The following is a 144,179-nucleotide window of genomic DNA, read 5'->3' on the forward strand; positions in this document are numbered from 1 at the left end:
CTTTTCTATTAAAACAAAAAGGGATCATTCTTCACACATGGTTTTATAGTCTGATTTTTTTCATTAAACATTATAAAGTAACTTTCTTTATGTGTTAGGCTCCTACATAGTTATTTTCAGCTTTTTTCCTGACCTAACATTCTTGAGGGAACTAACACCATCTCATGAGTATCATGGGTAGCAGGGGTTGAATGAATGGTTTTTTTAATACATTTATTTATTTATTTTTATTTTTGGCTGCGTTGGGTCTTTGTTGCTGCGCGCAGGCTTTCTTTAGTTGCGGTGAGCGGGGGCTACTCTTGGTTGGGGTGTGTGGGCTTCTCATTGCGGTGGCTTCTCTTGTTGCGGAGCACGGGCTCTAGGCGCGCAGGCTTCAGTAGTTCTGGCACGCAGGCTTCAGTAGTTATGGCTCGCGGGCTCTAGAGCGCAGGCTCAGTAGTTGTGGCGCACGGGCTTAGTTGCTCCGCAACATGTGGGATCTTCCCGGACCAGGGCTCGAACCCGTGTCCCCTGCATTAGCAGGTGGATTCCTAACCACTGCGCAACCAGGGAAGCCCTGAATGAGTGGTTTTTAAGGAGGGGGCACTCCTCTTTAGAATCACTGGTCTAGGGACTTCCCTGGTGGTGCAGTGGTTAAAAATCCGCCTGCCAATGCAGGGGACATGGGTTTGATCTGATCCCTGGTCTGGGAAGATCCCACGTGCCGCAGAGCAACTGAACCCGTGCGCCACAACTACTGAAGCCCGTGCACTTAGAGCCCGTGCTCCGCAGCGAGAGAGGCCACTGCAGTGAGAGGCCCGTGCACCGCAGCAAAGAGGAGCCCCCGCTCGACGCAACTGGAGAAAGCCCGCGCACAGCAACGAAGACCCAACGCAGCCAAAAATAAATAAATAATTAAATAAAAAAAAAAAGAATCACTGGTCTATAACATCACTTAGGTGACTGAGCTGTATTTCATTAAAATACTTACTGGACATTTTGTTTCTAATCTTACCCACTTGCCAATAATGCTTCTGTAAATATATTTGAATTTATAGTTTTCTATACTTATCTGGTTAGGTTTAATTCTTTTTTTTCATGAAAGAAGTGGAAAATTCTGTTCGAGCCAAATTTGAGGATTATAAACCACGAACAGCATCTCAGAAAACTCCGAGAACTGTTCCCTAGATTTAATACTTTAAGATAACTTCTTTGAAGTTCAGTTGCTGGGTCAAAATCTCTCTCTGTATATTTGCATTTAAAAAAAAGATAATTCAGATGTTGACTGAGCTGGTGCCCTTGCCTTTGCCTCTGAGATCTTGGTATTACTTGATATTTTCAATCTTTATAATCTTTGTCAATCTGGTTGACAAAAGCTTATTACTTTTTAAAAATTTGTATTTATTTGATTACTAGTAAGGTTGAAATTTTGTTTTCATATGGCTATTGGCTATTTATATTTCTTTTGAGAATATATATTTCTTAAGAATTGTCCAGCCATGTACATTGCTCACTTACCCTTTTAAAGAAAGAAGATTATATCTTATAATTTATTGCCAAGGTATTCCATATTCATTGTCAAATCATCTGAGTCAGTGGAAAAAGTTACTCAATAGCTCATAATCCAGAGATAACCAATGTTAATAGTTTAAAAAATTTTTTTATTTTATATTGGAGAATAGCAGATTTACAATATTGTATTAGTTTCAGGTGTACAGCCAAGTGATTCAGTTATACATATACCCAATGTAATAGTTTTGAGTTAGGACTTTGTGCGTGTGTGTGTGTGTGTGTGTGTGTGTGTGTCTGCATATGTGGATGCATGTATCATAAATGTGGACTTTAAAAAAAAAATCTATTTATTTATTTTTTTTTAGCTACGTTGTGTCTTCCTTGCTGGGCGCAGGCTTTCTCTAGTTGTGGCGAGCAGGGGCTACTCTTTGTTGCGGTGCACGGGCTTCTCATTGCAGTGGCTTCTCTTGTTGCAGAGCATGGTCTCTAGGTGTGCAGGCTTCAGTAGTTGTGGCTCGTGGGCTCTAGAGCGCAGGCTCAGTAGTTGTGGCGCATGGGCTTAGCTGCTCCGTGACATGTGGGGTCTTCCTGGACCAGGGCTCGAAAACGTGTCCTGGGCATTGGCAGGCGGATTCTTAATCACTGCGCCACCAGGGAAGCCCACAGATGTGGACTTTTATACAGATATTGGTTTTACATATATGATTTATGAAAATCTCAGTATGTCAATAAACACATAGCTACATCATTATTTGTAATGATCCACTACACAGATGTCCCATTTTTCTAATCCTTGACAATTCAGGTAGTAAATCTTTATGCCTGTGTCCAATTCTTTTCTTAGTGGAATCAGATTCAGATGATTTGAACAGGGACTTCCCTGGTGGCACAGTGGTTGGGAATCCACCTGCCAATGCAGGGGACACAGGTTCGATCCCTGGTCCGGGAAGATCCCACATGCCAGCGGGGCAACTGGGCCCGTGTGCCACAACTACTGAGCCCATGTGCTGCAACTACTGAAGCCCACGTGCCTAGAGCCCGTGCTCCGCAGCAGGAGAGGCCACTGCAATATCAGAAGCACGTGCACCGCAACGAAGAGTAGCCCCGCTCACTGCAACTAGAGAAAGCCTGCATGCAGCAACAAAGACCCAATGCAGCCAAAAATAAAAATATAAATTTATTTAAAAAATGATTTGAACATATTTATTAATATCAACTCTGATATATTATAATGGTTTCCCCAGTTATTTGTCTTTAAATTTTATAGTTTTATATTTTTAGTACTAAAATTCACATATTTGATTTTCATATTGAACCAGCCTTGCATTCCCAAGGTAGACTCCACTTGGTTGTGGTTATTCTTTATATATATTGCTAGATTTGATTTGATAAATCTTCTGTTAAGGATTCTTCAGTCTAATTTCATCAGGTATATTGGCCTGAGTTTCTTTGAACTGTTTCTACCTAGTTTTGGTATCAGGGTAATGTTGGCCTCATAAAGTAAGTCGGGGTTGAGCTCCAGAAAAAAAAAATTACTGTAATTATTATAGTATTATTCATAAATAACTTTATGGGGTCACTTGCCCTAGCTCCTTCCTCTCCCCAATCTGCCCAGTGTGTTCAGTTCCCTAGGACTCCCTTTTTCAATCCTCTGGCCAGAAATCTGCAGCTTTAGTTATTGAATTCTACCAGACACTTCTATGGCTGTATTCATGTCCAAGGCTAAGCAGTGAGTTTACTGCTGGAGGGGGAAACATGGCAAAATTGTCAGTTTGATATACTTCAGTTCTGGTCTTCTCCAATCTGCCTGCTACTAACTATGGTTCAGGGTCCTCAAATTGCTGTTCCATGCATTTTATCCAGATTTTATAGTTGAATTCCGAGGAAGAGACGGGGAGGATGGTGTTTACTTCATCTTATCAGGACCTGGAACTCATAAATTTGGTTTCAATTAATAATTTAGTTGTAGCTCCCCTTCCACTTCACCATATACTAAGCCCTCTCCTTTTTTTATCTCTTTTCATGTGCACTATTTCATAAAAAGGAAAAAATTAAGAACCCATATAATTAGAACTTTGCCATCTAGAATCTTCTCCCTCCTTCTCTTAATCCAACCAAAGAGCAAACAGGAAGACAGGCAGGCTGCTCCAATGTTACTGTGAGATTTTTAGGAGATAGGTTTTGATCTCTGCTCTGACATAAAGGATTCCTTTGAGGCTGTAGCTTGCTTCAGTTTCAGGCCTCCTTCCTGACCTTTCTCTTGAAACAGTCAATGAAGGAAGTGCATCAAGTGTTTATGACTGTCCTTTACATTAGGTGTGGGAGACATCACGTATCCTAGTATATAGGAAAGAAACACATGATTACAGAATCGAAGAATTTTGGAACTGACAGTAATTGTAGAGATGGTCTGCCCCTCAGTTTAACGTATGTGGTTGCACATGCAGATTGGAAGAGTCCATAGGTAAAATGTCCACTATCTGAAATATAATAAAACCAAATGCCCACAGGGCCAGCCTGGTAGACAAAATAGGGAACAGTAGAGGTTTTGGTAAACTGTCCAGAACAGGCTTTGTCTTAAATTTATCCTCTAGGGGGACTAGCCATTACTATCATAGGAACACATGCTCTATGTCATCAGATCTTCCAGTTTTTCAAGAGAAGTCAAATTGGGATTTTCATGTGAAATCTTTAATATTGGCTCAGGGCTTCCCTGGTGGCGCAGTGGTTGAGAGTCTGCCCGCTAATGCAGGGGACACGGGTTCGAGCCCTGGTCTGGGAAGATCCCACATGCCGCAGAGCGACTAGGCCCGTGAGCCACAACTACTGAGCCTGCGCGTCTGGAGCCTGTGCTCCGCAACAAGAGAGGCCGCGATAGTGAGAGGCCCGCGCACCGCGATGAAGAGTGGCCCCCGCTTGCCACAACTAGAGAAAGCCCTCGCACAGAAACGAAGACCCAACACAGCCAAAAATAAAATAAATAAATTAAAAAAAAAAAAAAAACTGTCATTAAAAAAAAAAAAAAAAAATATTGGCTCAAAATTTCTAACAGTCTTAGGGCCAAATGAGACACAGCTACATCCTGGGTATAGTATATTAGATATCATTTTTGACTCCTGGCTCAGGTAAAAGTTTTCGTCCTTTTTTCCTATCCTTACTTAAGCATTGACCTTTGAAAGAGCTACAGCTTTGTAGGTTCTTTAGAATTACGAGAAAAAAAGGCTAATGGGCAGGTCTTTGGAGTGGACCAAAATTGGGATACTTAAGATCTATTTGTACATTACATCTTAAGCATTAAAATTCTGCAGAGAGGTTTGACTAAAGCAAAAATTAACACTTCGTAAATCAACTGTACTTCAATTAAAAATATTTTTTTTAAAAAAGGGACAAATCTATAGGAGGTACATAGCATAAAGGTTAAAAGTTCAGGATTTGAAGTCAACAGGACTCTCCAAGTATGCAGCTTTCTGATGATCTGACACATTCAAGAAGAGATATTCAAATGATCTTTATTATAGCAACAGCAAAGTACTTAATCTCAAAACCCTGGTTTGCTCATGTGTAATGAATACCTATCACCTAGTGATATCCCAAGGATGAAACCACATGTACCATTTTAGCACAGTGATGTGGAGTTGCTTGAAGGTCTTTTTTTTTTTTTTTTTTTTTTGAAGGTCTTTTGAGGAGCAACGACATGATCAAATTGGTGCTTTAGGAAAAATATTCTGGGGGCTGTAGGTTGAATAGTGTAGAGATTGGAGGCAGAAAGAAAAAAGGCAAGACTGGAGTTTGGACTGAGAGAAAGGATTTGGAAATAAACATAACAAAAGGAGTACCTGATGAGACTTGGAAGGTGGATGAGATCATCAATAGCATGTACATATAAGAAGATGCCAACGATAGAACCATGGAAATTGCTACAGCTGACCCCTGAACAACGTAAGGGGTCGGCAACAACTTCTCTGTAAGTAACCCCATTCATTTTACTGTTGCAGTTAATATTTTTAAAAAGCCATTTCTTCAATTGTTCTTTTTTTTTCCTATAGCTATTCATATTAGAAGGTACTTATAATCCTTTCTCTCTCCCATATCATCTTTTGTCCCTCCTGCTCTGCGGTTCCAACTACATGCCATAATTTTGAACAAATTCACTATCTTGGTCATTCTTTTTTGAATATCACATTAAAATTAATGCCCAGAACTGAACACCAGATTCCAGATATGGTGTGACTAATGCCTAGTGTAGGAGGACTGTATATCTCTCAATTTTGGATATCACTAAGAAAGAAGGATACAAGGATGCGCCTTCGCTGTTAAAAGGCTTGCAGTGCTCACTAAAATTAGTTGTGATTGGTAATGCAGGTTTTAACTTCCTTCCAGCCCTCCACATTATGCATTAGCAAAAGGCAGGCCTTCTGTTTTTGTCTGCATTATAATGCACACTATATCACACTGAAGTACAATTTGCTCTTTTTAAACAGCTTATGGCAAAGGTCAAGGTAAATTACAACACTCTGGACTTTTTCCCATCAGGAACCTGTCATACTGCATTATCCTGTATTTATTTAATATAGGGCCTATATTGATCCAAGACCTAGTTATGTTCTCTGCCATTTTCCCTTTCTACTTGTGAACTCTCTAACATTAACGTATTTTATGAGTGATTAATTAGCTGGGATCAACTTAACTGCCTTTTCGTACTTTCATGCAACAGATTACTTTTTAAAAAAATATTTCACATTAGGTTACTGATTAAACAGTCCTTTCCAAACTGAAGACCCTTTGTCTCTAGTACCAGTATCTTACTATATTAAAGTGAATAGAGTAGCTTTGTACTTAACATGGAACCAGTTTAAGCATTGTTCAAAAATATTACTCAAAGTTTTAAGTTATAGAATTGTTTCCTCTTTGCAGATTTTATTTTACATCTACTATTATTACACTAAGCAAGATAAAGGAGGACTAACGGAACTTAGCGCCTGTGACTGCTGGGACGTGGGTGGTGTGGGGAGAGTAGTGTGAGTACACACGTTACGGAGCTGTGCGCTGCTCATGTGCTTTTTGGCCATTTGACTCTGCACTTGGGGTTGGTCTGTACTTACGTCATTGTAATGATTTCACTCCTGCCTGTGACATTTTTATCAAATGTGTGAATAAATAAAGATTAGTATGAAAAAAAAAAGACAAAGAAGGACTAAAATTAACTAGACTATAGCTTACTAAAATTACCTAGACAACTAATCAATAAAATTGCTTAGGGAATAGGGATATTATGATTTGCTAAATACTGCAATAAACTTATTGCCATATTGTATAGCTGATCATAAAATACCTTTAATACTAAACTTAAAATATAATTTAATTCTGAACTGTAAAGCATGTTTATTAAAGCATGATCCATGTACAACTTGCATCAGAACCACCTATAATTAAAGAAAAAAATTGATCTGGGATGATCCTACAGTGCTTGTTAAAAATGCAGTTTCCCTATGTGTACTGATACAGAAAAACCTCCAAGACTCCAAGATACATTAAATGAGAAAAGGCAAGGTTCAGAACAATGTACGCAGTATCCAGCCATTTGTACAAAGACAAAGGGGAGCACAGGTTTATGTTGACATGTGCACAGACCATGTGTGGAAGGATATACAAATGGATAACACTACCTCTGGAAAGGGGAACCATGTAATGGGAAAACAAGGGGAGGCAGAAGGTATGTTATGCCATAAACCCCTTTACAATTTTTGACTTTTGTAACATGTTATGAACAATCCGTTCAAACAAACAACTAAGAGGAAGTCATCTTAGAATGCACATTCTCAGGCTTATTCTGGCCCTCCTTAGTCAGAATTTCTGGAATTAGGGCTTAGGAATCTTAATTTTTAGAATGTTCCCCACATGACTCTCATGAACAAATTTGAGATCACTGCTATGAATATTATCTATGACACTATAAAATTTGCCCTTTATTGGGAAAAAATTTTTAAGTTAGCTCTGCCAAATTCAGTACAAAAGCCCTACAGGGCCTCACTCAGTTTCACTCCACCCTTTTCATTGATACTCCTCAATCTTGAGGACAGATATTGGACAAGAAAGGGAACAATCATTTTGGATAGACATGAAATTTTCATTTTTAATACTAGCTTATTTAAAGAAATAGAAGAAACAATAGTGGTGAAGACAAAAATCTAATTTGTAATGCATCATGTAATTGGGGGATGGTTGAGAGGAATCAATTTGTTTTATCTGGGTTATCATTACTGAAACATAAGCATGCACTATAATAACAAGAAGAGCTAGTTTGAGGTGCAGAGAAAACTGATAAGTAAATTAGTTGCCGAAACAACTGGTTCAAGAATGCGTTAGCATGATAACCAATGCTTCTTTTGACTAGAAAGTTTATAATTTTCTTTAAAAACTGTCAAAGCAGAAGAAGAGATACTAACAAATACTCAAGTCAACTTTATTTCATATAAGATGGTTAATGTGGATCTAGCTACAACTGTGAAAACCATTAAGCCGTGCCAAAAATAAATAATACTGAAATAATTATCTTTGTAAAAAAATTTAAGTGGCACCACTTGTATATCTGGATGAAGACACCTGAAACTAAATGCAAAAATTTGGAACTTAGGCTGAGAACATTTTTAGAACATAATTAATTGCAAGATGAAGGGAGCAGGCTGGGAAAGTGCTGAGCATAAACTTTGATACCTGACTTTCAATTTCAACTCTGTCACTAAATTGATGTATTAACTTTAATTAGCCACTCTGGGCTTTAGTTTTCTCACCTAAAAAATAAGAAATACAGCACCTTCACTTATTCTTAGTTTGTTATGATAGTTTTAAACAGGAAAACGTGTGTAAGACCTAGCTAGCATGGTGTCTGTCATTAGTGAGTGATAAATGTCAGTTCTTAAGTAAGAGAACTGTGAGAAACAAAATTCCAAATTTTTTACTGGGTGACTAAAATGAGACCCGGAAAGATTAAAAAAAAAAAAAGAAAAGATGCTTGCTCGAGTTACAAAGATAGTATGTGACACATCTGGGAGAAGAACCAGAGTCTCCTGTTCTGTTTCCCCAGCGGCTGTCTCCTACAGTCTCCTGGTCCTCTAAGAGCTTGGGGGAAGATTCTGACCCAAGAAAGAAACTGAACCAATATGGTATTGAATTACCATTGAACTTTCTGGAAATTATGTGCCCAGGAAGCATCATTTGTCAGAAATAACAAGATGTAAGTAGCCAATAAATTTGAATATGGTTTTACTGAAGCATACGTCATTTCAAAGCAGAAGTATTTATGTCAATTCTAACATATAATACATTTAAGTCATTATATGAATTTAAGTTTTTATTTGTGTATTTCACTGTAGTGCTGTGACAACAAAATGACATTTGTGTACCAGAGCATACATATATCAACAGTAAGATGTAACTTTTCATTACACCACTGCTAGAATATTTAGCTTTTTGTAGGACACATAAGCAGGTAAGATGGCCACACCAAATAATTTTCTGTTTTTTTTCCCTTAGATAACCTTAATTTTTTTTAATCAGCAATACTCTATCAACCTCACTGTTAATAGAACTGTAAATTATCTGGGTGATGGGGTGTGGGGACAGGGGGGAGGGATCATTCAACTATTATTATACTGTAATAGTCGTTAGAGTAATCTCACACACACCAATAAGGAACTGTCTTCATAATTAAGGGCTAGTTACTGTTGTTAGTTGCACAATGATACAGTTCCTTTTGAAAATATTGGTTAGCCCACTTATATATGAAAAATGCCCTTTCCACTTATGCAGAAGAAAAAAATATTCAGAAAGTTATTTTTGGCCTTGCTATGTCAAAAAGTCAACTGTACAAAGATCTACGTGTCAAACCTAAAATTATAATTTTAAAAGTATTAAAAACAAAAATGTCATGCATTTTTATTATCAGTTATGCAGAGGCTTTAAAACTGTCGCAAGACCATATAGTATATATTAGCTTTTATACTGCTAATGCACAACTAACAGCAAACTTGATTAGATTAACAGAAATCTGTCTTAATTATACCTTTATATATCACACTAGAGAGACAAATGCCACAAGATCTGCAGAAACATTCAGTTCTGAGCACTTAAATGGCAGGATAACTTTTTTGTGTTGTAATCCATCACATAAAGAATAGCAAAAGGAAGAAATTCTGCAGTCTCACGTTACAAAAAAACGTACTGCTGTAAAATATTAAGAGGGGGTAAAGGATATCTGTAACACAAAGTAACAACTAGTATCAAACAGCAAACAAAACCTCTAAATAAAAATATCAAAATACACATAGCAACTGAGCACAAATACTGCATTAAATATAGTAAAGATTTAATAGGACTAGTTAATAAAAGACACAAATATAGGGGGAGCTAGGGCAACCAGTAAATAAAACCAAAAATAATGGGAAAAAAAATCAGAACAATTGTTTTTCCCCTAGTTGGAGCACAATTTTTGGGGGGTGTCTTTCCATTCATATAATACCTAACACTGTACATTAAAAGATTTTAATATCAGAAAAACTTGGTTCTTCCATGAAATTCTTTAAATTCTTGATAATTTTTTCAAAGTAGACATCATTATGAATGAAAAACAGCCAACAAATGGGCACCTGTTGTCTTTTAACACTGCAGATTTTACAGAAACTTTTTAAAAGTTATCATAATCCTTTTTGTCTTTTTTCCCCTCAGCTTCAAATCCATCAACTCCATCACTATCCCTTCTTCGTTTCCTGTTGTTGTGGATGTTAAAACGTTGGCTCATTTGGGGTAGTGGATCCATGCCCAGAACTTTGTGTATCTGGCGGAATGCAAGGAGTCTCAATGCAAACTACAACAAAAGAAAGAGTCAGAATTTAGTTAATTTAAAAAAGCAGTATTAATTCTTATTAGGTTTATAGCCCCAAATGACAATATAAAAAAGCATGTTTAATGAAAGACACATCTTGAACGGTATTAAGTTTCACAAATGAAATACTCCGTATGTTCTGATGTTTTTATTTTCAGGCTTTAATGTGTGCATGCTGTTTTGTTTTTTAAAGCATAAGTTAAAAAAATAATTCTTAAAAAAAATTAGTATAATGTTCATTAAAAAAATCCTAAAACAATATACAGCAAAAGAAAAAGTGTCTCACTTATTGAATGAACATCTCTTTGGTTCATATTCACTCATCTTCCCACTTTTCCTGTGGATGCCCATGTACACAGGCTCAGGCATGGGGTACACGTGTGCGCGCGCACACACACCTCTCCCCAGGTTTACAAAATGAGGATTATACTTCTACAACTTGTTACTTCATGAACTAAAAAAAAGATTTTTCACTATGTGCCTATGTATACATAGGAGTATGTTAGGCATCAATGTCACAAGACCTTATATGTCACAAGCTATTTGAGACATAATTCCCCAGTTTTCTGGGGGATATATACCCTTTAAACTAATATAAGGAAATTTTACAGTCATTTGATTAAATGGCAATTTTCACTATGTAGTTAAACCTTCAATATAACTGTTTAGACTATTTCTTGAGATATAATTCACATATAAAATTTGCCCTCTTAAAGTGTACAATTCAGTGGGTTTTTTTTAGTATACTTACAAAGTTTTTCAACCATAACCACTCTCTAATTCCAGAACATTTTCATCACCACCTCTCACCCGTAAAAAAACCCCATGGCCCAATAGCAGTCATTCCTCAATTCCTCTACCCTGAGGCCCTCACAACCACTAATCTACTTTTCTATCTTGATAGATTTGTCTACTATGGACATTTCATATAAATGAAATCATACAACATGACTTTTTGTGTCTGGCTTCTTTTACTTACATTAAGGTTTTCAGATTCATCTACATTGTATTATGTGTCAGCACTTCATTCCTTTTAATAGCTGAGTAATTTTCCACTGTATGAATATACTATATTTGTTTATCCACCTATCTATCAGTTGATATACACTTGGGATGTTTCCACTTTTTGGCAATTATGCACAATGCTTCTATGAATATTTGTGCATAAATTTCTTTTTTTTAGACTTTTTTATTTTTTATTATTTTTTGTGTATAACTTTTTAATGAACATACATTTGCAGTTCTTTGAATATACTTAGGAGTCAAACTGCTGGGTCATATGGTAACTCTATGTTTAACTTATTGAGGAAGTGCCAAACTGTTTTCCACGGTGGCTGCTATTTAGACTATTTTTAATCCCTGTTTATTTTCTTCAGCTGAGATACAGTTATTGTCTACAATCATCCAAGTGAGAATTTACAGTTCTAAAACTTTTTTCCAGATTAGATGATTCTAGTTCCTTAGAACTCTCCTCATACATTGATTGGCTTTTCAAACCTTGAAAAGTCCCCAAATCATCTTGGTCGGAACTTGATACAGCATTCTGTGTAAGCCTGCAGTTCTGGATCTTTGGCAGTACTGGGTACTTCTCTATCTCATCGAAGTTATAAGGCTGTTAATTTTCTGAAGTGAAACTAGAAATATTTATCATAACAGAATACTAATTCTTTATTTAGAGATACTTATAAAAGGTCCTTCCCAAAGATAAACAGAATAATGTTTTCTTCTGTATTAAAAGAAAATATCCAAAGATATCTGGTGTATAATAATGAATAGTAGTAATACACTTCTACCACAGACATATTGCTACTGATCATCAGCTTTTTCTAATACTAGGAGTTTCTAAATAGAAGAGTACTCCAGTAAGGAAAACTAAAATAGCATCTGAGGATGGAGTGCACACTCTGTAAGCTCTTGTTCTGCATGTGATTGATATACATTCCTAAATTCTAACAAGGAGAGATTTCTACTGTGTCATTGTAAATTATTTAGCAGCAAACGAAATTTGAGGATACTGAAATTATTCCCATAAAAAGTCATCTTGGAATTTTTAAACAATATCAAGGAAGACAAGATTTACTTAATTCCTTTTTTGAGGGGGCTGATTAACCTTATTCTCCTCTTAGTACACTTCCGGACTCAAAAAAAGAAAGCTATAGCAGTTTTAGACTGATTGAAATATTAACTTGTTTAATCTTCCCAACAATCCTATTTGAGATAGATACTGCTCTTAGGCCTTACAGATGAGCTGGCAGAGCTGGTATTCAAACTCAGGGAGTCTTGACTTCAGGGCCCACACTTTTAATTACTACATTAGCTGACTTTTTCAGTGGCAGGAAAGGCTAAAACGTAACAAAAATTTCCATAAACCATACAACATATCACTTCTGTACATCCAGAGGACATAAATAGCTTCTCTACTGATCTTGATATACAACGTAATACCCAGATTTAGTGACACTGAAAATACTGCTGTATTTTTATATTTATATAATACACTTAATGAGACACGCACATAGTTAAAATAATAAAATTGAAGAGTATATTAATGAAATCTAGTTTAAATTATATCCTCTCTAAGGGTCTACTTACAGTGATTTTTTCTAAAGGACAATTATAAAAACCCAAAACTTTAAGGGCAGTGATAGAACAAAGCTTTGGGATTAGGAAGACACTGGTACCTGTGCACTGGATGTGATGTCTTCACGCTGCTGGTCAGTCATTGTTGCCAAGGTATCAAAGGGATCCTTCTCACAAGGATCCAGAAGTCCAGGACTACCTACAGCAATCACCGTAGGGAGAAAAAAGCATTACCATCATCCATTTGTAAAATAAAGAAGAGTTCTCATTCAACCATCAAACACAAAAACAAACATTAAAAATGAAGTAAAACTTACCTTTAAGAATAATCCCAGAAGAAATGCACTCAAAAACTCTTCTCAGCGCATCTCCAGGACTCTGAGGACTAGAAGCACTACTGATTGCTTTCTCTACCAGTAACTCCATAGCCTAAAAACAGAAACGTAACAATGTGCTTAACAGCTTACAGCCCAAAGGAATTATTCATTTTCAAACACCAGAATGACAAACTACCTGCAAAACTGTCATTAAAAATTTTGAAGACTGAAAAAGTTACATAGACCAAGTCACAAAATTAGAAAAAAATTACATATAACATAAAAATAATCAAAATTAAAGAATAAGTAATGAAAACAAAATTAATAAGACTAACTGACATCTTAAAAATATTTTATAATTTATGCTTAATGAAAAATAGATTAATATGGTTTTTTGTTATTTTTAGTTATTGTTATCCTTTCCTATTAAAACATGACAGTCCTTAAAATTCTTTAGATATTTAGGACTCACATACATATGTTCTTTAATACCTACATACTGATGATACTAAGTAGTTAGAGCACGACAGTATTCTACTAAGTAAAGGAGACTTGTTTTCTTTATGAACAATTATCTAATTTTCATTTAACATACAACCGTACTTCTATTATCCTTAAGGAAAACACAACTTATGCTTTCACTGTAAATTACACTTGAGAGACTCAAAATATAAACCAATGAATAAAAGAAAAAGTACAGATTTAGATCCAGAAAGTGTTTTGAAGGGTCTCTTATTAGAAAAATTTGTTTCCATTTAGAGTTTAAAAATTGAGATATAACGTACAACTCGGTGGTTTTTAGTACATTTACAAAGTTGTTCAATCATAACCACTCTCTAATTCCAGAACATTTTCATCACCCCCCAAAAAAACTCCATATCTACTAGCAGTCATTCTCCATCCTCCCTTTCTTCCATCCCCTGGCAACAACTAAACCACTTTCTATTTCTATAGATTTGCCTCTTCTAGATACTTCATACAAATGGAACCATATAGTATGTGACTTTTTGTATCTGGTTTCTTTCACTTAGCATAATGTTTAAGGTTTGTCCAAATTGTAGCTTTTACTTAAATTATAAATAAAACCACCAATAACACTTCAAAGAAACTAAATAGATTGCAACTAGAATGAAATCCTTAAAATGATACTGAAACTGAAAATACCTTAGGGAGAATCCATTTTTAGCTGTATACTTAAAAAACTCATAAATTTAATCAGAGGTAAAAACTACATCCACCTATTCACCCCAAGGCCATTACTCAGATCTTTTAAGTAAGAATAATTCTTAAAAGGCTGGACATTTGGAGGCTTCAGTCCCAAACAAATTAGGAATAAATTGTATGAGAGATGTGAATTTAAAGAGATAGTGCACATTAAGAGCTATAAAAAATGATAGCTGGAAGCATGAAGTTAAAAACATCTGAGAATAATGAATGTTAATAGTGATAAATGTAAATTACAACAAAAAAATTAAGATGGTTCAGTTTATTCAACTGAAGAATGCAGTAAGATGTTCAAGACAATTTTTAAGGATTTTCATTTTAAAATTTTACTATTTTAAGAAATCAGCTTCACTTATCTAGACGACTCTATGAATGTAGAATAAACACCTTTCCTTTCCAGACAAGTCAAGTATTATTTCAAGATGTCCAAAAGACTGAAATCTTTGAAGATTAAAGGATTGTCAAGTGTCATTTATTTTGGATTTTAAAAAATTTTATTTATTTTTTTGGCTTCGTCAGGTCTTAGTTGCGGCATGCGGGGTCTTCGTTGAGGCATATGGGATCTTTCATCTGGGTGCGGGCTCTTCGTTGTGGCGTGCGGGTTTTCCTCTAGTTGTGGAGCACAGGCTCCAGGGCAGGCGGCTCCAGAGTGCGTGGGCTCTGTAGTTTGCAGCACACGGGCTCCCTCGTTGAGGTGCACGAGCTCAGTAGTTGTGGTGCTGGGCTTAGGTGCCCCGTGACATGTGGGATCTTACTTGCCCAACCAGGGGTCAAACCTGCGTCCCCTGCATTGGAAGGTGGATTATTTACCACTGGACCACCAGGGAAGTCCCCCAGATGTCATTTATTTTGAACCCCTCTGCCTAGTCTAAGTGGCCAGTATGTAGAAAATACTCAATAGGACTTTCCTGGTGGCGCAGTGGTTAAGAATCCGCCTGCCAATGCAGCAGACATGGGTTCGAGCCCTGGTCTGGGAAGATCCCACATGCCACAGAGCAACTAAGCCCGTGCGCCACAACTACTGAGTCTGTGCTCTAGAGCCCGCAAGCCACAACTACTGAGCCCACGTGCCACAGCTACCAAAGCCTGCATGCCTAGAGTCTGTGCTCCGCAACAAGTGAAGCCACCACAATGAGAAGCCTGCGCACCACAACGAAGAGTAGCCCCCACTAGCTGCAACTAGAGAGAGCCCGCACACGGCAATGAAGTAAGTAAGTAAATAAATAAATGAAAACACTCAATAAATGTTTATGAAACACAATACTTTTGGAAAGAAATATGAAAATAATCCTGCTAATAAAAGAAATCAAGGTTTATAATTAACAAGTTAATAAAATACAAAATTGATGTCCTAAAATATGCAACTTTCCCAAAATACCTCAAATTTATAATACTTCTAGAGAATGTAAAGAGAAAAATAAGTATTAAATAATCAGCTATAATATAGCTATGTCAAGATATAAAATGTTACAAGTAATTCAAAGCTTTTTCAAAATCTGCTTACTGACTGACCTTAGAAGTGGGAATTTGTAATTTATACTTATATATTAAGGTAGAAACTAACTAAAAACCAAGAAAGAAATGAATTATTTATGGAATACAGAAAGTCCATATATCTAATCACACAATAAAACTAAGTCAACTATCTGCCTTCTGAGATCATTTGCTCTGAAGGAAGCAATTAAAAAATGTTAATTTTCTATGGAACATGGTTGTTCTCCAAGCAGAGGTCTGCAGTTAAGAAAGCAACAAAAGTAGAACACAAGAGGTTTATATACTCTGAAATGTACGCATTCAAAAGTAAAAGGACAGAAAACTAGGGCACCTAACAGGTACCGGTGAGGGACCACAGACACCTAAGGGGACGGGAGGAACCCCCAGTGACTGGTTGTTTCAATTATATTTCTATTTTTCCTAATATGTTTTTTTATCTTTCTGATTTTATTTTTTTATTCTTTGTTATTGTCTTGCTCCTTTTTTTTTTTTTTTTGGCATGCTACATGGCTTGTGGGATCTTGGTTCCCAGGCCGGAGGTCAGGCCCGGGCTCCTGCGGTGGGACCTCTGAGTCCAAACCGCTGGACTAACAGAGAACCTCAGACCCCAGGGAATATTAATCCGAGTGAGGCCTCCCGGAGGTCCTCTTCTCAGCAGGAAGATCCCGCTCTATCCAACGGCCTGCAAACTCCAATGCTGGATGCCTCACGCCAAACTACCAGTAAGACAGGAATACAGCCCAACCCATCAAAAACAAAAACAAAAAATGAAATGACAAAAAGATATGTTACAGACGAAGGACCAAGGTAAGAACCTACAAGACCAAATAAATAAAGACGAAATAGGCAACCTATCTGAAAAAGAATTCAGAGTAATGATAGTAAAGATGATCCAAAATCTCAGAAACAGAATGGAGAAAATACAAGAAACATTTAACAAGGATCTAGAAGAGCTAAAGAGCAAACAAACAGTGATGAAAAACACAATAAATGAAATTAAAAATACTCTAAAAGGAATTAATAGCAGAATAACTGAGGCAGAAGAACGGATAAGTGAGCTGGAAGATAAAATGGTGGAAATAACTGTGAGGGAGCAGAGAAAGAGAAAAGAATGAAAGGAATTGAGGACAGTCTCAGAGACCTCTGGGACAACATTAAACACACCAACATTTGAATTATAGGGGTCCCAAAGAAGAAGAGAAAAAGAAAAGGTCTGAGAAAATATTTGAAGAGATTATAGTCGAAAACTTCCCTAACATGGGAAAGGAAATAGTCACAAGTCCAGGAAGCACAGAGAGTCCCATACAGGATAAGCCCAAAGAGAAACATGACTAGACACATTAATCAAACTATCAAAAATTAAATACAAAGAAAAAATATTAAAAGCAGCAAGGGAAAAGCAACAAATAACATACTAGGGAATCTCTATAAGGTCAACAGCTGATCTTTTAGCAGAAACTCTGCAAGCCAGAAGGGAGTGGCAGGACATATTTAAAGGATGAAAGGGAAGAACCTACAACCAAGATTACTCTACCCAGCAAGGATCTCATTCAGATTTGATGGAGAAATCAAATGCTTTACACACAAACAAAAGCTACAAGAATTCAGCACCACCAAACCAGCTTCACAACAAATGCTAAAGGAACTTCTCTAAGCAGGGAACACAAGAGAAGAAAAAGACCCACAAAAACAAACCCAAATCAATTAAGAAAATGGTAATAGGAACATACATATTGATAGTCACCTTGAATGTAAATGGATTAAATGCTCCAACCAAAAGACACAGAGTGGCTGAATGGATACAAAAACAAGACCCATACATATGCTGTCTACAAAAGACCCATGTCAGACCTGGGGACACATACAGACTGAAAGTGAGAGGATGGAAAAAGATATTCCATGCAAGTGGAAATCACAAGAAAGCTGGAGTAGCAATACTCATATCAGATAAAATAGACTTTAAAATAAAGACTGTTACAAGAGATAAGGAAGGACACTACATAACGATCAAGGGATCAAACCAAGAAGAAAACGTAGCAATATAAGTATTTATGCACCCAACATAGGAGCACCTCAATACGTAAGGCAAATGTTAACAGCCATAAAAGGAGAAATCGACAGTTAACACAGTAATAGTGGGGGACTTTAACACCCCACTTATACCAATAGACAGATCATCCAGACAAAAAATAAATAAGGAAACAGAAGCTTTAAATGACACAATAGACCAGATAGACTTAGTTGATATTTTTAGGACATTCCACCTGAAAGTGGAAGAATACACTTTCTTCTCAAGTGCACATGGAACATTCTCCAGAATAGATCACATTTTGGGTCAAAAATCAAACCTTGGAAAATTTAAGAAAACTGAAATAGTATCAAGCATCTTTTCCAACTACAGCGCTACGAGAGTAGAAATCAATTACAAGAAAAAAACAGTAAAAAACACAAATACATGGAGGCTAAACAGTGCGCTGCTAAATGACAAAGAGATCATTGAAGAAATCAAAGAGGAAATCAAAAAATACCTAGAGACAAATGACAATGAAAACACGATGATCCAAAACCTATGGGATGCAGCAAAAGCAGTTCTGAGAGGGAAGTATACAGCAATTCAAGCTCACCTCAAGAAACAAGAAAAATCTCAAACAATCTAACCTTAAACCTAAAGCAAGTAGAAAAAGAAGAACAAAGAAAACCCAGAATTAGTAGAAGGAAAGAAATCAAAAAGATCAGAGCTGAACTAAATGAAACAAAAACAAAGAAAACAATATCAAAGATCAATAAAACTAAAAGCTGGTTCTTTGAGAAGATAAACAAAATTGATAAACTTTTAGCCAGACTCATCAAGAAAAAAAGGGAAAGGACTCAAATCAATAAAATTAGAAATGAAAAAGGAGAGATCACAACTGACATCTACCACAGAAATACAAAAGATTGTTAAGACACTACTACAAGCAATTATATGCCAATAAAATGGACAACCTGAAAGAAATGGACAAAGCCTTGGAAAAGTACAACCTTCCAAGACTGAACCAGGAAGAATTAGAAAACATAAACAGGCCAATCACAGGTAATGAAATTGAAACTGTAATTAAAAATCTTCCAACAAACAAAAGTCCAGGACCAGATGGCTTCACAGGTGAATTCTATCAAACATTTAGAGAAGAGTTAACACCTATCCTTCTCAAGCTCTTCCAAAAAATTAGAGGGAGGAACACTCCCCAAACTCATTCTAGGAGGCCACCACCACCCTGATATCAAAAGAAGACAAAGAGATCACAAAAAAAGAAAATTATAGACCAAAATCACTGATGAACATAAACGTGAAAATCCTCAACAAAATACTAGCAAACAGAATCCAGCAACACATTAAAAGGATCATACACCATGATCAAGTGGGATTTATCCCAGGGATGCAAGGAATCTTCAATATAGGCAAAACAATCAATGTGATACACCATATTAACAAATTAAGGAATAAAAACCATATGATCATCTCAACAGATGCAGAAAAAGCTTTTGACAAAATTCAACACCCATTTATGATAAAAACCCTCCAGAAAGTGGGCAAAGAGGGAACCTACCTCAACATAATAAAGGCCATATACTACAAACCCACAGCAAACATCGTTCTCAAGGGTGAAAAGCTTAAAGCATTTCCTCTAAGATCAGGAACAAGACAAGGATGTCCACTCTCGCCACTCTTATTCAATGTAGTATTGGAAGTCCTAGCCACAGCAATCAGAGAAGAAAAGAAATAAAAGGAATACAAACTGGAAAAGAAGAAGTAAAACTGTCACAGTTTGCCGATGACAATGATACTATACATAGAAAATCCTAAAGATGCCACTAGAAAACTACTAGAACTAATCAATGAATTTGGTAAGGTTGCAGGATACAAAAGTAATGCACAGAAATCTCTTGCTTTCTTATACACTAACAATGAAAGATCAGAAAGAGAAATTAAGGAAACAATCCCATTTACCATCGCAACAAAAAGAATAAAATACCTAGGAATAAACCTACCTAAGGAGGCAAAAGACCTGTACTCAGAAAACTATAAAACACTGATGAAACAAATCAAAGATAACATAAACTGATGGAGAGATATTCCATGCTCCTGGACAGGAAGAACCAATACTGTGGAAATGATTATACTACCCAAAACAACCTACAAGTTCAATGCAATCCCTATCAAACTACCAATGGTATTTTTCACAGAACTAGAATAAGAAATTTTACAATTTGCATGGGAACACAAGAGACCCCGAATAGCCAAAGCAATCTTGAGAAAGAAAAATGGAGCTGGAGGAATCAGGCTCCCCAACTTCAGACTATACTACAAAGCTACAGTAATCAAGACAGTATGGTACTGGCACAAAAACAGAAATCTGAATCAATGGAACAAGATAGAAAGCCCAGAGATAAACCCACACACATATGGTCACCTTATCTTTGACAAAGAAGACAAGAATATACAATGGAGAAAAGACAGCCTCTTCAATAAGCGGTGCTAGGAATAGACAGCTACATATAAAAGAATGAAATTAGAACACACCCTAACACCATACACAAAAATAAACTCAATAGACCTAAATGTAAGGCCAGACACTATAAAACTCTTAGAGGAAAACATAGGCAGAACACTCTATGACATAAATCACAGCAAGATCCTTTCTGACCCACCTCCTAGAGTAAGGGAAATAAAAACAAAAATAAACAAATGGGACCTAATGAAACTTAAAAGCTTTTGCACAGCAAAGGAAACCATAAACAAGACCAAAAGACAAGCCTCAGAATGGGAGAAAATATTTGCAAACGAAGCAACTGACAAAGGCTTAATCTCCAAAATATACAAGCAGCTCATGTAGCTCAATATCACAAAAACAAACAACCCAATCTAAAAATGGGCAGAAGACCTAAACAGACATTTCTACAAAGAAGACATACAGATGGTCAACAAATGCATGAAAAGATGCTCAACATCACTAATCATTAGAGAAATGCAAATCAAAAGTACAATGAGGTATCACCTCACACCAGTCAGAATGGCCATCATCAAAAAATCTAGAAACAATAAATGCTGGAGAGGGTGTGGAGAAAAGGGAACTAACTCTCTTACACTGCTGGTGGGAATGTAAATTGATACAGCCACTATGGAGAACAGTATGGAGGTTCCTTAAAAAACTAAAAATAGAACTACCATACGACCCAGCAATCCCACTACTGGGCATATACCCTGAGACAACCATAATTCAAAAAGAGTCGTGTAGGGCTTCCCTGGTGGTGCAGTGGTTGAGAATCTGCCTGCCAATGCAGGGGACACGGGTTTGAGCCCTGGTCTGGGAAGATCCCACATGCCACGGAGCAACTAGGCCCGTGAGCCACAACCACTGAGCCTGCGCGTCTGGAGCCTGTGCTCCGCAACGGGAGAGGCCGCGATAGTGAGAGGCCCGCGCACCGCGATGAAGAGTGGCCCCCGCTCGTCGCAACTAGAGAAAGCCCTCGCACAGAAACGAAGACCTAACACAGCCAAAAAAAAAAAAAAAAAGAGTCATGTAGCACAATGTTCAGTGCAGCTCTATTTACAATAGCCAGGACATGGAACCAACCTAAATGTCCATCAACAGATGACTGGATAAAGAATGTGGCACATATATACAGTGGAATATTACTCAGCCATAAAAAGAAATGAAACTGAGTTATTTGTAGTGAGGTGGATGGACCTAGAGTCTGTCATACAGAGTGAAGTAAGTCAGAAAGAGAAAAACAAATACCGTATGCTAACACATATATATGGAATCTAAAAAAAAATGGTTATGAAGAACCTAGGGGCAGGACAGGAATAAAGACGCAGATGTAGAGAACGGACTTGAGGACACGGGGAGGGGGAAGGGTAAGATGGGACGAACCGAGAGAGTGGGATGGACTTATATATACTACCAAATGTAAAATAGCTAGCTAGTGGGAAGCAGCCGCATAGCATAGGGAGATCAGCTCGGTACTTTGTGACCACCTAGAGGGGTGGGATAGGGAGGGTGGGAGGGAGACGCAAGAGGGAGGAGATATGGGGATATACATAGACGTATAACTGATTCACTTTGTTATAAAGCAGAAACTAACACACCATTGTAAAGCAATTATACTCCAATAAAGATGTCAAAAAAAACAACAACCTACGTGCACCACAATGTTCATTGCAGCTCTATTTACAATAGCCAGGACATGGAAACAACCTAAATGTCCATCAACAGATGACTGGATAAAGAATGTAGCACATATATACAATGGAATATTTCTCATCCATAAAAAGAAAAGAAATTGAGTTACTTGTAGTGAGGTGGATGGACCTAGAATCTGTCATAGAGTGAAGTAAGCCAGAAAGAGAAAAACAAACACTGCATGCTAATGCATATATATGGAATTTAAAAAAGCAGTACTGATGAACCTAGCGGCAGGGCAGGAATAAAGACGCAGACGTAGAGAACAGACTTGAGGGCACAGGGTGGGAAAGGGGAAGCTGGGATGAAGTGGGAGAGTAGCCCTGACGTATATACACTACCAAATGTAAAATGGATGACTAGTGGGAAGCTGCTGCATAGAATAGGGAGATCAGCTTGGTGCTTTGTGATGACCTAGAGGGATGGGATAGGGAGGGTGGGAGGGAGGCTGAAGAGGGAGGGGATATGGGGATATATTTATACATATAGCTGATTCACATTATTGTACAGCAGAAACTAACACAACATTGTAAAGCATTTATACTCCAAAAAAGATGGGGGAAAAAAAGAAACAAGTAAAAAGACAACATCAAAGACGAACAGAATCAAATTAGGAAAATGATTATTTAGGTTGCAATGTGAAACGTCTTGGTGGCTGAAGTTATTTAAAGAAAAAAGCTCTCTTAAATATTACCTATTAGATGATGTGAAACCTAGGATTGTAATATTTGCTTTAAAAAACATTCATGTGGTATATATTTTTCTTTCCCATCTTTAATAGTAGTAAGAAGAACAATGCTTAGTAAGGGGCAGGCACCATGCTAAGCACTTTTAAATAAATCATTTAATTTCTCATAACTAGATGCCACTATACCACAATTTTAAAGATTAAAAAACAGAAAACCTTAAAGAGGTTAAAAGGTCATACAACTAGAAGCTTAAGGGGCTAGGATTTAAACCCAGGTCTGACCGACTCAAACCTGTTTTGTTTTGTTTTTTAAAGACAACTATATTTCAATAAATATCCTTTACAACTGATCCAGACAGATAACATTAACTAGTTTCCTTGGATAGTAGTTTCTAGTTCTGATAGAGGTAAAGGGCTATGAAAAAAAAATACTTTGGGAGATTATGGTAACACAGGTACTTTCATTTGGTGGTAGTGTATACCTGTAAAACCTTCTTTAAAAAAAAAAATCACACAGTTGGCAAATTCAAAGGCACATACTAATGAACCCAGTAATGTCAGTACTAAAGATTTACAATAGGGCTCTTACACTTAATGAAAACACAAAAAATATTCAGTGAAGCTGCTTATCTGCAATACACTGGAAACAATCTAAATATCAAACCCTAGGAAGTTTGGTCAAGTAATTGTAATAGTAGTAAAGTTAGCCTCTTTATCATTATATAACTAACACTTACTGACTGAGTGCTTATTATATGCTAAGCACTGTTCTAAGCCTTTACATGCATTAACCAATTTTAATCATCATAATCACCTCTTGGTGGTAGATACAACTATTATTCCAATTTTACAGATAAAAATGTTTATGCTATTAAAATAGGATTTTATGAATACCATTACAAGCACTTGTCTGTATAAAAGCCATTTCTGTATTCCAGTAAACACAGGTGAAGATTGATACATGCATGACAAACTTCCCACTCCTAAGTCCACGTGTAGGATGTTATATTTTTGCACATGCACAGCACTTTATTTCATACTCATACACATGTTGTATGGACAGCACTTTATTTCATACTCAACAATTCTTAATAAAAACTGTCAAGCCTTTTTTTAAAAAATGTATTTATTTTTGGCCACATTGGGTGTTTGTTGCTGCACGTGGCCTTTCTCTAGTTGCGGCAAGCGGGGGCTACTCTTCATTGCGGTGCGTGGGCTTCTCACTGAGGTGGCTCCTCTTGTTGCTGAGCACAGGCTCTAGGCACACGGGCTTCAGCAGTTGTGGCACAAGGGTTTAGTTGCTCTGCGGCATGTGGGATCTTCCCGGACCAGGGATCGAACCCATGTACCCTGCAATGGCAGGCGGATTCTTAACCAGTGAGCCACCAGGGAAGTCCTTTTTTTTAAAAAAAAATTTATTTATTTGGCTATGCTGGGTCTTAGTTGAGGCATGCAGGATCTTTTAAGTTGCAGCATGTGGGCTCCTAGTTGCAGCATGCGGGATCTAGTTTCCTGAGCAGGGATCAAACCTGGGCCCCCTGCATTGGGAGCACAGAGTCTTAGCCACTGGACCACCAGGGAAGTCCCAGAACTGTCAAGTCTTCTTAAAAAAGGTTTTCTAACAGCTTTTGGTGATTTGGGGATGTGTATGTACTCAAGTAGATGGTTTCTGTTATGGGGTAGCTAAGTGCTGAGTTATTATTTTTAAGCTAAAGTGAGTGAGATGATACAGTCCAAGTACAACTTGCTGATTCTCCTGCAAGCTAAAAGAATGTTAGTTATTTGCCCTGTGATGTCAGTGTTCTATCACTTAAAACATCTTTTATACAGACAAGTGTTTGTAATGGTATTTACCAAGTTGAAGACTCTTTGTGGAAGACAGGGTCGGAAGAGTAGAAAAATTCCAATTATCCACATCTAATTATATCTAATAATAAATAGACATTTGACTAACATGTAGATAAAAGAAAAAAGAAATAATGTAAGATCTTCCAAAGGAGTAAGATGCAGGGGAAAATTAATATCAAAGTTGGCTGTGAATTCTCAACACAAGTGTCCCAAAGCGGCTTCACATACCCAAAACCCTCTGTTGGTTCAGGGAAATAGAAATTGTTCTTGAAAGGAGATGGTGAATAGGTTTCGGAAACAAACAGAGCAGATTCTGCATAGGCAAAGCCTCTAGGAGGCCATCCTGGGTTTGAAATCTGAAGTGTAAAGGTGTGCCAATGGAATCCACCTCACAGACTATCACAGCACATTCAATCAGGACACAGGAGAGACAAAGCCCATGTCTGGGAATTCCCTGGTGGTCTAGTGGTTAGGACTCAGTGCGTTCACTGCTGGGGCCTGGGTTCAATCCCTGGTCGGGGAACTAAGATCTTGCAAGCCACGTAGCACAGCCAAAAAAAAAGCCCAAGGTTTACATGCAGCCAAACCCTACTCCTTTCCATAAGCAATCCTCAAAGCAGAGCTCATGGGGGAAGAAAAAGGACAAGTATTTTAAAAGGTGTGGATACATTCAAATACAGTTCTTGTTTGGTTGTCTCAGCATAAAAGGATGATTTTGTAATGGAACTGACAATGCTAAGCACTAACGAGATGAAAAAACTGAAACAAATCAGACACAACATCCGTGCATCTGGGAGGAACATAGCATGAAAAATAGAGATGAAAAATCTATTCTTGGGACTTCCCTGGTGGTGCGGTGGTTAAGAATCCGCCTGCCAATGCAGGGGACACGGGTGCAAGTCCTGGTCCAGAAAGATCCCACGTGCCGAGGAGCAACTAAGCCCGTGCGCCACAACTACTGAGCCTGCGCTCTAGAGCCCGTAAGCCACAACTACTGAAGCCCTCATGCCTAGAGCCCATGCTCCACAAGAGAAGCCCGTGCACTGTAACTAGAGAAAGAATATCCCCTGCTTGCCGCAACTAGAGAAAGCCTGCATGCAGCAACAAAGACCTAACCCAGCCAATAAAAAAAAAAAAAAAAAAAAAAAAATCTACTCTCTACGGACTTTGAGCAATAATAGTATATCACTGCTTGTAACAAGTAGTATCACTTGTTACAACAAATGTATCACTCTGGTGCAAATATTGAGGGGGAGGCTATGTATGTGTAGTGGAGGAGGGTATGTGAGAACTCCGTACTTTCTGCTCAGTTTTGCTGTGAACCAAAAAGTGCTTTAAAAAATATCTATTAAAAAATAATCTATTCTGGAAGAATCTTAATTTAAGGAAATGAAGATATAACCTGCTCACATTCTGAGTAATAGAGAACTTGATAAATACAAAAAGCCAATAAAATTAAGAGCTCAAAGTTGAGATGAAAAGGAAAACTGCAGAGCTAATTAAGCAAACTGAAATGCAAAATAACATTATTATAGAACTAATAATGAATTATAAACAGCAAAGAAGATTAGGACATAGTTGGAAACTAAATTACTACCAAAGAGACAATAATAGGGGACAAAAGAGGAAAGAGAACAAAGATTAAAACAATCACAAAGATAATAGATATGTAGGACAAAGGCAATGCAATATAAGGATAATTGGTATCCCTGAAAATAGAGAATCATATTAATAATTTGTCAAATCTGCAGGGCAAAAAGGACAAAGTTTTCAATGAAATGCTGATACTGAACAACAGATTCCAAGACATAATTTGGTTAAGTTACTAAAATTGAAGGATAAAGAATTCTTTCAGCAGCCTGTAGAAAAAGTAAAGGCAAAAAAATTAGGCTGGACTTAGATGTAGTAATACTCAGTGCTGGAAGACAATGGAGCAACACCAATAAATGGAGGAGGAAAAATTGTGACCTAACAATATATTTCTCAATAAAGTAGTGGTAACTGGCAAAGATTCTCAAACATGAAAGAAATTTTAAAAACTTAAAACAGTTTTTGATAAGAACTATATGATGATAAAATGCAGTCAATCAAGAAATGAAAAGAGGAAGTCCCAGTAAAAGATCTAATGGTTGGCATCAAACCATTCAGATACAGAACATTAAACAAAGGGAATATGACTACAGAAGGTAAATGTAGTTATTTTTAAACCTTCGAGGTTTAAAAAAGTATTAAGTGTAAACTTTCCTTGGTCTAAGTGGAATCAGCATATATTAAGACATAAATCAAGAAACAGGTTTTAATACGTTACTTAAAGGAATGAATGAAACAAATGAAAAAAAGAAAATATAACAAAAAACCCAAGAGGATGTGAGGAGTACAAAGAAGTGATACTATTCTCAGCTTTTACAGATGAGAGGTTAACAAACATTGCTTAAAATTGTTAAACAAACAGATTAAAATACCACAAAAAACTATAAATAGGGCAACAACTAATTGTATAAATAGAGGGAAACCCATTCACACATAAAAAAGACCAAGAAAAGGATAAGAATTATGGGAAAGGGCAGAAGAAAACAAAGGAAACAAACAGAATTATACCAGACAAATGCTAATATAAAAAGCTAGAGTTTAGGAGGCTGGGGGTACAGACAAAATAAGTGAAGGGGATTTAGAGGTACAAACTTCCAGCTTTAAGATAAGTAAGTCAGAGGGATGTAAGTGCATATAGGGAATATGGTCAATAATATTGTAATAACTTTGGTAACAAATCATAACTGGTCATTATTTCAGTAATCATTTCATAATGTATAAAAATATCAAATCACTATGTTGTATATTTGAAACTAATATAATATTGTAAGTTAGTTATAATTCTTTTTTTTAAAGCTAGAGTTTTGATATTAATAAATGGACAAGGCTTATTAACTAATAGCAGAAAGTGTTAATTAAATGCCCTTTATAATGGCAAAAGGTTCAAACTCACAATTACGACATAGTTGTATTAAGTGTCTATGTCCAAAATATTACTGCAACGAAACAATAAAGAACAAACTGTAGAAAACACAACAAAATAGCAGATTTTAATTTATCTTTGTCAGTCCATGGACAGATAAAGTAGACAAAAAATATGAAGGAAAGGAGATAGAAGATATGAACAGAATTGATGAAGTTGAACTAAGGGGTATATATTAAATGCTATAACTTGCTGAGAGCACATTTTTTAAGTGCCCACACTTAACAAAAACTGTACATATGAGACCACAAAGAAAACTTGAAATTCCCAAAATTGCAAATAGTAGAATATATTTATTGCATTATTTTTATATGCTATAAAAACTAGAAGTTATTTACAAAACAAAAGCAACTCTTCTTCAGTCATGTAGAATTTAAAAATTCCCTCAAAACTACTCTTGGCTTAAAGACAATATTAAAATGAATTTCGGATTGCATAGAAAAAAAAAGAAAAAATATTATATACACACACACACACACACACACACACACACACACACACACACGTGTATATATATATGTATATATGGCCAAAACCTATGTCCAGCCTTAAATTACAGCTTTAAAACCTCTATAATTAAAGAGTGAGTGAATGAAACAAGTATCCAACTCATGAAGTTTGTAAAAGAACAAAAATAAACCCAAGGAAAATAGAAAATTAGAGATGAAATAAGAAATTAATGAATTACTAAGAAGGAAAATGGCAGATCTGGCAGCTAAATCCAAGGAGCTGGCTCTCTGAGGGGAGGAAAAAAATACTAAATTGGATAAACTACTGCCTAAAGGATATAATACTAGGAGAGATTTTTAAATGTCAAAATACTGACATTTTGGTGTGCTTTAACCTACCAAAATACTTTGCGTATTTTATGGTATATGTACATGATTTCAAAGATCGGCCAGCGGCTTTGTTTGCCCTCCCATCATTACCCTGCCATGGCCTATCTTCCCCCAGTTCCTTTCACCTGTGCATCCTCTCTTCTACTCAGTTCTTAGATCTCTGCATCCTCAAAGGAGAGAGGGTCCCTTGAAGTTTATGGCTCTCTCTGATAAAGAGGAAAAGTAAGGTGTAGGCAAAGGGCCATCTGTAGTGTTGGACCTCCAAACTCCAACAGTAGCCCAGGAGTGGCCTGAGAGTTCAGTCTCAAAAGTACTGAAGCTTAGACTTACTACAACAGAAATAGCCTCAAGGGCACCTGGGTTGAAGGGACTGAAGTTGAAGGAATCAGGAAGTAAAATGATAATGCATAATGCTTATATCTTTAAACATTAAAAAAATTTAAAGTTATATAATGCTCATAAATTTTTATATTTAAAATCAATTAAGAATTCAGTGAATTCTCATCACAAATAAATACTGAACACCCATTTGTTATTTTGCTCCTATACAGCAACTGCTATTACTGGCTAGTCCAATCAATCAAAGAATTAAAAGTAATAAAAAAGATGCTACAGGTATTTTTAAAACTCTAAGAGAGCAAAACTCTAAAAATCTGAGTATCTGGCTGAATTGGTCAATTTTTCTAGGAAAAGATAAGTTGCCAAAAATAACCCCAAGAGAAAGAAAAACTAAACAAACCAATTAATCACAATAAAACAAGAAAGCACCACCCCTTTTATAAGTGACTGATGGTGTCACATGAATTTTATAAATTATCAAAAAACATAGTTTTTTTTAATAGTTTATATATATTTATTTATTTATTTATTTATTTATTGGCTGTGTTGGGTCTTAGTTGAGGCACGTGGGCTTTCTAGTTGAGGCGTGCAAGCTCAGTAGTTGTGGCTCATGGGCTTAGTTGTCCTGCGGCATGTGGGATCTTAGTTCCCTGACCAGGGATTGAACCGGCATCCCCTGCATTGTAAGGCGGATTCTTTACCACTGGATCACCAGGGAAGTCCCAAAAAACATATAGTTTTGATGCTACTAAAAACTGTTTCAGAGTTTAGAGGAAGAACGAAAGCTTCTAAATTATTCTTATAGAGTTAGTGTATTATTGATCCTAAATCTATCAAAGAAGACAAAAATAAAACCACAAAAATTTCCTTTATGTCACTGCAAAATTCCTAAATAGACTATCAGCAAACAGAACTTAACAGTTCATTAAGATTATTCTCAAATATAAGAGAATCATCTCTGGAATGCAAAGGTAGCTCAATATCAGGACATATATTTCTAAATATACAATATTAACAGGATGAAGGAGAAAAACTATACATTCATGTCAAGAAACCTTGAAAAATTGTCTGATAAAGTTCAATTTACATTCCTCATTCAAAATTACTTAGTAAACTAAGAGAGGGTTGACATTTCTAACATTACAAAGAAATATCTCAAATAAAAGGCTATACCACCATGCTTAACAGACTTTACATACTAGAAACATTTTCAAAGCAATAAGAACATAACATGCATGTAAAGTATTATTTCTTTTATTCCATAATTATTCTAGGCGTATCAACCAACTAAATTAGAAAAGAGGTTGGTGGATATGATTCTAAGCCAAGAGAATCACATGAAAAAAATTACTACAAATAAAGGAATGCAGTCAGGTGGTGGGTTACAAAATTAATATATTTAACATATATAAACAATAACCAGAAAATGGTATTTTTAAAGACTCTAAAACATAAATACCTAGGTACAAACAACTATGCTCAGAACCCATTCAAATCTAAGTGTGTAACATTCATTCCAATAAGTAGGATATCCCATAAAGAAGAGTCAGTATTATAAAAGTGATGACATTCCACCAATTATCTACAGTGCTACTTAAAAATCATCAAGAGAACTTCTGAGAAACTGAACAAAATGGTAGTCAAGTTCTTTCAGAAAAAGAAGCATAGAAAAGCACCTCCCCCCAAAAAAATCTTCTGTGTAAGATGGTGTTTATAATGAATAGCAGAGAATGAAGAGGGAAGACTTCTGATGAAGAGGAAGAGGACAATCAGAATTTTAAAACACACTATGAAGCTTTAAAAATTAAAAGAGTTTGGTACTAGAAAAGACTGAGCAATGAAAGAGGGCTGCAGAAGTAGGCCTGCAAAAAAGGAACTTTGGTTTGTGACAGGGTTTCTCTTCCTCAGCGCTACTGATAACCAGTTTTGACAACCAAAGTTATCCCCAAACATTGCCAAATGTCCCCTAGAGGGCAAAACTGATGGTGGCTGAGAACCACTGGTTTATGATAATGGTGATATTTCAAAATGGGGGTTGAATAAATAAATTTTATTAAATAAAATGTTAAGTGGTACTGGAATAATTGGTAATTGGTCTGGAAAAACATATAGCTGGATCCACCTTTAATCCATGTATGATTTTTAAATCAATTTTTAATTATACAAGTAATAAAATATATATTTCATCCTAGTAAAATCCAAACATTACAGACCTCTACCTAATCCCACTACTCACTACTGAGAGACAACCACTGTTGTAATATGAAATACATCCTTCCAGGAGGTTTGCTATGCATTATGACTAAAGAACTAAATAAACAGGCAAGCAAGCAAGCATCTGTAGAAAATATAATTTGATGGGAGGAAAAAAAAAGCTCTAGAAGAAAGCATGTGTGAATAATTTATAACCTAAAATATGAAAGAATTTTGTAAGTAGAAATAAAACCATTAAGTCATAAAACATTAATGGATTAGAATTTGCAAAGATTTTAAAGCTTCTATAAAACAGCAAAAATTAAGTTGAAAAGCAGATGAAAAACTGGAAAAAATTATTTTTTAATACAGATAAGAGTTAATTTCTTATAGAAAGAGTTATAAATTGCGAAAATGATGAATAATAAAGGAACTGGCAGTTAAGAGAAAAATAATTACAAATGCCAATAATCACGTAAAGAAATCTAAATAAAAAATGAGACACCATTTTTTTTTACCTATCGTGTTAAAGGAGTGTGATGATATCCCGAAGTTAGCGAGGGTGTGAAGGAAATGATCAGTTCAACAATTTTTGGAAGTTTTAAATGATCCACCTTTCTGGTAACAATCAACACATGTCCTTTGACCTTGGAATTCTATAGCAATTGACCCTAGCCATTTATCACACATATATAATACTCATAAAAGCCTGACAACAATACAATGAAAATTTAATAGCAAAAGAATGCAAACAATGCAACTGTCCATCAAATGGATACGAGCTGAATAAAATACTGCATGTCCATACAAAGGCAACACCATGTAGTCAATACAGCTCTCAAAGAGCTGAAAGATGCAAACAATGTAAACAGCATGACCCACTCCTGTGTTAAAAAAAAGAATTAAGATAACCCTGGCTATTCAACTCTCCCTAACCCAACTCTGGAATCAGTAGTTTCAGTTATATTTCTGAACGAATCCCTCTCTATCTGAATTCTTGTAGGAACCCAAACAGTTCAATATCAAAGGGATATGTGTACATAAATAAAAATAGGAACATACATGGGACCTCCTTGTGGCGCAGTGGTTAAGACTCTGTGCTCCCAACGCAGGGGGCCTGGGTTTGATCCCTGGTCAGGGAACTAGATCCCACATGCATGCTGCAACTAAGAGTTCACATGCCACAACTAAGGAGTCCACGTGACGCAACTAAGGAGCTGGCGTGCTGCAACTAAGGAGCCGGCAAGCCCCAACTAAGGAGCCCGCTTGCCACAACTAAGACCCAGCACAACCAAATAAATAAATATTTTTTTTTTAAAAGGAACATACACGATATATATGCATGCATTTTTTTCCCCTAGGAAAAAAATCACAACAAACTGTGTCAAGATAGCTTGCCTTTAAATGATGAGAAGGCTCTCATTTCTGCTTCATGCCTTTCTGCATTATTTGAATTTCCTAATTTTATGCATTTTTGAATAATGTATATTTCTAAATCTTAAAAATTCCTTATACATTATTTTGTTAAAATGTCAACAAAACCTTGCATAGGTAGATTAATAGCTCATTTTTAGTTTTCTTTATACCTTTATGTATGTATGACTAGTAATCGGTCCTATTTTAAAGAAAGTAATAAACACTGTGAGAAGAGTTAAAAAAAAAAAAAAGAGAGGAAAATACAGAAAGAAAATCAAGTGGAATTCTCAGAAAATTAAGACCCCAGGATTTCTCACTAGAAGAAGAAAAAAACTACATTTAGGAAATGAAAAGAAAGTTGATAATTAGACGTAAGATGAGTCTATTAAAAAACTGCAGAAATATTTCCTATATGTTTACTTTTCACACCATACAGTTACGTATTACTCACCCAGCTTGGAAAATCGGACCAAGTTGGAACTCGCTGACAGAGGTCCCGGAGAATACGTATGATAATCACACAGGACTGCAGACCATTAGCTCTAGCCTTGAGAGCAACACAAAAACCAACTGAATTAATCTTAGAAATACTGAAAGTATCCCTTGACGAAAAAAAAGTTAAAATACCACTGTTCAATGGAAGCTCAGATAAAAATAAAACAAAAATAACCACGCTTAAAATTGGATTCAATGAGCTGCCATTTACAGCAATATTTTATGCCAGGGTTAGTATTTAAAAGCTGATATTTTAGGTCAAAGTAAACAGATTATACAAGAATAATTGTTCTTGATCCCCTGTGAACCTTGACCTGTGTTCATTTAAAACAGTAAACTTCAAAAAAAAATCTGCCTACATTAGAAATAAAAGAAAAAGTAAAGAGCTAAAAAGTTTGTCTAGGGACTGAAAGATTAAGGAAATCTGTTTGGTTTCCTTTCTGTGCCTTTGCATAACTGCAAAGTCACTAAACCAAACAGCTGCTTCCTCACCTTTCATTCCCTACACTTATTAACTTAGAGAAAGAGGGGGGGGAAAAAATCTTAAAACTATACACAAAGCTTTAAACACATATTCCATTATTTAAAGCAAAGTTAATCTGCAGCCTTATGGAATATAATATATGTACACAAACATGTGATGTCCCTAAACAAGTCAACTTTAAATATAGCCACTAAAAATAAAAATTAAAAAACCCAAACCACAAAACACCCCCAAAACCTGAGTTTATTGTCAAATTAATAGTAACTGCAATATGCAGATCTTCATACCCAGCTTTCTATGTTAACATTTTCTCATATTTAATTTAAAATAGTATTGCTTGGGCAATCTTTTGAAATGTTTAAACACAGTTAAACATGTTGTACTGAACTACTCTCTCATAAGGCTACAAGAAAAAAGTAAAATGATGTTCCGAACCTGGAACCACTTAGCGTGGCGTAGAGCAGCCAGAGCGTCAAGGCATTTTTGCCTGTCCAAGACGTCCGGTGGGTCTTTCACCATACCCGAGGTTACATCTAAAATGGATTGAATTGGCAAAATGCAGTGAGGAATGGGTGTTTGACCAGGTGAGCAAGACACTTCCTTAAAGTAGCATCAGTGTCACATGAGCCATTTGAGAGTTTGTCAACACTTTAAAGTACCCAGGGAGTTATTTTCAACAAATTCACATAATCTAATATGAAGATCAAGATGAGAATTAAAACTCTTTATTTTAGAAATATAATAAATAATTTCTGCAAATATAAACCCTACCCACCAAAACAAAATCAAAAGGAAGGATTACTGGACACAGCGCACCAGCACAAAGACGACAAGACAAAAGGGAACACAAAAATCCACCTTAATGAGAATGTACAATAAACTACTGAGTTTGTTCAGTATTTTAAATGGTCATAGGTTATTCTGGGGCTAATATGTCAAAGAACTAATGATAAATATGGGATGATCAATGCAGTAATAATCATAGAAAAAAATAAAGAGCCAAAAATAGGCATTTCTAAGAGTTCAATGACTTCTCTTCCACAAGAGAATTTTAGCTTTAAGAATTAAGGGAATATGAAATGCCCTTTAAAATTCAAAGTTCCCATGAAGTATTTCAAAGAATAACTGGAGAGAAACAATGAGTAAAGTAGAAAAGGGCAATAGGAACTAGCATGGTTAAATTGAGTAAGTATAGAAATAGAACAGATGCAGTAAGCAGAATGGTTTGATGATATATCTGTAGAATCTTTTAAGTTGCAAAGTCAGTTATAATAACTGATTTTAATCAGATTATTGTATTAAAACATAAATGAGCTATATAAAACTTGAGAAGAAAATCTGAACCTAAATCAGGACAAGAAGTTAACTTTTCATTCATAAAAGGCCAGCTTTACGTTCATCTAAACACATCTGTAAACTGTGTATAAAAGTTGCTAATCAAATTTGCTAATCCAACTATTCATAAGTCAATCTAATTCACAACTCTTGGTGATTTTAAAATATTTTCTACATATAGGAAAATTACATACCAGGCAAGTAATCTATTGAAAACAGTCTTCTAGATAAAAAGCACCAAAATTATGGGACATTTAGGATTTAATTTTATAAATCATCGAGGGCACCAAATGAATATGTGGAACAAAAGATGAAATATATGGTAAAAGGAAACATGAAGATGATTTTACTTTAAGAGTACTATTGCAACGCTGGGCAAATTATTTGATTGTCTATTTTTATATGAGCATTCAGAAATCTTAAAAGATATCTGTCCTTATTTTGAGTAGATGACATATTAAAAAGCATATTTAAAAAGTAATAAAGAATTCCATCCCTCGTCTCGGCTTTTTATTCTTAGTTCCTACTCCTTACATAATCAGACGGCACAGATTTTCAGAATACATATTAGAAGGGAATTTTACAGATAATCAAAGAACACTGTGTGGCATTCTGAAAATGAACACTGAAAGAGGAATCTGGGTACTAAAAAGAAAAGTATCAAGTCAGAAATATTAGTAATTTTTAAAAACTAATAAACAATCTCAAAACCTGAAAAACCAACTACTGAATCCAGAAATATAATGAACATAAGAAATGCGCTATTCTGAGAGAAGGAAAAGGAACACAGGAAAGCACAGCTAATTAAAGAAGTAAAAAAAAAGCAAGAAACAACAACAACAAAAAACCACTCCCCAAAGCAAGGTTACAGAACATGCTGAAGAACCCTTTCCATGTCCCTTATTTATTTACATTATCTGCTAAAGCTAAAATGCAAATAGGTGATAATGTACAATCTCTTTCTAAGTTTCTCAATTTTTAATGTTAATTCATGTTTTAATTTCCTCCAATACGGAAGAAAAGTTTTCCTTTTGCACACAAGCATTCATAACTTTGGAAATTTAAATTAATATGATACAATTTCAAAGATGCCAAGACACCTATTGCAATTTAAAAACAACTTAAGATCTATAAGTAGGAAATTTCTGTCAAATTTAGAGTGTGGATTTTTGCACCCATTCTATATTTCAAGTGGATTAACCCCTTAGATATACTGTACTAAAATCATACTTGCTTCCTAATACCCAGTTAACAAAACAAATATCAGTTAATTTATTTAAAAGAAAGCAAATTCTTACCCTACAAAAATGTATTTCATAAATTTTAAGGGGTTAATCACCAGTTAGAAGACATGCTGTGTCCACACTATTTTATGATTAAAAGTTAATGGGAATATATTAAATAAATTAACATGGTTATGTAAAATATGTAATCCACCCAACAATTTAAAAACTAGTGTGAACACTGCTCAAATCTAGAAGAGACAAAGACAAAACAAACAGAACAGCCACACAAAGGACAATAAATGCCAGACTCTGCATCCAAAATCCCTCCTTAATCAAATGGCAGGTGTGACACTGAGCTTTTGAAAACCTTGGTCAAAAATCCTTCCGATGTCTTGGCAGCAACCCCTGACAGGAATCAATTCCCTCTGCTAGAAGGCTTTGGACCGGGCCTGATAAGCTAAAGGTGGGAAAAAAAACACACAGTACTTGACTTGCTACAGAAGAGACGCTGTAGCAAGGGTTAGAGCATTTTGAACATTTCAAGCTTCGAGTCAATTAAACGTTTACTTAATGTTTAACTGTCAAACACAGTAACATAAAATAGATCTGTAATGTGTTTAACAGTTATTTGGGCAATTTAATAATCTCCTTTAAATAATTTTTTGTATCAAACAGGACCAATACGCATTAAGAGGCTACCACAACTATGCGCAAGTCGCCAGTCTCATGATTTACCAAGTGCTCTTCCGGCAAAGCCTTCCTTACCCCTGTACTAACTCCCCAAAGCAAGCTATAGGCTTTAAATGATTTTAAGACACAGAGCATTCAGAGCTGCAGTGAGAGAGAATACATACCGTTATTCTGCAGCAATCTTCATAATGAAGCTAAAGACATGATTTACTGCAGTTATCTGCAGCAAAGAACACTATCAATGTTTCTACACTTTTTGCACATCCAACTTTTCAGCTCAGTGTCTTGAAGTAAAATCTTTCAATTTTGGACTGACCATTTCTCTCACCATAATATTTATGAAATTCAGAACAATAACTCAAGTCTGGGTCAGACAAAAATATAATTTTGTTTCCTTTAGAAGGGATAGGTTATTAAAGACTACTACAAATATGATACTATTAACTTTAGACTTTTGCAACAAAATAAAATTACTTGATACTGCACAAATTTAAGTAAGCCTAAATATAACTGGACAAGATGTGCTCTGAAATAAAGTTAAATGGTTATATGAGTATAATTTCATATGAAATACAGCAACTATTATTTATAACATAATCTCGAAAATTTCTTTTTCAAATCCTAAGAGTCATATGCTGCATATGAATTGACCAGATTGACTCAGGAACTGTTTTTCCAGCAATATTCACGGCCAGACCTTTAGTGGGAACTCATGCTCATATAAAAGATCCTCTACACAAACCCCATTTATTTTTAAGATGCAAAGCTTACACAACATACAAGTCCTGATATATGGTATATATATAATGTATGCAAAGTTAGACATGTCTCCCAATGATCGCATTTTTTAGTAAAAATGGTCTTTTCCTGGGTTGTGGAAAGCCCAGTGCCTTAAAAAAAACTGCTTTGCTGTAAGAAAACAAATTTAAAGGGACAGTAATTGAGAGCCTACTTATGCTATTAGACAAATTAATTTTAAGTATTCTTTTCTCCTCTATTTGTATCACAAAGAAATATTAGTGTAGACTATAACTCCATATCAACAAATTAAGATGTACAAAAACAACATGAAAGGAAACAAAGTAAATTTTATCTGACCCATAAAACAACAGAACCAACATACGGCAGACACTGACCATGCTTTTTGGCTTAAAAAAGCTTTTGAAGCTTTGAAAATGTTACAGAATAGTCCCTAAAGCAACATTGCTGGCACCAGCAGGATTTCATATTCTACAATTGTAAAGTAAGTTTAAAAACCCTGAATTGTGCTATAACTCACTATGCCAACACCGTTTAGTTTTCAATATCTCTAGTATAATAGTGGGGTCAGATGCCCAAATCTACGTGCATTAGGATGCTCTGCATTTATGAAAACGCTTCAAACCGAAGAGCAACCTCAGAGAACCAGAAATATTTACCTCAGGACAAGCCAAATCCATGATTACATATATAACAATGTCTCTTAAACTGTGTTATGAATATTTAACCAATTTTATTTATGGAACTCTCTTGTCTTTTTGTAGGACAAGAACAAGAACTTAACAGAACTTAAATTTGTGGCCCCTCACTAGCAACATTTCTTTAATTTGTTCATGGGTCAACTATGCTGGTAAGAATAATTTTGAAGTTTTTTTTTTTTTTTCCAGAAATCTGAGGTTAGCAAGAAAAGAAAAAAAAAATCAAGAAAATCAATAATACCATGAGTGTTTTATATAAAAGTACATTGCTAAAAAGACACTAATAAAAGATCTGGGAAATGATCTTAAGCAAAACTGGTTGCTATATAAGTCAAATCTATCAAATTCATATGTAATGCCAGCATGTTGCCTTCTAGGGCTTAATGCCATCTTAAAGAGTAGGTAAATGGGGAAAAAAAAAGTTAATAAAAAGTAGAATGTTTAATGGCTTTCCAACCTCCTTCCCTCATGTTCTCTTCTCGAATAATTGGAGACGTCAGGGTGATAGTGACTTGCATTTTGGGTTCCACACATGAGTTCAAAATTATTGCCGCTTCAGGAACTGCACATTTTATGTCATACTTCTCAGGACTTATAACCTATGTAATGAAGAGTACAGGAAATTAGATGGACCTTTTAACATTATCAAACAAAGCAGTTGCACTATGGCTCTTTCATTTTCTCACTGCCTTAACCATTTTATAAGGACTAGATCATACACTACTCCCCCCAAGAAGCCTTGCAATACGTGCAAATATTATAAATCTCTCGCTCCTCTTTCCTTGTAGAATTTTGTTGAACTAATATTTACCATTACTTGTATCATATGAGTTATTTGTATGTGTGTATGTCTCTCTTAGATGATGAGTTCTTGGATAAAAGAAACACTGCCCTATTTATTACCGTACCTTCCTAATAGCATCTTGGGTAGTTAAGTACTTGCAGAGTATGAATGAGACTAAAATAGGTATCTGAAACTAACGGGAGCCATAATTCAAACATTCCCAGTGTACCTTGTCAGGGAGCAGAAAGTCCTGATCAACAGAAGAAAAACCAGGATTCACTGCAATTCAGTACACATGAAATAAGTCTCAGTATATATGAACAAATGAAGACTCAACAGAAATTACATGGAGTGTTTACAGCATAGTATCTAGGTTCAAATCCTAGCTCTGCTACTTTACTAATGATAAGAAGATGGGCAAATTATTTAACTCCCCTTTACCTGTTTTTATAAAATGGGGACAGTAATTTTATCTAACCTATAGGATTGTTGGAAGAATAAATGAATTAACTATGTAAATCACTTAAAACAGTGCCTGGTACATAGTAAGAATTATATAAACGTTAACTATGAGAATGATGATGACGATAATAAATTCTATTTCTCTTGCTTATCCACTTGTACAATAAGTACATAGAATGATTTGGAAAGAGTATGCTGCTTTTAGTGTAACTGTTAATTATTTAGTTAGGATATAGTATTTTCTGCTTTGTAGTTTTTTTTGGCTGTGTTGGGTCTTCATTGCTGCGTGCGGGCTTTCTCTAGTTGCGGCGAGTGGGGACTATTCTTCCTTGTGGTGTGTAGGCTTCACACTGCTGTGGCTTCTCTTGCTGCAGAGCACAGGCTCCAGGCACGTGGGCTTCAGTAGTTGCAACATGCGGGCTCAGTAGTCGTGGCTCGCGGACTCTAGAGCGCAGGCTCAGTAGTTGTGGCGCACGGGCTTAGTTGCTCTGCAGCATGTGGGATCTTCCCGGACCAGGGCTCGAACCCATGTCCCCTGTACTGGCAGGCGGATTCTTAACCACCGTGCCACCAGGGAAGCCCCCCTACTTTGTAGATTTACTAAACACCACAATTTAGGATCAAGATGTTTCTCGCAAATTATATAATTTTTTCAAAGTCCTCAAACCTCTTCTGAGTCTCCTCCCCTTCACTGCTCTAGCAGCCTCAACAGAGGGTAACAAGTAGACACACAATGACAATTCTCCTGGCTCCTAATACTTAAAAAGACTAATCCACAATAAGAAACTTCACATCTGGAACAATGGTAATATAAAGCAAACAACAGTAAGTGCCACAATCGTCAAAGCTCAAGTTTAATAGCATGCTTCACTATCCCTTTTGGTATCGGTTGCTCTGCTGTGGTCTGGTACTATTTATTCTGACATTACTGTGGAATACATATTACCAATGAAATGTCAATTCTTGGATTTCAAATACCTAAATAAGTTTTATACATTAAATCATTCAAGAAATCTTTATTTTAAAGCCCAGTCTGCGATTCTGACAAGATACTATATAAAAATTTTAAAAATTCAAACTTAAAAAAGTTTTGTTTTTGTAGGACCAAAAGGGGATATTCTATTAATTGTGCATTGCCACAATTTGCTGAAGAGAGACAGTGAGAGGTAATACCTATGATTATAACGTGTAGAAAACGGAAAGTAATCATAATAAAACTGGGGAAATTCAAATCAGAAAGAGTCTCTATTTTAGTTACTATACTTTATTAAAAACATGTATTCAACTAAATAGGCAAGAAGTTCATGAATTCTAAAAATTCAAGCTTGCTATACATACATGGGCTTTGTTTAAAAAACAAAACAAAACAAAAAAACCCCATTTTTTCCCTAAAGTCTTATCTCTTAATGATTCAACTCTTGGAAGAAAGAACAGGAAGAGGACATGTGCTGCAACTTTATATTTTAAAATAAATTAGCAAGATGGCTTCATGCCAGAGGAGCACTATAAAACCTAAAAAGACAAAGAAGAAAACAGTTCTACCAATTTGTACAATCAAGCAAAAAATTCAATTTGGAAAGTCAAGCCAAAACTTTAAAGGCTGGCTTAAGATTAAGCTGAAGCACAGTTAGTCCTGCCAAAAACTTTTGAACCAGACAAGGGGTAAAAATGAACATTTCCATAATACTTACAGCAAGCTGCTTGGGTAGGTTTTCTGCAATACGGCTTAATAATGTCTTTGAAGGTTTCTCTGAGCACAGCAAAACAAGGTTGACATTTCTATCTCCTCGGAGAAGTAATCCTTTTGCCAATACTCCCACTCGCAAAACTCCTTTTAAAGCTCTGCAGTGAAATCAAGTTATATTATCACATCCCTTCTCAACCAGAACCACGATAATCTCTCAACACACAATAGTAAATGAAGTAACTTTTACACCATTAAAATTCTCAATCAACTACAGTATAAAAACATTCAATATTTTTAGAAGTATCCTTCACTTAGATAAGAAATATGGATAAATTAATAAATCAAGAGCTAAGTTCTCACACGGACAACTGCAAAGCAAAGGCCGTTAACACTTTTCTGTGTCTCACTTTACAAATTAGAATAAAAGTCATGTTCAATATATACAAAGGTATTTCCAAATGGTAAGGGGAAAATGAAAAGTTATAGATCATAATGCAAACTTGGTATGAAAGATGTTGCTAAAGGTTGAGCTTATTCACACTTATGGGTCAATGTGCTAAGGAAAAAGAAGCGCTAAAACAAAGAGTAAACATATGCAACAAATAAATAAAAACTGAATAGCAGCTAAATGCAATTGAAAACTATAAAGGCTGCTTTGAAAACAGACTTGAAATAGGTTTTATATAAATTTAAATAAAATGAGTAAAATTACAAGGTTGGAGACTGTATGAAATTGTTATTTTTCATTTCAGCAAAAAACAGCTGAATACATTAAATATCTAACACAAGCATAACACATGTAGACTGACAACAGAGAATTTTCAGTCTTTGTAACTTTTATTTCAAGTATAAGAAGCCCACATAAGGGAAACCAAAAGTAAACAAAAGTAAAAAACTCTGAAAACACACCTGTCTTTACCTCCCTCTTTCTTATCATCTCCCTCTTTGCTCTTGCTCTTCTCATGTTCAGACAAGCTGTCTGAAACAAGTTTTAAAGCACGTTCAGTGATAGAAACAATTTTCTGAACTGCCTGTAATTCCTCTTCAGTTGGATAAATGGTTGCATGTTTTGTCATTACATAACGATCATCAGATGAGTCAGGACGACGTAAGGGCTGGAGAAGACAAAAAAGATAACTTCATTAAAAAAAGATGCTTCCCAAGCAAAAGTAAATTATTATTTTTCAACTATACATATGTTTTCACATCTTTTCAATAAGAAAGTCAATTATGCAAAATGTCCATTTAAAGCTATCTTCTCCCTTTTTTCCATTTCAGTAAAAACAAACATGCAAACTATGGAAAGTTACACTATCAAGAATGAGTATGTAACTACGTATGTACACACGCTTTGCCTCAAAACAAGTAAAATTATAATACACACCATCTAAGGTTAGAAAAATACTTTCTACTCAACTTTAACAACCAGTGACTCTGAAATGTTTTGCTTTTAATAAAACAAGTTTCACAAATACATATTTTATGGAAAGACAAATGAGAAAGAATAGTTTAAAGAGCAGGAATTTGTTGCTGTTTCCTTCTAAGTGCCCTCTAGAAAACAGAACAAAGAATAAAAACATCTTGTTTTCTGTAGTCTGAACTTACATGAAATATTCCTCATAACCCAGGTATGTCTTCTTTTATCTAGCTTCCACAGAACACAAACTCTCAAGATGCAGCTCTTGCCTACAGTTCTCCTAATACATCCACTGTGTGCTCATCTTGGACCATTTACTTACCCCTTATCCTGCACTTAATTTAGAAGTAGTGGTAGGTTTTTTTTTCATGATTTGAAAAAGCAAAAAGACTCTAAACCACTGGTAATGGGAAGATAAGAATAATTCTGAAAGCAAAGCAACTGCTTTCAAAATTAGTTGTTCTTGACAATCTAAAGAACAAGGGCAAGAAAATCTCTCATGTGAAAGAAGAGTTGGCAAAAGAAGCTCTGCTCCCTTAGCTTATACTGAAAGTAAGAAAGATGCATGGAAATTCTACGAAGTCCTCATATATAAGGACACGAGTTGAGAACCTGTAATAAAAGGAGGGAAAATTCTAAATCAGATGGAAAACTTATATTGAGATTTGGATATTATTAAATCTAAAAATTAGCTCCCCGGGGCTTCCCTGGTGGCGCAGTGGTTAAGAATCCACCTGCCAATGCAGGGGACGGGGGTTCGAGCCCTGGTCCGGGAAGAGCCCACATGCCATGGAGCAACTAAGCCCGTGCGCCACAACTACTGAGCCTGCGCTCTAGAGCCCGCATGCTGCAACTACTGAAGGCTGCGCGCCTAGAGCCCGCGCACCACAAGAGAAGCCATGACAATGAGAAGCCCGTGCACCGCAACAAAGAGTAGTCCCTGCTCGACACAACTAGAGAAAGCCTGCGAGCAGCAACGAAGACCCAAAGCAGCCAAAAATAAATAAATTTATATTAAAAAAAAAAAAAAATTAGCTCCCCAAACTGTTATCTTTCAATGCTGAGCCAGTCTTACACTTTCACTCCCTATGTAAACAAAGTGGACACTCACTGCCGGCCCCTGTGGCTGAGGAGGCATGCCTGGTCGGACTCCCAGAAGGCCTAGTGGGCCTGGGGGACCATGAGGATAGCCTCCGTCAGGCATTCGGCGGCGATCATCCCAATGATGTTGTTCTTCCTCCATTCTTCTCCAGTACATGTCCTCTTCATAACGTCTGAAACATAGAGAATGATACTATAAGTCTATAAGAAAAATACAACCCAAGAATTTACATCAATAATGATATAAAAAGCAATTTAAAAAATACCCCAAATCAGTCTAGCTTACATCTCTCTTTTCTCCTACTGTATCTGATTACCTTTATTTGCTTTAACTAGCAGTAAATGGAAGTGAATCCCAGTGAAAAGAGAAAATAAGTAAACAAAGATAAAAGCAAAACAAAATTTCACAGCCTGAAGACAGGGTTGAAAGAACAAGCACCAGAAACCTCAGAGTTCCTTCTAACCTCTCCCTCTTTACAGGAGACTGTAAACTTAAATGCCTACCTAATGTGGCCAGACCAACAATGTGTGTGAGTGAAAGACTCAAAGCATACATTCAGAAATTTTCTTCATGTCTCCAAAGAAATGTGCTCTCTCCTATTTTTTTCTAAGAGAGAACTTCTGGAAGACTACCTTTAATTTCCTCAACTGATACAGGCAGAGAGACAAAGACAATTCTCTACAGTGAGGAAAAACAACTGAGATAAATGGCAACTCATATCGTGTTTCACTTTTGGGGACATATTAAGGGTGACAGGAACTATGGTGAAGAAGAAAGCACATGCTCTGAGCCACAGCACAGCTATTAATTATTGCCATAAGGGAATACAGATGGTAATCCCAAGGTCATCAGGATTTTTGTGAAATCTCATGCTCTTTAAGTGTTGGTTCATGTTGGTATCCAAAAAATACCATGTGTACCAAATAAAACACCCATGGACTGAACTTGGACTGTGGGCAGCTAGTGTGTAGCCTCTGCTTTAATAGTCAACATTTTCAGAATCTAATTTCTTTTTTACCATGTGACTCTCTCCTTCTCAGTTCTATCTTTGCTTTCAGCTTCAAACTAGGATACCAGCAACTCCCAAGGTAGTCCTGTCTTTATAGCAAATTTTTGTAACAATTAAGTTTTTACTAGACAAATTTGTTTAACACAAAACATAAGAAAGAAGTATGTTTCTCAAGTAGCACTGCAGAAACCACCAATTTCTTCAGTCGGGAATAAGCAGTGCTTTTTAGGTCATCCAACTAAGGACAGGAAGAACCATACTTCTATGTTATTTAGGTCTTGAGCTTGAAGGCTCTGGAAAACCATGTTCATTCCAGTACTGAATACTTTATTACTAAAGATGTTTAAGTTAAATAAGGGCAGGGACCTTTATCCATTGTTTACCAATTCATACTTGGTGTCTAACACACTATGTGCTACTTCCTGGCAAACTGTAAGCGCTTAATAAATATTTGATATAACAATAAAAGAGGAAGTAATTGCGTAATCTAGGTATAGAGAAAAATTTCCAGTGCATTACAAAGGCAGAAACTTCATAAAGAATAAGAAGAATAGATTTAGATACCTAAATAAAAATCGATACATACATAACAACAAAGATTATTTAAAGGTAATATGTTAATAATGGGTTAATAGCTATAATATAAGAAGTGTCTACAAATCAACAACAGGTAAGTTAACCAAATAAACAGGCAATTCACCACAGAAGAAATGTAAGTGGTTAAGCATGAAATAAAAATTTAATTTGCCTGCAATACAAACAATTAAAGTTGAAACAAAACTGGCTTTTATGTTTCACTCTCTCATTGGCAGAGATTTTAATAAGTTACAGAAGCAGTTCTCAAAGTGTGGTCCAGGGACCCTAGGTGGTTCCTGAGACACCTTCAGGGGGATCCATGACATCAAAATTACTTTCATAATAATAACAAGACATTTGCCTTCTCCATTCTCATTCTCTTATGAGTGTACAGTGGAGTTATCCAGAGGCAAAATGTGTTATCACAACCTGTTGAGCAAAGAAGTAGATAGGAAAATCAGGCTACCTTAAGCTAGACATTAAAGAGATCTGAAAAAATATAAAACAATGTCATTCTCATTATTCTGGGGGAGAAATATAGTTATTTTATAGTTAGCATATTATATTTATGCACCATATATTAATAAATATGGTTGATCTAATACTATAATTATCAATATTTAACTACATTTTAACAAACATAAAGTCATTTTAAAATTAATTCATAAATATTTAAACTTCTCAGTTTTCATTTCTAATACAATAAATGTTGACAGCTATAACCCATATACACAAGAGCTCTTTGGAGTTTTGTAATTATTGAGTATAAAAGGTCCTGAGACCAAAAAGTTTGAGAACCAGTAAGTTAAACTATCTAGTACAGGCAAAAAGTATGCGTATCTGCAGTCAAACATTTTCATTTCTGGGACTTTATTATTAGCAACTAATCATGATTTATGCAGTAATATAGCCTCAAGGATGGTCAATGTATAATTATAATGGGGAAATACTGTAAAAAACCTAAATATCTAATAATATGTAATTGGTTATAAGGAAAATTTTACATCTGCACAAGATAATACTATGTAGCCATGGAAAATAAGAAAAAATAATTCTAGCTTACTTTTTAAAAGAGTTGGTATGTAAATGAAAAAAAGCAGGTTATAAAATACACATACATTACACTTCTGTTTATATTTATCTTAATTATATTTTAAAACTTGCACACAAATCCTTATAGCAGCAGTATTCATGATAGCCCAAAAGTGGAGATGACACAAATGTCCATCAACTGATGAATAAACAAAATGTGATACATACATGTAATGGAATATTATTCATCTATAAAAAAGAAGTACTGATGTATGCTATAACATGCATGAACCCTGAAAACATTATGCTAAGTGAAAGTAGCCAGACACAAAAGACAACATATTTTATGATTCCATTTATATGAAATCTCCAGAATAGGTGAATCTATTATTAGTGGTTGCCTAGGGGTAGAGGGAGGAGTTGGCGGGGTGGGGGTGGGGGTGGGGGAAGATAAGGATTGACTGCTAATGGGTTTGTGGTTTCTTTTGCAGGTCATGAAAATGTTCTAAAATTGACTGTGGTAATGACTGCACAACTCTGCGAATATAATAAAAACCAGTGAATTGTACCATTTAAAGATATGCCAATTATATCAATAAAACTAAACATTTACATATCTCTTGAACACGTTTCTCATTTCTCCTTCCCTGTAGCCTCTAAAGTTTTTATAATAGACGTTTCCTGAGAAACAAAAACAAAACAAAAAAACCCCAAAACCCACACATTATTAATGTCTAGAAGCTACTAAATCTGATATTCCGGATATTTTTATCATGTAACCAAATGTTCTATTTTGCTTGTTTTAAACTGAGGCATTTATTTGTAGTATTAAACTATTTCTTTGTGTATTTAAATATATATAAGATACCATTTCCAACATAATTCCTAATACCAAGGACACAGTCAAATATTAGAATAGCCAATAACTTAGTTTTAATGCATTTCTCTCCTAGACCTAAGGTCTTCCAGAGAAGTGAAAACTAAAAGTATATTAAATAGGGACTCCCCTGGCGGTCCAGTGGTAAAGAATCCGCCTCACAATGCAGGGTACGCAGGTTCGATCCCTGGTCAGGGAACTAATATCCCACATGCCGCCAGGCAACTAAGCCTGTACACCACAACTACTGAGCTCACACGCCTCAACTACTGAGCTCGCGTGCCTCAACTAGAGAGCCCGTGTGCCGCAAACTACAGAGCCCACACGCTCTGGAACCCGCGCGCCACAACTACAGAGCCCGTGTGCCCTGGAGCCTGTGTGTCACAACTAGAGAAGAGAAAACCCACACACCACAACTAGAGAGAAGCCCGTACGCCACAATGAAGATCCCGCATGCCTCAACGAAGATCCCGTGTGCCACAACTAAGACCTGACGAAGCCCAAAATAAATAAAGTAAATAAATAAAATAATAAATAAATCTAAAAAAAAGTATATTAAATAAATCTGGATTGCTCTGAATGGATGTCACATACTCAGAATAGCTAAGTTTTTTAGAAAGGCTAAACCACTTATTGTGCTATTAAAAGTTAAAGATACTACCTCATTTCCATTCTCCAGCGTTCCTCTTCTTCTCTTCTTCGCCAATACTCCTCTTTCTGCATTTGCTTCCTCATTTTCTCTTCTTGAATCTTTCTTGCTCGAATACTGGGTTTTACTTCTACTTGCAGATCTGGATTTACTTTTTTCTGTTAATATAGACAAGATATTTGAAAAACCAGCAACCCCTCCAACAATCTACACGTATCTTTATATCATAAAATGCCACATATTCTTTCATCATAGGGGCTTTTGTTTGCAAATTTCCTATTATAAGAGTAAATGCGGGCTTCCCTGGTGGTGCAGTGGTTGAGAATCTGCCTGCTAATGCAGGGGACACGGGTTCGAGCCCTGGTCTGGGAAGATCCCACATGCCGCGGAGCAACTAGGCCCGTGAGCCACAACTACTGAGCCTGCGCGTCTGAAGCCTGTGCTCCACAATAAGAGAGGCCACGACAGTGAGAGGCCTGCGCACCGCGATGAAGAGTGGCCCCTGCTTGCCGTAACTAGAGAAAGCCCTCACAGAAACGAAGACCCAACACAGCCAAAAATAAATAAATTAATTAAAAAAAAAAAAAGAGTAAATGCAGTAAAGTAAGTTGAATCAGAGGAAAAATTCAGAATACATTCATAAACATTCTTTTTTCCTTCCCACCCCCAAAATTCTTAGTTGTTCAAGTTTAAAGTTATACATTTAGTACGTAAAACGTACATAACTTAGTGCTAACCAATAAAAGAAATCCTTAGAAGACTGATGGATATTAATTTTCCTTTGTAAGTAAATGATTCTAGATACCTGAGTGTGGGGTTAAAAAGTTTCTTTTCATATAAATGCATTGTCCTTTAACAGATTATTTTTAACTTTCACTTCTGTGTTTAGAAAACATGAATCTAGTGCATTAGTCCAACCTAATTAAAAACTTTAAATACATTATTTAGATTTAACTTATCACTTGAAGTGTTTTCAATGAAGAATTCCTCATCTCATAATTCATTTTAGTGGGAATTCTGCCAAGATAAAGGAAAAGAATGGAGACCCGACACTTCTTTCAAACACTTCCTGTGATGCAATTATCTTTACATGATTACTTGATCCAAATAATGTTATAGCTTTATTTTGCCACTACAAGTAATGAAATATGATATCGTTTTTTCCTAAGTATAACAAACTAGTCAATAAAAACTAAACATCTGACTCTATGTGAGACATTACATGCCAATTCTGGAGTGGGAGTTCATGGACTTAGTGAGTTATATTTAGAGGCCTTGTTTTTGCATCTAGAATGTTCCAAGCCATATAAAAAGAGAAAATAGCTGAACTTTTACTCACTTTATATTGAAGTCTGTGTCTTCGCCCTTTTAAGTGCATCTCCTTAGCATTGGGATCATTAAAGCTGCACTCGCACAATTTGCAATGGAATCGAATTACTTTTCCTTCATCATTTCGTACCTTGATGTGGAAAAAAAAATTCAAGAATCACAACAGGAATGTTACAGTTGAAGATTTCAATTATAAACCCTCATGGGTTGTAAATAACTTTTAGAATTTGAAGTGAGAAAGAAACGGGGCAATGTCTATACTTTTTAAAAAGGATAATCTACAGAAATGAACTAAAGGTAGAATTTTTAACTGTAGCATGCAAGACGTGTTAGCATGTATTTGGCTCTTGTAATTAACTTTTATTTTAATACTTTTGTCTATATATAAACATTTAGATTTAAATGCAGTTAGATACCTTAAATTCTATAATAAATATTTACTCAATACTTGCTACTGGCCAAGTACTGTTCTTGGAAATGGAGATAAAGATGATGAAAGGCATTATTCACATTTATTTCTATAAAGCCCAAGACTTTATACATGTAACTTTATGGAAAACCAGTATCAATTTTTTTCTAACCGCACAACCAGTTAGGAAGACAAGTAGGCTAGAATGTTATTAAAAAGTCTACAGTGAATTCTAAGTTCAAATGGTGCAAGTTTTAAAAATTGGTTCTGAACTCAATTCTCTGAAGTATAAGATTACTTTACCCAACATCACTGGCAATTAAGCTGTTCTGGCTGTATTTTTTTTTTTTTTTTTTTTTTAGACAACCAAGTCTTACTCTTTTAAGAGCTGTAACTTTAATTAATTAATTAATTTTTAAAGAAGTTTATTAACCTTTAAATGTCCTTTTTTTTTTTTGGCCACGCTATGCACAGCACTGTGGAATCTTAGTTCCCCAACCAGGGATCAAACCCATGCCCCCTGCAGTGGAAGCATGGAGCCTTAATCACTGGACCACCACGGAATTCCCAAGAGCTATAACTTTAAATTAAAATTGTATGTGAACTACTTTCAAACTGCATAGCCCAGTTTTCCACCCCGTAAACAAAGAACTCAATATGTAATTTTTCTTGATGTGGAAAAGGATGAAGGAACAAATAAATATTTGCTAAAAATATACTGTAGGCTAGGCACTGTGCTAGGTACTTTATTTCATCTAAGTTTCATAACTTTGCTGGCAGATAACCAAATTTTATAGATGTAGACACTGAAGCTCAGAGAACTTGTTCTCTATAATTGTTCTACAATACAGCAAAAGTAAAGAGTAGGGCTACACCACTGTATGTTAGTCTTTCTGCTAACAGCAAATATTTATCAAGCCCCTCTGACGTTCCCTCATCCTCCATTTATTGAGTTACTTTGTCTGTAAAACAGGAATAGCTTTCTCATCAGCTTGAGAAATCAAATAAACAGTATCTGTTAAATCAGCAACCTTAATTTTACACATGAAACGGACTGTTCGGAAGGAAATATTTGCTGTCTTTGTCATTTCTGCTGCTCACAATTTTTATTACTTTGTATGTTCAGAAGAACAGTAGAAGGGTTATATTAAAAGAATGCCTGCCAAGTAGATGGAAAGTTACTTCACACCACAGTGATGGCTGTCAGCAGGGAAAGAGAGTAGTTAACAAAAAAATTGTGATGTCACTTAGGCAAGCTTAAAAAAAAAAAAACCTTCAACGAAGATGCCTTTGATATTCCTTTTTAAGTAATCTAAACCTAAAATACAATTGAATATAATTTAATTTTACACGTAAAGCATGCTTGTAACAATGACACACGTCTTCCCTTTATCTGATCTCACAGCACTAGTATTCTCAAATCAATACCTCCTCCACATAATCATGGCCCACCGGCTGCACATCACTCTGCAAAGCAGCAAGGGACGCAGGTGTGACTGGTTCTGACACTGTGTCTGGCTTTACTTCCGGGATCTGTACAGCAGTGACAGGAGTGCTTTTAACACATTCGGTTCCTTTTAAGTCTTCTGTTTTATTTCCTGTTGATTGCAGCTTATTACCACCTAGAAGAGCATAAAAGAATTATAGTGATTTAAATTTTCTTTTTGTATAATGTATGACCTGATACAACAAGAACTTCAGATAAAGTTCTGATCTTTTCTAACAATTGTCAAACTCCTGCCTGACACAGAGCAGGTCAGAAGTTTGAAGAGCCATGTAAACCACTTGGCTTTTTTATCTTATTAATTAAACACATGTCTGAATTTTCTTTCCCCTTCTCTACGTCCCAATATCCAATGGTGCTCTCTGTCCCCACCATGGCTCTTATGGGATCAAGTACCTAAAAGTAAATAGCAAGTACCTGAAATGGTAGAGTCTAAGCCTAAATCGTGCTTATATCCCTTTGCCAAGGAACGGGGCACTGTTCTAAGTTCTAGTAATATACTAGATTATATAGAATATATAGAATAAGACAGTGTGGCTGTCTTTGAGGTGCCAACAGTTTAAGGGAATATATAAGTCATTAGAGTACCATGTGGCAAGTGCTGTTGTAAGTATTAACAGGGTACTGTGGGAATGTAAAGGAAAGGAGCCACAACCCTTTAAACTGACCCAGTTAAGAATGGCTTTACCAAGGGTGTGACACTTGAGCTGGGCTTTGAAAGAAGAGCAATGAGTATGAACTGTCAGGCAGAAAAAAAGAGAATGATGTCTAAACAGAAAGAGTAGCATGTACAAGAAAAGCACAAAAACATGGAGTTAAAAAGACTATGGTAAATTCAAAGAAGACTCAGTAATTCAACATGAATTACTACCGAGATAGAGGTGATGATATGAGACAGGGGTCAAACTGTGAAGAGCCTTGGATGACATAATTAAGGAATACAGAGTTTTTCCCTACATGCAAGGGGAAAGCCACAGAAAATTTTTAAATAACAGACTAACACAATTTGATACTTATATGACTTTGACAAAAGTGTTGGAGAAACTGGATGCAGTAAGAGACAACGCTCTGAGGAAGAGACTTTGAAGGCCTAAAAACAAGGCAGTGGCTGTGAAGAGGAAATGACACTTTTTGGAGAAATACTGTAGTGACAGAAACAAAAGGACTAGATAAACTGGAGGCAATAAATAAAAAGAAATCATGTCAGTGAAGTTCTCCATGTGAAAAAGCAGCAGTTTTATGAGATTATTTCACGGTACTCTTGTGACGAGATAAAAAGTTAGAATGAGCCACTAGTAGGCATCAACAGAACCATACAGATCATGACCAGGAAATACCTAAAATATGGCTCTAGAACTCAGGTGGGGGTTTTGAATTGGCCCAACTGATTTTAAACTCACTGCATACACAGTGGAATAGATGAGACCACTCATGAATACTAGGTAAGTGAGATGAGGGCCAAAATCAGAATCTTAGGAACACCACCAGTTAATGAACATGAAGGCAGGAGAACTAATAAAGATACCCGAGGAAGAGGTGAGTGGACATGGAATAGAGAGACAGAAACATATCTTAAGCTTTAAGGTATAGCAGTCAACTGTGTCAAATGTTAGAGAGGTCAACAGCATGAAACAGAAAACTGGCCACTCAATCAATCAGGCAAGTAGGTCTTTGGTGACTCCTGAAAGCAGTTTCAGAAAAGCATAGAGTCGAAACACTGTAAGAGACTGAGGACTGGATAGTAAGTAGAGAAAATAAGAATTAGGTTAGCAGCCTGAGAAATGGGAAAATATATACATATTTTTTTTTAAGATTATGAAAGACACAGGTATACCTGTTGGCTGAAGAAAAGGGAGGGAACTGAAAAAATTTCAAGAAAAAAAATACAGATATGTGATTGAATAAGGTCCCAGGAAAGGAGAAGACTGATACAACAGCAAAAGTAGAAGGGTTAGTCCTGGAATGGAGGAGAAACATCACTTTGAGTTAGAAGGAACACAGAGAATCTTCAGTACTTGCCAACAAAGTTTATTTTGGGTGTAGATGTTTTCTTGGCAGCCATATTTGCAGGCACTGCTGATACTTTAGTGTTGGCTGTGCTATTAAGAGACGAGTTTCCTGTAGTTGTAAGACCTTTCACTGAAGAAGTTGCAATTGATGAAGTATTCACAGTACAATTGCTTGCTGCAATGCTTGAAGGAGAGGCAGTTGGTTTTGAAGCAGACACGGCTGTTGAAGAAGTAGCTTGGCTAACAACGTTTGGTTCTGTTGAAGGAATGGGTTTGCCAAGTTTTGTGTGTAATTTAACCACCTACAAAATAAAAGCATATTTATTTGTCAGGAAACTCAGAGAATGTAAATTTTTTTTAAAAAGTTTGTCTAAAAGACACTATAAAATGAAAATCTTAACTATATTTTTCTTTGTTGTATTTTTTGTTATACATTTTTAGATAAAAACTTATTACTTTCAAAATAATCTCCGTGAAGCAGATATGGATACATATTCCATCTACCACCAGGTAAGGAAATGACTTGGCCACATGCTTACCAACCTAGTAGTAAGCATGACAAAAGGCGGAAAACAATCACATGACTCAATTTCCAGTTGGTGAAAAAAAATGATCCAGTTCAATTTAAAGAAGAAAGGTCTCCAGTCTTTCTTTCCTTAAGCAAAGAGTATCTGATGTCACCTTTATATACATGTAAGCAGGGTGTATAATGTACTCAAAGTTTTCAAATTTTGAAGCCACCTTTACTTTAAGCCCCCCACTGAAAAGGAAAAGAAAACAGAGTAAGACATAAGGGTGTGTGGGAAAAAAACACCTACTTTCTGATGCTTAGCACCACGAATGTGGGCAGCATATGCATCTGCTCCTGTACAAGACACATCGCAGAGCTCACAACGTAGCTGATTTTGAGTCCCACGAGTAGAGTTGTTGCTGCTGCTGGTATTCTGTGAGGCTTTCAATGCGGCTTCTTTTTTTTTATGTTTCTGCCCTTCTAGATGTTCTTTGTAAGTCTGTTTCAAACAAAAGGAATAAATTTTGCTTCACTAATTTTCTATCTCCATCAGTTGAAATTATTCAATTCTCAAATCTCTAATACTCATTAAAAAATCAGCACTACACATTTTTAAACACAACTGAACAAGAGCATGTGGTTTCCCTACATACATGATATATCTGTGGTTCTCTGTACCTTGTTTTCCAAGAATACATTTACCTAACACTTTATTTCTTTTCAAACACAGAATGCATTTTCACATAGAATCTGTGTTAGAATCCATGCCACCCTGAACAAAAGCACATTTAAAATATTTAACAGCCAAAATTTTATCTCTTTAGAAGGAAAAATAGTATTATTGTAATACTAGCCATCAAAATAGTGAAATTATATATTAAAAATTGTCTTCAGGGCTTCCCTGGTGGTGCAATGGTTTAAGAATCCACCTGCCAATGCAGGGGACATGGGTTCGAGCCCTGGTCCAGGAAGATCCCACATGCTGCAGAGCAACTAAGCCCGCGCGCCACAACTAATGAGCTTGCGCTCTAGAGCCCACGAGCCACAACTACTGAAGCCCATGCGCCTAGAGCCTGTGACAAGCTACCACAATGAGAAGCCCAAGCACTGCAACCAAGAGTAGCCCCCGCTCGCCGCAACTAGAGAAAAGCCGGCGCGCAGCAACAAAGACCCAATGCAGCCAAAAAAACAAAACAAAACAAAAAACCATTAAAAAAAAAAAATTGTCTTCAATGCAGATGACCGAAGAAGGTAGCTTTATTAAAATGAGAGGAGGTCAATAAGGACTGCTGGGTAGTTTGTTTTTTTCTTGAGTGGGGCCAGACAGTTACTTTTTCCTATATTATTTAAAAAATTGTTTTAATACAGACATATGATTAGCGTAAAATTATATATACAGCATAGAATCTCAGAGCTTGATGAGACTTTGGAGATTAACTAAAACAACAATTTTCTAAATTTTAAACAAGAGAATCCTTCTTCAAAATGAAATCTTGTGCACAAGTAAGGAAAGTTACTGTTTTTGAAACGAGAGAGGAAGGCGTAAGACCTAGCCATCTGATTCTCCTCTCACTATCTGCGGCAGTCTAAAGTGGCTCCGTGAAGCAGTTTGAACCTCAATTATTTAGGACAAGTCCTTATTACAGAAGCGAGGAAACAAAAGTCCAAAGAAGTTAAGGTCTCCAACTTGCCCAGGGCCACAAGTTAGTTGCAGAGACAGGACTGGAACCATGGCCCCTTGTATCTGAACCAACTTATTCTCCCTCCTTATGTCTGCACTAGACTCTAACTCACCCTAACTCACCACCTCGATGGTATTTTTCTCTAAGGTTCATTAACCCCTTATGGCACTGCCTCTGACTTGTAGAAGTACCCTTGGCCTGTTCTTGTGTAACCATCCAGCTCCCCCAAATCAATGGTCAGCCTTATATATATACTCATTCTAAATGCTGCAATTAACCTATCACCCTAGAGCCACGTTCTATCCTTTTATATGGTACCACATATTCAACAAGTCTCTTATGGTTTGCATTTAGCCACTCATAGCATCATTCCCTTTAAAACAGTCACTACTGAGTAAGATATACTCCTCAAATCCTAAAACCAACATTCTTGTTCCCGTTCAGGTTTAATCTTGGGTTGCTGCAAACATTCCCCATCTGTCTCCTCTCCCCCAACAGAGTAATCACAATGAACCTGTTTCCTATCATACTGAAAATAGAAAAAAGGTTTTATGTTACTAGCCACATTAATTAAAATATTCCCTAATTTGGTGTAACTCAGCGAATGCTGGTAACTGAAAATACCCTACAAATTCTGTTTTGAAAAGTAGGCAGAACTAATCTAGTAAATTAAAAAGAAGGTACACAGGTTGGGCAAGGGTGGGAGTGGATGTAACTGGAAGAAACTACTAAAGAGTCAAAATCTGGTCTTTTCAAATACTATGCCTTTTGTCTGCCAAACTGCTTATCAAATTTTTATACGAAAACTAGATACTCTTAAATAAAGTATTAACAAAGTTGGGAAGGGAGCTGAACTCACTAGATTTTATAAACAGACTCTTCCCTAAATCACTTATTTTAAGTTTAGCAACAGGAAAGAAACAAAAAACAAAAAACCCAACCACTGAAGACTCATGGTAAAGCATACAACATAAGTACCTGTGGTCCAGCACAGCTGATCTTACAAACATCACAGTAGTGAATCTGGGGTGGTTTGGGAGGCTGTTTTGGTTTCAGTTGTTTATTTTGGAATGGTGCTTTTTTAGTGAAGGTGGTCCCTGTCCAAGCAGCTGTTGCAGCAGCTGCTGCTGCCGCCGCCGCCGCCTGCTTCTGCTGCTGCTGCTGCTGTTGGTAGTAGGAGGACGCAGCTGAATACACGGCTGCTTCGTAACCTGAATAAGATGTACCTTACAGAGAAAATCAAACAAAGGTTATGTTACGTAATTATAAAAGGCCAAGATAAATGTTATGAATTTAAATCCAATAAATGCTGCTAAAGGTAGGTTTACATGTGCATATTTACAAATAAAGTATATCTCACAAAACCTGGGGAAAAAAATCTCACTTATCTTTCTTTTAATGTAAGTCAACCAACATAGTATTTATGCAGTATGTGCCAGGTGTTATAGAGATATGAAGTATGAATAAGATTTGGTCACTGCTTTCAAGAAGGCTTATAGTTCTGTTGGAGGGAAGTGACAGGCTTGAAAAACTTATGTGGTTATGGAACCTGTTATTAGTATTTCCCCAAGCAGAATTCCTCTGAATAATTTGGCAAGTGCTGGATTTGAGGAAGAGTCTGAACTAGGATACTAGAAAGGAAAAAAAAAGAAAGTCATGAAAGTAAGATTTTACATGCTTGGTGGCTTAGAGGATAAAATATGTGAAAGAAGAGGAAAACACACAAAGATGACACCAAGATTCTGAATCCCAGTGATTGACTGATGGGTTGTGCAACCAATAAAAGCAAGGAGCTGATAGAAGCTGGTATGGAGAGGCAAAGCTTAGCAGAAGTCCATAATATGGAGTTGGAGTTCAGATGAACATCTAAGACAACAAATAAAAGATTTTGAAATAAAGAACCAAATACACTGGTTCCCATCTTCCAAAAGGTGAAAAAGCACTGAATTTTCTGGTTACATGTAGGGATTCTATCCATTTCCATTGTTCAAAGTCTTTGATGAATAACACATTAGACTAGTTATTGATATAATATATACATGCTGTTTATGTTATGATTTATAGATGTAAAAATCTATAAAAGCTTTACATGTGACAAAGTTGATGATTTTATTTATAACCCTATCTCAAAACTGGAAAACCTACTGCTTCCTAAACTAAGATCTCTGGAAATTTGTTGGACTCCCTAATTATCATCCCTTCCCCTAAAGTGGAAATGAGTGGGCCAAGAGTTAAGGCTCAAGAGAGAGATTCCTAGTTGCCATGATGGCACAGGAGAACTACTTAAGGAATACTGAACTTTTTGGTATCTCAAATGCAAGCTGCTATACTGAGGAGTAAAGACTTATGACACACTGACTCCAACATACCTTACACACACAGGGGAGAAAATAAGAATTGGAAAGGTGAAGGTTAAGATGCATGCGAAATCAGAATCATAGGAATCTGAAACTGGACAGATCGAGAGACAGAGAGAGAGAGAGAGAGAGAGGAAGTAGTTGGGCAACTTTTATGAAAAGCCTTTGTAGACTTTTATGTCAGGTTATTAAATTATATAAATGCTTATGAAGATATAAAGAAAGAAAATGTGGTAATGGAAGAAAACACCTAAAAATGAAAGTAGGAAGAAGCCGGTAAACATCAATAATAAGCATATGATCAGTTTTAAAAATCAGAAAACACTTGGTATAATTGGTTAAAAGAAAAATTCTATAGATCAATAAATTCTTTACTTGTCAGTCCTACCAGTGGACTCTACTACTGAAGCTTGTGATAAAAGAATATAATTAAGCTCACAGCCGAATACTTTCACATTTATAGTCAGAAACATGTACAGTTTAAATTTCGCTCTTTAAACAACACCATAAAATTGTCCAATTTTTAAAATAACAAAGCTACTTGTGGATTATTACTGGTTAGGACCATAATTTTTATATGAAATCTTTATTAATAGAAAATTTCCAAATGACTAGTTGTGTGTAAGGAACTGTAAACATGCCACTTAAAATATAACTTCATGAATTATGTATCAAGAAAATAAAAAGGAGAATAAGGGCAGCAGCATCCTACAATGCTGGATGACCAGGACTTCTAGGGTTTTTTTTGTTCCTTTGGCAGCACCTCACGGCTTGCGGGATCTTAGTTCCCCAACCAGGGACCCAGGCCTACAGCAGTGAGAGTGCCGAGTACTAACCATTGGAAACGCCAGGGAATTCCCTAGGTTTAAAATTGAGAATCCACACTATGGGAGGCAGTGTTCCAGACACAGTGAAGTCTCAGACTAGAACTATAAGTTAGGTATTGCAGGTATTACTATACTTACTTTAGAGATGAAAAAACTGAGGCTAAGAGATTGTAAGGTCCTCTGTGTTACTTAACAAAAATCACTAGGTTAAGCATAATATTTACAAAATAACCTCCTTCATTTGTACACGTGTAGTCTAAAACTAATAAAAAGGTAAGCTTAGTTATAGCTTACTATTTAGCTTTTTTTAAAAAATATCAAAGCATAAACTGAAAGGTAGGCTGAAGGTTCTGGAATTCTGCTAAGGAACACCTTTAAATCTCCTATAACTACTAGGAAACAAACGTACATTTCTTATAAAGCACTATGGGAAAATAAATATAAGGATGTGTCTCTAAATTAAGTAAAAGCTCAATTTGGAAATGCTAAAACAGTTTCACTTAAAAAGCACCTTTATTATAAATACTTGTCAATTAGAAAGTTGCATAATTATAGCAGTTAAAATATAATTTTTAAAGGTATGGTATCAGAAACAAAAACTATCATTTCAACAGTAAATGCATCATACTACAAGTCATCATTCAGTAGGTACCAATACTCTAGAACTCATTTTTAATGAGATAAAAAGAATAGCTGACTTAAGTTGTAGCTGATATAAAACTGCAGATACAGAATTCAGAAGCCCTAATAATGATCTCTCTGGATGGCAATTTCACATTGTGTATCACATGTTCTTTAAAAAGTGTATACTCTGATGTAACAGTTCCAAATCTAGGAATTTATCCTAGGGAAACAACTGGCAAACACACAAATCTTTACATAAAAGGATTAGTTTACCTAGTGTCATTTCTAGTTTTTCCTTAATATGAAACTAAATGTCCCCAAAAAGAACCTTTAAAATGTGGTACATGCATACAACAAGACAGTATTAGTCATTAAAAACTATGTTTTTCTAAGCATAGATCTTGGTTTCTAAATACCAATGCCATACAGAAACCAAGGCTCCTTTGTGACATGGCTAATTGTGAGTCTAGGGCAGGAAAGGCTCAAAGTTTGTTGTTGTTTTGCATTTTATTTATTCCTTAATACACTGTCTTGTTCCGCGTAGGATTTAGGGTGATATGGGCAATTTCAGTTCTTATCTCTCGATGTTTTGTTGCATCTTGGCTGTTAGAAGAAGCCTAGCTACTGAATTTTAAAAATATTTTTTTATTTCTCAGAGGTTTTTTATCTCTTACCCTATGTCAAATGCTATGCTGGATGCTAGGGATACAATGGTGAATCAGGCAGAATAACATCTTACTGTGCCAGAAAGGAAAGAAGTGCTCAAAGACAAATGATGCCAAGTTCAAAAGACTCAGAGCTGGTTTGAAAAGGATCCCACTGGCCAAATTTGGGACACTGTGTGCCTCAGAAAGAAAAATGAAAGCAATGGATACTACACTGAATAAAAAAGGAGCCCACAGTAATACTAAAAAAGAAGGGGTGAGGGGACTCTTCTTTAGGGAAGAATGTCTAAGAATCCAAATCCTTTTACATTGATTCTTAGTAAAAGGATTTTGCATTCACCATTGGAGAATCTGATTCAGTTACTGAGATTTTCATAGGATCTAACATCTTAGAGAGGAAGGTAGTTGAGTAATAGGCCCACAGATTACTTGGTTAATTATAAAATGGAAAAAGGTATCTTTACAATGGAAAGATCTGGTAGTCACCACTTTAATCAGTGATTATACTTGGCACCATCAATAAGGAATAAATTGACATTATTTTGTGCACCTGATGTGCTGAAATGTAATGCTCACATAGGTAGTTTAACTAACTAAAAAGCTGCCAGAATCTAAACATAAAGAAAGCAGGTGAATCTAGATTGTGGGATATTCTACAAGACAACTGGTCTGAACTCTTCAAAAACATCAAGGTCATGAGAGACAAGATAAAAATAGGGGTTATTCTACATTAAAGGAAACTGAAACTAACAACCAAATACAACCCATAATCCTTGACTGGACCCTAAATTTAAAACAAAGCACAAACACAAATACATTAACCACAGAGAAAGCCCAGCCATAAAAGACATTTGTGGACAACTGGAGAAAATTTATTAGATAATATCCATGTCCAATTCCTTATCTGAATTGTGGCTATATAAAAGAATGCCCCTATTCTTAGGAAATACATGTGGAAGAATTCTAGGCAAAGCACCATGTTGTCTGCAACTTATAAAACACTGCTGAACCATTTGAAAATATGTTTAAAGAGAGGCGAGATAAAGCAAATGTGACAAAATAATACTTGGTGAGTCTAGGTAAATGTTGTACAGGCATTTGTTTTACTATAATATTTTTTCACTTTTCTGCAGAATTAAAATTTTCTAAAATTGGGGGAAAAACATGAATCCAAGAAATGGTATATCTCTATACTTAGAAAGGACATTCACAATGAGGAAAGGAGTTTACACTACAGTAGATATAAAACAAATTCATTTTTATAAAGAAACCATGATGTTTATATATGCATATTTCCATGGAAGAAAGTCTAGAAAGACATGCACTAAAATGTTAATGGTAATTAGTGTCTAGGGGTAGATGTCTAGTAATTTAATTTTACCTCCTTTTTCAATCCATACTTTCAAGGTTTAAAATGATTACTTATATAATAAAGCAGTAAACAAAAATAATCATCTTCATTCTGTGTAAGGTATATTTAAGCAACTGAGAGAGACAAACACTGAGACAGAGAAAAGATAAAGGGAGAAGGAGCACAGGTAAGAGAGAAACAAGGAATAGGAAAGGGTACCATCATATTCCTTATTTTGTTAAAGCTAATGTGGATTTTTTTTTTTAGAGTCCAAACAGATTGCATTGAAATAACTCCATTTACAGTTATAACTAGCTAATCAGAGACAGGCAGAAAAGTTGTATCTGGGCAATCCTGAATAACAACATCTCCTCAGGCCAGTTCATTTCCACATGGCTGTCTTACTTAACTTACAAATCTGTTCCCATTGCTCCCCTTCTTGAGATCTCCTGTTTGGCACCCTGTCTGCCCACAAGATAAAGACAGACACCACAGCAGACCCTACAAAACTTTCCACACTGACATTTCCAGCCTCGTCTCCTGATAGTTACCCCATGTATCCTGTATTCCAGCCACAATGAACTGTTGATCCCAAATACATCATGCCTGCCTGATTTCTATCCCTAGCACCAAGCACAGGATTTGACATAGGGTAAGAGATAAAAAAATCTCTAAAAAATAAAAAAATAGTTTAGAAATTCAGTAGCTAGGTTACTACAAAAACGTGAAGAGGTAAGAAATGCAACGGCCTATGTCACCTTAAATCCTCAATGGAACAAGACAGCATATTAAGGAATAAATAAAATGCAAAACAACAACAAACCATACAGTAGTACAAGGCTAAGTGTCTTCAAAAAAGCCATGTGTGACTTTCATCACTGCAATACTACAAAGTACCTCAGCTGGAAATTAGGAAGAGCAGTGGGCACAGCAAGAAGGTTTTAGTAATTATTCTTCTCCAGGGAAAATATATGATTATTTAAGGAAAATAAATCTACTCTGTCCTTCCAAGAGATGTGTTATATAACCATCATCTTATGGATGTTTATAAAGGCCCCCAATATTTTCAAGGTTACTTATTCCTGAGGATAAATATGAAGATATAGCTCCTTGAGAGCTGAAAAAAACAATATAAAGAATCTGTCAGTGGTATTTCCTGAAGTTAACTTTGAACTTTCAAATTCATTTGGAAAAGTCAGACAGGAAATGACCCTGTAGAATACTAGGTGTTATTTTCTCTAATTAATAAAAAACAAACAAACAAAACAAACAAACAAAAAACCTTACAACTTCGATTATGGTTCATTTGTCACATTACACACATATATTCGTATTAACGCCTATCATTAATTCAATTCTTGCTACTGGGAGTAAGATCATTCCACAGATAATCAAGATAGTTTCTTAGTGAGTCTCTTTTTAATTTGCTTACTCATTTAAACACAGTTTATCAGCCTTACCAGAATAAGTAACTGCCGTGGTACTGTAAGTAGCACTCTGGGTATAGGACGGCACCACAGTAGCTGCAGCTGCTACTGGCTGTACGGTGGAGGATACAGGATAAATGGAGAAAGTAGTGGTAGCTGGACTTGGTGTGGCTGGTTTTATGGCTGTCACTTGTCGAGTTTGCTGGGCTTGTGTATACTGAGTTGCACCTTGGCTATAACCTGCTTTAGGGGCTAAATTGGGAAAGAGACATCAGAAAATTAGAAGGGTGAACCACTATAGTTACTGCACCAATATCCTAGAAAAAAAAAACGTAAACATCATTAACTGCAAATTTTATGTTAGCAATTTCTTCTTGATAAAATTCTTATTACCAACTTAATAAAATATAGCATCTGTATAAATTCACTATCCCTCCACATATGCTTTTTACATATTTCCAAAATGACATTTGTCAAAATTTGCCACTAACTAAAACACCAGCACTATTTAAAACATGATAGCAATAAACAAAGTTTTTAGAAAAGGGTTATGTGTGTGTGTGTGTGTATTTGGGCTAGTCAGTCTACTTGAGAGTTATGCTTAATACTGGGAACAGCATAGAGAGAGACTCAAAGAATAATTTAAGTCACAGTGAAGTTTTCAATGTTTAATTACATGGAACTTGTACATATACTATTCAAGGCATTTTACTGATTTATCCATAGTGAACTTCAATCTAATTACAACCCACAAGGTGCTACTGACTTAATTCTTCAAATGTCAATAGCATGAGTGCAGCTGTTCTTAAATGGCTACCATTAATGTCTCTGCTAAACTTTCCACTGCCCTCGAACATATTAGAACAAATGTATACTTTAAGAATCTTGTAAGACTGATTATCATTAAATTATTAATCCCTTATTAATGATCAGTAAAGCATACAAATGTAATTTTCTGAGAAAGGCCCAAATATCAGGGGCCAAACTCACTTCATGCCTAGTTAAGTAAAGGTACTTGAAATAAATAGCACTTAAGAGTTTATAAAACTTTTCCTACCCATAGTATGAAATTTGATCCACGCAACATATAGATGAGTACAACATTTTACCAAAAAACCCTGATGTCCAGGAGCTAAATGATTTACAGAAGTCACATGGTCAATGTCAGAGTTCAGACTACACCAAGGTCTTCTTACTCTTAGATTACTTCAGTACTCTTAAGTACAACCTATTTAACCTTGGTAACTAATCAGGAAGTTCATTATAGTTCACTGTACCCACAAATCATTAGAAAAGAGACGATAAGCAAAGCCAGGGTCATTATAATGCAAAATATTTTTAAACTACTTTTAAGGGACTCATAAAATCAATCTTAGAACTAAAAGTACCCTAGAAAGATCAGAGTCAGGACTTCCCTGGCAGCACAGTGGTTAAGAATCCACCTGCTAATGCAGGGTACATGGGTTTGAGCCCTGGTCTGGGAAGATCCCACATGCTGCGAAGCAACTAAGCCTGTGTGCCACAACTACTGAGCCTAAGCTCTAGGGCTCGCGAGCCACAACTACTGAGGCGGTGCACCACAACTACTGAAGCCCGCGCGCCTAGAGCCCGTGCTCCGCGACAAAAGAAGCCACCACAATGAGAAGCCCGTGCACCAAAATGAAGAGCAGCCCCTGCTCGCTGCAACTAGAGAAAGCCCGTGCACAGCAACGAAGACCCAATGCAGCCAAAAAATAATTAAATAAAATAATAATAAAAAAGTATTACTCAAAAATAAATCAAATAAAATAAGATATAATTTAAAAAAAAAAAAAAGATCTGAGTCAACTACCCCATTCACAGATAAGAGAACAGAGATGAAATGAGGTAAAAAATCACTTGCCCACATTGTGGTAATGCCAGTGCTAGAAACCAATTCTACTCTTTCCTAATCCAAGGCTCTACCCGCACTCTAATGGCCCTTCAAAAATAATTAAAGTAAAGGAGTTGCTACTTTTCAGAACTAAGAGAGCTTTGCTTTAAAAGTTCTCAATTAAATCTCTATGAAAAAAACCCATCTTTTAAAGACTACAAATATGCAGGCTTCTTTGCAAACAAAATACTTCCTGCTTTCAAACCGTTAATATGTACTGTAATATCAGTGGCTGGTAACAGAACCAACTGTCATTACAGATCACAGAAAGATGAGTTAAAAGTATGGGTCCACAGGAATTCCCTGGTGGTCGGAGTGGTTAAGACTCCAAACTTTCACTGCTGAGGGCCCAGATACAATCCCTGGTTGGGGAACTATTAATCCCACAAACTGCGCGGCACGGCCAAAAAAAAGAAAGGGTCCACAAAATGGAAACCATACTAGGGCCTCCACTAGTTACAAAGGCAATCAGCAGTTATGTCTGCGCATTTCGGACAAAGAGAAGAAGATGGCCAGAAGTTATTGCCACAACTTCTTTTGTACAGCTTATTTCAACAGGAAAAGAACTATAACCTGAAGAACAGGTATGAAATACACTTCCAGGAAGGAAGGACATGATTATGAATTGCCTCCAAGATCTTCTCTCTTTGGGACTCAAAGCCATTCTTGTAGAGAAAGAGAAGGACATGCTTAGAACCTGCCCCTCAAGGTAATATAACACAATGAGTTTAGATGGATTCAAAAGCATATTTTCGTTAAAAAACACCTTGAATAATATGTTTCAATAGTGTACAATGAAAGGGCATATGTTAATAAAACCCACCTGTCTGATAGTAGGTCTCAGCAACAGAAGGCTGAGGCTGGGCGGCAGCAGCTACAGCAGCTGCAGTTGCTGTTGGTTGTTGGTAGTACTGCTTACTATCATAAGCTACAGCAGGAGCTGTGGATCTTACATATGAGTACGAGTCCTAAAGAAAGAGAATGAAAGAAAATCTTGCTATGAGTGAAGTGGCAGACGGAAAAAAACCCTCATCTTTACTATATTAAAAATGCAATAAAAGAAAACAAAAGTCTAAATATGTATGAACAGAGACAGAAGATTCAAATTCAATACAAAGGACATTCATTTTGGACATCATCAAATAAGGTCAAAACCATTTTAAGCAGTATGCTTAACTTTTACAATCAGAAAAATCATCAATATTTTAAAATAAGCATTATTTTTTTTAAAATTTAATTTTATTAAAAAATTGCTTGGCGGATCTGCCTTAAAGATGGATCCCACAGTAAAGAACACCTGGGTGTTCTAAGCTTTGTGACTGTTCCAGCTTTCTTTTCATTCTTCCTTATTTACTACTATTCATTAACATAATAATGAGTAGGAGCTTCCAGGTGGAGAAAAGGGGAACAGAGGCTCCAGGGGAAAGGAACGCTAAATATAAATCTCCAAGGCAATGAAGATCAAGGTGAGCTGGGTGAATTCTGGCACTGCATATAGTGAGGAGAGCTGGGGAGGTACACCTGAGGTATGCAGGAGGAAAGGCTGAAAGAGTTGGCAGGGCCCAGAAAATGACGGGCTTCATACATCCTATCAAAAACAATAAAATTTATTATATTCTGTCTCTGGACATAATGAAAACAATCACACATGTTAAAGCAAACAAAAAATGGGTTAAAGGATTAGGATGAAATTTAATTAAATAAGCAGGTAATAATTTAGTGTCATATCAGACATAAAGAGAATTATATTATCATAAACAGACTTAGATCTTTATGTCCCTATAAATCTAACAAGAAGCAATTCAATTTCTATTACAAACTAAGAAAGAACACCTTGAGGGAAGAATGTACATTTAGGCAATAGAATTCCCACCCTTGGTAAGTTTCAAGAAGACACTACGTAATTTGTCGTATTTAGCTGAGGCTCATGGTTCTCAAATTAGGAGACACAGGGGTGTCCCAAGTGGATAAATAATGCCATAGTACCAACAAGGGGCAGAAGACCCTAAAATAAATAAATAAATAAAAAATTTAAAAAGGGGGCAGAAGACCCTATATGTCTTAATTTTTCTCAAAAACTTGTAATAAAATTAAAATACTTAAACAGTAATTAATGTATCTTTTTTTTTTTTTGGCCACGCCATGTGGCATGTGCGACCTTAGTTCCCTGACCAGGGATTGAACCCGCACCCCCTGCAGTGGAAGCGTGGAGTCTTAACCACTGGACTGCCAGGGAATTCCCAATTACTGTATTTTTTTAATTAAAGCAAACATATATAGAGAGTGGAGTGCAATGCACTGGGGGATTATTAATATAAAACTCACTGCAAGGAAACTTAATGCTTGGAGTATGCCCCCAAATTATCTAGGAATACACATTCACTTTTCTGTATCATTAGAGGTATATTTTGGAAGACCCAACTTTGAGAAGCATTGGCTTGGACATTACATTAAACATTGAAGCCACTGAACCTATATGTTAAGGCTAACGAAAGTAGTTTTCTTACCTGGTAGTTTTGTGTAGTAGCTGGGGGTGGTGGTGGAGGTGCTTCTTGTTGCCTCTGTGTATAACCATAGTCGGTCGCTGTGTGTGCAGTGGGGTACCCTCCATATGCAGCAGCTGTTGCAGCAGCTGCAACAGCTACTGGAGCAGGCCTGGCAACTGCAACTGTGGCGGCTGCTGGTGCATAGGCAGCAGTAACTGTGTGAGCAGCTACTGGAGCCTGATGGACAGTGTAGCTAGCAACCGTAGTTGGATGAGAATAGGCTACACCCGAAGCTGGCTGCTGGCTATATTGTGGAGTAGAAGAATAAACATAATAAAATTTAATTTTTAAAATCTAGGAGTTTAATCAACTTAAATCAAAAGCACATTTCCCAATAATTTAATCATAGACTACAAGAGAACAGGTATTTGAGCTTAATAAACCACCTAACCAACATCCTATTTGTTACTGTTGCATAATTTTCATTCCTTAATTTGAACAAATTAGATAGTCACACATATGTTTCAGATCAAAGATCATATCACAAAGCAGGGAGGATAAACTGGGATAAGAAGCAGTATTAGGAAGAAAGAAAAAACTGATCAACCTAGGAACTTAAAAAAGTATTTCTTACATGTATAGTTCTTTATTATGTTCTACAGTTAAAAAAAAATCTCTGTATACAAGGAAATCATATCAAGAAAAATACTGTATTCTAACTCCAATTATGGAAAACATTTCAGGTAGAAACTATTACCGAGATGACTTAAGAAATACTTCTGATGCTGTAAGGCAGTGGTTCTCAGCTAGGGGAGATTTTGCCCTCCAGGAGATATCTGGCCATGTCTGGAGATATTTTTGATGGTTAAACTGCGGAGGAGGAGGTGGTGATGTGTGCTACTGGTATTTAGTGGGTAGAGGCCAGTGATGCTGTTACATAAAGGACAGCTATCCACAACAAAGAATTATCCAAAGAATGTCAACAGTGCTAAGGTTGAGAAATCCTGCTCTAAGGTACAGAACTTACAATGGAATATCTATTATTTTAGATAAATTTTCCAGGTTATAGGCAGCAATTCATTATACACATTTCTTTTTCTCTTAAAAAGTAGCACATGTTGCAAAAGGAGACCTAAGTCAGATGCTTTGCAATCATAACCATTTAAACCTCAGAGAGACAAAAACATTTTCTAAAACTGTAAATCAAATGAATCTTCAGCTAAATTTCTTAAAATAACATTTACTTTAATTTTTAAATTGAGAGCCTATATCACATAAAACCAGGCCCACAAATGTTAGCATATGAAAACGTTTTTGTTGTTTTAGGTTCTCTTGAGTAAGTAATACATTCACAATCACACTTGCTAAAGCTATATTACCAAGGCAGAAAAATGCCTTCTTAAAAAAAGGAGAGCCCCAACAGTTATTTAGCTCATAAGTTTTAATATGAGCCAACAGTTAAGAATACCTAAGAAAAAAATACCTGACATAAGCTGAAGCTGCACTAATAAACTAGAGTGTTTGATTCATGGGTTATAGTACAGGGTATTCTTCACTGGTATGCACAATACCAAAAAAAAATATGGCACAGAATTAAAATCTGGGGCCATCATATTTTAACTGTATTATGGAAAACACTGATAATTAGAATGTGTTCAAAGGGAATCAATATGAAGTTTATAAGTATGGGTATTATTTCACATAAAAGTAGAGGACTTAGGGACATTCAGTCTAGAAAAGGTGACCTTGGAAGATATGATAGCTGCCTTCTAATAGAAGAGACTTACTCCATGCTGCTCCAGAGAACAGAACTAGAACCAATGGATGGAAGGGTGGCAGATTTCAGCCCAATATGAAAAAGAAAAAAAAACAAAAACTTAGAACAGAGTCCAAAGAAACTCTTATAATTTCTATTTGGATGAGGTTTTCCACGTTTTGTTATTAAAAATTAGCTAACATTTCCTACATATATGCCAATTATAAGACAGGAAAAGGGAAGTTTAAACTGTAATAGTGGGAAATTGGTTGGGCATTGACATTTTCTATGGATAATTCCACATCCTTAAGAAAAATTCCAATAACATATACTTCTTCAAAATTCCTAGAACTGAGAAAAAGAATTATGTTTAAAATATAAATACACCAGTTCTGTGAAACCTGTATTTAACGTTTACTGATAAGATTTCCCACGTAGAGGCTACATGGTTATGTAAAATTCACAGTCTTGAATTCCTATACTGTTTCCATTCATCCCACTGCTCTTTATCGAGTATCTGTTCACATTTCATGGTCCCCAAAACATGTCCTATAGGACAAAAAACAAAAGTTGGAGTAGAATAGGAATGTCAAGTACACTAGGCAGGCAATTTGACTTATACTACCACTGATCCTTAAAAGTCCATGCAACTCAGGAAGGGATGACCTCATGCTCTGGTTTATGCCTATTGCCCCAGCATAATCATTAATAGTATTCTTACTCTCCTATGTGTCTCAGTTTGAACAATAAATTTTATAGTCACCCTTCCCAGGAATCATATAAAAAGATGCCAGTGCATTTAGCAACTACCATAGACATCCCTAGGGCTGTCTAACCTAACTTGCTCTGTAGAGCCAGGTCCCTAACCACCATCCGGGCTGGAACCCCATGCTCCACCAAAGCATCATGAAGAATGATGATCCAGTCCCAGTTCCCAGGGGGTCAAGGGCTAGGGCAGCTGACTATTGTTCAGAATAAAGATTCTCTGATTTGTTATCTTAGACCCATCTGGGAAATTCTCTTCCAATTTCAAATACCTTTGGGAAAACTGCCTTTCACATGACATAGATGACCAGACTGGACTATAGCCATTCAATTAAATATCAAGTAGCTAAGTCTAAATAAGTAAATTAATTTTTAAAAATTCACATCAAGTTCAAATTAGTTTACATAAAAATTAGTCTTAAGTTGAAACAGTTCAAATCAAGGTTTTTGCCTAGTCTGGGGCCTGAGAATAAAAGGTGTTAAATTATATCCCTACATAAAATGTAAGACTTAACTGTCTTTAAATTTCTTAAATAGGGAATTCCCTGGCAGTCCAGTGGTTAGGACTCCATGCTCTCACTGCCGAGGGCCTCAGTTCAACCCCTGGCTGGGGAACTAAAATCCCACAAGCCGTGTGGCCAAAAAAAAAAAAATTTTTTTTTTCTTAAATAGAACAGGACATAAAATCCCAAATCTTGTGCCACAGAAAATAATTTGTGAAATATGAGAAGATTTTCATTTACTAAGCATCCAGGAGAGCAGAAGCTTTTACTTAGATGGTAATATCCTTTGTGAATAAATTAAATCTAATCAGCTTCAGTCAGTTTTAAACTGGGACAAATTAAATAATAAATTATGAAACAAACATATAAAAACAACATGGGTAAGAAAGTTTAAGAAACAATCAGACAAGGACTTCCCTGGTGGTGCAGTGGTTAAGAATCTGCCTGCCAATGCAGGGGACACGGGTTCGAGCCCTGGTCTGGGAAGATCCCACATGCCGCGGAGCAACTAAGCCTGTGCGCCACAACTACTGAGCCTGCGCTCTAGAGCCCGCAAGCCACAAATACTGAGCCCACGTGCTGCAACTATTGAAGCCCGCGTGCCTAGAGCCTGTGCCCTGCAACAAGAGAAGCCACCGCAATGAGAAGCCTGTGCACTGCAATGAAGAGCAGCCCCCGCTCGCCACAACTAGAGAAAGTCCGTGCGCAGCAACGAAGACCCAATGCTGCCAAAAATAAATAAACAAAGAAACAAAAAGATACCAAAAAAAAAAAAGAAAAAGAAACAATCAGACATAAAATGGAAGGGTATTTCTCTTGGCGGGGGGTGGTAGGGGTGGGGGGGGCGGAGAGTACTTAGGAAATTACTAATATTGAAGAGTAAAAACATCCTTCATATTTCTGAACTTAAGCTGGAGGTTAATGGTCTGCTCCCTACTTGCTTACCAAAAAGTGAAGCCAGCCAGAAGCCTTACTGAAATAAACAGCCAGCTAAAATCACCAGATGTTTAAAGAAAGCCTACTATAAACTGCAAAAGAAATAAGAATGAACCCATGGGAAATGGATATCTCAAAGCAACAGATAAGAACTTTAAAAATCTCTAATTTGTATCCATAAAACAAGAATTTTACACTAGTTAGAAGATAAAGTTAAAGGACACGGACAAGATAAAAATAAAAGAGAAAGGGTAAATATAGCACATCTAATACTCCAACAAGAAGGAATTCTAGAGAAAAGAAAAAAAGCAGATGGAAGAAATTAAGAAATTTCCCACTCTTGAAGGGAGGCCCGTATTTTCAAATTCAAAGATCTACGGAGTGCAAAACAGAATGAAAGAACAACACTGAGAGACATATATTGATAGCATTTCATAACACCTCAAGACAAAAAAAAAGATCCTTTAAATCTACAGAGAGAAGAAAAACAGATCACCTACGTACAAGTAAATGAAAATCAGACTTATTGATAACACCAGTGGCTGGAGGACAATAGGGTAATGTCTTCAAAATTCAAGGGAAAATGATTATCAATGTAGAATTCTGCACCCAGTTAAACTATTAACACAGAAGAATGATTTTGACATTCAAGGTCTGAAGGAGTTTACCTCCCACATACCTTTTCTTAGGAAGCTACATGAAAACATACTTCAGCAAACTATAAAACAAGAAAGATATCATGGGATCACACAAACAGTGGATTCAAACTCAGGAGACAGATAAAAGTCCAGGTCGGCAGCTATGCAGCAGGCCCAGAAAGGCAGTAAGTTTATGAGACTGAAATCAAAGGAAGGACAGAAGCCTCCAGGAGAAGGATGTCTAGGAAAACAGACGACTGGACAATAGACAGTAGACCAAGAGCCTGGGAAAATTTCATGATATAATCAAGGCACCAAGAAGATTTGGGTGAAAAAAAGGGTAATGAAAGACTTCAGGAAATATAAAACTGCTCAAGAAAAGTCATGATCTCAGTTGACCAATTAATAGGGTGTAAAAAAGGAAAAATCTGTTTGAACTTGACCCTGCAAAGATTCTCTATTAAGTGATACAGGGTTGTAAAAATGGAATACATGAGGAATTCTAATCATAGAACAGTACTTGGCTCCAGAGGAAATGCTATTCACAGTCATAATAATGAAACAGTTTTCTGCTTTAAGGTTTTAGAATCAACCTAAATCACAGAAGATAAACTATGATTACAGAACACAATGTAAGTGTCATCACAAGGAAAACGAGAGCTGAGTTGGGGGATGGGGTGGAGAAAGAGGGAAAGTAAAGCACAAGGGTTTCAAGATTCTTAGAGAGTACCAAGATACTGTCTACCTTTGATGGAACTAGAATTGGTGTGTATTGTTTGAAGTAACAGAAATAGCCATATCACTGAATCTGGGAGGAGAAATGAGAAGCATGAGAGAGCATGTATGAAATCCTAACCATGATTGTAAGAAATCAAGCTATAATGCATAAAGTTGATAAATTAAGACATAAAAAAGCAGCATACTATTTAGTGATATGGAGGTTAGAAATAAAACCAAAATGTGTTAAAGGTGGGGAACTGGGAGGCAGGGAGAAGGAAAATAAGGGACTGTTGTTTTCATTAAGCCCTTCTATACTATTTTCAATTAATTAATGCATTACTCTGAGTAATGAAAGATAAGCAGAAAGATAACAGAATAGAATTCTCAAACTGGCAACTTCAATGACCAACAAACCCACCCCGAATTTAAATACTCCTTTCTAGTTATCCCAACACAACTCCAATATCTACATTTCTGGCCTCAACCCTAATCTATATCCAACTTTAGGCCCATCTTTAAGTGCTTCTGAATTCCATTAATATGACCTGGCTTTATACTACACTACTAAATTTATAGTCACTACTGAAATTAAAATAACTTACGTGTACAAATGGCTTGTCCGCATATGCGGCATCCTACACCTCTGTTAGTTTCTATACAACAGTGGTTCTCAAAATGTGATCCAAGGACCGCTGAGGGTCCCTAAGGCCGTTTCAGAGGGCTCAGGAGGTTGGTTCTCCCTTTTCAATTACAGATTGCCTTCATATATTTTAATCCGAACAATTTATTGCAACAGACTAAATGCAGAAGCAGGTATGAGAATCCACCTTGAGATATTAAAAAGATTTGTAAAAATGTTAAACAATGCTTCTCATCTTACAATTTAAATATTTTAAAAATTTCTAAAATAGTAAATATTAGTATAATCCACATAAGCAAAAGCTTTTGGGGGTTTTTAATAATCAGAAGTTAGAAGGGTCCCCAAACCAAAAAGTTTGAGAACCACCATTTTATGATACAGAACATTAACTTAGAGTCTGTAATGGTATTCACCATTCATTTTCCTGCTCTTACTGCCCCTTTAAGCAAAATGTTTCCTTCTATCTTATGACATGGAAACAGTACTTGCTCTCAGGTAAAATGAGCACTGCAAAAGTGGCCAGAGCCCCAAGTCTGCTGCCTACAGCTGTGTAATAGTCTTATCTAGGGCTCCAAATCTCCTCCCAGTTTACCCTGTGTGCTGCTGTAAAAATATTATTTTCTAAGTTAGCAGAGACATCAAAGGCATAGGGAAGTAACGGTTTAGAATTTTGGAACTCCCACACAAAACTAACAGCAGGTGAATTAGGAAAAAGCCCACTTCCTCCTTTAAGGGAGAACTGTAAGGAAACTTTCCTGTCTCAGCCTTGGCTCCAAGTAAAGGAGAGAAGCCTCTCCTGATAATTCTTAACAACAGGCCAGCACTCCCCTACTTTGGGCTCTGGAATTCACATTAGCTAACCAGGAAAACTAACTAATTGGTTTGGCGTTTATTTACTTATTTATTTTCTTCCAGGTACCACAAAATGCTCATTCCTCTCTAACGCTACCATGTTCCAAAAAAGAGGAGATCTCAATCAAAAATCACAAACAAAACCCATAAGGAAACAAGATACTAGGAGCAAGAGTTTGAAAAAAAAAAAAAAGACTACAAGTATTAGTATTGGATATGAAATATAAAATAAGTACACTTAAAGAAGTAAAGAGACTATGAAAACCAAGAACTAAGAGTTCAATCAAAAACAACCAGATGAATTAAAAAAAAACACAGAATTTCCAGAAATGAAATACAGTATATAAAAATTATAATCAGAAACTCAGAAAGGCATTACGTAACTGATTAGACATAGCTGGCAAAAAAAAATCTATAAAAATTACTCAGAAGGCACACAAAGAGATGAAAGATATTAAAGAGGTTAAAAGACCAGGAGAAAAAAATAAAAAATGGTAACTTAACAACTCATTGGAGTTGCAAATGAAGAAAAAGGGAGAGAGGAAACATCTAAATAGAATGTCTGATATAACAATCCTCAGATCCAGGAGCCCCCAACTAACCCTAAGTAGGATTAAATAAGGAATTCTCACCAATACGAATCTGAGTGAAACTGTAAACACCAAAGAGAGAGAAGCACAAGTAGCTTGAGGAAAAAAAATCCCTAGAAACTAAGTGATGACTTCTCAAGAATGAGAAGGGTGAAATGAAGATATTTTGAGATTAAAAAAGAGAGAAAAACCAAAAAAACATTGTTATCAGTAGACCCACATTAAAGGACATTCTCAAAGATTTACTTTAGGAAGAATGAAAATGAATGAATGTTAAATAAATAAAAAAAAAAAAAGTGGTAAATACGACGGCAAATTTAAATACTCACTAGCTATATAAAACAATAATTTTGTTCAACAACGGTTGTGGGGTTAAGAACATCTGAAATATAGTACAACAAAAGCACAAAAATCAGGAGGGGACTGACCAAAGTTAAAACATTTTAAGTCCTGGTATTGTTTAGGAGAGTAAAGGTAATGATTAACTTTAGACTAAGTGAAACATGCTAAATTTCTAGAGGAACCACTATAGGACAAATGCGGAATGTTTCATTTCTGAAAGGCCATGAGGGAACCAAGTCTCAGCCAAGAAAATGGAGGCAGCTCCTGTCACTTACCTTATTAAATGTGCTTTTTACCCCCTGGAAAAACATACTTTGTATGTGTTTGTTTCAATTTTGCATAAAATGGTAAAGTAACTGATAAAACTTTTTTTTTCTGTCTTTCTCTTGGCACACAAAACACAATTTAACCTTTCCATTAGTCCAAATTTAATGCTCAACATTGTTGGACTTTTCTAGGTCAAATTATGGCATTTTACTTATCTACAAAATCACTGACAAATTTATCTTTACATTTAGTATTTTATAATGTTGAGAATGATGCAAAATTAAACTTTCTCACAGAATCACCCCAAAGACAAATCACCTTTAAATATTCCTTAAACTTGTTATTGTAATGTCATGCTCCCATTAACCTTCACAGTGCTATTAAAACAATAACTGCATCATTGTAGAATTTTAGCAAGAAATTTAAATTCAGGCTCTGTTTTCTTCTTAAAAACTAGAATAAATAAAATAACTAATCCTACAATTTCTACCAACTCTTTAGATGGGTAGACTACAAGGGAGAGAGGGTGGTTAAATATCATATGAAAACCACTGACAGTTTTCTTGACATCTTTTAACTCTCAACATACCAGGAGAAATATCATTTGGGTCCATTGGACCTCTTACATTTTCTGTATTTTTGAGGTCATTTGACAATTTACATAAGAATAAGGGATAATGAAAATACTATTAGAAAATTTTAAATACAAAGTACAGTAAACCCAAATTTTTATTCCACATATACACAAAATGGACCATGTTCTCTGAACTGCTCATCAACTTTCATGCATGAACATGGAACATGTCCATCCCATAAATGCTAATTCCACATTTCAAATATTTCTCTAATGAGTTCTAACTTACCATTACTTTTGGTTCATCTTCCTGCATTTGAATTGTCAAAATGCAATGCTTAAAAAAGTTTTGAAATGTTTTATGGCTCATATTTTGTGGAAGAGAGATGGTCATTTACTTTGCTCCATAACTGTAAAACACTGTCAGTGTTTTTGCTTTGGAATGATCTAAAGAATCTTTTAATTTCTACACCATCTATTTCCTTCCAACTACCTTTGTATACATATCTGCCTTAAGCATCTGTCCACTAATGAACCGTATCGAGTAAATTTTGGTTCACAAACATCACAAAACATGAAAGATTTCTGCCACATATACTTTTAGCAAAATGGGATGTTCTGGAACTTGTCACAGAATATTACATAATGAAGTCCTTCCTGTTAACTAGATGAGAATACCTTACTTTCCTTTTTTATCCTTATATTGTTCACTCACTGATTCTTCAGTTTGAAAAAAATCATCTAGGACATTGTATCTATAGACTCTTAGGCTGAGATTTTGCTTATACAATCAATTTCACCATTATCATTTGTCTAGAGTGGTGCTATTTTTGTATTCATCTTATTTAGCTAAGAGTTGTCAAATATTGTCTTGTGTTAACTTTCTTCTCTTTGCCAGTATGAACAGAGAATGAGTAATTCTGACTCCTCAACTGTGCTGAAGGAAAACTAAAAGCCAACTATTAAAGACAGCATCTCTCCTTTCTTTCATACCTTCTTGAAAGACGATGCAATACTTTAGGCAATGCAACATCCTCCAATTATTTCACTATTGTACTATCCTTCTAGGTCAGTGATCCCCAACCTTTTTGGCACCAGGGACTGGTTTCGTGGAAGACAATTTTTCCACGGATGGGAGGGGGTGGTTCACGCAGTAATGAGAGCAATGGGAGCAGCAGATAAAGCTTCGCTCGCTTGCCCGCCGCTCACCTCCTGCTGTGAGGCCCGGTTCCTAACAGGCCATGGACCAGTACCGGTCCGCGGCCCGGGAGTTGGGGACCCCTGTTCTAGGTGCTTCCAACACCATTTTCCTATTGTATTAGTCTTCTTTTAACATAGTTAGGAATAAGTGATGAGTAAAGAGGAAATAATTCCTAGGATCATGAAATAGCAAAATGTTTCAAGATACAGAAAAATAAGATCACTAAGATTCCATACTCCAAATCTTAGACTTATAAAAAAAGATCCAGTGGATCCATATGGTAATTAAGATAAAATGAATTTTATTCCATTTTGAAAAATAAGCAAATTGTTTTCTTTGGAAGACCTCTAAGAAAGAAAAAGTCATGCAATGTTAATCCTTGTAAATATTTGTGAACAGAATTACTCAAAAAAGAAACAAACTATTGGGTACAATTAAAGCTAATGGATACCATAAATTAAACCAAAGTGCTCTATAACTTTCTATACTCAAGAAAAACACATCTTTCATTATGTCTCAAACATATTAACATTTCTTCAGAGAAAGGTATGAATAGTCACACTGAGATGCAAATAAAAAATTAAAAATAGCCTCCCCCCCCTTCATGTTAGTTTCCACTGTCAAGTTTTTTTTTTTTTGCAAACTTACTAGCAGCATTTTCAGAATTTTTTGGATTTCATAAATGTGAATAAGGAATTAAGCCTGTACAATAAGATCCCCAAATCCTCTAAATACAGAGCTAGGATAACCAGATATTCTGAAAGTAATGGATAGCAAATGAAGGATTTTAAGCAGAAGAGTGTTGGGATTAAATTTACATTTTATAGTGACCATTCTGCTTATAGTAAAAAATGGTTTGGGATGAGTGGGACTGGGGGAGTGAGAGAAGCAATAAAGCCACCTTCATAAATCACATCACTCTTTGCCCTCATCTATATGATTAGTTTTTAAAAGGTTTTCTTACTGTTTTTCGTTTTTCTATCAAGTGTCAGATTTCCTCAAACCTCTTTTCAAGGAAGTTTTCTGCCCATTTAATGCCGACTACCATACCAATGTAATGCACTTTATACAATATATTATCTTTTCCCAGAAATAAAAAATGAATTAAAATTTTTATTTTCATTTAATTGATCTTCAAAAACAGTGCTTCCGAATACTTTAAGCCCATTTAACCTCTAGGACCCTCAAGAATTTATTTGTGGATAAACAACTGTATAGCACAGGGAACTACATTCAATATCCTGGGATAAACCACAATGGAAAAGAATGTGAAAAAGAATGTATACGTGTGTGTAACTGAGCTGCTTTGCTATACAGCAGAAATTCACACAACACTGTAAATCAACTGCACGTCAACTACAGCAACAAAAAATTTTATTTGAATACTAAATTAGACTACAAGACCTATCTTATGCAAAATTTTATGCTTGTCTTTCTGTAGCTCCAAACGATCAGATTCTAGTTTTTCTATACTGGCTGCCCATGAAAATTATACCAAAGATTTTGCTAACTATCAATCCTTTATCCAGCCTCTCTAAAGCCCTAACATTGCTGATTACTCCATCTTCTTTTGGTTTTTATGAACACTACATTCTTCCAGCTCTCTGCCCACCCCGACCCTGTCCCAGTATTTGCTTCTTTCTTTGGCCCTACTTTAAACACAGATGTCCCCCAAGTTTGTAACTATGGCTCTGTTCTATTTTTTTTCCCCACTCATTCAAAAAACGTTTACTAAATGTTTGATGTATGACAGGCACTGTACTTTCTCTGGTTTCATCCATGCTCACAGCTATAATGGTGGATCACCACCATATGGATGATATTCGGATTTACACTACGACCCTTATCCCTCTTCTGAGCTCCATTTCCAAATGTCTACTGAATATAATATTAACATTGATGGAGATATATGTATGCAGGGGCTATTCTGAGCACTTTACAAATTTTATCTCATTGAATTCTCAAATCACCGTGGAGGCTGTAGAGGCCTCCAGGGATGCTGATAGTGTTGTTTTTTTGATCTGGTGCTGGTTATACAGGTGTGTCCAGCTTATGACACTTCATCAAGCTATATTCTTATTATATGTGCAGTTCTTTTTATATATACCATACTTCGACGGAGAATTTTTTTAAAATTTCAATCCTATGAGGTAATTATTAGTATTAGCTCTAATTTATAGATGAAGAAACTCAAGTACCAAAGGACTGTTTGCCCAATGTCACATGACAAATAGTAGAGGGATCCAGAATTCAGCTCAGCTAGCCTGACTACAGAACCCACCAACTACCAACCATATCAAGAATTTAATTCAGGTAATTCCCTGGCAGTCCAGTGATTAGGACTCTGCGCTTTCACTGCCGAAGGCTCGGGTTCAATCCCTGGTCTGGGAACTAAGATCCCGCATGCCACACAGCACAGCCTGCGGGGGTGGGGTGGGGGTGGATTTAATTCATTCCTATCTTGGCTCAACGCATTTTGTCTAAAATGACCTTCCCTCTATTTTCAGAATTAAAGACCATGAAGCCTACCTCAAACTCCATAGTCAGAATCCTCCAATTCCCCATTTTAGTATTTTATTAAAACTCAGTTATGATCGCTATCATGGCATAGTTACCTGTAGGTATACCTGCCCCTACCCTCATCCCCCAAGAGTGTAAACTCCTTGAAAGCAGGGACTATGCATGCTGTAAGTTACTCCCTATGAACGTATTTTAATGTATATATTACATGAGGAGACTAATACTAAAACAACAAAAAAAGCCCAGTGTTCTTTGCTTCATTAATTCGCCCTCTGTAAGGACGAATTAAGAGCTGCACTGCACACAGCTTTCACAAAACACTAAGAAATGTTATACTCAGAACAACGACCCTAATTGTGATAGAGTGATGCCAAGGACAATGTTGTTGGCGCACTCCTCACCTTTAATCTCATTCTAGTAATTCTAACATACTTTGTCAATTACTACATTTATAAGCCCAAGGACTGTCTTCTGATTACCCTGATGGTGTACTTCTGAATAATAATTTGGTTGATTTGCTTTTTTTGACAAATACCTCTATTTAAACAGCTATATATTCTAATCCAACTGCCCATAAGCATACATCTATTTCTGGGCTCTCTATTTTAAGCCAATGATCTATTTGTCTATCCCTCTACCAATACCACATTTTCCTGTTTAATAACATCTTTTGGTCCCTGCTAATACAAGACCTTCCTTACGATATCTTACAAGACTGTCATGACTACTTTTGGACAAATACTCTCTTCCCTAGCAACATGAGAACTCCTTTATCAAGTTACCCCAAAAAGCCTGTTGTGATTTTTACTGCAATTACATTAAACATATAGACTACTTAGGAGAACATCGATAACTTGATAGTATTGATTTTTTTTCACTGTATGAACACAGCCCCTCTTCAATTATGTCTTCTTTTATGTCCTTTATAGCCTATTGTATTTTTTTCTTAAAGTGTTTTGCATATCTCATTAGTTTTATTTCTACTTAATAGATTTTGTGGCTATATAAAAAGGACTTATTTGAAATTTGATAATCTAATTCAACATTGCTGAAACAGGAGTGATCTTAGATCCAGAAAATTTGAACTCTTATTATTTCTCATATTAGTCTGTTGATTATAATCATGTTGCTTGCAAATAATTAAAAACTTGGAGGTCCCTATTAAACGGACATTAAAACTGAGGCCTACAATTGATACTCAAGTACCTACTTTTAAAACATTTGAGATTATGAAGCTCTATATATTAAGTGTGCGATAGCCATCAACTAAGGAGAGCTTTTAAAACCCTTTTAGTATTATTATACAAATCTCTATAGAAAACTAGCATTGGTTAAATGCCTATTGAAAATCAAGCACTAGGCTAGGAAGTTTTATATTTAATAACTTCACCTCAAAGCAAGTTAGTTGAGGAAACTGAGTTGTAGAAAGATTAGGTGACTTGCACAAGTGTCTAAAGAGATAGAGTTGAGATTCAAATCCAAAGTCTGACTAGCTCAGGCCCTTTTCATTATAGTATACTGTGAGGCAGGTTATAAAAACACAGTCAAGCATACACCTTAAGCATTCTATACAGGGCTATTCTCCCTCATCCTACTCTTAAGGCTATTAATAACACATACAGGATATATCATCATTGTAAAAGCACTAATCCTTTCGGAAAGAAAATTTTCATTATTTCAAATTCATTCATGCAATACGAATCCTAAGATCTCTGATTCAACAATGGAGGAGCTGATATAATTAGCAGTTGCAGTAAATTTTTTTTTTGGTAGAGCCAGTAAATTTCCATCACTAAGATCGGTTTCAAAAACCTGTTCACCTGGTTTTTTCACCATCTCAGTTAGTCATTACTTCTTTCTACCTTACTAGCGTTACTTTTATTCTTTCCTCCAAGATACAATATTCTTAACCCTACATTCAAATAAAAAGCAAAAAAGAGAAGGAGAAAAAGGAAAATTCACTGGCCAATCAACCTACCCAAGTTATCTTAGTGATGTGAAAAGATACTTATCCTTTAGGAACAGATGTCCTAAAGACATCTCAAGAATCACTAGATGAGATGCCTTCTTTTGACTAACAGATGCTTAATTTAAGCTAATGTCCAGACAACAGTCGAAATCCACTTAAACATTTATCATTTAACAACATTTGCTGAGATTCTAAGAATATGGGGGCAATTATTTTGTACCTTTATACAATCATTACTCTATGAAGTTTTTGAACTCAATTAATTCTAGATGTTAAAAGGGTAAAAAAAAGTTGCCGAATGATTATTTTAAATAGCTAACTTTATTGAAGGTAGAATAACATTCAGATACCAATGATACACTAAGAGCTATAGATAGAACAAAGAAAATTAGTTTAAGCACAAGCTAAACATTTAGGTTATGCTAGTTAACAGACAAGCGTCTTGAGTAGATAGAGAGGTGACAAGAACGATATGACCAAGGCTTTTCTAAAGAATACGAGAAACTGGCTGTTTAAAACTCTCAAAGAAAAAGTTATGTCCTATTCATAGTGGGATATAATGGAATTACTTTAGTTTATATTACATATACATATTTGTTTATGCCACAAATCCCCTTCAAAAACTGAAGAACTCCTATGAGAACTTCTGTAAAACTGCCAATGAAGGAGACAAAAAAACTGATTTGATCCTATGATACTATTAATTAGAAAGTTTTTTCCACTGAGAATTATCTTTCTCACATTCTTTGCTACCCTAAGTTCTTACAACTGTTGAAATCATTTTTTTCAAGATTTATTATAAAATTAATGTCTGTCTAAAAGTTTTTAAGTATATCTTCTCAAACAAAAAAGGTACTCTACTGAAGTAGGTACCTATCTAACCAAGTTCCCTTTCTGCCATGAAGCCATTCTTATTTTTTCCTCACGCTTGAGATCTGCCTTGTCCTACACACCCCTAAATTAACATTCTACCAGAAATATATACTTATAAACACAATAATTAATACTTAAAACCTTTCTGATTTTGTCACTGCCAAGGGGAAAAAAGCACATGAAAGGTAAGAAAATGAAGATTACATTTGCAATAGTGGCAAATGGCGCAATAGGTTTATTTACTAGCCTTAAAAAAATACAGAAAGCAGGAAGAAAAGCAATCAGTAGCTGATGGAACGTGTAGCACAAGGACTGAATAAATGCTTACCACAAAAATATTTAATATGTATTATACAAAAGAAAAACCTGGTTTATCTAAAGGTTATTAGTAGTAGAACTTATAAGAGATCTTTACATCTCTTAAAGAACTTTGATACTTAGTATGCCATTATAAATCTCAAATATTAACAAGCAAAAAGCAAGTCTAAATTTAAAATTAATTTAATCAAATACCTCACATAGTTGTAACCAAGAAAACTAAGAACTGGAATTAAATCTAGACTTAGAATAGTTACTCTCAGTTATCTGTACTCAATGACAGGTGAAGCAACTATTCACGTAATCTACAGGTAAATGTTTAAGATCTCCTTGAGTTTACATCCTTCAAAAAAAATTTTTTTTGCAAAGTAAGCCTTGGTCTTCCATGTCTCAAAGTTACATTTTAATGATTTCTAGACAGGAAGAAAGAGGAGCACCATCACTGCATCTTTTGCATATGCTTTTATTATTAATGCTATTTGTTCATCTTCCTTGAACCAAGGTATTAGCATTACTGGACCTGATTTCTTTCCATTAAAAACAAACAATTCTATATAGTATGTTATATACAAGGACAGAGCATCTTAACAAAGTAATGTCAAAAGACTAGTCGTTTCTCATTAGACACACATATAACAAGCAATTTAATACTTTGGATTGCTGTTACAGTTTACTGAAACTGTATAAGATTCAAAGCCAAAGAAAAACTAGGTACAGAAATTCTGTAATAGCTTCCTATACTGGGATAAAATACATACATGCAAATATTTGATCAAAAAATTATCTTTAAATTGGCATTTCCTCCCCTCATTTCTATCTATAGGTTTGCATTAGACAAAATATTTCAAAACTGCCACAAAAAAAAAAAAAAAACTGCCACAAAGAACAAACCCACTACATTTTCAGTAAACAGTTAATAATCCAACAAATCTATCACTCTGTCCACAGTAACAGAAAAATACTGTGTAAAACAATTAAAACTTAAATGGTTAAATACAGCCTTGTGTAGGACACACAGTACTTGGTAGCAGTAGATTTATGGCACAGTGCTGATTACCTATCTCTTGTTTCCCAGAAAAAGAAAATGGCTTGATTTTTCTCTCTCTCCACGAAAATTATTTGCTCTTTATTAAAGTGGCTGAGACTTTGTTAGTTGTTTATCACAATTTGTAAGCAAAGAATTTTTAAAAAGTTTGAAAAGCCCCAAGATCGTGCCCCAATAATTTGTCATCTCAGTTCTTTTTCTGGAAATAAGCTTCAAGGTAAAAGAGACTTGTAAAAAAATGCCCCATGCGTTCAACGCATTTGACAATTAGTAGAATATTAATTTCATCAATAAAACACATTTATACATTTTAACATCTCTTAAAAATCAATGGGGTCTTAAGCACTGAGTCATATTTTAACTGGTAGTGATTTTTTTAGTGATACATGAAATAATGATACCCTTCCTTTACAATAAATGGTATCTTATAATTCCATGAAATATGGCAACTCTGTTCCTCAGAATTACAAGTTTTAACCGAAAATGATAGCCCAATTTTACAGATGAGGAAAATGAAAGACCAAATAAGAGATGTCCCCAACGTCATTAAAATCCGGAGCAAAAAAGACTGGAACCCAGGTCTTCTGGTTCCCAGTGATGTCCTTTCCACTAGACAACCCGCCGCCTGAAGTGAATGAGGTGAGAAAACTACCTGGGTTTATTAAGCAATAGCTAATTTACCTAGTACACAGATATCTAATATAGTCTCTCTCTCTATAAAAAGCTGATCACTTAGGAGCCCTGAACGCTTATGGCCTGAGTCTAAAGAGACTCAGACTGACTCAAAGGTAACAACAACAGAATCTAATGTTTTTCTTTCTTTTGATAAGATACATAACGAACTACAGAAACTTCAGAAATTAGAGCTTCCCTTAAGTAAGAGATTTCATAGGGTGCATTTCACTAACTCGGTACCTCACTTGCACTTTTCATTTCCCTGGAGGGGAAAGACCCGCCAAGGGAAATTACTGGCCCACCTGGAGCCTAAACGCAACAGCTAGAACAAAGCTGTGGACTCATTTATCAGCACTAGAAACTTCGCACATCTCTTCCAGTCTACCAGCTACACAATTCACAGGTGGTTGGTGTGTTTACCTCTCTCCTTGCAAGGAGAACTAAAGAAACCAAACGAATGCGATGACACCCACAGTCTGTTTGTGGGGATCGGGTGGAGGGCCAGGGGAGACCACGAGACGCAGGAGAAGGCACCCGAAAAAACAACACGTTATCTGGGCTCGGGGGGCCGGAGCACCGGGCGAGGACCGGTGCCCGGGCGGCGGCGCGACTCCGCACTCCCCGAAAGGTGTCCTCGCCCACCGTCTCTTTCCCCAAGTGGGAGGGGGGTCGGAGGTGGAGACCGGCCCGGCGGGGGCGGGGACCGGAGGCACCGCAGGGGCCGCGGCCTCGGCTCCCTCCCTCCCAGCCCGGCGGGGGTGGCGGCTCGGCTCCGAGGCCGCGGGAGGCCATTTTAGCTGCGGGGCCGCCGAAGGCCCGGGAGGCCCTCCGCGGCCCCCCGCCTCACCGTCTCCCACTCCCGCCCCCACCGGGGCCGCTGTCCGCCCCGGGCCGGGCGAGGCCGCGGGGCTCGGCCTGCCGCCGGCCGGCGCTCGGGGGGGGGGGGGGCGGGCGTGTGGGCGTCGTGTCGGCGGGATCCGGGCGGAGGGGCGAGCAGGGGAAGAGGAGAGAGAGGGCGGGGAGCCGTTACCTATACTGGGCCGCAGCCGCCGCCGCCGCCGCCCCGCTGTGGGTGAATCCAAAGTAGTTGCCGGTCGCCATTTTGGCATCTTCCCCCAGCCGGCTGGGCACTGCGGCGGGCACGGAGAGTCGGGTCCCATGGCGGGAGGAGAGGCGCGGAGGGGCAGAGACGCCGAGGGAGGGAAGGGGAGAGAGAGAGAGAGAGGCGCCGTGAGAAGCTGCCCTCGCCGGGCCGGGCCGCGGCCGCGCCGCCTCCCCCTCCCGCCTCGCACTCACTCACTCGTACGCCCCGGTGGCGGCCGCCGCCTCCTCCCCAGGGCCTGCCCCAACCCCCCGCGCCTCCCCGCTGCCCCGGGCCGGGGAAGGGGCCACGCGGGGACCCCGACGGGGCACATTATACTCACCATAGGTGAAAGAAACTACAGGGCATATGGGAATCATGGGCTCGGGCTGCTGCTGCTGAACTCTGAACTCTCACCCGCTGCCTCCCTCCTCTGCCCCGCTCCTCCTCAGCGGAGAACAGACCGCCGCCTCCCACCGCACTGCGCAGGCGCTCCCGCGCTCGGCACCCTGGGAGCTGTAGTCCCGCCGCCTTCGCGGCTCCGACGGGCGCGTGCCGGGCCTCAGCCGAGGCGGGCTTGGGGCGCCCTCCGGAGAAGGCGGGCTTGGTCTCCTCCGCTGTGGTGGCGAAGGCGAGCCGAGCCGCGCCGGCCGGGAGGGGGAATCGGGGAGAGTGACCCGAGAGAGTGACGTCTGCCAGCCTTTTCTTCTTACTTTTCACTTCTTTCACTTTGGCGTGTGCATTTGTTCTCTCCCTTTCGCCCTTCTCCACCGTGCACTTTTCACCAGGACTTGAGCTGGACTAATTTGGATTTTTCCTTATTTCTCGCATTCCCGCTTCTTGTCCTTAGCCTTTAAAGTGGAGAAGGAAAGACGGGGAGAAGAGAAAGAGAAAAAGAACGGCAGGTGTGCTATTGCGTTGGATACCCCTTCCGAGCACTTCTCTTCTGGTCCCTTCTCCCACCCGCACCCACCCCTTGATTCCTACAGCGTGTATGGAGCCCTCACAAAGCGCCAGGCCCTCTTCTGGGTGCTGGAGATAGAGCAGTGAGCAAAACAAAGTCCCTGTTCACACGGAATTTACTTTCTGGGAAAGGGGAGAGTGGGCGGCGGGAGGTTCCGACAATAGCCAAATAAATACGACGTCGGCTGGTGATTGCAGCTTGAAGAATAAAGCGTGGTAAAGAAGTTAGAGAGCGAGGGACGTGCTCCTTTATGTAGGGCGGGGATAGTGCAGCCAACGGATAGAGTCGTGAAGGGGGTGAGGGGGCAAACCTGGCTGACAGTCGGGGGAAGAGACAGAAAATGGAGGGTCCTAAGGCAGGCGTGCTCGAGAGCAGCGAGGAGGTTAGGCTGGCTGGAGTCGAGTGACGGGGGGTCCAGACCACAGAAGTCCTTGGTAAGAGTGGTGAATCTTTCATGGTAAGGACAGAAGGATACTCTCCCCACCGTGCAGGCGTGTCTTTGTTCCCTCTGCTTTCTCACTGTTTTCTCTTTACTTTCCCTGTGCATTTTCAAGCATTCTCTTTCCTCTTGCAGTCGCCCTTCTGACTACTTCTCCCACCTTACTTCTTTCCTGCCTTCCATCAGTGCCTAAGTGCTCCATTTCACCTCTTCCTCACCTTGTCCACAGCCATCCCTCTGCTACTCGCCTCTCTGTATTGGATCTGAGCTGGATATGAGCATTAAAAAGAAACACAAAGGGTGAATCAGAACTGACTCACTAAGTTTAGGGCCTTATCCCACCTTCTCATGCCAGAGCAGAGACAGTACCTCAGTTCTTATTTGTGTCAGCCCTGCTCCCCCATACCTCCTACAAAGGTACAGTTTCTAAAATCCTGTCTGAATTATCCTTTTATTCATTTCAAAAGAGAGAAAATGTAGAATATTTGAGAAAAATCAACGTCACTGTTTTTCAGAATACTGATGTTTCTGCAGGCAAAAGTTATTTGTGCTCCAAGTGTGTTGCTAGGAAAAAAAAAACCCAAACATCTCCTACACGTAAGATATTAGAACTGCGTTTTAAAGGTAATTTGCCTTGAGCTTCATGGAGCAATCAAGCCTTCAAGGCGCTGACTGTAACTGCTTTGATAAATTTGCACTATTAGTTACTAGGCTATTTGACTAAAACTGGAGGAGAAAAGACAGGTGTTAATCACCTGCCCAAGAAGATTCTTTTTTGGCCAATTTTGTGCTTGGTTGCTTGGCAGGCATTTAGAGGATGGAAGAGGGCTGCAGGCACACCCCAATGAGCAGTCAGGTAACTAGAAAGAGGGAGGCATGCCTCTTCTCTTTGGTAACTGTTCCTAGGGGTCAGGGTAGGTGTGGCAGCAGGAATGGCCTCAATCTGCCCCTGATTTGGGATTCTTTAAGGAAGGAGTTTTGGACAGGGCTTGGAATCAAGAAAACTCGGGTCCTTTTCCTCGGCATTTAGTAGTGGAATGACCTGGGTACATTATTTAACCTTTCTGAACCTGTATGACAGGAATAACAATAACGCTCACAGGATTGTAGTGGGGATTAAATGAGGTAGCATTTCTGTAAAACAACAGTCATTCACATTCAGCCAGAGTGATGAGTTCAAAATGAAAATCTGATCAAACGCTTCTGTGCTTCACCTCCCACTTAGCATAAAGCAAAACTTCCATGTGGTCTACAAGCCCTGTGTAGTTTGTCCTCCCCACCTTTTCGCATCTTTCTCTTTATTCTCTCCATTCCAGCTTCCTTGGCCTCCTATTTACCATGCTCTGTCCCACCCCAGGGCTTTGCATGTTCTCCCTGCCTAGAATGTTCTTCCCTCCTCTCTTCACCTAGTTGACCCTTGTACTTCAAGATCTCCACTCAGGACTTCCCTGGTGGCGCAGTGGTTAAGAATCCGCCTGCCAATGCAGGGGACACGGGTTCGAGCCCTGGTCCCGGAAGATCCCACATGCCGCGGGGCACCTAAGCCCATGCGCCACAAATACTGAGCCTGCGCTCTAGAGCCCACGCACCACAACTACTGAAGGCTGCGCGCCTAGAGCCCGCGCTCTGCAACAAGAGAAGCCACCGCAATGAGAAGCCCGTGCACTGCAATGAAGAGTAGCCCCTGCTCTCCGCAACTAGAGAAAGCCCATGAGCAGCAACGAAGACCCAACACAGCCATAAATAAATAAATAAATAAATTTATTTTAAAAAAAGATCTCCACTCAGTCAATTCCTCAGCCTCAGTCAATTCCCTGACCCCCTGAATGGATCAGACCCTTATTATGCTTCACACTTAGTGCCTTTGTCACAGTTGCAATCTTACACTTATCGCATGATTATTTGATTAATATGTACTTCCCCCATCAAACTGCAGCTTGTTGAAGGCAGGGCGCTAATATTGGGTGCCTGGTGATAGAACTTATTTAATGAATGAACCAGGCTGCTCACAGCTTAATCTTTCTTGGATGATTCGGAAGGCAGTTCAGGAACCTGTAGTGCCTGCCTCAGCGTCATCACGAGAAACCTTAATTAGCATCTGAGGCCAAATGAGGAAATGTCAATTGGCAGACCCAGAATAGGTGGAGCTAGCCTGAGAAGGCCTGCACCTAAACTCACCCGAAATATATCTGTTTGCCTTTCCTCACACCTTTGAGTCAAGAACTGGTATCCTGAAAGGCCTTCTTACAATACAAACATGTCAGCCAGAAAGAATAATATAGAAGCTACTCTGTACCACGAGGAGTATGGCATAGTGAAAAAGACTCTGATGCTGGACTCAGCTGGCTTCAGATCTCAGCTCTGTCACTCAGTGCTGTAACTCACCTCAGTCACAACCTCTTTGTGCCTCATTTTTCTCCTCTGTAAATAGAGATGATGAAAGTACTACCTACAGCAGGGGGTTGTTGGTAGGGCTTAACATCGTCCTAGATGTGAAGCTCCTAGATTAGTGCCTGCCCACTATAAGCACTTTGTGAGTGTTGGCTATTATTCCAACCACCACCCATTCTTATTACAATCATAAATGAGCCAAAGGATGGGAATATCTTTTGTAGGGGGACAGAGAGACCAAGCCCACAGGGCATAAAATAGGAGGTAGCTAGATAGGGAAGCATGAAAGGGGAGGTGAGGGACAAGCAGCTGCTGCTTCCTCCTTGGTCCTGCAGCCCAGGGACAGAGTGAGGAGGCCAGGAAGCTCATGTGGAACCTGTAATCCTCTCCCAGGAGAGATAATTACAGTCATTGCACTTGGGACTAATAAATAAAGGTAGGGAAATGAGGCTCAGACTCCAGGCATTCTGGAACCTTACCAGCACAGGCAGGTGGTGGGGGGGAGGGGATAGCAGGTGGTAGGGGGGGAGGGGATAGCATGTGGAGGACAACAGGGCCAGGCTAGGGAGCTGACCCAGCTGTCCGATTAGTTCCTAAGGGCCAAATGGGGGTAGGACAGTGCTCACAGTTCAAAGGAAAATCTCTGACTCTGTTTAGGAAATCCTTATCAGAAGGACCCATTCCAGCTGGTGGGGTGTGAAGGTGAAAGACCAGGAAGCAGGCCCATCTAAATTCTTCCCTCCCCACCCCTTCTTCTCTCCTTCTCTCCCCTCCCTTCCCCTCTGCTCTCCTCCTCTCCCTTGGAGGGATAACTCTGTGGTCTAGGAGATATGCTGAGAGATATTCTTTAGAATCCAGTTGAAGTTTTTTCTTGAGTTTTGGCCAATGGTTGGTGGATGGTGGATAGATTGATGGATACATGAAGGCCTTTAAAAGAATTAAGGAACAAACTGAGAACCTTGATCCAGGATCAGATAGTAGGGTAATCCACAGAGATAACATGTATCCTTGATAAACACAGTGACAGCTGCTGGTGTGAAAGGGAAATTTAGTGCAGAAGATGATGTATTTGTCTCAATAAGAGAGTTTATGATATAGTGGTTTCTTCTAGGGCCAGGTTATTTTTTTTTAATAAATAAATTTATTTATTTATTTTTGGCTGCGTTGGGTCTTCATTGCTGTGCTCAGGCTTTCGCTAGTTGCGGTGAGCAGGGGCTACTCTTTGTTGCGGTGCGCGGGCTTCACATTGCAGTGGCTTCTCTTTTTGTGGAGCACGGGCTCTACGCATGGGCTTCAGTAGTTGTGGCTCACGGGCTCTAGAGCACAGGCTCAGTAGTTGTGGCGCACAGGCTTACTTGCTCCGCAGCATGTGGGATCTTCCTGGACCAGGGCTTGAACCCGTGTACCCTGCATTGTCAGGTGTATTCCTAACCACTGCGCCACCAGGGAAGGCCCTAGGACCAGGTTTTACGGGTTCAAATCCTACCTGCACCACTTACTAGTTGTGTAGATCTAGGGCAATTTATATAACCTCTCTGGACCTCAGTTTCTTCAGGAACTAATGCCACCTAGTTTATATGATTGTTGTGGGCATTACATGAATGAATACATGGAAAGTTCCGGGAGCATTACTTGGCACATGGCAAGTGCTCAATGCAATCTTTTTGGTTAATACCAGACAGAATAGATATTAAAGGATTTCTTGACATAGACAGTCTCTGATTTCTCTCACCCTATTATACTAATTTTTTTCAATTTAATTTTTTGAGATATAACTCACATACCATAAGATTCACCCTTTTAAAATATTCAATTCAGTGGCTTTTTGTAGATTCACAGAATTGTGCAACTCTCACGACTGTCTAATTTCAGAACATTTTCATCACCCCGATAATAAATCCTGTACCCATTAGCAGTCACTTCCTATGCTCCTCCTCTGAGTCGCTGGAAACCACAAATCTCCTTTCTGTCTTTGTGGATCTGCCTATACTGGACTTTTAATATAAATGGACTTATACAATATGTGGCTTTTTTAGCTAGCTTCTTTCATTTAGTCTTATGTTTTCAAGTTTCATCTATGTTGTAGCATGCATTAGTACTTCATTCCTTTTTTATGACAATAATATTCTATTGTTTGGATATACCACATCTTGTTTATCATTCATAAGTTGCTGGACATTTGGTTGTTTCCACTATTTGGCTATTAAGAATAATGCTACTAGATTTGTTCAAGAAGGCAAAGTAGAGGGACGTGTGCTCACTCCCTCTTGCGAGGGCATGGGAATCACAACTAACTGCTGAACAATCACTGACAGGAAGACACTGGAACTCACCAAAAAAGATACCCCACATCCAAAGACAAAGGAGAAGCCACAGTGAGACAGTAGGAGGGGCACAATCACAATAAAATCAAATCCTATAACTGCTGGGTGGGTGACTCACAAACTGGAAAACACTTATCAGGCTTCCCAACCTGGGGGTCTGGCAGTAGGAGGAAGAATTCCTAGAGAAGCAGACTTTGAAGACTAGCGGGATTTGACTGCAGGACTTCAACAGGACTGGGGGAAACAGAGACTCCACTCTTGGAGGGCACACACAAAGTAGTGTGCACATCAGGACCCAGGGGAAGGAGCAGTGACCCCATAGGAGACTGAAACAGACCTACCTGCTAGTGTTGGAGGGTCTCCTGTAGAGGTGGGGGGTGGCTGTGGCTCACCACGGGGACAAGGACACTGGCAGCAGAAGTTCTGGGAAGTACTCCTTGGTGTGAGCCCTCCCAGAGTCCGCCATTAGCCTCACCAAAGAGCCTGGTAGGCTCCAGTGCTGGTTTGCCTCAGACCAAACAACCAACAGGGAGGGAACCCAGCCCCACCCATCAGCAGACAAGCAGATTAAAGTTTTACTGAGCTCTGCCCACCAGAGCAACAGCCAGCTCTACCCACCACCAGTCCCTCCCATCATGAAGCTTGCACAAGTCTCTTAGATAGCCTCATCCACCAGAGGGCAGACAGCAGAAGCAAGAAGAACTACAATTCTGCAGCCTGGGGAAGGAAAACCACATTCACAGAAACATAGACAAAATGAAAAGGCAGAGGACTTGTACCAGATGAAGGAACAAGATAAAACCCCAGAAAAATAACTAAATGATGTGGAGATAGGCAACCTTCCAGAAAAAGAATTCAGAATAATGATAGTGAAGATGATCCACGACCTTGGGAAAAGAATGGAGGCAAAGATTGAGAAGATGCAAGAAATGTTTAACAAAGACCTAGAAGAATTAAAGAACAAACACCTAGAAGAATTGAAGAACAAACAAACAGAGATGAAAAATACAATAACTGAAATGAAAAATACACTAGAAGGACTCTATAGCAGAATAACTGAGGCAGAAGAATGCATAAGTGACGTGGAAGACAGAATGGTGGAATTCACTGCTGCGGAACAGAATACAGAAAAAAGAATGAAAAGAAATGAAGCAGCTTAAGAGACCTCTGGGACAACATTAAATGCAACAACATTCGCAGTATAGAGGTCCCAGAAGGAGAAGAGAGAGAGAAAGGACTCGAGAAAATATCTGAAGATATTACAGTCGAAAACTTCCCTAACATGGGATAGGAAATAGCCACCCAAGTCCAGGAAGCACAGAGAGTCCCAGGCAGGATAAACCCAAGGAGAAACACGCCAAGACACAGAGCAATCAAATTGACAAAAATTAAAGGCAAAGAAAAATTATTGAAAGCAGCAAGGGAAAAACAGCAAATAACATACAAGGGAACTCCCATAAAGTTAACAGCTGATTTCTCAGCAGAAACTCTACAAGCCAGAAGGGAATGGCAAAATATATTTAAAGTGATGAAAGGGAAGAACCTACAACAAAGGTTACTCTACCCATCAAGGATCTCATTCAGATTCAACAGAGAAATCAAAAGCTTTACACACAAGCAAAAGCTAAGAGAATTCAGCACCACCAAACCAGCTCTACAACAAATGCTAAAGGAACTTCTCTAAGTGGGAAACACAAGAGAAGAAAAGGACCTACAAAAACAAACCCATAACAATGAAGAAAATGGTAATAGGAACATACATATCGATAATTACCTTAAACGTGAATGGATTAAATGCTCCAACCAAAAGACACAGGCTTGCTGAATGGATACAAAAACAAGACCCGTATATATGCTATCTACAAGAGACCCACTTCAGACCTAGGGACACATACAGACTGAAAGTGAGGGGATGGAAAAAGATATTCCATGCAGATGGAAATCAAAAGAAAGCTGGAGTAGCGATACTCATATCAGATAAAATAAACTTTAAAAGAAAGAATGTTACAAGAGACAAGGAAGAACACTACATAATGATCAAGGGATCAATCCAAGAAAAAGATATAACAATTATAAATATATATGCACCCAACACAGGAGCACCTCAATACATAAGGCAACTGCTAACAGCTATAAAAGAGGAAATTGACAGTAACACAATAATAGTGAGGGACTTTAACACCTTACTTACACCAATGGATAGATCATCCAGATAGAAAATTAATAAGGAAACACAAGCTTTAAATGACACAATAGACCAGATAGATTTAATTGATATTTATAGGACATTCCATCCAAAAACAGCAGACTACACTTTCTTCTCAAGTGCACACAGAACATTCTCCAGGATAGATCACATCTTGGGTCACAAATCAAGCCTCGGTAAATTTAAGAAAATTGAAATCATATCAAGCATCTTTTCTGACCACAATGCTATGAGATTAAAAATCAATTACAGGGGAAAAAAACGTAAAAAACACAAACACATGGAGGCTAAACAATACGTTACTAAATAACCAAGAGATCACTGAAGAAATCAAAGAGGAAATCAAAAAATACCTAGAGACAAATGACAATGAAAACACAACTATCCAAAACTTATGGGATGCAGCAAAAGCAGTTCTAAGAGGGAAGTTTATAGCAATACAAGCCTACCTCAAGAAACAAGAAAAATGTCAAATAAACAATCTAATCTTACACCTAAAGGAATTAGAGAAAGAAGAACAAACAAAACCCAAAGTTAGCAGAAGGAAAGAAATCATAAAGATCAGAGCAGAAATAAATGAAATAGAAACAAAGAAAACAATAGCAAAGGTCAATAAAACTAAAAGCTGGTTCTTTGAGAAGATAAACAAAATTGATAAACCTTTAGCCAGATTCATCAAGAAAAAGAGGGAGAGGACTCAAATCAATAAAATTAGAAATGAAAAAGTTACAACGGACTCAGGAGAAATATAAAGCAACATAATACACTACTACAAGCAACTCTATGCCAATAAAATGGACAACCTGGAAGAAATGGACAAATTTTTAGAAAGGTATAACCTTCCAAGACTGAACCAGGAAGAAATAGAAAATATGAACAGACCAATCACAAGTAATGAAATTGAAACTGTGATTAAAAATCTTCCAAGAAACAAAAGCCCAGGACCAGAGGGCTTCACAGGTGAACTCCATCAAACATTTAGAGAAGAGCTAACAGCCATCCTTCTCAAACTCTTCCAAAAATTGCAGAGGAAGGAACACTCCCAAACTCATTCTATGAGGCCACCATCACCCTGATACCAAAACCAGACAAAGATATTACAAAAAAAGAAAATTACAGACCAATATCACTGATGAATATAGATGCAAAAATCCTTGACAAAATACTAGTAAACAGAATCCAACAACACATTAAAAGGATCATACACCATGATCAAGTGGGATTTATCCCAGGGATGCAAGGATTCTTCAGTATATGCAAATCAATCAACGTGATACACCATATTAACAAATTGAAGAATAAAAACCATATGATCATCTCAATAGGTGCAGAAAAAGCTATTGACGAAATTCAACACCAATTTATGATAATAACTCTCCAGAAAGTGGGAATAGTGGGAACCTACCTCAACATAATAAAGGCCATATATGACAAACCCACAGCAAACATCATTCTCAATGGTAAGAAACTGAAAGCATTTCCTCTAAGATCAGGAACAAGACAAGGATGTCCACTCTCGCCACTATTATTCAACATAGTTGTGGAAGTCCTAGTCACGGCAATCAGAGAAGAAAAAGAAATAAAAGGAATACAAATTGGAAAAGAAGAAGTAAAACTGTCACTGTTTGCAGATGACATGATACTATACATAGAGAATCCTAAAGATGCCACCAGGAAACTACTAGACCTAATCGATGAATTTGGTAAAGTTTCAGGATACAAAATTAATGCACAGAAATCTCTTGCATTCCTATACGCTAACAACGAAAGATCAGAAAGAGAAATTAAGGAAACAATCCCATTCACCATCGTAACAAAAAGAATAAAATACCTAGGAATAAACCTAACTAAGGAGGTAAAAGACCTGCACTCAGAAAACTATAAGACACTGATGAAAGAAATCAAAGATGACACAAACAGATGGAGAGATATACCATGTTCTTGGATTGGAAGAATCAACATTATGAAAATGACTATACTACCCAAAGCAAGCTACAGATTCAATGCAATCCCTATCAAATTATCAGTGGCATTTTTTACAGAACTAGAACAAAAAAATCTTAAAACCTGTATGGAGACACAAAAGACCCCGAATAGCCAAAGTAGTCTTGAGGGAAAAAAATGGAGCAGGAGCCATCAGACTCCCTGACTTCCGACCATACTACAAATCTACAGTAATCAAAACAATATCGTACTGGCATAAAAACAGAAATACAGATCAATGGAACGGGATAGGAAGCCCAGAGAAAAACCCATGCACCTATGGTCAACCAATCCATGACAAAGGAGGCAAGGATATACAATGGAGAAAAGACAGTCTCTTCAATAAGTGGTGCTGGGAAAACTGGACAGCTACATGTAAAAGAATGAAATTAGAACACTCCCTAACAGCATACACAAAAATAAACTCAAAATGGATTAGAGACCTAAATGTAAGGCCAGACACTATAAAACTCTTAGAGGAAAACATAGGAAGAACACTCTTCGACATAAATCACAGCAATATCTTTTTTGATCCACCTCCTAGAGTAAAGGAAATAAAAATAAAAGTAAGCAAATGGGACCTAATGAAATTTAATATCTTTTGCAAAACAAAGGAGACTACAAAGAAGATGAAAAGACAACCCTCAGAATGGGAGAAAATATTTGCAAATGAAGCAACTGACAAAGGATTAATCTCCAAAATATACAAGCAGCTCATGCAGCTCAATATTATAAAAACAAACAACTCAATCCAAAAATGGGCAGAAGACCTAAATAGACATTTCTCCAAAGAAGACATACAGATGGCCAAGAAGCACATGAAAAGCTGCTCAACATCTCTAATTATTAGAGAAATGCAAGTCAAAACCACAATGATGTATCACCTCACACCAGTTAGAATGGGCATCATCAGAAAATCTACAAACAGTAAATGCTGGAGAGTGTGTGGAGAAAAGGGACCCCTCTTGCACTGTTGGTGGGAATGTAAATTGATACAGCCACTATGGAGAACAGTATGGAGGTTCCTTAAAAAAACTAAAAATAGAATTACCAGATGACCCAGCAATCCCACTACTGGACATATACCCAGAGAAAACAATTATTCAAAAAGACACATGCACCCCAATGTTCGTTGCAGCACTATTTACAATAGCCAGATCATGGAAGCAACCTAAATGCCCATCGACAGACAAATGGATAAAGAAGTTGTGATACATATATACAATGGAATATTACTCAGCCATAAAAAGGAACAAAATTGGGTCATTTGTAGAGATGTGGATGGATCTAGAGACTGTCATACAGAGTGAAGTAAGTCAGAAAGAGAAAAACAAATATCGTATATTAATGCATATATGTGGAATCTAGAAAAATGGTACAGATGAACTCATTTGCAGGGCAGAAATAGAGACACAGATGTAGAGAACAAACGTATGGACACCAAGGGGGGAAATTGGCGGGGGGGCATTGGTGGTTCTGTGATGAATTGGGAGATTGGGATTGACATATATACACTAATATGTATAAAACAGATAACTAATACGGACCTGCTGTATAAAAAAATAAAATTCAAAAATTCAAAAAATAAATAAATAAATAAAATAAAAATAAAATAGAAGCAATATTGCGACAAATTCAGTAAAGACTTTAAAATGGTCCACATCAAAAAAAAAAAAAAAGAATAATGCTACTATGAACATTTATTCATATGTGTCAATCTGACTGAGCTAAGGGATGCCCAGATAGCTGGTTGAACAGTTTTTTTCTGGGCGTGTCTGTGAGGGTGTCTCTGGAAAAGATTAGCATTTGAATCAGTAGATGCCCTCACCACTGTGGGTGACCACCATCCAATCCATTGAGGCCCTGAATACAGCAAAAAGGTGGAGGTTGGGCGAATTCACTCTGCCGGAGCTGAGACATCCATCTTCCCCTGCCCTCGGACTTGGAGTTCCTGGTTCTTAGGCCTTTTGGCTCCAACAGAGACTTACACAGTTGGTTCTGATTCTCAGGCCTTCGGTCTCGGACTGAATTTCATCGTCAGTTTTCCTGGTTCTCCAACTTGCAGATGGCATATCAAGGGACTTCTCAGCCTCCGTGACAGCATGAGCCACTTCCTGTAATAAATCTCTTATACATATCACTGTATATCTTATTGGTTCTTTTCTCTGGAGAACTCTGACTAATACAAGTTTTTGTGTGGACATATATTTTCAATTCTCCTGAATGGGATTGCTGGTAAATACCGCCCCCCTTCACCACCACTTTTTTAAAACGTCTCAAATTCTCCTCCTTTTCACAGCTTCTTGCCCAGGTCCACTTCAGCAGCCCACTAATTGGTCTCTCTTCCTAAGGATCTAACTCTCTCAAACCCATCTTCTTAAAAATTATCAAAGGATATAAAATTTAAAAAATAGTAGTAATAGTAAGAAGAACATCAATGTACATTACAATCATTTATTCTTCATAAAAACCTATGAGAGAAGAACCTAGGGGCAGGACGGGAATAAAGACGCAGACCTACTAGAGAATGGACTTGAGGACACGGGGAGTTGGAAGGGTAAGCTGGGACGAAGTGAGAGAGTGTCATGGACATGTGTACGCTACCAAATGTGAAATCGATAGCTAGTGGGAAGCAGCCGCAAAGCACAGGGAGATCAGCTCGGTGCTTTGTGACAACCTAGATGGGTGGGATAGGGAGGGTGGGAGGGAGGGAGACGCAAGAGGGAAGAGATATGGGGATATATGTATATGTATAGCTGATTCACTTTGTTATAAAGCAGAAACTAACACACCATTGTAAAGCAATTATACTCCAATAAAGGTGTTAAAAAAAAAAACCTATGAGAAAAAAAAACCTATGAAGTAGGGACTATTATGCTTATGCCATTTAGAGATGATAAAACTGAGTTCATGAAGTTAATAAGTGGTAGAGGCAGGATTTACATCTCGGCCAACGTGATTCCAGAATGCTTAACCTGCATGACATACCACCTCCCTAGAACACCTCTGACCAACATGTCACTACCTTGCTGAAAATGTTACAAAGATTCCTACCTGCCTAAAGTAAGAACATGTCCTATTAGTGTACATGGCTATTTCTCATTTATAAACTACTGGAACACATATTATCAGCTCTTTAATTACTTCATCCCAAAGTATGCCATACTTTGTATTTCCTAACACACATCAGACTTGCTATTTCTTACTCAATGTCTTTCTTTCCCCAAGGAAAGAATGTAAGTTCCATAGGGTCAGGAACTTTGTTTTATCTGCCACAAAATTCCCAATGCCTAGGACCATGACAGTAACATAGTAGGCCCTAAATAACTGTTTGTGGGATAGATGAGCTTAATCCTGTGTCCTTCATTTCCTGAGAACAATGGTTTTACGATATATCTTTCGTATCTTCCTCCACCCTCTTCCAACTGCCACCCAGCATGGTGCCAGGCACATAAGCAAATGTCAACCTATTTTAGTCCTCCCAGCAACCTTGACCCTCTAGCACATGTAATCTGCTGCCAGGTCTCAACATCCAACGCCAGTGTTGTAAGCGTTTCTTTGTGTCAATAACATATTCTTTGGAATCCGAAGAACCTGCAGAAATCAAGGCAGCCACAAGGAATAGCTATTTAGGAGACTGGAGAAGAGTCCGAGCCACACTGTGACCTGATTTAGAGCTTGATATGATCATTAATGGGAGATGCTGAAGGGCACATTGGTTTAGAGCCCACACTCTAGAGCAACACTGCCCGATAGAAATTTCTTCAAAGATAGAGATGTTCTATATCTGTGCTCTCCAATAGGGTAGCCACTAGCCTCATGTGGCTGTTGAGCACTTGAAATGTGGCTAGTGTGACAGAAATTAAAATTTTAATTTTCTTTAACTTAAATCTAAATACCCATATATGATAGTGACTACCATATTGGATAGTACAGTACTAGAGTCAGATGATCTAGGTTCAAATCCTGGCTCCACTGTTTACTGAGTGCATGACTTTGGCCAATTTACTTAAACTCCTTATGCCCTGGTCTCCTTATCTATAAAATAGGAAAAATAATAGTAGTACTAACTTGTAAATTTGATGTGAGGATTAAATGACTAAATATACACTTTGTACATGGGTCTATCAAGCTAGCACTTGAGTGGCTGGGGGAAAGAGGCTGACGCACATCTATAAATGGGTCATCTGTCCCCCTGATTAATAGAGTGCCTCGTCCTCTGGGAACACCCTCTGGTGAGCATTTACATGATGTATTAGTTTCCTATTGCTGCTATAACAAATTACCACTGACTTCCTGGCTTAAAACAACACATTTATGCATTATAATGCTGTAGTTCAGAAATCTCACTGGGCCGAAATCAAATTGTCAACGGGGCCACATTCCTTCCGAAGGCTCTAGAGGAGAATCCATTTCCTTGCCTTTTCCAGCTTCTAGAGGTCACCTACAATCCTTGGCTCACGACCCCTTCCTTCGTCTTCAAAGCCACCGGCAGAGCATCTTCACATCTCCCTCTGATTCAGACACTGCTGTCTTCCTCTTATAAGGACCCTTGTGGTTACATTAGGCCCACCCAGATAATCCAGGATAATCTCTCCATCTCAAGATCCTTAACTTAATCACATCTGCAAAGTTCCTTTTGCCATGTAAGAGAACATATATTAGCTTTGAGGGCCATTATCCTGCCCACTGCACATGAGGTATGAACATTTTCACATTCAGTGACCATTCTGGAAGGTCTATCCATGTACCTCTCCTCCAGACCTTCATGTCACATTTTCTAGCCTTGTTCTTTCCCAGTCCCTGATCAGCTGTGAGTGCTTATTAATAAGTATAGATCTGTATTCAGTCTAGCTTTACTTACATATGAAGTAGACAATAAAGTGTATAACCCAAATCCTGCCCTCTCAGAGGACTTCTCTTTTCCACTGTATTTCAGGGTCACCCTGAGTGGGACAGTAGGACAGCAGTTGTCCAATTTCAGCTGGAACTGGTATACCATGCAGATCAATCAATGATTCAGGTGTTTGACTCTTCCTTATTCGCTTCCTTCTTTAACTGGTCATGGGGAATTCCCATGGGCTATAAGGATGGCTGGAGGAAGAGAGTGTAAGCTAATAGGAGCAGGTAACATGGGATTCTGGGCCACCAGCTTGTGAGAGTTTATTTGTGCCTTCTGGAGTACTCCAGCCTGGTCTCATATATATATGTTGCTTCTATTTTGGAAGACTGCTGTATGGGTTTAGTTTTATGGTTTGGAAGGTAAGATAATACCCAGCTCATGACAGACAGTTCTCATAGTCAGTTGGTGTCCCATGGTCACGTGTTCCATCTTTACCAGGGCCCGGAAGGCTCCCAGGCTAGAAGTAAATTTCTAGATATGGTGTTTAATTGATTCCAACCTGCTATAGATTGTGAAAGCAGCAAAGAAAAAAATTCTGCCAATAATATTTGTAAGACACCATTGATTAGAAGATGCATTCCAAGTTCAGAGATGTCAAAACATGAAAACAAAACAAAACAAAACAAAACAAAATCCAAACTATGTGTATACCTTAGAATCATTAATCCACCCTTCCACTGCATACATAAGGAAACAGGTCTAGAGAATTAAGTGACTTTTCCAAGATCACACAGCTCCTTAGTGCCATATCCAGATATATCTCCTGACTTTCAGCCCAAAGCCAGTTTCATTTCATCATACAAATTTATTATTCATGATTAGTATGAATAATAAAACCCCAACTTTGTAAAATAAATGTTTTAAGTGCCCTTATTTTGCTTTATGTCGGGGATACCAGGAAAAATAGAGGCTGGATCTTTAGGGTCGGCACCCCTCATCCCCACCACCCCTTTGCCCCGGGCAAAACCAAGTAAAATTACAATAAAATTACTCTAAATCCAGTGTTCCCCTCAACTTTCTGATAATAAGAATCACCTAAGGAGTTTTCCAATAATTTAAATTCTTGGATCCAATTGCAGACCCACTAAATCAGAATCCCAGGACCTGTGGTCTGGGAAACCATAGGTTGAACAAGTTTCCTCAAGTGATTCTTATCAACAAGGAACTTTGGGGAACACTATGCCCAGCCCCTTCGTGCTAAGGATGAAGATGATGAAGCCCAGAGAAGTTGAGTAACTTATTGAAGATAGCTCTGTGTCTCTTCTTGTGTAAGCACAGGCTGCTTCTGGAGGACCATGCCTTTCTTCGGGGAAGGGGCCTGGAGGATTGGCAATCTAAGAGGCAAAAGAGACTTTTTTTTTTTACATGCCCGCTTGTGGTGGTTGGAAAAAAAAGTTTTCCCTGTATAGTGAATTAACTTTTCAATTAAAAACCTCGTTCTAAGTATATCTGATGGGAAAACACCTTGGAAATGCAGCCATTTGTACCCTGACTTCCCCCACTCCCACCTACCTTGAGTCTGCTTTCCAGCTGACAGGCAGCATGCCCAGGTCCCTTCCCTCTGCCTGCTCCGTGCTCCGCCTGTGCGGCCCAACGCGGCTGGAGGCCTGGGCCATTCGAAAAACTCCTTCTCTGCCTCAAGGGCCTTGGTGTGAAGTCATCCTGCCCCTGAGATGCAGTGGGAGCTCCAGAGCTCCGGAGATGGCGGGGCTTGGCTGTCACTCAGCCAAGGCCTTGCTCATAGCACTTGCTAGCTATGCCCCTCAGCAACACTCAGCCTTGAGCCCATTCAGAGAGGGAGGTCACCTTCCTACCTTGCTAGCTTCTCAAAGCCTGGAGGGCAAGATTCTGTGTCAGGTGGGGTTAGAAGAATACATTTAAATGTCTAGATATGAGGATGTAGAGCAAGTGGAACTCTCATAGCTTCAGAGGGAGTGCAGATCATTTCAACCACTTTGGAAAACTGGCAGAATCCATTAAAGCTCAACAAATGCACACTTACGATCCAGCAATACTACTCCTAGGTACACTTACAGAAATGTGTATATATATATACATGCTTATATGTTTTATAAAAAATATGTACAAGAATCTTCAGAGAAGCAACTATTCATACAGTCCAAAATTGGAAACTACCGGAATATTCTTCAATAGTCAAATGGGTAAAATAAATTCTCTTACATTTGTACAAAAGAAGAGTATCAGGGCTTCCCTGGTGGCACAGTGGTTAAGAATCCGACTGCCAACGCAGGAGACATGGGTTCGAGCCCTGATCTGGGAAGATCCCACATGCTGCGGAGCAACTAAGCCCGTGCGCCACAACTACTGAGCCTGTGCTCTAGAGCCCGCGAGCCACAACTACTGAGCCCACGTGCCACAACTACTGAAGCCCGCGCGCCTGGAGCCTGTGCTCCACAACAGGAAAGGCCACCGCAATGAGAAGCCCGTGCACCAAAATGAAGAGTAGCACCCGCTCGCCAAAACTAGAGAAACCCCGCGCGCAGCAACGAAGACCCAACGCAGTCAAAGATAAATAAAATAAAATAAATAAATTTATTAAAAAAAAAAGAATAGTATCAGCAACGAGAATGAATGACTGATATGTGTAGCAGCATAGATGGTTCTCACAATTACAACGCTGAGGGAAAAAAAGCCACACATAAATTTTATGATGTCACTTACATGCAGTTTTTTTCTTTTTTCCCCCCAGTTTTTTTTTTAAAAGAATCAATTTTATTTATTTATTTATTTTTGATTGCGTTGGGTCTTCTTTGATGCAACAGGCTCTCTGTAGTTGTGGCGAGCGGGGGCTACTACTCTTCGTTGTGGTGTGCCACCTTTTCATTGCGGTGGCCTCTCCTGTTGCGGAGCACGGGCTCCAGGTGCGTGGGCTTCAGTAGTTGTGGCACACAGGCTCAGTAGTTGTGGCTCATGGGCTCTAGAGCGCAGGCTCAGTAGTTGTGGCGCACCGGCTTAGCTGCTCCTCGGCATGTGGGATCCTCCTGGACCAGGGATTGAACCCGTGTCCCCTGCATTGACAGGCGTATTCTTAACCACTGCGCCACCAGGGAAGTCCCTCCCCCAGTTTTACTGAGATATAATTGACATATTATGCTGTGCAAGTTTAAGGCGTATGAAATGACTGGATACACTTATTGAATAGTGTATATATTGTGAAATGATTACCACAGTAAGGTTAGTTAACACAGCCATCAACTCACATAGACATGAAGTTTTAATTAAAAACAGGCAACATTGGGAGTTCCCTGGTGGCCTAGTGGTTAGGATTCCGGGCTTTCACTGCCATGGCCTGGGTTCAGTCCCTGATTGGGCAACATTAATCTCTGGTATGATAAGTCAGGATAGTAAGTGGGACGTGACTGGGAGGAGTATGAGGCAGAGCTCTGTGGAACTGGTAATATTAGGGTCCATCAGAGGAGATAGGTAACTTATAAAAATTTAATTTATAAATTAAGTTACATTTTTCTGCATATATGTTTATTTCAATGTAAAGTTTACTTAAAAAAAATAGTCCCCATAGAGTGGTGGTTCTTCACTTTATCAAACCCAAATGCCCCCCTTTTATAACAAATGCTTTGTGACATCCTCTGTACTCTCCTGAAATGAAAGTTGTAGATAATTGTACATACTACATGTATAATTAAAATTTTTTCTTTTTAAAATAAAATTTTAATTTTATAATTAAAATCAACATAGTGCCTTAGTAGAAATATAAAAAAAAAAAGGAGAGGGAAAAACTTTATAATAAAATAATGTGTATTTCAGTGCATTGATATTTGGTCAGGACTACTCTGGAAGACACTGAGTACAACAGGTGCTTGCACCTAATGTGAAAATCTCCATGAGGGGCTTCCCTGGTGGTGCAGTGGTTGAGAATCTGCCTGCCAATGCAGGGCACACGGGTTCGAGCCCTGGTCTGGGAAGATCCCACATACCGCAGAGTGGCTAGGCCCGTGAGCCACGACTACTGAGCCTGCGCGTCTGGAGCCTGTGCTCCGCAACAAGAGAGGCCGCGATAGTGAGAGGCCTGCGCACCGTGATGAAGAGTGGCCCCGGCTCGCCACAACTAGAGAAAGCCCTCGCACAGAAACGAAGACCCAACACAGTCAAAAAAAAAAAAAAAAAAAAAAAAAAATCTCCATGAATGCAACATTTGCAAGTGCAAATGGCATCAGGTAATGTACTAGTTAATTACTAAGACACTGGTGATGGAATTTTCTGAAACGGTAAACAATCTGTGCTAACATTTTAAACAGAACACAGTGCAACCATCCTTCCATTTCCACAATAATGACATTCCTTTCAAATCTAGAGCATGTTAAAATGTAAAAATACTTTGTTTTTATATAACAAAGCCAACTTCGATTCTAGGCTTAGATTCTAGGCTTATAAACACACTTTGCATGTACATGAATGTCCAATTTGATACTGACATAATCCATTGTCCTATAGGACTGTCCTGTGTATTGCAGGATGTTTAACATCCGTGGCCCCTTACCATTAAATGCCAGGGGTGTCACTGCAACATCCACAAACTTCCAATGTTCCCCCGGGAACAGTGTCACTTTGGTGGAGAACCATCTGTGTAGAGGATAACTTCTAGGTTACACGCCATTAATGTTCTCATTCATGAAACCCTTGAGGTACCTGCATCAGAGTAATCTGATGGGCATAACAATTTGAATAAACTCTCTCAGGTCTTTAATCTTCTCTGCTCATTGCACTGCTGATCTGTCCCAAAATTAGGCTCTCTAAGGTACTTGCTTAATGAAGAATTGAGTGTTCCGTAGTTGATGCCTGAGGTTAAGGTCCAATAACGAGATGACTAATGTTCCTAAATAAACAGGTGAAAATTATGCCTGTAATTTCAAGCTGTAGCCCTCCCTCTGCCCTAAGAGCCTCACTCCCTTTATAAATGACTCCTTAGACATTCCAGAGCAGAGAGTCTCCCTGATTTGTCAGCCTGTACAATCAAGAGTGGCATGAATCCATGTTGGACATTCTTGTCCACTAAATACTGAAGACCTTCATCTTCTACTGAAGATTTCATCTTCTGTCATGGAGCATAGCAAATATTTGAGTGATTATTATATGCCAGGCTATATACCAACCTTGTGCTAGGCACTTCACAGGTATCATCTCATTATATTCTTACAACCACCTTATGAGGTAGTCACTGCTATTATTCCTAGGTTTTGATGGGGAAGGAAACTGAGGCACAGAGAGGTTAAGTAACATTCTTAGGGTCACAGAGTTAATCAGCTTAAAAGCCAGGATTTGAACCCATGCATCTGATTCCAAAGCTGGAGCTCTTAACTTTTATGGTATTCTGCCCCCAACGGGGGAGAATATGCTTGTACCCTGGACATCTAGAAATGGTACAGCTTTCCATTGGCCAAATGCCTTTTGGAATTCAGCCTGCCTGGGGAGAAGTCCAGTGACCTCCTCCCGTAACAATGAGATTATTACATTCAGTTTCAAATAACAGAAAGCTGACTGGTAAGTGTGAACAATAAGGACATTTGTTGCTTACTCAACATGAAATCCCAGGGCTGGTTAAATGGCTCAGTAATATCGTTAAGCATCCTTGGCCTCACCATCATCAGGGTATTAGCTTTGCTTCCTCATGTATGTTACCTCCTGGTTACAAGATGGCGGCTGCTGCTCCAACTGCACAAGAGAAAGGAAGGGGCAGAGGAAAAAGGATTTTTTATGGCTTTCTATCCCGACTTTCTTTTGATTCTCATTGGTCATAACTGATTGACATGCCCATTCTTTTTTTTTTTTTTTTGTCAAGCAAAAATAGTCGTTGTTCAAATTTAATGGAAACAGGGGTCACTATACTTTGCAAGATGGGGAAAAACAAAATTTAAAAAAATCCTTTTCTTTTCTTTTTTAATATAAAACAATATAACCGCAATACCAGAATATGGAACTCTACAGTTTATTTCCTATGGGTTACTGCAGGTGTCAGTTTTCCTCGACTGTGCTAGACATACCCACTCTTAAGCCCATTATTGGAAAGGGGGGATGGTATTACAATGATTGCCTTAGACAAATCATTATTCATCCCCTGGGATTCTGTTACGAGAGGTTTCCACCCGTTACAAAATAAGGGTTCTGTTAGGAAAGAAAGGAAATTGCTGTTGTATTAGTCATCTAATACAAAATTCCATAGAGTGGGTGGCTTAAACAACAGAAAACTGGAGGCTGAAAAGTCCCATATCATGGCCCAGCAGGATTCATTTCTGGTGAAGACTGTCTTCCTGTTTGGACATGGCCATCATATTGCTGTGTGCTCACGTGGCTTTCCTGAGGTGTGTGCTGGGAGAGAGACACACAGTGGGAGAGAGGAAAAAGAGCAAGCTCTCTGGTATCTCTTCTTATAAGGACACTAATCCCGTCATGAGGGTCCCACCTCCTGACCTCACCTAACCCTAATTACCTCCCAAAGTTCTCAGCTCCAAATACTATCATATTTGGGGGTTAGGGCTCTGACATGTGAATTTTGGGGGGACACACATATTCGGCCCGTAACACCTGCCAAGTAGGCAATAAACAATACCTGCCATTCCTTCTCTGTGGGATGATTAGGTGGTCCCAGCTTGGGTAGCAGACTAAGGATTATGTTGGCTGCAGGGGACACCAAAATTATGATAATGTGCTCTCAGTAAAAGTGAAATCATGTGTGTCTAGCCACTCAGCCCTGACACATTCTCACACATGCTCCCTCACAGACCTCTAGAGCCTGAAACAACTAGTCATGGGCTCTGTGCACAGAGTGTGTCGTAGATCATCTCAGCCATCATGGGACAGGCTGAGTGTTGCTGGGGCATTGCTTCTGTCAGAACGAGACCTGGTTTATCCCAAAGAGTCCAGAATCTATGGAGATGTACAGTAGCCTACTGGCAGTTTCCTGAATACCCCACACATGCAATCTTTGTCTGCCTATGGCCAGTGTCTCCACCACCAACAAACTTATGGCTAGCCATACTGCCCAGTTTCTAGGCAAGGCCTGGGGATGGGCATTTCTAGTCTCCTGCGTAAAGGAAGTAAATGTGACAGATTACTATTTCACCATTAGTAATCCTTTGATACCCCAAAAGGCCTTCATTTCCACCACCTTCACCCCAGATAGCTAGACATGAGCCATCCACTTCTCTGGGGTGTAAAAATTAGGGATCTTTAATTGCAAGCAATAGAAACTAACATGGCTGATACAACTAATAGGAGACTTTAAAAAAAAATTATATATTTATTTATTTATTTTTATTTTTGGCTGTGTTGGGTCTTCGTTGCTGAGCGCGGGCTTTCTCTAGTTGCGGCAAGCGGGGGCTACTCTTCCTTGCAGTGCGCGGGCTTCTCGTGGCGGTGGCTTCTCTTGTTGTGGAGCACGGGCTCTAGGTGCGCAGGCTTCAGTAGTTGCGGCACGCAGGCTCAGTAGTTGTGGCTCGCAGGCTTAGTTGCTCCATTTATGTGGGATCTTCCCAGATTAGGGATCGAACCCGTGTCCCCAGCATTGGCAGGTGGATTCTTAACCACTGTGCCACCAGGGAAGTTAATAGGGGACTTTAGAAGAGGTTTTAGAAAGCTCATATACTTAACAGGAAGGCTGGAAAATCAGGCTTGGAATTGAGCAGGAACAGTCAGCTCTGGAGGATAAGGAAGCAGGAGAGGCAGGAACAGCCTGGATGGACACCACTGCCTAAACAATGAAAACCAACCATTTTCAACTCAGTTCTCTGCAGAACATTCGAACTGTAGGCAGGATCAATTTTAGACAGATTGCAAATTTAAACGTGAAGGGAAAAATCAATAAAGCCTTTAGAGGAAAACAGAGGAGAGCCTCTTTGGGCCAGAGGGGGCAGGGCAGGGTATCAAACACAAGCCTGGTTTGCCAAAGGGAAGACTCCTGGTCTAGACCAGGAATGGGGAATGGAGGCAGAGCCCAGAGGTTTGGAGGGTGGGGCATGTCTGTGGCTTACGGGTTTGAGAAGCTCAAGCACAGAAGATATATGGCAGCCATGGAAGGATTCCAGATCCCTTCTACTGTGGCTCAGGTTTTCCCACTGCGCCTCCTCCTTGGTCAGGGCCAGCTCAGCCTGCTGGGAAAGGGTCTCAGGGCCCACAGCTGAGCAGGAACAGGTAGGGGCTCATGCATCTCTTCTCCCAGTGAAGGTGCTTAACTAGCTGGGGCAAGGGCTAAGGAGCCAGATTGGGAGTTTAGCAGTGTGGAAATCCAGTGTTCCTGGGGGAGTTCTCAGAGAGAGTGCAGTACACAGCTCTGAGGTCCAGAGGTTGAAATTCAGGGCCACTGGTGACCTCAACAGGGGGGTAGAGCAGTGGAAGCAGAGACCTTGTGCTTTATGTTTTAATAAAAAAACAACTGTTTAGCACAGGGAACTCTACTCAATACTCTGTAATGACATATATGGGAATAGAATCTAAAAAAGAGTGGATATATGGATGTATATAACTGACTCACTTTGCTGTACTGCAGAAACAAATACAACATTGTAAATCAACTATACTCCAATAAAAATTAATTAAAAAGGGCTTCCCTGGTGGCCCAGTGGTTAAGAATCTGCCTGCCAATGCAGGAGACACGGGTTTGAGCCCTGGTCTGGGAAAATCCCACATGCCGCAGAGCAACTAAGCCCATGCGCCACAACTACTGAGCCTGCGCTCTAGAGCCCACGAGCCACAACTACTGAAGCCCGCATGCCCTAGAGCCTATGCTCTGCAACAACGGAAGCCACTGCAAGGAAAAGCCTGCTCACCACAACAAAGAGTAGCTCCCGCTCACCACAACTAGAGAAAGCCCACGCTCAGCAACGAAGACCCAAAGCAGCCAAAAATAAATAAAATAAGTAAATAAATAAACTTATAAAAAAATTTTTTAAAAATAAAACAGTTAATTAAAAAAAACCCAACTATTACTATTGTGCCAGGCCTGTTCTAAGCACTCTACATGTGCCATCTTACTTAATCCTCCTAATAACTCTCATGTAAATTGCTATTACTCTCCTCATTTTACAGATGAGGAAACAGGATCAGAAAGTTTAAGGCACTTGCCCCAGGTCACACAGCTATTTAAAGAGGCAGATCTGGGGTTTAAATGTTGGCCATATGGCTCCAGAGATACATTCCGCACCTTATATTGCCTCTTACATAAGCCAGGCAGATAAACATAGACCCGAAGCTGACTCTTTGAGCAAGTGCTGGGAACCAGAATGCATCAGAAGTCGAGGAGACACAGATACAGGTGCATTTCAAGGTTGAGAACCAGAGAGCCAAATGCGGTGGCGAGCAGGAGGGAGTGTCAGAGAGTTAGGGTGTGACTGTGTTGAGGTACATGCTGTACAGCCCTGCACCTCCCTTCTGGAGGGTTCCCAAATGTGGTTTTTAAAGGTGCCACGTGGGACTTCTGACACCAGGTTGATAATGAGAATCTTGGGTTCCTTCAGAATTCCACAATGGAACTTGTCCAGCAAATCCTGCTGCTTTGAGCTGTTTTGCATACACATCGAATTTCTTCAACACTTGCCTCTCATCTTGGTGACAGTGGACATGGTTCTTGTTTGCCTGTAGGACTGTGTACATATATTCCTTACCCTGGCCTCCAAAACCCTGCGTAACTCAACAACCCCAAGTCTCAGCTGTGGTCTGCCCAATCTCCCCACTGAGACACACATAACAAATTCATATTCCAGACTCTTCCACTTTGCTTTCCTGGCATACCCTTTCCCCTTGTCTTTAACCACTGAAATACCACCAATCCTTCACCGCCTAGCTCAAGCTCTATCACCTCCACTTAGTCTTCTGTGTTAATCAGGGTTCTCCAGAGAGCCAGAACCACAACTAGAACCAGAATATAAAAACAGAATATACATATATAAGTTAGCTATAAAGAATTGGCTTATGCAATTGGGAAGGTAAGAATTCCCAATATCTGTAGTCAGCAAGCTAGAGGCCCAGGAGAGCCGGTGTGTAGCTCCTGGCCAGGTCCGAAGGCTTGGGAACCAGGAGAGCTGATGGTGTAAGTTCTAGTCCAAAAGCTGGCAAGCTCAAGACCCAAGAAGGGCCAACGTTTCACTTTGGGTCCAGAGGCTGGAAAAAGACTAACGTCCCAGCAAGCTATCAGGCAAGAGGAGTTCCCTTTCCAGGGAGGGTCAATCTTTTTGTTCTGTTCAAGGCCTTCAGCTGACTGGGTGAACCTCACCCACATTAGGGAAGGCAATCTGCTTTACTCAGTCCATGGATTGAATTGTTACTCTCATCCAAAAACACCATTGCAGACACACCCAGAATAAATTTTGACCAAATGTCTGGGGACCCCATGGCCCAGTTAAGTTGACACATACATTAACCAACACACCTTTCTTCATTTTTTAATTTGAACTATGCCCTCCAAGCCCCAAACTGTTACCTGTGGTTACTCTTGAGGGATGGGATTCCAGGAGGGGTAGGGAGAACTCCCATATTTACTCTTTACTATTAAAAAAGAGGGTTAAAAGTGGTGGACTTTGAATAAATTGTACTTTCTTGTTTTGTTGCTTTTCTATATTACCTTCCATTTGTGCTTTTCCAAATCATCTATACAGTCAGCCCTCTGTATCTGCAAGTTCCAAATCCACAGATTCAATGAACCATAGATAGAAGATATCAAAAAAATTTTTTTTCAGAAAGTTCCATATCAGAAAACAATCTGGGGACTTCCATGGTGGTGCAGTGGTTAAGAATCTGCCTGCCAATGCAGGGGACATGGGTTCGATCACAGGTCCAGGAAGGTCCCACATGCTGTAGCTACTGAAGCCCGTGTGCCTAGAGCCCGTGCTCTGCAGCAAGAGAAGCCACCGCAATGAGAAGGCCGTGCACTGCAATGAAGAGTAGTCCCCGCTCGCCACAACTAGAGAAAGTCCTCACACAGCAACGAAGACCCAATGCGGCCCAAAAAAATAAATTAAATAAATAAATAAATCTTTTAAAAAAAAGGAAAACAATCTGATCAAAAACTAATCAACAGGGGGAGACCTTCAAGATGGCAGAGGAGTCAGACGTGGAGATCACCTTCCTCTTCACAAATACATCAGAAGTACATCTACATGCGTAACAACACATACAGAACATCTACTGAATGCTCGCAGAAAACCTCAGACTTCCCAAAAGGCAAGAAAATCCCCACGTACCTGGGTAGGGCAAAAGAAAAAAGAAAAAACAGAGACAAAAGAATAGGGATGGGACCTGCACCTCTAAGAGGGAGCTGTGAAGGAGGAAAGCTCTCCACACACTAGGAAGCCCCTTCACTAACAGGAATGGGGAGGGGGAAGCTTCGGAACCACAGAGGAGAGCGCAGCAACAGGGGTGCAGAGGGCAAAGTGGAGAGATTCCCACATACAGGATCCGTGGCGACCAGCACTCACCAGCCCAAGATGCTTGTCTGCTCCCCCACCAGGGTGGGGTGGGGCTGGGAGCTGAGGCTTGGGCTTTGGAGACCCCAGGGAGCGGGCTGGGGTTGGCTGCATGAACACAGCCTGAAGGGGGAGAGTGTGCCACAGCTAGCCGGGAGGGAGTCCGGGAAAATGTCTGGAGCTGCCAGAGAGGCAAGAAACCATTGTTTCGGGGTGTGCAAGGAGAGGGGCTTCCTGCTCCGTGTGCCCACAGATGGCAGAGCACTGCCTAAGCAAGCTCCAGAGAAGGGTACGAGCCACAGCTATCTTCTTGGACCCCAGAGACAGGCACAGACCACTACCGCTGTCACCGCTGCCACCAAGAATCCTGTGTGCAAGCGCAGGACACTACCCACAACCCCCTGGGAGCCTGTGCAGCCCGCCACTGCCAGGGTCCTGTGATCCAGGGCCAACCTCCCTGGGAGAACACATGGCATGCATCAGGCTGTTGCAATGTCACGCAGGCCTGCCGCTGCAGGCACTCCCTGCATTCCAGTTATGACTACCGTACCCCTCCCTCCCTCCCGGCCTGAGTGAGCAAGAGAGCCCTAATCAGCCACTGCTTTAACCCCCTCCTGTCTGGGCAGGGAACAGATGCCTGAGGGTGGCCTACATTCAGAGGTAGCACCAAGACCAAAGCTGAACCCCAGGAGCTGTGCGAACAAAGAAGAGAAAGGGAAATCTCTCCCAGCAGCCTCAGGAGCAGCAGATAAAATCCCCACAGCTGGCTTGATAAACCCTGCATCTGTGCACTACCTGAATAGACAACGAATGTTCCCAAAATTGAGGCGGTGGACTTTGGGAGCAACTGTAGACTTGGGGTTTGCTTTCTGAATTTGATTTGTTTTTGGTTTCATGTTTATCTTAGTTTAGTTTTTAGTGCTTGTTTTCATTGGTGGGTTTGTTTATTGGTTTGGTTGCTCTCTTCGTTTTTTATTTTTATTTTTCTCTTTCTGTGAGTGTATGTGTGTATGTTTCTTTGTGTGACTTTGTCTGTCAGTTTTGCTTTTACAATTTGTTCTGGGGTTCTGTCCATTTCTTTTCTTCCTTTTCTTCCATGCTGTGCAGCTGGTAGGGTGTTTGTGCTCCTGCTGGTGTTGGGCCTGAGCATCCGAGGTGGGAGAGCCGAGTCCAGGACATTGGACCACCAGAGACCTCCCGGGCCCATGTAATATCAATCAGCGAGAGCTCTCCCAGAGATCTCCATCTCAGCACTAAGACTGAGCTCCACACAATGGCCAGCAAGCTCCAGTGCTGGACACCCCATGCCAAACAACTAGCAAGACAGGAACACAACCCCACCCATTAGCAGAGAGGCTGCCTAAAGTCATACTAAGCTCAGAGACACTCCAAAACACACCACCAGGCGCGGCGCTGCCCACCAGAAAAACAAGATCCAGCCCCACCCACCAGAACACAGGCACCAGTTTCCGCCACCAGGAAGCCTACACAAGCCACTGAACCAACCTCACACACTGGGGGAAGACACCAAAAACAACGGGAACTACAAACCTGCAGCCTGCGAAAAGGAGACCCCAGACACAGTTAGTTAAACAAGAGAAAACGGAGAAATATGCAGCAGATTAAAGAGCAAGGTAAAAACCCACCAGACCAAACAAATGAAGAGGAAATAGGCAGTCTACCTGAAAAAGAATTTAGAGTAATGATAATAAAGATGATCTAAAATCTCAGAAATAGAATGGAGAAAATTCAAGAAACGTTTAACAAGGACCTAGAAGAACTAAAGAGTAAACAAACAATGATGAACAACACAATAAATGAAATTAAAAATACTCTAGAAGGAATCAAGAGCAGAATAACTGAGGCAGAAGAAAGGATAAGTGACCTGGAAGATAAAATGGTGGAAATAACTGCCACAGAACAGAATAAAGAATAAGAATGAAAAGAATTCAGGACAGTGTCAGAGACCTCTGGGACAACATTAAACACACCAACATTTGAATTATAGGGGTCCCAGAAGAAGAAGAGAAAAAGAAAGGGTCTGAGAAAATATTTGAAGAGATTATGGTCAAAAACTACCCTAACATGGGAAAGGAAGTAGTCAACCAAGTCCAAAAAGAGCAGAGAGTCCCATACAGGATAAATCCAAGGATAAACATGCCAAGACACATATTAATCAAACTACCAAAAATTAAATACAAAGAAAAAAATATTGAAAGCAGCAAGGGAAAAGCAACTAATAACATAAAAGGGAATCCCCAAAAGGTTAACAGCTGATCTTTCAGCAGAAACACTGCAAGCCAGAGGGAGTGGCAAGACATATTTAAAGAGGTGAAAGGGAAAAACCTACAACCAAGATTACTCTACCCAGCAAGGATATCATTCAGATTCGATGGAGAAATTAAAACCCTTACAGACAAGCAAAAGTTAAGAGAATTCAGCACCACCAAACCAGCTTTACAACAAATGCTAAAGGAACTTCTCTAGGCGGGAAACACAAGAGAAGGAAAAGACTTACAAAAACAAACTCAAAACAATTAAGAGAATGGTAATAGGAACATACGTATCAATATGTATTGATATATTGAACATACATATCAAAAAAAGACACAGACTGGCTGAATGGATACAAAAACAAGACCTGTATATATGCTGTCTACAAGACACCCACTTCAGACCTAGGGACACATACAGACTGAAAGTGAGGGGTTGGAAAACGATATTTCATGCAAATGGAAATCAAAAGAAAGCTGGAGTAGCAATTCTCATGTCAGAGAAAATAGACTTTAAAATAAAGACTATTACAAGAGACAAGGAAGGACACTACATAATGATCAAGGGATCAATCCAAGAGGAATATATAAAAATTGTAAATATTTATGCACCCAACATAGGAGCACCTCAATACATGTGGCAAATGCTAACAGCCATAAAAGGGGAAATAGACAGTAACACAATCATAGTAGGGAACTTTAACACCCAACTTTCACCAATGGACAGATCATCCAAAATGAACATAAACAAGAAAACACAAGCTTTAAATGACACATCAAACAAGATGGACTTAATTGATATTTATAGGACATTCCATCCAAAAACAACAGAATAACACTTTCTTCTCAAGTGCTCATGGAACATTCTCCAGGATAGATCATATCTTGGGTCACAAATCAAGCCTCGGTCAATTTAAGAAAACTGAAATCACATCAAGTATCTTTTCCGACCACAACACCATGAGACTAGATATCAATTACAGGAAAAAAAACTGTAAAAAATAGAAACACATGGAGGCTAAACAATACACTACTAAATAATCAAGACATCACTGAAGAAATCAAGAGGAAATCAAAAAATACCTAGAAACAAATGACAATGAAAACATGATGACCCAAAACCTGTGGGATGCAGCAAAAGCAGTTCTAAGAGGGAAGTTTATAGCAATACAATCCTACCTCAAGAAACAAGAAAAATCTCAAATAAACAACCTAACCTTACACCTAAAACAATTAGAGAAAGAAGAAGAAGAAGAAGAAGAACAACAACAACAACAACAAACCCCAAAGTTAGCTGAAGGAAAGAAATCATAAAGATCAGATCAGAAATAAATGAAAAAGAAATGAAGGGAACAACAGCAAAGATTAATAAAACGAAAAGCTGGTTGTTTTAGAAGATAAACAAAATTGATAAATCATTAGCCAGAATCATCAAGGAAAAAAGTGAGAAGACTCAGATCAACAGAATTAGAAATGAAAAAGGAGAAGTAACAACTGACACTGCAGAAATACTAAGGATCATGAGAGATTGCTACAAGCAACTATATGCCAATAAAATGGACAACCTGGAAGAAATGGACAAATTCTTAGAAAAGTACAAGCTTCCAAGACTGAACAGGAAGAAATTGAAAATATGAACTGACCATTCACAAGCACTGAAATTGAAACTGTGATTAAAAATCTTCCAACAAACAAAAACCCAGGACCAGAGGGCCTCACAGGTGAACTCTATCAAACATTTAGAGAAGAGCTAACACCTACCCTTCTTAAGCTCTTCCAAAACATAGCAGAGGGAGGAAGACCCCCAAACTCATTCTATGAGGCCACCATACCCTGATACCAAAACCAGACAAAGATGTCACAAAAAAAGAAAACTACAGCCCATTATCACTGTTGAACATAAATGCAAAAATCCTCAACAAAATACTAACAAATAGAATCCAGAAGCACATTAAAAGGGTCATACACCATGATCAAGTGGAGTTTATCCCAGGAATGCAAGGATTCTTCAGTATACACAAATCAATCTATGTGATACACCATATTAACAAACTGAAGGATAAAAACCAAATGATCATCTCAATAGATGCAGAAAAAGCTATTGACAAAATTCAACACCCATTTATGATAAAAATTCTCCAGAAAGTGGGCACAGAGGGAACTTACCTCAACATAATAAAGGCCATATACAACAAACTCACAGCAAACAGCATTTTCAATGGTGAAAAACTGAAACCATTTCCTCTAAGATCAGGAACAAGACAAGGGTACCCACTCTCACCACTATTACTCAACATAGTTTTGGAAGTTTTAGCCATGGCAATCACAGAAGAAAAAGAAATAAAAGGAATCCAAGTCAGAAAAGAAGAAGTAAAACTGTCACTGTTTGCACATGACATGATACTTCACAGAGAGAATCCTAAAGATGCTGCCAGAATACTACTAGAGTTAATCAATGAATTTGGTAAAATAGCAGGATAAAAAATTACTGCACAGAAATCCCTTGCATTCCTATACACTAACAATGAAAAACCTGTAAGAGAAATTAAGGAAACACTCCCATTTACCACAGCAACAAAAAGAATAAAATGCCTAGGAATAAACCTACCTAAGGAGGCAAAAGACCTGTAAGCAGAAAACTATAAGACACTGATGAAAGAAATCAAAGATGACACAAACAGATGGAAAGCAATCTACAGATTCAATGCAAGCCCTATCAAACTACCAATGGCATTTTTCACACAACTAGAAAAAAAATTTTACAGTTTGTATGGAAACACACAAGACCCCAAATAGCCAAAGCAATCTTAAGAAAGAAAAATGGAGCTGGAGGAATCAGGCTCCCTGACTTCAGACTATACTACAAAGCTACAGTAATCTAGACAATATGGTACTGGCACAAAAACAGAAATCTAGATCAATGGAACAAGGTAGAAAGCCCAGAGATAAACCCACGCACATATGGTCACCTTATCTTTGACAAAGGAGGCAAGAATATACAATGGAGAAAAGACAACCTCTTCAATACGTGGTGCTGGGAAAACTGGACAGCTACATGTAAAGGAATGAAATTAGAACACTTCCTAACACCATACACAAAAATAAACTCAAAATGGATTAAAGACCTAAATGTAAGGCCAGACACTATAAAACTCATAGAGGAAAACATAGGCAGAACACTCTATGACATAAATCACAGTGAGATCCTTTTTGACCCACCTCCTAGAGTAATGGAAGTAAAAACAAAAATAAATAAATGGGACCTAATGAAACTTCTAAGCTTTTGCACAGCAAAGGAAATCATAAACAAGATGAAAAGACAAGCCTCAGAATGGGAGAAAATGTTTGCAAATGAAGCAATGACAAAGGATTAATCTCCAAAATATACAAGCAGTTCATACAGCTCAATATCAGAAAAGGCAAACAACCCAATCCAAAACGAGTGGAAGGGGCTTCCCTGGTGGCGCAGGGGTTGGGAGTCCACCTGCCAATGCAGGGGACACGGGTTCTATCCCTGGCCTGGGAAGATCTCACATGCCACAGAGCAACTAAGCCCGGGCGCCACATCTACTGAGCCTCCGCTCTAGAGCCCGTGAGCCACAACTGCTGAAGCCCGCATGCCACAACTGCTGAAGCCCACATGCCTAGAGCCTGTGCTCTGCAACAAGAGAAGCCACCACAGTGAGAAGCCTGCGCACCACAGCAAATAGTAGCCCCCGCTCGCGGCAACCAGAGAAAGCCTGCATGCAGCAACGAAGACCCAATGCAGCCAAAAATAAATAAATAAATAAACAATTAAAAAAAAAAGAAGTGAGTGGAAGACCTAAATAGACATTTCCCCAAAGAAGATATACAGATTGCCAACAAACACATGAAAGGATGCTCAACATCTCTAATCATTAGAGAAATATAAATCAAAACCATGATGAGGTATCACCTCACACTAGTCAGAATAGCCATCATCAAAAAATCTACAAACAATAAATGCTGGAGAGGGTGTGGAGAAAAGGGAACCCTCTTGCACTGTTGGTGGGAATGTAAATTGATACAGCCACTATGGAGAACAGTATGGAGGTTCCTAAAAAAACTAAAAATAGAACTACCATATGACCCAGCAATCCCACTACTGGGCATACCCTGAGAAAACCATAATTCAAAAAAAGACATGTACCACAATGTTCATTGCAGCACTATTTACAATAGCCAGGACATGGAAGCAACCTAAGTGTCATCGACAGATGACTGGATAAAGAAGATGTGGCACATATATACAATGGAATATTACTCAGCCATAAAAAGAAATGAAGTTGAGTTATTTGTAGTGTGTTGGATGGATCTAGAGTCTGTCATACGGAGTGAAGTAAGTCAGAAAGAGAAAAACAAATACCGTATGCTAACACATATATATAGAATCTAAAAAAAAAAAAATGATTCTGATGAACCTAGGGGCAGATGGGAATAAAGACGCAGACATAGAGAATGGACTTGAGGACACGGGGAGGGGGAAGGGTAAGCTGGGACGAAGTGAGAGAGTGGCATGAACATATATACACTACCAAATGTAAAATAGATAGGTAGTGGGAAGCAGCTGCATAGCACAGGGAGATCAGCTCAGTGCTTTGTGACCACCTAGAGGGATGGGATAGGGAGGGTGGGAGGGAGATGCAAGAGGGAGGGCATATGGGGATATATGTATACATATAGCTGATTCACTTTGTTATACAGCAGAAACTAACACAACATTGTAAAGCAATTATACTCCAATAAAGATGTTAAAAAACCCAACAAAAACCAACCAAACAAAAAAACAAATGGAATGAATTGGAGAATCAAATTCAATATAATCTTAGCAGGTTGAAAATAAAAACTAATCAACAGAACCATTTTATTAAACATTTGATCTAATATAAAATAAAAAAGTTCAAAAAAGCAAAACTTCAATTTGCTGCACATAGGCAGCTATTTACATAGCATTTACATTGTATCAGGTATTATAAGTAATCTAGAGATAATTTAAAGTATATGGGAGGACATGCATAGGTTATATGCAAATACTACGCCATTTTGTGTAAGGGACGTGAGCATTGGAGGATTTTGGTATCTGTGAGGATCCTGGAACCCATCCTCGGCAGATACTGAGGGTTGCCTGTATTTTAAAAATAGATATAATTCTAACTTTTGATACCTGTTATTGACAATACAGAGGACAGAAGAAGATATTTGTAAACCACATGATGCAGTACACAAAATCTATGACTATTGGGAACTATTCAGGATAAACAACCTTGTTTCTTCAACAGATAAATTCCAAGTGTTATAAAAAGAAGCGGAGCGAAAACCTATGATTAAAAGAGATTTTAAAAACAGCAACCATTTGCAATGTGTTGATATTATTTGGATTCCATTAAAAAAAAAAAAAAACTCCACAAAATGAAAAAAGAAAAATTCACAGCATTTAGGAGACAATTGAAAATTTAAACACTGACAGGACATTTGACACTATTAAGGGTTTTTTTTTTTTTTTAAAGTGTGATAATTGTATTGTGGTACGTTTTAAAAAAATGTATCTTTTGGGAATTCCCCAGTGGTCCAGTGGTTAGGACTCGGTGCTTTCACTGCCGGGACCTGGGTTCAATCCCTTGTTGGGGAACTAAGATCCCGCAAGCCCCGTGGTTCGGCCAAAAAAAAAAGTATCTTTTAAAGAAGCGTACTCAAATATTTATGAATAAAATAATGTCATGTCTGAGATTTGCTTCAAAGTAATTCACGGGGAGAGGAAGTGGATCAGGGTGTGGATGGGGTAGGATTGATGGCTTTGGGATAGGTGATAGGTACATTGAGGGCTTGTTATACTATTTGGACTACTTTTGTGTAAGTTAGAAATTCTCCATAAATAAAAAGATTAAAAAAATTATGATATAGCCAGCACAATTTAGTTACAGTGATTATTTCTACCCCAGCAACTGTGAAAGATTTATTTTAAGAACTTAGAGTTTCTCTCAAAAGATAGCTGAAAATTTCAAACGCTAAGAAATTTTCATCCCAATTTTCCTCCTCCCACACAACATAATTGACATCCTGGCCACAGAACTATTGTGAAACCACACACAATTCAAAGTAAATTGTAGCTCACTCCTGGTTTCTGGCTGCAGCTCAAGCCTGATTTGGCCTTGCTCCTTCAGTTTCAGAGCTGAAGCCTCAGTTAAGACTCACTGGTACTTAGGGGCCAGATACCAAGCTTAAGCAAAATCTGGAAGGGTGACCAAGATGATTAAGCCATGGCCCCTGCCTTCAAGAACATTGACCCACCATTACATCCAAAGGGAGAACCATCCATATTTCTCAAGGCGTCTTCCAAATTGTGAGATTCCAGACATGGACTGGACTCCATCCTCAGATCCCTTCTCTCACTATATTTTCTCCCTTGAGAATTCATCCTGCTTCATAGCTTCAAACTCACCCAGGTTCATACCTGCAGCCCTGGCCTTTCTTTCGACTTGCATAGCCAACTGTCTTCAGGACCTTCTCATATAAATGATGGGGGATGGGGGTGAATCTTGAGTTATCATGTGTAAAATAGGTCACAGGATGCTTCCTCAAGACCTACACCCACTTCACTCTGCCCAGCCTAGGAAGTCATCCTTGATTCTTCTCTTCTCTTCACTCTCCACATCCAAATACTTACTAAGCCCTGTTGACCCTATCTTCAAACTATCCCCCAGGTCTGACTACTTCTGACCACCTCTACTGCTACCACTCCATCCAAACCACTGGTCTGTCTCATCTGGGCTACTGCAGTCACCTTCTACCTGGTCTTGCTGCTTCTACCTTGTCCTTTGTATCAGTGAAGATTAGGTTTTAAAGATATTAATCCATTCACAAGCCAATCCCCTGCTCAACTCTCTCTACTGGCTTCCTTTTTCACTTACAATAAAATTCAAATTCTTTGCATGGATGACAGGCCACTCTAAGACCTGGCCCCTGCCCACCCACCATTTCCCACTCTTCTTGGCTCACTTTCCTCTAGCCACTGGCCTTCAAGATGGTCTTTGAATGTTTGCTCCAGCCTCAGGATCTTTTTTTTCTTTCTTATAAATTTATTTATTTCATTTATTTATTTTTGGCTGCATTGGGTCTTCATTGCTGTGGACGGGCTTTCTCTAGTTGTGGCGAGCAGGGGCTACTCTTTGTTGTGGTGTGCAGGCTTCTCATTGCAGTGGCTTCTCTTGTTGTGGAGCACGGACTCTAGGTGCACGGGCTCAGTAGTTGTGGCTCGCAGGCTCCAGAGCGCAGGCTCAGCAGCTGCGGCGCACAGGCCCAGCTGCTCCACAGCATGTGGGATCTTCCCGGACCAGAGATCGGACCCGCGTCCCCTGCATTTGCAGGCGGACTCTCAACCACTGCGCCACCAGGGAAGCCCTGCCTCAGGATCTTTATATTCATTTTTCCTATTCTAGATTGTCCTTCCGTAAAGCTTCTAATGGCTTTTTCCCCCCCCTTGATTTAGGTGTCTACTTAAATGTTAGGATTTCAGAGATGCCTTCTCTCTGCCTTATATAAAGAGCCCTACCTCTTCCCACCATTTACCCTGCTTTTGAAATTTTCATAGCACTTATCACTGATTGAAATTACACATTTACGTGTTTTTCTCTTTATTTTCTGTTTCCTTCCTCTCCTCCTCCCAGGAATGTAAGCTTCATAAGGGCAAGAATTTTGTCTCTTTCACCTTTGTATCTCTAGTGCTTAGCACTGTAGCTGAATAAGTATTTTCTGAATGAGTTAGTGAGTGCATCTTCCAGAACTGGTCGGATACGCACCTATCTTCTCTAGAGGGAAGTGAAAATACTGTTTACCAGCCACTTAGTCTACTTAGCATCCCAGAGTGCAGGCGCAAGCTGCGGAGCTCATGTGAATTTCCACACGGGCTCCCACGGATCTTTTTCTCCCACGAGCCTGGTGCCTGGTGCACTGGGATGGACAGCTGGCCCCCAGGATTGTAATCCACGTTCAATCAGAGAGCGATGACTTTACCTTAACCTTCTCGGTGGTGTTCTAAAAGGAAAGCAACTCACCGCAACAGGAGCCAATGCATCTCTGAGGAGTGTCTCAAATGATTTTTAGGCCCAGCTGTCTCGTATCTGTCTCCTGGGGAGAGGAGTCTTGTACTACAATGAAAAAATTAGTCAAGTTTAAGAGCTGTAGATAAAGCCCAGGGTGGTTCTGTTTTATGGCCTCACAGTGTTTAACTGAGGTTGGAAGAAAGTGTTTCACTTCATCAGCAACTGAGGGGAGCTGTACCTTGCCTCTGACCCCAGGGACATGGGAGCTCTGAGAGGGGTTGATGGGGGTGCCTGGCACAGCGGGAGAGTGGAAACCAAGGCACAAGCGTCACAGTGCCTGTCTGGTGAGGAGTGACCGTTGGAATGACAGGGGAGCTGCACGGCCAACACTGGGTCTGGGGGTGCCAAAGAAGGGGAGTGGATCAGTCAGGTTTCACTGCAATGATTCTGGTTTTTTTAAAAAATAAATTTATTTATTTATTTATTTTTGCCTGCGTTGGGTCTTTGTTGCCGCGCGCGGGCTTTTCTCTAGTTGCGGTGAGCGGGGGCTACTTTTCATTGCGGCGCGCAGGCTTCTCACTGCGGTGGCTTCTCTTGTTGCAGAGCACGGGCTCTAGGCACACGGGCTTCAGTAGCTGTGGCACGCAGGCTCAGTAGTTGTGGCTCATGAGCTCTAGAGCGCAGGCTCAGTAGTTGTGGCACACAGGCTTAGTTGGTCTGTGGCATGTGGGATCTTCCCAGACCAAGGCTCGAACCCGTGTCCCCTGCATTGGCAGGCGGATTCTCAACCACTGCGCCACCAGGGAAGCCCAATGATCCGATTTAAACAAAGAAACAAACCCAGATTTCGATGGCTTACAGCACCATCAGCACCACATTCATGTTTCTCACTCTAAGTCTTCAGTTTCAGGCTGGTTGTTCTGCTTTAGCCTGTGGCTTCATGACTCTCATGTCATGGAGGATGACAGAAGTTCAAGAAGTCAAACCATAAGTCAAATCAATATGCTGTACACCTTAAACTTATACAGTGCTGTATGTCAATTATATTTCAATAAAACTGGAAGAAAAAAAAAGAAGAAACCAAACCATGCAAGCACATTTATAACCTCTACTTAGGTGATGTCCATGAATATTCCATTGACAAACAAATCACATAGTCAAGCCCCACATCCATGGGGCATGAAAATGTACTGCAGTGGGAGACCCTACGAAGTCACACGGCAAAGCCTGTGGATGTTTCATTCTACTGCAGGGAGGGAGTAGAGGAGCAGGAACCCAGTCTCCCACAGGGCCCCTCAAGGCTGTTTGGAGGCAAAAGTGAGTTACCATGGAGACAAGACCTTACCTTGAGCAAGGAGAGTGATATCTCAATGGTAAGTGTATGCAGCGGAAGACTGCTCCTTTGTTACTGTTACTTTGGATTCATATTCCTCGATTTTACCCTCCAGGCTAAATTTCCAGCCTCCTTGATTTTTACCCCCAGGCTAAATATGAGCCCACAGAAGCTCAAATTACAGGACCATGAACTTCTATCTCTAGCAGGAAGCCACAAGGCTGACGACTTGAACACACAGAGCTTGCAACTTGTAAGATAAAGGGCTACATATCCGTGCAATCCAATGCAGGAACCAGGAGTGGTGTGGGAAAAGAAGCACCTGGGTCTTCTTCAGGTTTGCTTAAAATCATAGGTAAGATCTTCCTTTCTCTGCATTTATCAGCTTGGTTCTGCAGTGGCTTGTTTTTATATCTAAGAATTATAGCAACACTCAGTGTACCCAACATTGCATGGGAATCAAGGTTCTGCGTAACTGCTATTTCCATGTAATGGAAACTTGCCCCTTCAAGTGCCAAAACAGTGTTTATTTTTATCACTTTTTAAAAATAGAAATTGTTCTAAAATATAAAATTTATTACCTGTCTTAAAAATCAAATGAGCCTAAACATAATTCAACCCTTTTTTAAAGACTCAGACTATTTATCTTTGCCCATTATTGTGCAACACAGCACAATTTCTCCTCTATTTATCTGTATTCTTTTTTGTATTCAGCTTTCACTTCCTTTTTGTATCATTTGATTCATTTCTTAAAAAAAAAATTCCTCAATTTATTTCCTTGCTTCCAATCTATGGTAGGCAAGGAACCTAGTTATCTAGCTTTATTAAAAACATATGTTGGGGCTTCCCTGGTGGCACAGTGGTTAAGAATCTGCCTGCCAATGCAGGGAAACAGGTTCAAGCCCTGGTCCGGGAAGATCCCACATGTCGTGGAGCAACTAAGCCCACGTGCCACAACTACTGAAGCCCGTGTGCCTAGAGCCAGTGCTCCACAACAAGAGAAACCACCACAATGAGAAGCCCACATACCACAATGAAGAGTAGCCCCAGATTGCTGCAACTACAGAAAGCCCGCGCACAGCAATGAAGACCTAATGCAGCCAAAAATAAATAAATAAAATAAATTTTAAAAAAAGAAACATATGTTAAGACCCATACATGCAAGGGAAGACATTATTTGATAAAGATGACATTTTAACTCAGTAAGGAACAAATGAAAAATTAGCTATTCATTTGGGGAAAAAATAATAAACTGACCTCCTTAACTCTGTGAACAAAAAGAAAGAACAAAAGAGTGTCATTCATCAGCCAGTTATATAAAGGTTAAGTCAAAACCCACTGCAGTGGCCCTCCAGTAGTGCATCCTGAGGGGAATTCAGGATGAAAAAACAGGATGAGGCACTCTGTACTTTAGATAAATGGACCCCTAGATAGTTAGACGTATATCTCAGGAAGAATTTCAATGACCCCAGATTCTTGCCTCTTCCTGTACATAGAAAAGCGCTAAAATCATTAGCTTGAGATATGTGTTCTTTGTGAAGAGCAGTAATCTTTTGCCAAGCTGTATGCTTGAATGCCTATATTTCCCAGCCAAAAAATGCAGGTATATACTGGCTCCTCCCCTACCTCTTTGGAGCAATTCGTCAGAGCTGTCTCCCAGACAATAGTCCTCAGTAAGACCCTGAATAAAACTTAAACTCACAGCTCTCATGTTGTGCATTTTTCTTTAAGTCGACAACTCCTTTGTAAGTTCCAGATGGATTTTTACATTTATTTCAAAAACAAAGCAACAAAAGTATTTGAATAAACTGTGGAAGAATAAAATATAGAAGAATCTTGAAATAGTGAAGACTTTCTTAACCAAGAAACAAAATGCAGAAGCAAAGAAAAAAAAAGTAACCTCATAAAAATAAAATTTTCTGTATTACCATAGATACACACTCAACTTAAAAGACAAGCAAAAGACTGGAAAGGATAATTGCCACAAATATAAAAGGCAAAATATTAGTATCCAAAATGTATAAAGAATGCCTACAAATTAATAAGGAAAAGATAACCTAATAGAAATGTGGGCAAAGGAAATGAACAGGCAACTCTGTGAAAAGGAAATACAAATGGCCAGCAAACATATAGAAAGATGTTCATTCTCCCCAGTGATAGAATCATATGTAGCAAAACAAAACAGAGACATCCTTTTTACCTACCATATTGACAAAAATTAAAAAGATCAATAGTAACCAGTAACGATGAAGATGTGGGGAAACAGGTATTTGCACACACTCTAGCTCAAATGCAAATCATGTACAGCCTTTCTGGAAAATAAGTTGTCAGTATTTATTAAAATTTTAAATGTTTATACATTCCACCTAGAAATTCACTTCCAGGTAGCTAGCCTAGAGGAAAACTTGCACGTGTACACTATGAAACATATACAAGATCTTCCCTGAGGATATTCACTGTGGAAAGATTAGAAACAACTTAAATATCCATGAACAGGGAAATCGTTAAACTCTGGTAAACCCATACTATATGCTGGGGGAACCTCCATTTTTTTCTGGTTTCATATTTCTAATGAAACAGTATTAAATTCGAGTAACACCCCTGTCCCTTTATTCACACCTCTCTGTGGGAATAGGGGACACCTAGGATTAATGAATTTGGGAGGAAGAACTGGGCATGCTCAGATGAGTCCTTTCCTTTTTCTCTTTTTTGATGACTCTCAGGGACACTGCATTTTGACCTGTTATCCACTATATGGCAAGTTCTAATCCTCCAGGACTAGTTGTGACTGAGTGAGGGAGCCCATCTAATTTGACCCTGTCTAATTGTCGGCTGAAATGCTTTTAGCCAAAGACCTGAATCCATGTCTAGCCCAATGCTTATCAGTGAAAAAGCAGACACCGTGGTCTGCTGCCTGTTTTTTTAGCTGGTCCTGTTTTCGGGTGGGAATAAAGAACCGTAATATAGTGGCCTTCTAAAAACCTGACCACTTGGAACCTTGGGCAATATAACAGGACTGGCCCTGAGAGCAGAAAACACATGAGGAGAGAGCGTGCTCCTGGCAGGGCCGGGGCTGCTGGTGGCAGGCTTTGTTGCTGATGTAGGAAGGGCAGGGCCGGGCCGGGGTGGAGGGGGGCAGTGCAGGCGGCTGTCCTTGACTGTTTGAAATATGGTTTGAAAAGTGGCCACTTTTTACATCTGCTTTTAGGGCCAAGCAGGAAAGTAACCTCTCTGATTCATTTGGCTTATCTGCAGGTTGAGTTACAGCCCACCGTGTTGACCAATTATATAACCTCTGGCCATTAGCAGCTTTGGATTTTAGAGACTCAAAAACTATGGCTTCCTTATCAGCATGGATGTGTGTGTGTGTGTGTTTAATAAACATTAAAAAAAAATTAAAGCATAACATGCATGCAAAAAAGTGCTCAAACCTAAGAGTACCCACTCAGTGAATGATTACAAGCTGAATACTACCCACATCCACCACCAGATCAAGAACCGAAATGTGTTTTATTAATAAACAATAATGTGGGAATTCCCTGGCTGTCCAGTGGTTTGGACTCCGTGCTTTCACTGTGGTGGGCCTGGGTTCAGTCCCTGATTGGGGAACTAAGATCCCACAGGCCTCGCAGCATGGCCAAAATAATAACAATAATAATAATTTTTTAAAAATAATTAAAAAATAAACAATAATGCCAGTTTCTTGGGTTGAGGTGGAGAAACAACTCAATAAAATTATTGTAAGGCCCAAAGGCAAAGAAGGGGATTAAAAGGCCTGTACCTAGGAGTCAGAGAGTCAAGGGGGAATTAGTGTAGGTTTGAAAAATATGCTTTAGGGTGGAACAGTGGAATAATAAAATAAAATAAAGAGATTCCCTTCAGAGAAGGTTGAGGTTAGCGAGCTGCGGCCTCAGTGTGTGGTCCCCAGACCAGCAAGGGCATCGCTGGGAACTTATTAGAAATGCAAATACTCCGGCCCTACTCCAGACCTATTTCATCAAAGCTCCACAGGTAGGGCCCAGCAATCACTGTGTTAACAAGCCCTCCAGGTGATTCTGACGCCTTCTAAAAGTTTGAGAACTATCTGAGAGCATAGGCTAGGTGGAATTGAATGATAAAATGAAGACAAACTTTTCCACAAACTATCATACTTCCGTCTAATCTTCTAAGGGCTCATTCATCTTTCCTAAAAGTTATTTATTCTCTCTGAGGCCTACATATCCTCTGCCCTTTCCCTATTTTTTAAAAAAATTGAAATGTAGTTGACAATATTACATTAGTTTCAGGTGTACTACATAGTGATTTGACATTTGCATGCATTATGAAATGACCACCCCAATAAGTCTAGTCACCATCTGTTCCCAAAGTTATTACATTATCAACCATATTCCTTATGCTCTACATTATTACATCCCCATGGCTTATTTACTATATAACTGGAGGTTTGTACCTCTGGATTCCCCTTTCCCTATTAAGATGGTATTAAATCCTGAATTCTAAAGCCACGTTGGAGAGTTACTCATTTCCCCCTGATTATCTCCCATATATAAATGAGGTATATATGTTAATAAACTTTTTTTTTTCTCTTGTTAATCTGTCTTTTATTACAGGAGTTTCAGCTAAGAACTCAGAAGGGTAGAGGGAAAATTATTTTTCTTCCCCTGTAGTATAATGCCTTCAAGATTCATCCATGTTGTAGAATGTTTCAGAATTTCCTTCCTTTTGAAGGCTGAATAATATTCCATTGTATGTATATATCACTTTTTGTGTATCCATTCATCCATCAATGGACATTAAGGTTGTTTTCACCTTTTGGCTGTTATGTATTATGCTGCTATGTACTTGGGTGTAAAAATACCTGAGTCCCTGCTTTCCATTCCTTTGGGTTTATACTCAGAAGTGACATTGCTGGATCATATGTAATTCTATTTTTAATTTTTTGAGCAAACCCATGCTGTTTTCCATAGCAGCTGTACCATTTTATACACACACCAGCAATGCCAAGAGTTCCAATTTTTCCATATCCTCACCAACATTTATTTTCTGTTTTTGTTTATTTGTTTTATAGTAATAGCCATCCTAATGGGTGTGAAGTGGTAACTCTTTGTAGTTTTGATTTGTATTTCCCTAATGATTAGTGATGTTGAGCATCTTTTCATGTGCTTATTGGTCTTCTATATATCTTCTTTGTAGAAATGTCTATTCAAGTCTGTTAGGAACTTCCCTGGTGGCACAGTGGTTAAGAATCTGCCTGCCAATGCAGGGGTCATGGGTTTGATCCCTGGTCCAGGAAGATCCCACATGCTGCAGAGCAACTAAGCCCACGAGCCACAACTACTGAAGCTCTGTGCGCCTAGATCCCATGCTCCGCAACAAGAGAAGCCACCACAATGAGAAGTCCACTGCAACGAAGAGTAGACCCCACTTGCCACAACTAGAGAAAGCCCATCTGCAGCAACGAAGACCCAACACAGCCAAACTTAAAAAAAAAAAAAAAAAAAAGTCTGTTAGGGTTCTCTAAAGAAATAAGCAATAGGATATTATAGACAGATATAAGAGGAGATTCATTATTGGAATTGGCTCACACTCTGTGGAGGCCAAGAAGTCCCATGATCTGCTGTATGCAACCTGGTGAACCAGGAAATCAGTGGTAAAATTCAGTCTGAATCTCAAGACCTGAGAACCAGAAGATTTCATGTCCCATGGCAAAAGAAGACAGACTTCCCAGCCCTCAAAGAATTGGATGATGCCAGCCTACACTGGTAAGAACTGATCTTCTTCATTCAGTCTACTGATTTGAATGCTCATCTCTTCTGAAGAAATCCTCATTGACACACCCAGAAATTGTGTTTACCAGCTATCTAGGTATCCCTTAACCCAGTCAAGCTGAGGCATAACTTTAACCATCACAAAGTCCTTTGCCCATTTTTAATTGGGTTGTTTGTTTTTGTTGTTGAGTTGTAGGAGTTCTTTGTATATTCTGAATGTGAATCCCTTGTCAGATATATGATTTGCAATTCCGTAGGTTGCCTTTTCACTCTGTTGATAATATCCTTTGATGCACAGATGGTTTTAATTTTGATGAAATCTAATTTATCTATTTTTATTTTTGTTGTTGCCTATGCTTTTGGTGTCATATTTAAGAAATTATTGCCAAATCCAATGTCATAAAGCTTTTCCATATTTTTTCTACTAGGAGTGTTATAGTTCAACTCTTACATTTAGGCCATTGCTCCATTTTGAGTTAATTTTTGTATACAGTGTTAGGTAAAATCAAAATTAGGGAGCAATTTTATTCCCTAATTTTGTTAGGGTGCAATTTTATTCCTTTGCATGTGGATATCCAATTTTTTCCAGAACTATTTGTTGAAAAGATGTTCTTTCCCCATTGAATGGTCTTGATACCCTTGTTGAAAATCACTTGACCATATATTCAAAGGTTTATTTCTGGGCTCTCTATTCTGTGCCTTAGTCTATATGTCTGTCTTTATGCCATTGCCACACTGTTTTTGATTACTGTACCTTTGTAGTATTTTTTTAAAATTTCACCTTTATTGAGATATAATTCACGTATAAAATAGTAAGATATTTAAATTATATATCGTAGTGATTTGATGTACATATACATTGTGAAAGGATTCTCTCCATCTAGTTAGTTAACACATCCATAACCTCACATGTTCATCTTTTTCTTTTATTGGTGAGAACATTTATGTTCTACTCTCTTGGCAAATTTCAATTATACAATACTACAGTTATACAATAGTATATTTCAATTATATAGTACTATATATCAACAATAGTCACCTGTTTTACATTAGATCCTCAGACCTTATTCATCTTATAGCTGAAAGTTTGTACCCTTTTACCAACCTATCTCTACTTCCTGGCAACCATGTTTCTGCTCTCTGTTTCTATGAATTTGACTTTTTTTTTTTTTAAAGATTCCATATATAAGTGATATCATGCAGCATTTGTTTTTCTCTGTTTGGCTTATTTTACCTAGCATAATGCCCTCAAGGTCCATCCATGTTGTCACAAATGGCAGGATTTCCTTCGGTCTCATGACTGAATAATATTCCATTGTTTGTGTGTGTGTGTGTGTGTGTGTGAATGGAGATATATATATATATATATCCATTCATCTATTGATGGATACTTCAGTTGTTTCCATATACTGGCTATTATGAATAATGCTGCAGTGAACATGGGAGTGCAGATATCTCTTTGATATCCTGTTTTCATTTCCTTTGGATATATACCAACAAGTGGCATTGCTGAATCATATGATAGTTCTATTTTTAATTTTTGAGGAACCTCCATACTGTTTTCCATAGCAGCTGTACCAATTTACATTCCCACCAAAGGTGCACAAGGGTTCCCTTTTCTCCACATCCTCACCAACCCTTGTTATTTCTGTCTTTTTGACGATAGCCATCCTAATGTGTCAAGTGATATCTCATTTTGATTTTGATTTGTATTTCCTTGATGATTATGATGTTGAGCATATTATCATGCACCTGTTGGCCATTTGTATGTCTTCTTGGGAAAAATGTATATTCAGTTCCTCTGCCCATTTTTAAACTGAATTTTTTGGGTTTTTTGGTTATAGAGTTGTATGAGTTCTTTATATATTTTGGATATTAACCCTTTATCGATACATGATTTGCAAATATTTTCTCCCATTTGGTAGGTTGCCTTTTCATTTTGTTAATGGTTCCCTTTGCTATGCAGAAGCTTTTTAGTTGATGTATTCCCACTTGTTTGTTTTTCTCTTGTTTCCTTTACTTTTGGTGTTAAATCCAAAAAAATCATTACCAGGGAAATGGTGGTCCAGCGTTAGGACTTGGTACTTTTACTGCCGTGGTTTGTGTTCAATCGCTGGCGAGGGATCTAAGATTCTGCAAGCTGCGTGGCATGGCCAAAAAAAAAAAATCATTGCCAAGAATGTATCAAGGAGCTCACCCCTGTTTTCTTCTGGAAGTCTTATGGTTTCAGATCTTATGTTCAAGTCTTCAATCTATTTTGAGTTGATTTTTGTGTGTGGTGTAAGATAGTGGTCCAATTTCACTCTTTTGTATTTGGCTGTCCAGTTTTCCCAACACCATTTATTGAGGAGACTGTCCTTTCCTCATTGTATATTCTTGGCTCCTTTGTTGTAAATTAATCGACCATTTATATAGCCGATCATAAACCCACAGATTTATATGTGGGTTTATATCTGGGGTCTCTAGTCTGTTCCATTGATCCATGTGTCTATTTTTATGCCAATACCACACTATTTTGATTACTATAGTTTTATAATATAATTTGAAATCAGGGAGCATTATGCCTCCAGTTCTGTTTTTCTTTCTCAAGTTTGCTTTGGCTATTCAGGGTCTTTTATGGTTCCATAAAAATTTTAGGATTGTTTGTTCTATTTATTTATTTGGCTGCATTGGGTCTTTGTTGCTGCTTGCGGGCTTTTCTCTAGTTGCAGCGAGTGGGGGCTACTCTTCGCTGCGGTGTGTGGGCCTCTCATTGTGGTGGCTTCTCCTGCTGCGGAGCATGGGCTCTAGGCACACGGGCTTCAGTAGTTGTGGCCCACGGTCTCAGCCACTTCGTGGCATGTGGGATCTTCCCAGACCAGGGATCAAACCCGTGTCCCCTGAATTGGCAGGTGGATTCTTTTTTAAAAAAATTTATTTATTATTTATTTATTATTTATTTTTGGCTGAGTTGGGTCTTCGTTTCTGTGCAAGGGCTTTCTCTAGTTGCGGCTAGCGGGGGCCACTCTTCATCGCGATGCACGGGCCTCTCACTATTGCGGCCTCTCGTTGCGGAGCACAGGCTCCAGAGGCACAGGCTCAGCAGTTGTGGCTCACGGGCCTAGTTGCTCTGCGGCATGTGGGATCTTCCCAGACAAGGGCGCGAACCCGTGTCCCCTGCATTGGCAGGCAGATTCTCAACCACTGCGCCACCAGGGAAGTCCTTAGGATTGTTTGTTCTGTCTGTGAAAAGTGCCATTGGAATTTTGGTAGGGATTGCATTGAATCTGTAGATCACTTCGTGTAGTATGGACATTTTTACAATATTAATTCTTCCAGTTCATGAGCATGGAATATCTTTCCATTTATTTGTGTCTTCTTCAATTTCTTTCATTAGTGTATTACAGTTTTCAGTGTACTAGCCTTTCACCTCCTTGGTTAAATTTACTCCTCAGTATTTTATTCTTTCTGATGCAATCATAAATGGGATTGTTTTCTTAATTTCTCTTTCTGAGAGTTCATTCTTAGGGTAAATAGATTTTTGTGTATTGATTTTGTATCCTGCAACTTTACTGAATTTGTTTATTAGTTCTAACAGTGTTTTTGGTGGAGTTTTTAGGGTTTTCTATATATAATATCATGTCATCTGCAAATAGTGACAGTTTTACTTCTTTTCTTTTTTAGCCGCACTGGGAGGCTGTGGGATCTTAGTTCCCCGACCAGGGATTGAACCTGGGCCCCTGCTGTGAAAGCTCCAAGACTAATCACTGGAATGCCAGGGAATTCCCTTATTTCTTCTTTTCTGATTTGAATGCCTTTTATTTATTTTGCTTGCCTAATTGCTCTGGCTAGGATTTTCAACACTATGTGGACTAGAAGTGGCAAAAGCATGCATTCTTGTTTTGTTCCTGATCTTAGAGAAAAGCTTCCATTCTTTCGCTGTTCAGTATGATGTTAGCTCTGGGTTTTAATATATGGCCTTTATTATGTTAGATATTGCATTTTTGAAAGGAGTATCTTTTTGCTGTATAACCTTTGATGGGTGTCATTGGACCATGTGATAGGGCATGTTTTTGGTGGGAAACAGAATATGGAGAGGATTTCTGTTTAGACAACATCAAGGTCTAGGAGTTAATAACAAATGGACTGTCCTAACCCATGTTAGAGTCTTCTGAGGCCAAAATATAAACTGTTCACAAGACAGATCTACAAAAGAACAGTGGTTGGTATCGAGGTAATGGATTCATGAAGGTAGTTGCCAGGAGTGTTCTGATAAATGCCTGACCTCTTCTCCAGGGGGGAAGCGGGAGTCAGTTATGCCCCTGTGGATTTTGGGCCAACAGGGTTACAAGAACAAAAGGCTAGAAAGTGTTTAGGGGACTCTCCATTTCCCTGGCCTCAGTTAGATTCTAGATTACACTCCTGTCCTCCCGGCCACCCTTCATTCGCTTATTCATCCCTATGAGAAAAAGACTGGTTTACCCAGCTGGTGAGTTAAGGAGACTGGTTTACCCAGCTGGGCACCTTAGCTCAGCCTTTTCACTGCCGTCTTCCAAGGTGTCTGCCCTAAGGCCATGCTAGCCTGTGCTCTGCTCTGTAGCAAGCTCTTCAGCCAGAGGACACATTGGGTGTCCAGGGATGCCTGTGACCCAACAAGTCAGTCTATACTCATTCAGGGGTGAAATATTAGCAAGTCCTTCTAGATATGCCCTTAAGCCATATTTTCCAATCAGCTTGCTAACAATATGGACATTTTTATTTCTGTCTGTTTTTTTTGGTTTATATCTGCTGCGTCCATTGCCTTCTTTCTCCATTGAGCCCAGACTTAGGAAAATGGAATAGTGTGCAGAGTTAAATAGAACTAAATGGCTCCATGTGTATGCACATAGAAAGATTTATTGTCAGAAGAAATCTTATTGTTAATTAAGAAAATCATGCTGCAAAAGAAGATAGGTACAGTATGATCCTGTTTGTTGTCTGTTTGTTTGCTTTTTTAAAAAAAAGCTCCACAGGCTTACAAATCTCTATATTTGTCTATGTACACTTATATATGTAAATACATTATGGAAAGTTCTGGAAGGACATGCTCCAAATTAATAACAATGGCATCTGTATGTTGTATTGGATGTTTTAAACAATAGGATATATCTGTATAATTTATAGTTAAAAATAAAAAGAATCTTGGGACTTCCCTGGTGGTCCAGTGGTAAAGAATCTGCCTTCCAATGCAGGGGATGCAGGTTCCGATCCCTGCTCCGGGAAGTAGGATCCCACATGCCGCGGGGCAACTAAGCCTGCGTGCCACAACTACTGAGCTCTCGAGCTACAACTGGTGAGCCCGTGTGCCACAAACTACTACAGAGCCCACGTGTTCTGGAACCCGCATGCCACAACTAGAGAGAGAAAATCTGCACACCACAACTAGAGAGCGCGCTTGCCACAACTAGAGAGAAGCCCGCGTGCCACAACAAAAGATCCCGTGTGCCTCAACGAAGATCCCGTGTGCCACAACTAAGTCCTGACAGCCAAATAAATAAATATTTTTTTAAAAAAGGAATATCCTCAAAAAATAAAATAAAATAAAAAGAATCTTGCATGTGTATAGAGGGTCTGGCTGAAGGCTAGCAGCCCCTTTTGAAGGTCCAGAGGCCTTTTTCTATTATTTCCTGGTTAAGAGTTGTCAGATTTTCCCTAATTAGGGTGGTGGGGATGGAGTGGATGTGCAAACCAGGTGGAGCCTAGGGGCCACAGGGTGAATGCAAGCTCTGTCCCCGGGAGCAGATTCTGGGGTCCATGATGAGGGGTGAGTGGTTAGAAAAACAGACACTGGAAAGGAGGGAGAAGCTGGGCAGACAGGCCTGGAGTTGAAGCGTGGATGCTGGTGGAGCCCGAGAGACCACGCTGAACTTGGGGCTTGATTTTTATCGAGTGCTTTCCGTGACAGGCACTGGTGGCTTGGCCTGGTTCAGTGGAGAGAGCTGGGCCAGGCAAGAACTGTGCTTTTAAGGGGTTGCTACATGTCTGCATTTGTGAAGTATCAAAGCACCCACATGTTTGATGTGTGTAGAATAAAGGGTGAGGATGCCACTAGAGCTATGATATCTTTACCTGTCAGTCTTGATGCACCTTTGAAGAGGACTCTTCACCTGCAGATCTGTCCCTGAAAAAGCTCTCTGTGCCTGTCGAGTGGTGAAATGCAAAGATACTAAAACTCCTGATGTTCTCTTTCCAAGATAAATTGTAGTTTACCTTAGAACCACCAGGGGGCGCACGCATTTCGGTCCGAGATCTGTTTTGGGACTGGGCGGGAGCTGGGGTGGTGTTGGGGGAGGGGAAGGATAATTACTTCCAAGCTTGCGGAACTCTGCGGCCTCTTCCCGGAGGCCATAGAAATTAACCCTTCAATTGGCCAGTTGAATTGTCTTTTTGCGTATTGGTTTCTGCCCTAGGACTATTGGCTCTAAACCAGGTGTATAAAGACACTGCATTAACAAATGTCATTTAACTCTTTTTTTTCCCCCCTTTAACTCTTCATTATCCCAACTTTCATTTGAGAGCTCTTGGAGCTGGTTGCTTCTTTCATATGTGTTAACTTTTAAGTCCTCTGCAAATATGGCAAAAATTGAGTGCGGGAGGAGACAACCATTTGTCCTCATTTTTGACATCAAAAACTAAATCACAAAAAAGACCTATCATCTTGTAAACAGAAAGAAAAGAGACAAATGGCACAGAAATTCCTAGCGGCAACATTCCATCTTTTGTTTGTCTGTTTTGTTTGTTTTGTTTTAAGGTTGTGAACAGATGGCCCAGCTACATCAAATACACACAAACTCAGAGCTTACTAGAAAAGAGTTAGCTGGGGATTCAGGAGGGCAGGCTGTGCTCAGAGCTCACCCCATCTCCCTTGGGCACTACTTCCCCAGGTATAGTCGGCCTACCACGTACATTTGAACCACCTGGGGGAAGGAGGCTTGTAAAAATGCAGCTTTCTGGGCTGCATCTCAACCGATTGAATCAGAATCTGGATCTCTGAATCTACATTTTTAAACAAGTTGCCTCGTTGACTTTGTATGAATATACATTACATTTGAGATTAGAGGTAAGCCTCCTGGGGTGAAATAAGAGGGGGAGATGTGACACCCAGGGGTATTTCTGTATCAGATTTCGAGGACCTTACCCTGGGGTAAAGGTCACATATCCCAGGAAGCTGCTTCCTGTGGAAAACAAAGTGGCTGGCAGCTTGGCCTGAGGATGCCAGGAAAGGCTGTGAAGCTGTAAGAGCTGGACCGTGCTAGTCGCTGGGAAGCATCTGGAAGGAGAAATGGGGATTATTGGACAATACAGGAAGCTGCTCTGAAGCATCCCTGAGGAATCCCTGTTCTCCAACACTCAGAAGCACCCAGAAATCCCAAGAAATAAAATTCAACAATATTGGTACCTTCTGCAGAGCACCTGTGAAAGATTTTTCTTGTTCCCAAATGTCTCCCTTACTACAGGAAATCTCACTCAGTTGTGCTTCCTGGAATTTCACCAAGTATAGCTTCATTTGTGTGGGATTTTTGTTTTGTTTTAAAATCTCCTTTTCAAATGCAAATTCCCTTGGGAAAATGAAGCTTCTATTCACACATTGGAGGGAATTTGCTTTATTACCTCTTGTTGCCTAATTGTGATCTCTCACACTGAGAAGAAAAGGAAACATTTTTATTGAATTGAGAGGAAAAAAGAATTTTAGAGCCAGGGAAGCTTAAATGAAGGATGGAAGAGTGGGAATAGGACATTGATTCCAGGGACATTCTAAACAGGGAAAACTCCAAGAGCTGCTTCTGGCCTTGCAGGGCTTCAAGCCCTGTGGTAATCTTGGCCAGAAGAAATAAGAAATAGTGAGTACTTGGAAATGAAATCTTAGCCTGTAGTTCCAGAATAGAAGTCATAGAACTTTCCGTATGATTCTATGTCACCCTAATTTCTATTTTGCCTCCCTGTACTGGTCTATAGACTAGATTATGCTGTGACAACAAACAGTCCCCACATCTCAGTGGTTTAACACAATGGAGGCTCTTTCTTGCTTATGTTCCCTGTCTGCCATGGGTCGGCAGAGGGACCCCTAGCTGCTACTGTCACTTATGGATCCAGGCTGGGGACCTCATCTCCACACGTGTTTCAAGGTCACTGTGGCAGAGAAAAAAAGAAAATGTGACAAATTGCACATAGGCTCTGCATTGATCCGGGTTCCCCAGAGAAACAAAGCTAATAGAATGTGTGTGTGTGTGTGTGTGTGTGTGTGTGTGTGTGTGTGTGTACAGAGAGAGAGAGAGACAGACTCAGAGAGATTTTCCTTAAGGAATTGGCTCACACAATTGCAGGGGCTGGAAAATCCGAAATCAGCAGGGCAGGCTGGAGACCCAGGGAAGAGTTAATGTTATAGCTTGAGTCCAAAGGCATTCTGGAGGCAGAATTCCTTTTTTCTTGGGGGACCTTAGCCTTTTTCTCTTAAAGCGTTCAGCTGATTGGATGAGGCCCACTCACATTATGAAGGGTAATCTATTTTGCTCAAAGTCTACTTATTTAAATGTTAATCACATCTAAAAAATACTTTCACAGCAACATCTAGACTGGTGTTTGACCAAAAACTGGGGTCCATGGCCTAGCCAAGTTGACACATAAAATTAACCATCACCGACTCTTACCCTTCAGCCAAGACAGGATACATCTCACTTGTGCTCAAGTATCACTTGTGCCAAAGTATATCACATGACCACAGCTAACTTCAAAGGGGCAGGAAAGGCAAATCCTATCATCTACCCAGGAGGAGGAGAACCAGAATATCTGTGAGCAGCCCTAATGGTCACCATAATCCTCATTTCATTAAGGGAGTAGAAACCTGATCTAAGCCAGCTTGGAGTTCCTCTCTTTTCCTGGGTTCCATCTATGGGGAACTTACGTATGCCACGACAGTGGAGAACATCTGGACCTCAGTCATCATCTATTCCAGTTGGCATGTCCTGAGACACTCATCTGGTCTGTAGTTGTCTGACCACCTCATTCTAGTTTGCAGGACTCCATCAGAGCCAGTGAGTTTTTGGCCACATCTGTGCCTCTCTGGAGCAAATGGGAATTATTCTGTACTTTCTGGGCTAAATTAGGGCCCAAGAAACTCTTTGAGGCTGGGGTGTTAGGGCCTGTCAGCTGTCCCTCAAAGTCTGCTCTTCTATAGAACAACTATATTCAGCTGGGCACATGTTTCCCAGAATTCTATGCACTTTGGTAGAGTCATGAGACTATATTCTGGCCATTGGGATATAGGCAGAAGAGAATGTGTACAACATCTGCCAAGGAGACTTAAAGGGAGATGGTGTGCTGTCTGGGACATGCATGAGATGGCTGGACTATGAGCAGCCATTTTGGAGAATGAGGGGACTTTGAGGATGGAGTTCTCGCAGAGTGAAGCAAAACTTAGGCGTATCATTCCAACCTTCGACCACCTCCCATCAATCTGCTATGTGAAAGACAAATTAACTTCTTACTTGTTTAAGCTACATTCCTAGGTTTTCTGTCCCTTGAAGAATGTGAAGTAATGACAGCACAGCAAGAATTTCTTTACATGGCAAGAGGTAGGTCCTTGAGACTGATGAGGCCTCTCTTTCAACTTAATGGCCTAACAGGTAATGAGTCTGCAGCTCCAGACCCCTCTGACCTGGCAGGTTCCCAACTCTAAAGCCACTGCTCAGAGAGGAACTCAGGAGCCATCCACTCACCTGCTTGAATCCTTACCTAGTATGTATCCTTTGCACTCTTATTTGCTGGCTTAGAGGCAAACTGAAGAGAAAGCAGCCCTTGAACTGTGTATAAGTTGTCATTCATGTCACTCTTTGAACCTGTCCTGGATTTTGATGAAATGACTTGCTGTCTTTGAGTTCCCCTGGCAGTATCCCCGAAATAAGGATTTGGGTGCACGTAGTTTATTCAGGAGGTAATTCCAGGAAACTCCAGTAGGGGACTGGAGATGTGAGATGCGGAGAGGAAGGGAGCAATAAATTGTGCATCAGCAAACAAGTCTCTCCCATGGGCAGCTGGAGCTGACGCCCCGAGGGGACGCTGGGAGTAGAGTGGAACATGCCTCAGAATGATCCCAAATATCCCTGTTCCCGAGGGGCGAGGAAGGTGAGGGCCATACCCACTAACTCTCTATTCCCCAGCACTCAGGATTGCCCCATGGGCAGGCCAAGCAGCCTCCTGTGACCAGAAAAGAGTCTTCAGGTGGGTGTTAGCAGTATGCAGCCCTCAGAGTACAGTGGAAAGTGCCCAGGGGAGGTGGGCGGGCACTCGTGTCCACTCCGACTCTCCTCCATTACGTTCCCCACTGTGAAGTCACATTATCTCAGAAAGGAAAAAGAGAATCTCTCCTTTAAGAAAGGAATTTACTTAAATTACAGTCAAACGTTCTACTCCTGAGCTATACCCCCTGCTTGAATTGAAAACATGAAATAAATACTTAGAACTTCTGTCTTTCAGGTTCCATACAGTCAATTGCCCTGGCCAGGACAAGCTGCATAATACGCGGCCTCATGCAAAATAAAAATGCAGAGCCCTTGTTTAAAAATTATTAAGAATTTCAAGGTGGTGATAGCAGAGCCTTAACTGAGCACTGGACCCTTCTGTGCATGGGAGCCTATGCAACGATGCATTGGACTCACTGGAGTTTCACAGTATTTTGTAAATTGTAGGGTTCCTTGGAAGCTCTGTTAGTCCAAGCTCAAAGTTCCCAACTCAGATTTTATTTTCCTCCCCCTGCTTTTTTTCTGGGTTTTATCCTCCCTCTGACTCCTGATGCTGAAAATCCAAAAAAATTAGAGCTGTTTCTCTCAGAAGTGCCTGAGAGCCTTTCTGTTTTTAAGGTGAAGTGGCCCCATTCTTGCTTTTGTTTTTGTTTTTTGGCCATGTGGCTTGTGGGACCTTAGTTCCCCGACCAGGGATTGAACCCGGGCCCTCGGCAGTGAGAGCATGGAGTCCTAACCACTGGACTGCCAGGGAATTCCCATGAAATGGCCCCATTCTTGGATGAGCTTGATGCTAGATAATTGCAGGAAGTCATGCAACATGGCGAAGGTTGAAGGCCGTGTATTTCTTAGTGGCAATGCACTTGTTGACATAAAACAAATAGACTGCCAGTTATTTTCTAAAAAAAAAAAATTTTTTTTTTTTTTTGATCAGCAAAGAATTGCAATTTGGGGTCTTCACCATGGTGAGCCATGTACAAGTCCCAGGCAAAAATGGGAAGGAGAACTCTTTTATAAAGGGGAAGGGAGGTTGGGAGGGCTACAGGAAACAAAGAGTCCATGGATTTTCATTGGCTGGGTTGTGACATCCTCTCACTGGCTGAGCTCTTGCCAGGCAGGAAGAGGAAGTCTCTCTTCTTCCTATCAGGCTCTGCTATCGGCGTAGGGCACGAGGGCTCCCCCTTCTGATCTCCCCACTCTACTTATTTGAGGTTTCTCTTTATTAATTTTTTACGCATTCATAGGTTGCTCTGTAGCTCCCCAGCTCCTTTTCTCTTGTCACCTTTGGGTCTTGTTCCCGGTTAAGTGTAGTGGAGTTGCCCACTTCAGGCCTACGGCAATCCTGGCCGCGGGCTACCACGTAGTCCACGTGGGAAATAATAGTGTCTGGGATGGAGGGAGTGTTAGAGACACAGAAGGGCTGATACGAGAGAGAGAACATGTAAACTCAGTAGGACTGGGTGACGACTTGAATAGGGAAGTCCAGGAGGGTATGGAGAAGGACGCCTGGATTTCCAGCATGAACAGAACATCGCTTCTGTCGTTCACACCTGAGATCCATATTTAATGAATTTCTCCCACGTGTCAGGGACTGTTAGGCCCTTTCAGATACTGAGCTCCTTCCCTCTCATAATTTATTTGGCAAAAGTCACATTAAGTCATTCCTATAAGCTCATTTCTAAATCTGATTTCCCCCCCAAGGGAGCAGGGCTCTCCCTGACTTACAGGGACAGTGCAAACAAAACAAAAATAAAAACCTGAAAACCACAGCATTCCTTATCTACTAAACATGCCAGATAATCACAAACTTAAATGATAAAAACTCACAAAATAGTGTACCAAAAAGGATAAATTTTACTGTATGAAACTAATATAATGTTATAAAACAATTTTTTAACTAAAGTGTAATTGACCTATGACATTCTATTAGTTTCAGGTGTACTACATAGTGATTTGACATTTGTATACATTACTAAATGATCACTACAGTAAGTATAGTTACCATCGGTCACCATACAAATTTTTTTTTAAATCAATTTATTTTATTTTTGGCTGTGTTGGGTCTTCATTGCTGCACACGGGCTTTCTCTAGTTGTGGTGAGCGGGGGCTATTCTTCGTTGTGGTGCACAGGCTTCTCATTGCGGTGGCTTCTCTTGTTGTGGAGCATGAGCTCTAGGCACGGGGACTCAGTAGTTGTGGCTCGCGGGCTCTAGAGTGCAGGCACAGGAGTTATGGCACATGGGCTTAGTTGCTCTGCGGCATGTGGGATCTTCCCTGACCAGGGCTCGAACCCGTGTCCCCTGCATTGGCAGGTGGATTCTTAACCACTGCGCCACCAGGGAAGTCCCCAAATTTTTTTATATAATTTTTTTTCTTGTGATGAGGACTTTTAAGACTTACTTTCTTAGTAACATTCAAATTTGCAATAAAATACTATTTACTATAGGCCTCATGGTATACATTACATCCTCATGACATTTATTAAAACAATTTTTTAAAACTCTAAAACAGGGTTTCTCACTTTCAGTGTTCCTGACATCTGAGGCTTCGCTGTGGGGTCTGCCCTCTACATTGCAGGATGTTTCGCAGCGTACCCGGCCTCTACCATTGTATGTCAGTAGCACCCACTCCTCCAGATGTGACAACAAGAAATGTCTTCAGACATTGCAAAATGCTCCTTGGGGGGGCAAAAAAAATGCCCCTGATTTCGGACCACTGCTTTAGAGGAATGCTAAGTTCCTATATTAACTCCTTTGTACCATTATAAGTCTGAGTGCTAAGAAAATATGCTCTTTTGTTTAAGATTGTTCAGTATGTCATGAACTTCTGTTACATATAATGTATATCCAACTATATACATTTTTATATTCTAAAGAAAGGGCTTAAAAATTAAAACAAAAAAACACAGTTAACAGAGGGCTTCCCTGGTGGAACAGTAGTTAAGAATCCTTCTGCCAATGCAGGGGACACGGGTTCGAGCCCTGGACCGGGAAGATCCCACAAGCTGCAGAGCAACTAAGCCCGTGCACCACAACTACTTAGCCCGCATGCTACAACTACTGAAGCCCACGCGCCTAGAGCCCGGGCTCTGCAACGAGAAGCCACCGCAATGAGAAGCCCACGCACTGCAACGAAGAGTAGCCCGCGCCTGCTGCAACTAGAGAAAGCCCGCGTGCAGCAATGAAGACCCAACGCAGCCAAAAATAAAATAAATTAATTAATTAAAAAGAAAAAAGAACAGTTAACAGAGACTAATGGGACTGGCGCCTGGGTTAGACATCAGAATCTAGAAGGGAAAAAAGGGAGTGATGTCAGCAGGGGTGGAAGCCATTAACGGCGTGCTTTGCCAACTCTGTGTTTGGGATGAGTTTGTCCTAAGCCTAACGGGGTAGGGAGGAGGGACTCAGGTTACTCAGACTGGATCCTGGCAACATTAGAGGGTCATCATCATTATACCAAAGTGTTAATGGTTTTTCTTTTCTATTATGATCAAAGGTATTTTTAAAATTGTGTAGAATAAATATGTACCTGATATAAAAAATTAAACTGTAAGAGCAGCAAAAAAGAACTATTTAATATTACAAGCATTTATTATCAGTGGTGAATTATCACCCTTAAAATATAAGGCAGGGTAATAGTAATTTATTTACCCTGTATTTCCTGTAATGTTTTTGCCCTCCTCTTCCACATTCAGTTCAACTTTTGAGTTGGAGCAGTCTAGTACTGAAGGAGCAGAAACGACTAAGAAATAATCCGATATAAAAGCAATGCTACAGCTCTCTGGACTCGATAAAGATTCCTCCACTGGAGTAGGTGGAGTAGATGCTCTGGGTACACGGAGGTTGATGGATTCCCAAGTAAGAGGACCTGGGGCTCCGCAGGGATGGGGGTGGGTGGCAGGAGACACAAACCCTGGGAGCAGAGGGAAGTCTGCCTTTCTTCCCAGATTCAGCCCCAGGGATGTGGCAAGGCCCAGAGAGAAAGACATGTTACAAGGTGTGCTACGCAGATAGAGGTATACCTGAGACAGTTGTGTTAGTTAATATCAGGTTGAGCTGTGAGTGCCTCAAAGTACAGAAACAGCAGTTTAAATGATTTAGAATTCCTTGCCCACCTAACATCTCCCCCTGCCTCTACTTTTCATGGCTCCCTACTCTTTTGTTTTTACTTCATACTTACCACAGTAAATATATGTGTATAATTAATTAATCAGGCTTCTCCTAATAAAGTGTAATTTCCTTGAAGGCACTCTATTAATCTGTGAAATTCACTATAATATCCCCAGTGCCTAGCACATGTGACGCAGTCACAGAGTACATATTGAATGAATGAATGTATGAATGAATGAATATGTACATAAACAAATAAGATGGAAATTCCTCATTTGGGTCTCAGGCATTCAGTTCAGCCTTAAAAGTGTTTGATATACTGAACATCCTTAAAATCAGTGCTGTGGAACTAGAAAGAAGATTGATGAGTCTTCCCAAAAATAAAAGAAGAAGAAAAGAAGCTTAAGAAACATTTTATTCATGAACCACAGAGGGGGAGAGGGAAGACACGTATGATCCCATTTATAGTTCTTAAATTTTTTTTTTTAAGTTGTATCAGGAAAATAATACCTACCAACGGGCCCTGTTGCAAATTCAGTTGTTTTTTTTT

At 38.8% G+C, this 144,179-nt stretch overlaps 1 protein-coding gene across 4 annotated transcripts; it reads right to left on the bottom strand.

Annotated features, from left to right (window-relative positions):
* Nucleotides 1-8,737: 8,737 nt before the first annotated feature.
* ZFR (zinc finger RNA binding protein) lies at nt 8,738-85,693 on the bottom strand. Of its 4 annotated transcripts, XM_082382211.1 has the most exons (21): nt 85,531-85,686; nt 85,137-85,236; nt 68,710-68,733; nt 66,944-67,226; nt 65,260-65,404; nt 62,558-62,776; nt 56,252-56,499; nt 53,899-54,090; nt 53,091-53,382; nt 50,996-51,189; nt 49,169-49,288; nt 47,842-47,987; nt 43,696-43,858; nt 42,077-42,282; nt 41,172-41,322; nt 38,692-38,833; nt 33,962-34,059; nt 32,999-33,094; nt 13,270-13,381; nt 13,054-13,151; nt 8,738-10,354 (listed from the first exon to the last, which is right to left on the bottom strand). In XM_082382211.1, the coding sequence occupies exons 1-21, from the start codon at nt 85,565-85,567 to the stop codon at nt 10,175-10,177; spliced, it is 3,246 nt and encodes a 1,081-aa protein (XP_082238337.1). In that variant the 5' UTR covers nt 85,568-85,686; the 3' UTR covers nt 8,738-10,174. The 4 variants fall into 4 exon arrangements, with proteins under 4 accessions (XP_082238337.1, XP_082238338.1, XP_082238340.1 ...); XM_082382212.1 differs by lacking the exon at nt 68,710-68,733 and having other exon boundaries at nt 85,531-85,693; XM_082382214.1 differs by lacking the exons at nt 8,738-10,354; nt 13,054-13,151; nt 13,270-13,381; nt 33,962-34,059.
* Between the last annotated feature and the right edge of the window lie 58,486 nt (nt 85,694-144,179).

Source organism: Balaenoptera borealis (genome assembly GCF_965194805.1).
Source record: "Balaenoptera borealis genome assembly, chromosome: 2".
In the NCBI taxonomy this organism is placed as follows: Eukaryota; Metazoa; Chordata; class Mammalia; order Artiodactyla; family Balaenopteridae; genus Balaenoptera; species Balaenoptera borealis.

Bases quoted from the DNA above. Each gene is read 5' to 3' on its own strand.
- ZFR (XM_082382211.1), bottom strand. From the start codon at position 85,567: ATGATTCCCATATGCCCTGTAGTTTCTTTCACCTATG. The intron at 65,405-66,943 runs GTAAGAAAACTA...CTCTTTCTTTAG, and splicing joins CTACTACACAAAACTACCAG to GACTCGTACTCATATGTAAG. The intron at 41,323-42,076 runs GTGTGTTTTCAG...ATTTCACTGCAG, and splicing joins AAAGAGGGAGGTAAAGACAG to AGCTTTAAAAGGAGTTTTGC.